At 46.2% G+C, this 144179-nt stretch overlaps 7 protein-coding genes and 2 pseudogenes across 7 annotated transcripts; 4 read left to right on the top strand and 5 right to left on the bottom strand.

Moving 5' to 3' along the window:
* Positions 1-19897: 19897 nt before the first annotated feature.
* LOC147972387 (F-box/FBD/LRR-repeat protein At1g13570-like) lies at positions 19898-20459 on the top strand. Its single transcript, XM_087524315.1, has 2 exons — positions 19898-20102; positions 20134-20459. Exons 1-2 carry the CDS (start codon positions 19898-19900, stop codon positions 20457-20459), a joined length of 531 nt encoding a protein of 176 aa, XP_087380441.1.
* A 293-nt stretch (positions 20460-20752) lies between these two features.
* Positions 20753-21607, top strand: LOC125507233 (putative cyclin-F1-1). Its single transcript, XM_048671882.1, has one exon. It carries the CDS (start codon positions 20753-20755, stop codon positions 21605-21607), a length of 855 nt encoding a protein of 284 aa, XP_048527839.1.
* Positions 21608-29376: 7769 nt separating this feature from the next.
* LOC125510122 (seipin-2) lies at positions 29377-32330 on the bottom strand. The gene is made up of 2 exons (XM_048675213.2): positions 31028-32330; positions 29377-29887 (listed from the first exon to the last, which is right to left on the bottom strand). Exons 1-2 carry the CDS (start codon positions 32225-32227, stop codon positions 29462-29464), a joined length of 1626 nt encoding a protein of 541 aa, XP_048531170.2. The 5' UTR covers positions 32228-32330; the 3' UTR covers positions 29377-29461.
* A 5142-nt stretch (positions 32331-37472) lies between these two features.
* LOC147972388 (uncharacterized) lies at positions 37473-38407 on the bottom strand. Its single transcript, XM_087524316.1, has 3 exons — positions 37740-38407; positions 37583-37663; positions 37473-37486 (listed from the first exon to the last, which is right to left on the bottom strand). The coding sequence occupies exons 1-3, from the start codon at positions 38365-38367 to the stop codon at positions 37473-37475; spliced, it is 723 nt and encodes a 240-aa protein (XP_087380442.1). The 5' UTR covers positions 38368-38407.
* Positions 38408-48946: 10539 nt separating this feature from the next.
* LOC125556449 (uncharacterized) lies at positions 48947-50377 on the top strand. The gene is made up of 2 exons (XM_048719180.2): positions 48947-49298; positions 49410-50377. The coding sequence occupies exons 1-2, from the start codon at positions 49013-49015 to the stop codon at positions 50129-50131; spliced, it is 1008 nt and encodes a 335-aa protein (XP_048575137.2). The 5' UTR covers positions 48947-49012; the 3' UTR covers positions 50132-50377.
* Positions 50378-53611: 3234 nt separating this feature from the next.
* LOC125556450 (peroxidase superfamily protein) lies at positions 53612-55288 on the top strand. The gene is made up of 4 exons (XM_048719181.2): positions 53612-54013; positions 54109-54300; positions 54406-54571; positions 54664-55288. Exons 1-4 carry the CDS (start codon positions 53612-53614, stop codon positions 55068-55070), a joined length of 1167 nt encoding a protein of 388 aa, XP_048575138.2. The 3' UTR covers positions 55071-55288.
* Positions 55289-56333: 1045 nt separating this feature from the next.
* LOC125506341 (putative cyclin-F1-1) lies at positions 56334-57149 on the bottom strand. Its single transcript, XM_048671182.2, has one exon. The coding sequence runs from the start codon at positions 57147-57149 to the stop codon at positions 56334-56336; it is 816 nt and encodes a 271-aa protein (XP_048527139.2).
* Positions 57150-85136: 27987 nt separating this feature from the next.
* LOC147972389 (uncharacterized) lies at positions 85137-86801 on the bottom strand (annotated as a pseudogene).
* A 3393-nt stretch (positions 86802-90194) lies between these two features.
* On the bottom strand, positions 90195-91005 carry LOC125507213 (putative cyclin-F1-1; annotated as a pseudogene).
* Positions 91006-144179: the final 53174 nt, after the last annotated feature.

Consider the following 144179-nt stretch of genomic DNA (forward strand, 5'->3'; position numbering starts at 1 on the left):
GCAATGGCCATGACGGATGGCGCACTACACCACGGTAGAGCTTACGTGACACATTTATGTGGGCAAAGGTCTACTAATCTTCACAAAATAACTGTCACCGCAGCTTTTAAGTTTTGTCTTCGGAACTTGTGTAGGCAAAGGTACATCACTGTAGACACATTATGTGTCGACAACCACTAAATAACTATGTATTTGTCAGTAAGCACTTAATAACGTGTTATGTGTCGACATATGTATGGGTTTTGACAGTTTATCAGTCGGTGTAGGTACGTATTTAGCGATATAAAATGTGTCGGCGTATATAGGGTGTATAGACTTAGATTAAGTGTCGGCGTAGAGGGACACGTGTCAATCGACCGCCTTGGCGCGCAATTTCGGCGTGCGAGCGAAATTTTCGCCTGTTCGTGCAAAGTATCACCGCAAAATACTCCCCCTCCCCCGACAAATACCCCAAATCGACCCCAACCCTAACCCGTGCCTGACGCCGCCGCCGCCCTCGCGTTGGATCCACTCCATCGGCTGCTGCCCTCGTGCTCATCCAGTCCTACCTCTATCGCCGCCGCCCTCGCACTCCACCCCGTCCTCGCGCCCCCTCCTCCCTAGCTCCATCGACGTCCTCGCACCCGTCTCCCCCCGAGCTCTAGCCCTAGATCGACTCGCTGTCGTCGCGCTTCACATCCAACCGCCGCCGCCCCCTCCTCCCTGACATGTAGCCGCCGTCCTCGCCAATCCCCATCCCTGCTACCATCGAGGAACCATCTCCGGGCTCCTTGCTGTCGCCGGGGATCCGGCTCCCTGCTGCCGCCGGGGTTCCATAGCTGGGCTCCTTGCTGCCGTCAGGGTTCCATTGTCGGGCTCCTACCGCCGTTGGAGCTCCATCTCCAGGCTCCTGCTACCGCCAGACCTCTGCACTGCTGCTGCCGGACCTCTGCTCTGCTGCTGCCGGAGCTCCAAATCCGGGCTTGTTGCTGCTGGAGCTCCATCTCCGGGCCTGCTGCTCCCGGACCTCTGCAGTGCTGCTGCCGCATCTCTGATCTGCCGCTATCAGGCTCCATCTCCGACCAAGCTCCATCTCTGCTCCACTCCCGCAGCTCCGTCTCTGTGCCCCGAGTAAGCATCAACTCCTCCCTAGATTACCTTCTCTGTATCTGAATATATGCAGCTGTTCGTGACAGTAGACAACTGGACAAGGATGTCTATTTGTTGCTTGAATGGTTATTGTTTTGTACTGATATTGCTTGAATAATGATTGTCGCTTCACTGATGCAAAGCTAACACTACCGCACTGGCCATATTCAGATACTTGGCAACTTTGATATTAAGGTTGCATCATGGACAAAACCTGGTTGTCTAAGCCTAGGTACATCAAGTTTCCTTTTTGCAAACTCATAAACGGTATAATTTTGTCATGAACTGTTCTGATATCTAAAAATAACAATTACATGTAGGCACACAAATGAGTATCTGCAGGGGTTAGACAAGTTTATAGAGTTTGCTTTTATTAATTCAACAAATGGAAACAAAATCGTATGTCCTTGCAAGATATGTTTGAACTCTAAATGGAGAACAACAACAGAAGCACGTGACCATTTGATATGTGATGGTTTCATGGAGGGGTATCATACATGGTTGTTTCATGGAGAATCTAGCCACGCTAGCCCTAATATTGAGGAGGTAGAAGTAGAGAGTTCACCGGCAGAAAATGAATTAGCTAATTTCTTGCGAGACATAGCTTGTGGATTAGATGATGGGGGGATGTTGGAAGAGAACAATGAGGACAATAACAACCCTAGGACGGATGTTGATGATGATACCAAGGCTTATTTGAAGATGGTTGATGATGACAACAAAGAACTATACCCCGGGTGTAAAAACTTCTCAAAATTGCGTTTTATTGTCAAATTGCTCCACATCAAACTTCTTGGGCGATGGAGTGACAAAAGTTTTGACATGGTGCTTGAGTTACTTAGTGATGCATTCCCCAAAGGTTCAGTACTTCCCAAAAATTTCAATGAAGCTAAGAAAATAGTTAAATCTATTGGGCTTGGGTATGTTAGTATTCATGCTTGTGAAAATGATTGTGTACTGTTCAAAAATGAATTTGATAAGGAGAATCAATGTCCAAAGTGTAAAACTTCAAGGTGGAAATCAGAAAAGAAGAGTCCTGATGGGAAAAGGGTACATAGAGTTCCTAGAAAGGTTCTTCTCTATTTTCCTATTAAAAGAAGGCTTCAAAGGTACTTTATGTCCTCTAAAACTGCAACTGACATGAGGTGGCATGACGAACAACGGACCAAATATGGTTTGATTAGGTGCTCAGCAGATGCTATTTTCTGGAAGGATTTTGATTCCAAACATCCACTAATTGGTAATGATAGTTGGAATTTTAGATTGGCTGCAACAACTGATGGCTTTAATCCATTTAGGTCAACAAGGAGTACCTACAGTATTTGGCCAGTCTTTTTGATTCCATACAACCTTCCTCCTTGGATGTGCATGAAGCGGACTAATTTTATCCTTTCTTTGCTCATCCCTGGCCCTAAGGCACCTGGTGGCGATATGGATGTCTATCTTGAACCTTTGGTAGATGATTTAGTAGATATGTACTATCATGGTGTAAAGACATTTGATGCTTCTAAGTCTGAAATATTTGATCTTCGTGCTGCCATCCTTTGCACCATACATGACTTTCCAGGTTTAGGCTACACTCATGGGTGTGCTACCCAGGGTGAGGTAGCTTGTCCTAAGTGCCATTCATTCACTTGTTCTCTACAATTAAAAAAAGGCAGCAAATATTGCTATATGGGACATCGTAGGTTCTTATCATCCAATCATAAGTTTAGATCAGATGAAAAGTTATTTGATGGCAAGTCAGAGCATAGGACAACACCTATACCTCTTACGGGTGAGGAAATCGATGATTTCACAGCAAATCTCAAAACATCCTTTGGAAAAGATCCAGCTGCCAAGAAGACAAAGAGAAAACGCAAAGAAGGTGAATCCCCTCCCTTGTATAAAAGAAGATCTGTGTGGTTTAAGTTGCCCTATTGGAAAGATCTGATGTTGCGTCATAATTTTGATGTTATGCATATAGAAAAAAATGTATGTGATAACATAGTTAACACACTTCTGGGCCTTGAGGGAAAATCAAAGGATAAGCAAATTCTCGCTTAGACATCCAAGCTTTGGATATTATGGGGGACCTGCATCCTGTTGAAGTAGAAGAGGGTAAATTGTATATACCTCCAGCACAATATACTTTGACACCCGATCAGATGAAACATTTTCTCCAAGTCTTGATGGGAGTCAAGTTTCCACAAGGCTTTGCAACTGATATACGATGTTATATCCATGTTGGCGAGAAGAAGATTTTTGGACTGAAGAGCCATGATAATCACATTCTGCTGCAGCACCTTCTTCCGCTTGCGATTTGAAAAATATTGCCAACAAGAGTATGTGCTGCATTGACTCGTGTTAGTAACTTCTTCAATAAGATTTGCTGACCTGTTATCCGCGTTAGTGATACGCAAATTCTAGAGGTTGAAATAGCTGAGACCTTAAGCATACTTGAAACTATATTCCTGCCAAGTTTTTTTGATGTCATGGTCCACTTGATGGTTCATTTGCCTGCCCAAGTTAGAATTGGTGGCCCAGTACACTTCCGGAGCATGTGGTCAGTAGAAAGGTGATCTTCTAAACAAAGTCTTATAGCAACCTATTTTTTTGCAAATGAATTTTGCAAATAGGCTTACAATCTGTAGTATGTAGGTATTTGGGGCACTGTAAAGGACATGTTCGCACTAGAAGCCATCCGGAAGGATCAATCGCTGAGGGTTATTTGTTTGATGAGGGCCTTACATTATGTTCTCGCTATCTCAAAGGGTGTGAGACTAGGTTCACTCGACAAGATAATAATGTTGAGGTGCTGAATAATGAAACGTCCAACACCAGTCCATACTTGTGCCACAAGGGGCAAGGATTGGGTAGCATTGTATCATTATCAAATAATTCTTGGATCCAAGCACATAGATATGTCTTGTTCAACCACAATGAAATAGAACCTTATGTGAAGTAAGCTGCACACACTATAGTAATATTATCTCTTTCTTATCTTTCTTATAATATTTAATTTGATACGCAATTATAGGAAGCACCGCGAGCACCTATCCTCAATTGGTCTTCCCAATGAAAAAGCAATCAACACTATGCAACATGAGAAGTTTCATGAGTGGTTTCGAGAGCATGTAAGTAGGACATCACTTGACCTATTGTGCTCCACATTAATCATATTAACCTGTTGTAACTAACAACAATTCTATACTCAGGTGTTGTCATTAGTTGAAAGAGGTGTAGAAGTATCAGAAGAAATGCAAATTTTAGCCCAAGAGCCTTTCATGATTGCTAGAAAACTTAACAGCTATACTACTAATGGGTTCGATTTCCATACACACTCAAGTGATGATGGTAGACCTATTCTAAACAGTGGAGTAGCTATAGCTGCACAAAATTCAAGAGGAGTAGAGATATATTATGGCATTATTAGGGAGATAGTTGAGCTAAACTACCGCCAAAAAGGATACATGGTGTTATTTCGATGTGATTGGGTTGACAATCGTGAACAAGACAAATGGGTAAAAACCGATCAGTTTGGGGTTACTACTGTTAACTTCAACCATTTATTCGGTAGTGGTGATAAGTTATCAGGTGAACCTTTCATCTTAGCATCACAAGCCGCACAAATTTTCTATGTTCCAGAGGTTGATGGTAAAGGCTGGTGTGCAGTTGTCCAGAACACAAAACCACATGGCACCTACTCTATGGCCGCTGTGGATGATGAAAATGTGGATGATGAAAATGTAGATCTTGAGAATGCTAATAAGGGGTTGTTAATTGATCTACACACAGATGTTGATCCCGACATTGATTATACCAAATTTTCTCATGTAAGGACTGATATAGATGGAATAATTGTTGCTGCACCAAAGAGGAAGTATGTGTGATGATGATTTTCCGCATTTTATTTGGTAGTTGTGTAAAATTTGGTTGTTACTTCAGTTGAAATACTTGCATGTTGTATGGACTGCTAACTCATCTGTAAGCACTTGCAGGAGCAGGAGAAAAAATGTCAGCTGCAGCAAGAAGCGCAGAAAGAACTCCTGAATATGAACTCGAAAGGAACAGCACTGTACTTGATGTACGTAGAAGACAAAATGAGAACATGAAGAGAACTTTGAATCTTAAAGGTCTAGCAGATGCATTTGAGGCGGAAGGCCAACCTGCTCCCCAAAAGAAGAAAAAGGTATTGTTGCTAAATATGATATAACTAAAAGAAAACACATGTCTTCAATTTCTTTGTGTTGGATTATAGCTTTGCATCATATACTACTAAAACTATTACATCATCCACACATACATATGCACTATTTCCAGCACACTATTTGCTATCCCTTTTTGCATAGTTAACACTGATTTATGTGGTTAATTGTATAGACAAAAGCGAAATCATGTTTCACAAACTCAAGCTCCAGACTGGCAATTGCGGTCTTCTTCAAGGTTAAATACTGAAATTTCAACTGAACCTGAGGTTGTATTGAATGAACCTGAAGGTATGCTTCTTTACTTTGATGTGTGTACCTTCAAGATTAGCAATTGAATGATAATGCATTCGTAGTACTAAACCTATTTTCTGCATTTATTGGATATCAGTCCACGAAAGGGAGGTTAGGAAAGTTACTGCTATGAAAAGCATATGGGGAAGGCAAAACAACCTAAACTCAAGTTGGAAATCAATGAGTATGGCCAGCCTTGTGGTAAATCTGCTACACGGTTCGCCAACTTTGTTGGAACACAAATAAGAACAAGGGTTTTTGGTTGAATTTGATGATTGGAGGAAGGCTGATCTATCTAAAAAACTTGCTTTATGGACCGAGGCAAAGGTAATACTTGGTTGCTGCTGCTATATAGTTATTGGTTGCTGCTATGTTGCTATATTTTTATTGGTTAGTGAGTTCCTGGATGATATCTTAGTGTTCATGTTTAGGAGTGACTAATGAGTTAGTTTATGTTGTATTGTTCTCCAATGCTTATTTCCAAATGCCAATTTTTCAGTTGTTTTGGGAATTAGACGAACGAGTTTTCCAATGGTATATGAAAACAGCACAAATTAAATGGAAAGACTTCAAATCAGACCTAAAGAAGGATTATTATGATGAATCATATGAATATGATGAACTTATAGCATCATGTGATGCTAGAGTTCATCCTGACCAATGGAAGTTGCTTGTTGCATTTTGGTTGACTCCAAAAGCTAAGGTATGCTCTTTGTTAGGTTAGTATTGACATTTGATTCTACTTGTGTGACATGATTGCTTGTGTGACATGATCTTTATCAAACCATTTGGTAGGCTCGCTCAATAAGAGGTAAAAATAATCGAGCACATCACACGCAAAATCACACATCTGGAAGTAAGATTTTTGCTTGGGTTGACACTGAAATGGTATGCAACCATGCTATTCTTGTTCTAAACTTTGATGTTTGTACATTTTGCTCATTGTTTTAATCTTTCTTATCACTTGACATAGACCGAGGAGCTCAAGCGCCACCCACATAGACATTAATTGTTTATTGAAACACATATACATCGAATTAGTGGACTTCCTCAAAAAGGGTCTACAGTAAGAATTTTAAGTTCAGATGCACTCTAATTTCTCGATTCCTTTCATATTTTTGTTTATGTAGTAAGTACTAGGAACTCATAACAATTCCTGAAATCTACAGAAAGAACTTCAAGATGAAGCATTAAAGCACCCAGAAGTGTTGGAGAATGGTATTAAGGATGGTGATTTGTTTGCGTTTGTTTGTGGAAAAGAAAAAATGGATATGTTTGTGCTGTTGGTTTGGGGCCAACTCCATCTGACCTAGAGTTGCCAGGAATCCAACAGTATAAATCTACAAAGCTTCAAATAGCAATGGAAAAGTGTCGTGTATCTAACCAAAAAGTGGAACATCTGCAAGACCAAATGGATGACATGAAGAAGCAAATGGCTGAGATGAGGCAACTTTTTCTATCTTCACAGGGGCAACAAGATGAAACCAAATACCACACCTGAACATGAACCAAATACTCCACACCAGGTAGCACTAGTTCTATTATATTGTACCTCTGCCATAGCGAAACATGTAATGATGTGTTCTCGTTGTAGTTTATTATATTTAACATCTACAATGCTTGATTTTGATGTAGAACATAAGGACAAGAGAAGCCAATAATATTGAAAAAGGCAATGCTCATCTAGAGGAGGTGGCTGAGTCAAATGCTTCTATGCAGAATGATGACACTCTTACTAGAAGAAAAATTGTTAATGTTGAGAAACATAACAGACAACAAGGGGTAAATCTTTCCTTTCCTTTTGGCCTTTAATTGCCAATATGATGCTATATGAACTTGTTTCTTTACCATGATTATATTCTGAATTGCAAATTTTTCCCATAGGGTGGAAGAGATGTGATACTATATAGCATGACTAGACCTTTAAATGTCGCTATTGCCAAAGGAACAATTCAAACAACTAATCCAAAGGTTGTGGTGGGGGTGAGCCCCTAGGTTCTCAATATGTCGAAATTGTCATCTATTCGGTGTTCAAAAGGGATACTCAGTTGCCTCGTCCGTATGGGAATGTGTTGACCATGGGAGATGCTAAGGGGAAATCGATTGCATGGCCATCTGCTATGGTAATAATCTAGAGCACTTGGTTTCTTTTCTTTTGTGCAAATCGGTCATCTATTAAGTAGTGATTGTTGTTGCAGATCAAAGATCCCAAGAAGACATCTAATGTGCCAGGAGGTGCAGGTACTATGATATACATCAAATTTACATGCCAATTAACATTAATGTGCCTTAGTTTCTTTCTGCCCACTTATCTGTCCTATAAGACCATTGATGTATTGAATAGTTGTCAATCTCCATATTTGTGTGCACCTTTTATCTCCAGCCCTTGGCACTTCTCCTACCTTGGAGAAATTTAACAAGTAAAAATCTGCAGCTATTTGTCAATCTCCATATTTATGTGCACCTATTTCTGTTTATAGCTCCATATTTATCCATACAAAAAGTAGATACAACTAGCGTGTTTCGAGCATCCTGGTCAAACTAAGTTTTTATGTAATAACTATGTAATCTGACAAGTAAGTACATAGTATTTGTGGAAACTGATTGACACCTAAAAGCATGTTTAAACTCTTGGGCAAATAAGTATTTAGTAATCTGGAAACTAAGCATATTAAATATGGCAACTAAATACTACTAGTAAATGGCACGTGCCATGCACGTGTAGATTTTATGATTGTTGTGAAATATTGTATGTTGAAATGTTGTAAATATTTTTTCTACCGCGGTACAAACACAAATACTCATATAGACGCAATAGTATGTACGCACACAGACACCCTACGTAGGAAGTGAACCCTGTTGGTCTACCACAAGGAACCTGGAAAAATATATGCTGGAAGAATTGGTGGCAATCTAGCATATAATTCGATTGCCGATATTTACTACTTTCATTTTTAAACAAATTCCATACACTTGCCGTCTAATAGATTAGAGTTGTACACATATAAATTACTGGCAGAAACAAAGAAAAATCCAGATTGTAATATTTTTGAAATAAAGGATTTATAAATGAAATTAATGTCTATTTTTAATTTTTATTTTGCAAAAGGAGTCTTGTTACAACACATATATTAGACTGTTCAATGTACTTGTTTTTATCTACTCTTGTAAATTGTGCATTTGTCCTTACATGGCTGAATTGGTGCATCCATTCTCTCTCATCTCCGTTTCTATTCTTTTATACTAAAGTAGCTATCTTACCGTAGGGCTGTGGGCTACTAATTGCTTGGTCGATTCTACTCTATAGTGCAACTGTAGGCTGCATGTACTACAGTACTCATGTCACATGAGCATGCTAGAATTTTCTAGTCAGGGAGAGAACCACCGCCTGCTGTCTTCACGAGGTGGCAGGGGAGTGATGCGCCCGCACCGCGAATCCCAGCCGCGTGGGCCGTTAGATTGTCCTATCCAATGGTGCATATTCGGCCACGTAGTCCTCTAGTTAAACCTATTGAATGTGATATCACTGTTCAGGAGCTTTGAACAACTTTTCAGCTGATTACACTTTCTTGACAATTCTTGACAAATTCGTATGCAACATTTCAGGTACTTAGCCACCTGGCATTGGATGTGAGGAGGACTTGGAGTATCATGGAACATACATGGTTGTGCGCAGTATTTTGGAAGCCAACTTCAAACATGTCACGAATCTGATGTGTGTTTCGGACCATTTGGTGCTTGAAGTGTTTTGGAGTAGAAACTTTGTGCTCATGGATGTGATTTGTGTGCTCTGGATTAGTGTTTGAATTATTTCATTGAACAAATAGTGGTCCTTTTATGTGACTTGTGTGTTCTGGATGGTTAAACTATACTTCTGGTTGTGCTTGTGAACCTATGTTGATATATATATGTCTATTTGTGAACCTATTGTTGGGGAACGTTGCAGAAAACAAAAAAATTTCCTACTCGTTTCACCAAGATCCATCTAGGAGTTCATCTAGCAACGAGTGATTAGATGCATCTACGTACCTTGTAGATCGCGAGCGGAAGCGTTCAAAGAACGGGGATGATGTAGTCGAACACGACGTGATTCAAATCACCGATGATCAAGCACCGAACGGACGGTGCCTCCGCGTTCAACACACGTACAGAACGGATGACGTCTCCTCCTTTCTTGATCCAGCAAGGGGGGAAGAGAGGTTGATGAAGATCCAGCAACACGACGGCGTGGTGGTGGATGCAGGGCGTCACAGTAGCAGGGCTTCGCCTATACTACGAGAGAGAGACGTAACGGGGAGAGAGGAAGCACCAAAGGCTGAGGTCTGAAATCCCTCCTCTCCCCCACTATATATAGGAGGGCCAAGGGGGGGTGGTGCGCAGCCTAGGAGATCCAATCTCCTAGGTGCGGCGGCCAGGGGAGGTTTCCCTCCCCCCCAAGGCACCTCGGGGTGCCTTCCACCACTTGGACTCCTCCGTGGTGGAAACCCTAGGCGCATGGGCCTAGTAGGGCTGGTGCCCTTGGCCCATGAAGGCCAAGGCGCACCCCCTACAGCCCATGTGGCCCCCCGGGACAGGTGGCCCCACCCGGTGGGCCCCCGGGACCCCTCCGGTGGTCCCGGTACAATACCGATAACCCCGAAACTTGTCCCGATGGCCGAAACAGCACTTCCTATATATAATTCTTTACCTCCGGACCATTCCGGAACTCCTCGTGACGTCCGGGATCTCATCCGGGACTCCGAACAACATTCGGATTACTGCATATACATATCTTCATAACCCTAGCGTCACCGAACCTTAAGTGTGTAGACCCTACGGGTTCGGGAGACAAGCAGACATGACCGAGACGACTCTCCGGTCAATAACCAACAGCGGGGTCTGGATACCCATGATGGCTCCCACATGCTCCACGATGATCTCATCGGATGAACCACGATGTCGAGGATTAATCAACCCCGTATACAATTCCCTTTGTCAATCGGTATGTTACTTGCCCGAGACTCGATCGTCGGTATCCCAATACCTTGTTCAATCTCGTTACCGGCAAGTCACTTTACTCGTACCGTAATGCATGATCCCGTGATCAACCACTTGGTCACCTTGAGCTCATAATGATGATGCATTACTGAGTGGGCCCAGTGATACCTCTCCGTTATATGGAGTGACAAATCCCAGTCTCGATCCGTGTCAACCCAACAGACACTTTCGGAGATACCTGTAATGCACCTTTATAGTCACCCAGTTACGTTGTGACGTTTGATACACCCAAAGCACTCCTACGGTATCCGGGAGTTACACGATCTCATGGTCAAAGGAAAAGATACTTGACATTGGAAAAGCTCTAGCAAACGAACTACACGATCTTTGTGCTATGCTTAGGATTGGGTCTTGTCCATCACATCATTCTCCTAATGATGTGATCCCGTTATCAATGACATCCAATGTCCATAGCCAGGAAACCATGACTATCTGTTGATCAACGAGCTAGTCAACTAGAGGCTTACCAGGGACATATTATGGTCTATGTATTCACACGTGTATTACGATTTCCGGATAATACAGTTATAGCATGAATAAAGACAATTATCATGAACAAAGAAATATAATAATAATGCTTTTATTATTGCCTCTAGGGCATATTTCCAACAGTCTCCCACTTGCACTAGAGTCAATAATCTAGTTACATTGTGATGAATCGAACACCCATGGAATTCTGGTGTTGATCATGTTTTGCCCTAGGGAGAGGTTTAGTCAACGGATCTGCTACATTCAGGTCCGTATGTACTTTACAAATCTCTATGTCTCCATTTTGAACATTTTCACGAATGGAGTTGAAGCGATGCTTGATGTGCCTTGTCTTCTTGTGAAACCTGGGCTCCTTGGCAAGTGCAATAGCTCCAGTGTTGTCACAAAAGAGTTTGATTGGCCCCGACGCATTGGGTATGACTCCTAGGTCGGTGATGAACTCCTTCACCCATATAGCTTCATGTGCTGCCTCCGAGGCTGCCATGTACTCCGCTTCACATGTAGATCCAGCCACGACGCTCTGTTTGCAGCTGCACCAGCTCACTGCTCCACCATTCAACATATACACGTATCCGGTTTGTGACTTAGAGTCATCCAGATCTGTGTCGAAGCTAGCATCGACGTAACCCTCCATAAACGAGAAACATTTCCTTAGTCCTTTTCAGGTACTTCAGGATATTCTTGACCGCTGTCCAGTGTTCCTTGCCGGGATTACTTTGGTACCTTCCTACCAAACTTACGGCAAGGTTTACATCAGGTCTGGTACACAGCATGGCATACATAATAGAACCTATGGCTGAGGCATAGGGGATGATACTCACCTCTTCTATCTCTTCTGCCGTGGTCGGGCATTGAGCTGTGCTCAATTTCATACCTTGCAAAACAGGCAAGAACCCTTTCTTGGACTGATCCATTTTGAACTTCTTCAAAATCTTATCAAGGTATGTGCTTTGTGAAAGACCTATGAGGCGTCTTGATCTATCTCTGTAGATCTTGATGCCTAATATATAAGCAGCTTCTCCAAGGTCCTTCATTGAAAAACTCTTATTCAAGTAGGCCTTGATGCTGTCCAAGAGTTCTATATCATTTCCCATCAAAAGTATGTCATCTACATATAGTATGAGAAATGCTACAGAGCTCCCACTCACTTTCTTGTAAATGCAGGCTTCTCCATAAGTCTGTGTAAACCCAAACGCTTTAATCATCTCATCAAAGCGAATGTTCCAACTCCGAGATGCTTGCACCAGCCCATAAATCGAGCGTTGGAGCTTGCACACCTTGTTAGCATTCTTAGGATCGACAAAACCTTCCGGCTGCATCATATACAATTCTTCCTTAAGGAAACCATTAAGGAATGCCGTTTTGACGTCCATTTGCCATATTTCATAATCATAAAATGCGGCAATCGCTAACATGATTCGGACGGACTTCAGCTTCGCTACCGGTGAGAAAGTATCATCGTAATCAACCCCTTGAACTTGTCGATAACCCTTAGCGACAAGCTTAGCTTTATAGATGGTCACATTACCATCCGCGTCTGTCTTCTTCTTAAAGATCCATTTATTTTCTATGGCTCGCCGTTCAACGGGCAAGTCAGTCAAAGTCCATACTTAATTTTCATACATGGATCCTATCTCGGATTTCATGGCTTCTAGCCATTTGTCGGAATCCGGGCCCGCCATCGCTTCTTCATAGTTCGAAGGTTCACTGTTGTCTAACAACATGATTTCCAAGATAGGGTTGCCGTACCACTCTGGTGCGGAACGTGTCCTTGTGGACCTTCGAATTTCAGTAGGAGCTTGATCAGAAGTATCTTTATCATCATCATTAACTTCCTCTCTAGTCAGTGCAGGCACCTCAGGAACATTTTCTTGAGTTGCGCCATTTACCGGTTCAAGAGGTAATACTTCATCAAGCTCTACTTTCCTCCCACTTACTTCTTTCGAGAGAAACTCTTTCTCTAGAAAGAATCCATTCCTGGCAACAAAGATCTTGCCTTCGGATCTGAGGTAGAAGGTATACCCATAAGTTTCTTTAGGGTATCCTATGAAGACGCATTTTTCCGACTTGGGTTCGAGCTTTTCAGGTTGAAGTTTCTTGACATAAGCATCGCATCCCCAAACTTTTAGAAACGACAGCTTAGGTTTCTTCCCAAACCATAATTCATACGGTGTCGTCTCAACGGATTTCGACGGAGCCCCATTTAAAGTGAATGCGGCAGTCTCTAAAGCATAGCCCCAAAAAGATAGCGTAAATCGGTAAGAGACATCATAGACCGCACCATATCTAATAAAGTGCGATTACGACGTTCGGACACACCATTACGCTGAGGTGTTCCAGGCGGTGTGAGTTGTGAAACTATTCCACATTTTCTTAAGTGTGTGCCAAATTCGTGACTCAAGTATTCTCCTCCACGATCTGATCGTAGAAACTTGATTTTCCTGTCACGTTGATTCTCAACTTCACTCTGAAATTCCTTGAACTTTTCAAAGGTTTCCGACTTGTGTTTCATTAAGTAGACATATCCATATCTACTCAAGTCATCAGTGAGGGTGAGAACATAACGATAGCCACCGCGAGCCTCAACACTCATTGGACCGCACACATCAGTATGTATGATTTCCAATAAGTTGGTTGCTCGCTCCATTGTTCCTGAGAACGGAGTCTTGGTCATTTTTCCCATGAGGCATGGTTCGCACGTGTCAAATGATTCATAATCAAGAGACTCTAAAAGTCCATCTGCATGGAGCTTCTTCATGCGTTTGACACCTATGTGACCAAGGCGGCAGTGCCACAAGTATGTGGGACTATCATTATCAACCTTACATCTTTTGGTACTCACACTATGAACATGTGTAGTAATACGCTCGAGATTCATTAAGAATAAACCATTGACTATCGGAGCATGACCATAAAACATATCTCTCATATAAATAGAACAACCATTATTCTCGGATTTAAATGAGTAGCCATCTCGTATTAAACGAGATCCTGATACAATGTTCATGCTCAATATAGGCACTAAATAACAATTATTGAGGTTTATCACTAATCCCGTAGGTAAATGTAGAGGTAGCGTGTCGACGGCGATCACATCAACCTTGGAACCATTCCCGACGCGCATCGTCACCTCGTCCTTTTCCAGTTTTCCTTTATTCCGCAGCTCCTGCGGTGAGTTACAAATATGAGCAACGGCACCGGTATCAAATACCCAGGAGTTACTACGAGTACTAGTAAGGTACACATCAATCACATGTATATCAAATATACCTTTGGTGTTGCCGGCCTTCTTATCCGCTAAGTATTTGGGGCAGTTCCGCTTCCAGTGACCCTTCCCTTTGCAATAAAAGCACTCTGTCTCAGGCTTGGGTCCATTCTTTGACTTCTTCCCGACAGCTTGCTTGCCGGGCGCAGCAACTTCCTTGCCGTCCTTCTTGAAGTTCTTTTTACCCTTGCCCTTTTTGAACTTAGTGGTTTTATTCATCATCAACACTTGATGTTCCTTCTTGACTTCCACCTCTGCTGATTTCAGCATTGCAAATACTTCAGGAATGGTCTTTACCATCCCCTGCATATTGAAGTTCATCACAAAGCTCTTGTAGCTTGGTGGAAGCGACTAGAGGATTCTGTCAATGACCGCGTCATCCGGGAGATTAACTCCCAGCTGAGTCAAGCGGTTATGCAACCCAGACATAGTGAGTATGTGCTCACTGACAGAACTATTTTCCTCCATCTTACAGCTAAAGAACTTATCGAAGACTTCATATCTCTCGATCCGGGCATGAGCTTGAAAAACCATTTTTAGCTCTTCGAACATCTCATATGCTCCATGTCTCTCAAAACGCTTTTGGAGCCCCGGTTCTAAGCTGTAAAGCATGCCGCACTGAACGAGGGAGTAGTCATCAGTACGTGTCTGCCAAGCGTTCATAGCGTCTTGGTTCTGTGGGACGGGTGGATCACCTAGCGGTGCTTGTAGGACATAATCTTTCTTGGCAGCTATGAGGATGATCCTCAGGTTCCAGACCCAGTCCGTATAGTTGCTACCATCGTCTTTCAGCTTGGTTTTCTCTAGGAACGCGTTGAAATTGAATACAACGTTGGCCATTTGATCTACAGGACATATTGTAAAGATTTTAGACTAAGTTCATGATAATTAAGTTCATCTAATCAAATTATTAATGAACTCCCACTCAGATTAGACATCCCTCTAGTCATCTAAGTGTTACACGATCCGAGTCAACTAAGCCGTGTCCGATTAACACGTGAGACGGACTAGTCATCGTCGGTGAACATCTCCATGTTGATCGTATCTTCCATACGATTCGTGTTCGACCTTTCGGTCTCTGTGTTCCGAGGCCATGTCTTCACATGCTTAGGCTCGTCAAGTTAACCCTAAGTGTTTTTTGCATGTGTAAAACTTCTTACACCCGTTGTATGTGAACGAAAGGATCTATCACACCCGATTAACACGTGGTGCTTCGAAGCGACGAACTGTAGCAACGGTGCACAGTTAGGGGAGAACACTTCTTGAAATTGTTGTAAGGGATCATCTTATTTACTACCGTCGTTTTAAGTAAACAAGATGCAAAACATGATAAACATCACATGTAATCAAATAATAATAGTGACATGATATGGCCAATATCACATAGCTCCTTTGATCTCCATCTTGGGGCTCCATGATCATCCTTGTAGATCGTCATACTCATCGACATGTAAGTCGTGATTCCTTGTACAAGAACATGATCAATCTCATACATCACATATATCATTCATCACATCCTTTTGGCCATATCACATCACATAGCATACCCTGCAAAAACAAGTTAGACGTCCTCTAATTGTTGTTTGCATGTTTTACGTGGCTGCTATGGGTTTCTAGCAAGAACGTTTCTTACCTACGCAATGACCACAACGTGATATGCCAATTGCTATTTACCCTTCATAAGGACCCTTTTCATCGAATCCGATCCGACTAAAGTAGGAGAGACAGACACCCGCTAGCCACCTTATGCAACTAGTGCATGTCAGTCGGTGGAACCTGTCTCACGTAAGAGTACGTGTAAGGTCGGTCCGGGCCGCTTCATCCCACGATGCCGCCGAATCAAGATAAGACTAGTAACGGCAAGCATATTGAACAAAATCAACGCCCACAACTACTTTTTGTTCTACTCGTGCAAGAGAACTACGCATAGACCTAGCTCATGATGCCACTGTTGGGGAACGTTGCAGAAAACAAAAAAATTTCCTACTCGTTTCACCAAGATCCATCTAGGAGTTCATCTAGCAACGAGTGATTAGATGCATCTACGTACCTTGTAGATCGCGAGCGGAAGCGTTCAAAGAACGGGGATGATGTAGTCGAACACGACGTGATTCAAATCACCGATGATCAAGCACCGAACGGACGGTGCCTCCGCGTTCAACACACGTACAGAACGGATGACGTCTCCTCCTTTCTTGATCCAGCAAGGGGGGAAGAGAGGTTGATGAAGATCCAGCAACACGACGGCGTGGTGGTGGATGCAGGGCGTCACAGTAGCAGGGCTTCGCCTATACTACGAGAGAGAGACGTAACAGGGAGAGAGGAAGCACCAAAGGCTGAGGTCTGAAATCCCTCCTCTCCCCCACTATATATAGGAGGGCCAAGGGGGGGTGGTGCGCAGCCTAGGAGATCCAATCTCCTAGGTGCGGCGGCCAGGGGAGGTTTCCCTCCCCCCCAAGGCACCTCGGGGTGCCTTCCACCACTTGGACTCCTCCGTGGTGGAAACCCTAGGCGCATGGGCCTAGTAGGGCTGGTGCCCTTGGCCCATGAAGGCCAAGGCGCACCCCCTACAGCCCATGTGGCCCCCCGGGACAGGTGGCCCCACCCGGTGGGCCCCCGGGACCCCTCCGGTGGTCCCGGTACAATACCGATAACCCCGAAACTTGTCCCGATGGCCGAAACAGCACTTCCTATATATAATTCTTTACCTCCGGACCATTCCGGAACTCCTCGTGACGTCCGGGATCTCATCCGGGACTCCGAACAACATTCGGATTACTGCATATACATATCTTCATAACCCTAGCGTCACCGAACCTTAAGTGTGTAGACCCTACGGGTTCGGGAGACAAGCAGACATGACCGAGACGACTCTCCGGTCAATAACCAACAGCGGGGTCTGGATACCCATGATGGCTCCCACATGCTCCACGATGATCTCATCGGATGAACCACGATGTCGAGGATTAATCAACCCCGTATACAATTCCCTTTGTCAATCGGTATGTTACTTGCCCGAGACTCGATCGTCGGTATCCCAATACCTTGTTCAATCTCGTTACCGGCAAGTCACTTTACTCGTACCGTAATGCATGATCCCGTGATCAACCACTTGGTCACCTTGAGCTCATAATGATGATGCATTACTGAGTGGGCCCAGTGATACCTCTCCGTTATATGGAGTGACAAATCCCAGTCTCGATCCGTGTCAACCCAACAGACACTTTCGGAGATACCTGTAATGCACCTTTATAGTCACCCAGTTACGTTGTGACGTTTGATACACCCAAAGCACTCCTACGGTATCCGGGAGTTACACGATCTCATGGTCAAAGGAAAAGATACTTGACATTGGAAAAGCTCTAGCAAACGAACTACAAGATCTTTGTGCTATGCTTAGGATTGGGTCTTGTCCATCACATCATTCTCCTAATGATGTGATCCCGTTATCAATGACATCCAATGTCCATAGCCAGGAAACCATGACTATCTGTTGATCAACGAGCTAGTCAACTAGAGGCTTACCAGGGACATATTATGGTCTATGTATTCACACGTGTATTACGATTTCCGGATAATACAGTTATAGCATGAATAAAGACAATTATCATAAACAAAGAAATATAATAATAATGCTTTTATTATTGCCTCTAGGGCATATTTCCAACACCTATGTCAGTATATGTCAGTTTGTGAACCTATGTCAGTATGTGTCTGTTTCTGAACCTATAATCATTGTTGTCCAATGTGTCCATGTTGATGTTGTTTATCGATTGCATTTCAGTATATATGTGAAATTATTGGTTTGGTTGTGCTTCACTTACCAACAAGTTATCTGTTGGTAAACAAATTCTTGCAGAGCAACTGTCGGCCATGGCTACTAGCTAGCTAGGCATGAAAAGTGTCAGCAAACATACATACCTAGACGTACAGACTATGTGTTGGCCAAAATATATACTTATATAGACAGCATAAGTGTCGGCAAAGGTTCAAATATATCCAAACAGAATATGTGTCGGGATAGAGACATACCTAGAAGAACAGCATATGTGTCGACAAAAGTAGGGTGTAAGTGCACACCTGAACTGTCGGCGTACCTAGGATGTATGCCCACAAACCATCTGTCGGGGTACATAGGGTGTATGTCCACAAGCGAACTGTCGGCGTAGGTAGGGTGTATACTGTCTGAAAAAGTGTCGGCAAGTGAACTTCTGTCGGCGATGCCTTTCCCCACAGCAAGTCCTCCGACTGTTTTCTCTTTTATCAGCATATGTGTTAGCGACAAGCTATGTGTCGGCAAAGGTACCCTATGCCAACAGATTGATGTGTCGCCGAACCTTGACCGTGGTGTAGTGGCGGTTCTCGGCCACGGCGAAATACCTAACGAGAGCAAACGAGAGGGGAAACATGGGAAAGGCAAGAGGACATCACGGCGGTGTCAATGGCACCCTAGGGGAAGACAGGGGAGCTCGGGGCGGCGCAGATCGAACGGCAATGTTACGGTGGCCGAAGGTTGAGGAAGACGGCAGCGACGTCGATGCGGGGGTGCTGGACTTGATCTCGTTGGCGCAGACGAAGTAGCGGAGGAGTTCGGAGCTCCTCGACAAGCTCCTAGCCTGCAGGGAGAGCAGTGGCTGTGTGGACGGGGTCGGTCATGGTGGTCGTGGCGTCTGACTTCGTCCAGATCGACGGGATCGAGCGAGCGAGGAGGAGAAGTAGATCTGGGAGGGGGCGTCGAGGAGTGAGGCCATGGGGGGCAGGGGAGGCAGGGCGTCACCCTTATCCATTCCCCTTCGATGCCGGCGAGGTGGTCGGGCGGGAGCTCGGCTCTGTAGCGACGCGGCTCGGGGAAATATAAGTTGTGGTGGCGAATATAATACACATAATCCATATTGTTATGCACTAGCGCGTGCGCGTGAAATAGATGGATTATGATTCCGTACCCAATAAGATGAATATGTGTGTGTTAGAGAGAGAGGAAAGGGGGGAGAGAGTGAGGAAGAGGAAGGAAGAGAGAGTGTGTGTGAGAATTTGATGATAAAAAATGTCGTCAATGTCACTTAATATGTGTGAGAATATTAAATGTAATATTAACATAACTAATATTGAACTCTTAAAGTTAATGTGACCCTGTTGCAACGCACGGACGTTTTTCTAGTTAGACTATAGAGTGTGTGTTCGGAGTTGAAATATGCACTTCTTTCCATTTTTACACGATTCAACATTGTTTGGTCGATCCAGATTCAACATTGTTCGAGGAAAGCGAATGAAATGGCGCAGAAGTTAGCTGGAGGTTCTTGTGTTTCAAATTTGTCAGTTTTGGGGGCTGTGATCCACCTGCTTTTATTTTGCAAAAATATATTCAACGACGCCAAGAGGCTTTTCCCGTCAAATTTCTTTTATTCACTCGCAATTATTACGCATGCCGCGCTGACCCCGCCGCCCCCCAACCTCCCGCTCGCCCAGCTCTCCCACGGCACTGTGGGTCGCCGGAGAGATGCCTCCGCGGCGCCGCTCTTACAGGCCCCGTAGGGTGGTTGATGCCGCCGTGGTGGAGGCGGACGCCCTGATCTCCCTGCCAACGGACGTCCTCGCCGACATCCTCAACCGCGTCGGGCCCCGCGACGCCGTCCGCACGTCGGCGCTCTCCCGCGCCTGGAGACGCCGATGGGAGGCCCTTCCATGGCTCGACCTTGATTTCGGTGCTCATCACAATCTTGGGGCCGTCGACAGCTAGCATCCTCCTCCGCTGCCCCGGCCGCATCCGGCGCTTCCGCGCCTACATTGAGGAGCCCTACAAAGGCCGCATCCACGACTGGCTCCTCGTCCTCTCCCGCGGAGGTGTTGGCATCCTCGACATCTCCGGCTTCCTGACCATCCCCTCCTCCGTCTTCACCTGCAGCCGGCTCACCTCCCTCCTTTTCTTCTTCTGCACCATCCCGCTGCTACCCCCGGGCTTTGAAGGTTTGCCAGAGCTGAGGGAACTTACTCTCAACACCGTCGACTTACAAGAAAACAGCCAGTACCAACTGGAGGAGATCATTGCGACCTCAAATTAAGAACAAAAAACTTGAAATAGTGCAGCAGCGACCCCCCCCCCCCCCCCCCCCCCCGGGTGATTTTTCAAAAAAAAAATTGAAATAGTGCAGGTCCGAGTCGGTACCTTAATTCCGAAACTAAATGGGTGTCAAACCCGGTCAGAGCACCCGTATCCCATCTATATATACCTGGCGCAATGCGATCGCCAAAGCCCCGCTTCTCTTTCGTCGGCTGCTGACAGACAACTCTCCTTCCACGTATCGACTGCCATCTCCCCGGTCGCCGGCAGCCCAGCCCTCGCTGCGTGTGGCCAATGCTGCTCCAGCCGATGAACAACCTGCGACAAGCCGACGTCCCGGCCGTTCATCCTGTCTCTTGGGTCATGGGCGCCCGGCGAGAAAACCCGGGGCTCAAGTGCGCGGATCCCTACGAGCCCGACGTCGACGCGGACCTCCGGGCCAAGGAGAGGGAGCCCAGGGAGCACCCTGACGCCGACTACATGTCCAAGATGCAGCAGGGCCACCTGAGCCCGTCCATGCGCGCCGAGCTCGTGCTCTGGATGGACGCCTTCGCCCGCCACCTCGGCGGCCTCCCGGAGGGCACGCTCTGCCGCGCCGTCGCCTACCTCGACCGCTTCCTGTCCGTGCGCCCCGTTCCGGCCCACGACGAGGCGCTCCAACTCGTGGCCGCCGCTGCCGTCTCCCTAGCCGCCAAGCACGAGCAGTTCGCCAGCGGTCGGAGGCTCGACGCCGAAGTCGTCGAGGCGTTCCTCGGGACCACCGTGCACGTGGTGGAGGAGATGGAGTGGGAGCTCTTCATGGATCTCGGCTGCGCCATGGACGGCCCGACCGCGTACACCTTCGTCGAGCACTTCACGAGGTTCTTCCAGCGGGAAGACGAGCTCTTGGTGAGGTCCCTCGCGCTTCGGTTGGTCAACCTGACGTTGGGGTTTTTCGGGTTCGTTGGACGGATCCTGCCGTCCGCCATGGCTGCATCGGCGCTGTTCCTCGCCACGCAGATGCTCGGCGTGCCGTTGAGCCAGAATCTGCTGGAGGAGGTGACGGGGTACAAGGCGGTGGATTTGATGGGTTGCATATGCGCCTTAGAGAAGCTGCTTCTAAGCAAAATCTCTAATCTGCAAATGACGTGCTACAAGGCCATGGAGTAGATGGACTGTGTATGTGATGCGCCTTTGCATATGTCGTTATTTTGCAAACCCTAATCCAGAGAATGTAATTCGATGCGATTGATGTATGTATCATGGATGAACAAAAACTGTATTCTTTATGGGGATGTTTATAGGAATTTAATTAGTTACACGATGGAACTCAAAATTAAGTCCGACCTCCGTTGTCATTCATTCTACTGCCTGTGTGATATGGGTCCCAAATTTTAATAAGTATAAGGGTGTGCTTGGTTTTTGTCACCGGATGAAACATAATGGGCCGGACCCATCCCCACGGACGCGCTTGGTTCGTCGCAGAATAGGAACCCACCGGTTCCAGGAACGGCATATTCACCCATATTCTTCCCTGAAAATGAGTGGACCACGCGGAACGGCTTCGAAGCAGAAAATTGAGTGGTTCCGGCACCTAGCGGCAGATCGCTAGCCGCTCTTCCCGTCTAAAGATTAGTGCAGCACTATGCAAAATAAAAAGCTAGTCATTTTGCTTTGTGAATACACAGATATCAAATATGTTAATACGGTACGCGAGGTCCCACCAGAGCCACCTTTTAGCCCAATGGTTCAGGGTTTGCTTGCATGTGCTGCCATTCTCTCTCTTCTCTCTTTCAAACTAACTAGTAAGCATGCACGTGCAACGCACGGATCATCATGTGAAAACAATCAGCATTCATCTTAGAAAAAAATAGATCAGTAAAATAAACAAAATATAATGGTGCACCAACAAAATATAATGATGATCAGCATAATGAAAATAAAGCTAGGGATATTCAGAAATGTAAAGTATTGTTCATGGACAGGGATGCTCTCTGAACCTACACATTACACTTGCATCCTTTATAGTAGTAAGATCAAAAAATAGCTAGGCATTGGTGATCATGAATTTACCTTCTAACCAAGTTATTTGCTTCATTATCTGGATTCTCTTTTTAGCGAGAAAACATCCGATCTATTCATCTTCAATCATGACAGTACAACAAACATCAGAAATAATAAAATTTACATCCACCTAGCGACAACTACAAGCACTGAAGCGAGCGGAAGGCACGCCGCCGTCATCGCCCCTCCCTAACCGGAGCTGGGCAAAACTTGTTGTAGTAGACAGTCGAGTAGTCGTCGTGCTAAGCCCCCATAGGACCATCGCAGCAGAACAGCAACCACCGCCGATAAAGAGTTACGTAGATCAGAAGGATCCAACCTGAAGACACGAACGTAGACGAACGACAAACAGATCCAAGGAAATCCACCACAAGCAGATCCGCCGGAGACACACCTCCACACGCCCACCGACGGTGCTAGGTGCACCACCGGGACGGGGGCTAGGCGGGGAGAACCTTATTCCATATTCAGGGAGCCGCCGCCGTCTCGCCTTCCTAAACAAGACATAAACCCTAACAAAACTCGAAAACACATCTAAAAACGGAGCCCCCCACAGGCAAGGGTCGGGATCCACTGCACCACTGACCACGCCCCCATGGCCCTATTCTCCTGACTTCACTCCTAAAAATTCCACGTGCCTAAATGACTATTAAGCCATGAGACACTCCTTCAATCATGAATTTAATGCCTATAAGTTCAACAATCCAAGGATACATTTTAAGGGCGAATGAATGAGAAATGCTAAATGATAAACTTGTTGTGTAAAAGCAAATAAAACTGTGGTAAAATTCTTGGTGCTTAATTCTGTTTGGTTGTTTTTCTTTTTGTATCCTCCTCAGCTAGAACTACCATCTGCTTGGTGCAGAGTGAGCCTATGTTGGCGGTTTACAAAAAAATGGATGGAAGACACAACCAACTAATCTAGCTATCTACTGTATGTTCACTGATAATACTCCCCAACACTTGTCACCTTGCTAATCTTAAGATTATTTTCCCTCAAATACCCTATTAACTCTACTCCATGTTAGAATTCACAGTCGTGCTTACGATATTGGTCAAGCATTTTATGGTTTAACTTTACCAAATCAGTATAAGATCTGCACTTCACGCTTTTGTAGGCGTAGTAGATGAACAGTACATCACTACAATAGCCGATAGTAGTATCTGATTCATGGAGCACGGCCGCAATGCTCAGAAAAGACAATTTAATGGGCAGGGCAACATCAGTAGAAGGAAGAATACGTATGCCCATGAGTAGTGGATGATACACCTCTATTCTGAAAAGTGAAGTTACCAATGTGCAGAAAAGTAATAAAGCTTCATTAACTTTCAAGTAGTAGGTCACTTCTACAACCATTTGCAAGTGTGAGCCTGAAGCGTGTGACCCTGAATTGTGTTTTTTGTCAAACCTGCTCTCTTTTAGTTCATAGTAGACTTGATATATTCATCTGTAAACTTGTATACTACAATCCTAACTGTTGCAGACAGATTTCAATTTAATTTCCCGGGTTTCATACTGGATGTACTTTTTCCAGTAAAATAACTTTCTTGCTCTGAATTACTCAGCAGACTGTCCGTATATGGCAAGGTAATGCCGATGGGCGCTACGGTTGCAGGCACACAGTAAAAGATCATGGCAAAGTAATAAAGCCAGAACACATGTTTTTTTAAATTAATTTTCAAACATAACAGCTTGCTACTTCAAGGCTACTCGTGGCTTGGCTGTTCGGCGTACCTCAGGTGGAGCACAGGCAGTCGGCGCTCCGGCAAAGTTAGTAGATCGTTTTTCCGGCGAAATTGGTAGAACGGCGAGACTGGATGCTTCCTTAGAGGGGCTTGAGGCCGTCTTTTATGTATCAGACCATCTCACAATAGTATCCTGGACAGAGAGGAATAAGCATTTACTTTTTAGTTTGTGGGCTACAGTCTTGGAGGTAAATAAGAATATTTAGAGTATAAATTGTATGAAAGACAACAGTGCTACTGATTGCATCACTTATCCGAACAAAACAAACCATAGATATTTGGCGTGAAAACATTTACCTTTTAGAATAAGATGTTTCCAATACAACCACAGCCGCAGAGAAATTTTGTGGCAGGAATGTAAATTGACCGTTTGAAGCAAGTTTATACTTCAGATGATAATGAAACTTAAACATACATGAATGCCTACGAAACAGTTCATCACTCCTCTTCTCACCCATTCAAACAAGCTGTAATAAATCATACTGTATTATAGCAACAACGACAATGGAGAACATGAAATCGTCCATATCCAAGGGCTAATCTAGATGGCAGAGAGAAGCAAGAGGAAGGGAGGGAAAGGAAGAGATGAGGAATAAGGCGAGTTACCTAGCCCGTCGGTTGCACGCAAGGAGTCAGCAGGGTGACGCAGAGGGGCTAGTCCGTAGCAGGCAGAGAAAGGGCGGCGGCACCACCTGAAACTTAAATAGAAGTTGATGTTCTTCTCATAGACCCAAGAGTATTTTACTTGTTCAAAATACAAAGGAAAATGAGAGAAACAAGTAACCAATTAAGCATCAGAGGGAATTTGTACATAGTTCTTTCATTTTGTAAAGCATCGACACTGGGACCCTGTATAAAAGATGTATATTGCAAAGATCAAAAGATTAATCTCGTACTTCCTTCTCTCAAACCATTGCATATATGAAAGAAATGACTTGACAAAACTCAACCTTAATGCTGTCAGAAATAGGTGAAGGAATCATTAATTGGACACATAAGCCCGTCGTGCCCCGCCGTCGCATACTCCTAAGACATCATGGCTGGACGGCACTGAAGCGCATGGAGACCAGCAAGTCACGGCGGACGCCATTGAGGGCGCCGACATTGTAGATGGCTGATGGCCTAAGTACCATGGGCAACAAAAATCAGAAAAAATTAGGAAACGACGAACCATTTTTTGCACGGACAGTTTGTTGCCCAGTAATGCTTACCCTGTAGTATTGCGCCATCCAATCCAATCCCCAACGATCAACAACTCGCAACCAAACCCAGACAACGACGCAATCCGCGGCTATTGGAATCGAACGCTGAATCCATACAATGGTCCTGGTACATAGAAGCGAGAGGGGCGCACGGGCGAACTCACGAACCTGGTACATGGACTTGGGAAGTTGTAGATGGTGTCGTTGTTGCCGCGGATGACGCTGACGGCCGGAGATTCGGTCACCCAGTGGGCCGGCACCACCATGATGGCGCACGGCGCCTCTGTGCCGGCGATGGCCGCTGGCTGCCACAACCTGAAGAAGCGCCGCGCCGGTATCGTCTCGTCCGCGGCGAACACCGTGGAGGGCGCCGACGTTACTGTAGTGTCGCAGGATGCGTCCTTCTCGATCTGGGCTAGAGAAAAAAGGGTGGGCGGAATCGATCCACGAATCACGGTTTTGCAGGTGGGGCCGCGTGGATCCTGGGGAGGCGGAGCACTTGGACGATTGGCAGACCACGGGCGGCGGCAGAACATTTGATCTGACGCGTTCATCTAAATGGCAGACCATAGACCTAATATTGACGGTAGAATGTGTTTAAGTTAAGTTAATCGAAAGGTTGTGGTTATCCCGTGTACAGTTTGTTGTGTGACTTTGACAGAATTTAAGTTTGCTCTTTTAATAGTAGTTTAGCTTCATTCATTTATTTCACCTTTAGTAACTTAAATCATCCATATCTCGTAACCAAAATTTTGATTCCAAAAATTTATATATATTTCAACTCATGTCGCAAAGACCTTTAAAACAAGACCGATTTTGGATACATTTTAAATAGGTTTAAAATTCATGAAACATATGTCACATAAATCATATCTATTTCAATATCACATTTTTGGGAAAAAATTCACTCTTATGAAATAAATAGTTGGACATTTAAAAAATAATCAGTTTCGTAAGTTGACATTACGGTTTCATATTGTTTTCATTTTCAGAACCCACATTTCACTTTTCATAAGCTTGTTTCTTAAAAATGATATCTATTTCAATTCCACATTTTTGGAATAAAATATTTCTCTCTTTTGAAATAAACTATTACACATTTTTAAATAATCACTTTCATAAGTTAACATTTCAGTTACATATTATTTTCATTTTCAGAACCCACTTTTCACTGGCTTGTTTCATAAAAATCACATCTATTTTAATTTCATATTTTTAAATAACATGTTTCACTCATTTGAAATAAATAGTTACACATTTCCAACTAATCAGTTTCACAAGTTGATTTTCAGTTTAATATCATTGTCATTTTCGAAAGCCGCATTTTAAATAGTTACACATTTGGATTTTACAAAGTGTTGTCTAAATTTAAGAAGTATCCATTTTGATTAACAGTGTTGACGATGCTAAGTATTAGTTTATTCTTTGATATATTTGCCTTTCGTTCTTGATAGCAATCAACATGACACTATTTGATTTACTATTTTAACAAATGCAACTTTGCATAAGAAATCTTACATGAAACATGCCACGAACATCATTATGTAACATCACAAAATAATAGAATATATGGGAGGGCAAAGAGGGTAAATATGCTTGAATGAGCAATTTTGCAGTTTATTGATAGAACAACTGTGGTCAATTCTAAACTAAATGCATATCATATTGATGCCTCTTTTATTTGTTCAAAATCATTGTTGGATACACTGCTTCTAAGCACCCATAGGTCGCATGAAACAATTTGTAAAGGTTCTCTATCATTTTATCGCATGTGCCAATTCCGCGGGAGGGTTCACAAGAAGGATATAAGCTATAAATAGATGTAATGTGTCCAGCGTTGCTTGAAAATTTTGCCAATGTGTAATTTCCATCTTGCAAGATGTAGCACTCATGCTGATAATAAATATATCGTTTCCAAATTGTTCATGTGCATGTCTTGCTTTTTTGTGACTCCAAACATATGCTCATAAAAGACTTATGTTTCATCACAAGAAATAAAAATAACATATACATATATACATATACACATGACGTATCGACAGGGCGCGGCGTGCCGCCGCGCGGGCATTGCTAGTATCCTCTAAGACCTATGCAATTTACTGGACTACTATTGTGCAATTTTCTTTTAGAATGAATACCAAGGAGTAAATTTTTGGCTCCGTCGCTGGTGGTGCCCCTTGTTTCAAAGAGAGGGGGCGGGTTATTCACATTTAATTTGATGGCCAGAAGCAAATTGAAAGCTAATCAGTGGTAATTAAGACCCCTAGGGGTATGTAAATTCACTTTTATCTCAGTGCCCTAGTTTTTCTGTATAAGTTAGATGGACAAGGGAGAAAATGGCCTGGCAGCCAACAATTCTATGGTTTGCCATGTACTCCGTATGTGCAACCAACAATTCACTTTTATCTCCGTATGGTGGAGAGGCAAGATGGCGTTGAGAAATAGATTGCTTTTTTTAGCAAATACTATGAAACAAATTACTTGTTTTGAGGCAAGTGAAATAGATTACTTGGTTGACAGACAAACATACTGTAGTGGTAGCGGTAGGGGGGCTTGGGCCAAATCTCCAGCCCAACTCCTATTTGACGCCCTAAACGTCTGTTAGAGTGTCTTTTGCAACTTGGCACACCCTCTAACCCGGCGCGCAATCCTGGGCTGGCCCATTCATTTTTATATTCTTTCTAACCTTCAAAAGATATAGGACTGTGTTGTGGGAGATTCGAACTCCAGCCCTCCATGTTCAGTGCCGACGCCCGACGGCGCTAAACACTGTGAGCATATTTTGTTGTGCAATCTTACTTCTTTTTCTCTTGTTTGTGACAAATGTAAGGTTAAAAAAGGTGTTATGTTTCCTGTATGGTTTTTCTTTTCTTGGTTTTTTTGTTCTATATATGGCCGTTTTTTCTATTATTTTTTCTTTCTTTTTTGTTTTCTTTTTTTATTTCATCAACTTTCTTCAAATTTGTGAAATAAATCCTGAAACATGCGAGCATCAGGAATTGAACCCTAGTGGGTCGAGAATACCACTGTCCTCCTAACCATCCAGCCACAGGTTGCTTTGCACTTCTTACCAAAATCTAAAGAAATAAGGCTGGCTTAGGAGTTAGGAGTGGTTCAACCGGTAATCCATAGCTGATACGAGCACATATTGCTTCTGGGTGAACAGTAAAAGCAAAAAAAAAAAGTAAACAAAATACACATCAAAGATGAAAAAGTTTTCTAATGGCGTGCAAATTTCTTGGCGATTTGACATCGGGGGAGCTCGGGACAGAAAAATGAAAATCGTTGCTCCAAAATCAAGAATTTTTAACCTTTCTCAAATCACCGATTGTTCCTTTTGTCCAGAGCTCCTCCAATGCCCAACCGCCGCGAATTTTGCACTCCTTTAGAAAACTTGTTCATCTTTGATGCAAAGAAAAGAAAAAACAGATTTTTTTTTTATGTCCACTGTTCATCCTGGGGAGCTAGCACCGAAACAAGGTCATAATGGTTCAATCTGTTACCAAAAATTTACCATTGACAAAACCAGAACAAAAATATCACAGCTTTTCTGAAAGAAGAAGCTCAAAGCAGCTTATCTGAAAACCACGACTATGCATTGTGCACAGCAGCGCCCGATGACAAAAATTCCAGCACTTTGGTGATGTTGACGGTGAAGAAAACAAGGGGCATAACTTGGCCTGGAAGGATCTTCATGCTACCAACCACAGAAGGTATTTGGCTTCTGGCATCATTGCATCATATTACATCTGTTAGTACTATGCAGTAACATAAGTAGCTCATCCTTACGGATATAGCAGCAACCACAGAAACAAAATGAGAAGAGCAAGATTTAACTTGCCTACTCAGAGAATGGCAAGCTCCACGACAGAGATGGCGAAAGAGGGCATATGTAGCATCATCAGCATGGTTAGTAAGCAGTCAGTCTATCATGACACAGTGGCACCCCCTTGTACATTTATTTTCAAGTGTACATTACATGAGTTACCCTCAGGAGCTACACCGCATTTCCTCAACTTCTGGGAAATATACAGGGTCTACAACAAACGACGGCGAGCAACAGTTCGAAAACAAAGACCGCCATGCTGCTCCACACAAACATGGTCCATCTCCAGTGCCAGAGTACTCTCTTGAGCAGAGGGAGCTCGGCCTCCAGCTTTATCGACGCGTCATAGATCTCTGGGATGCCTGCACCAGTTGCAAACTCGGCTCGTTGCTCGAGCACTATCCTTACTCCTGTTATTGGCTTGAAAGCCTCCTTAATGCCCGTCATTTTTAGTTTGATAACCTGAGATTCAGATGAATAGCCGGACAAAAGAGAAACACTTTGGAAAAAGGTTTCTATGAAATGCATGTGGACGCTCTTGAACTTTAGCATGCATGGTTGACTCGAAGCCGTGACCACTTTCCCATCTGCAGATAGAAGCTCTGCCCTCACCTGAACTCAGAGGAAGAAGGCAAAATCAGATGGAGAGGATATTAGTGCTAACTAGTACTGAGTGTAACAAATGTTGTGCATATAATTTTGGACAGATACAGTTATACACTGATAGCTCTGTGACAGGAACGATCTATATTGCGTATGCATACATACTATGAATTCTAAACTCATAAGTTTGAAGAAAACATGAATTGGGTATATAATGCTTTCACATCCTTCAAAAGTATGGCACATTCAGTTGGAAAGAAGGACATTTCATCATGAAAATGAACCGTGGAGCAAGAAACAGCAAGTTGACTTAACTCTCTTATTGATATGCATATGGCTGTATCTGGTTGAAAGCCATATGCACAGGCATACTCAGTTGTAGCATGTTTTGTTAGATCTTTGAGAAAATGTAATGACTTCATAGCTTAGTCGAACAAATAACATAGGCTGCCTGACACCGCATGCACTGCATCTATCCCACCAAACATGTTTTAGATTCACTAATTGACCTATCCGGCCTGGTTTTGCATGTCAACAATCTACTTTCTAGTCTCATATCCATTTGACGTTGTCATGGATTATATATCTCATTCCGTTGAGCCGCTTATAAATATTTGGATGTTTGGCTAGCTGTTCTTTTCATAATCAAGTTACATACAGATGCATTATTGTGTTCCTGAACATATGATGTGAAATGTGAGAGCAAAACAATTGGATAACAGAACTTATCTAGCTTTGTTCAACTTTACAAAACAATGTTGGCCCAACCTCCTTATCACACAGCTTTACAAGTAAGCACAGTAAAGAACAGCAACTACAAACTAATTCTCGGACCATCAATTTATATCACATATACAATAAATTTCTTCAAATTCAGAACTATGCCTTCTAAGCTTGGTAGCCTTTCCTAATCAAAATTATTGCTGACATCTCAATGCACAACAGAGTTGCAGTTAATAACTTCTTATTTATCATGTATTGTCCAAAGTTACATGATGAAAGACATAAATGGGCAGGAATCTAATTTGTAACCATCAGTTCATTTAGCCACACTTCAATGCGGTATACTCTGTTCCCTTGATAGCTAAGGCATTTTTCAAGGAAATTATCATGTCAAACTACTTTGACAAGGACCAGCAAGAAAGGTACCTGGAAAACCCCAAGCCTCCTGTTGTAATCCGACTCAGGCAGCGTCAGCAACACCTCGAGCTGCATCCGCTGTTGCGGCGGCACCAACCGCCCCACCGGCACAAATGCCACAGGGCTCGGCTTGGTGTAATCGAAATTCAGGTTCTCTGTCACCTGAACGGGCTCCTCCACCACTTTCCCCACCAAGACCCCCCCTGCCGTGAACGCCATAGCGAGCATCATGCACAGAAGCACGCAGACGTACATGGCCCAGAGCGCCCCCCAGAGCAGCCTCGCCACCACGCGCGGAACCCCGTCCCCCGCTCCGAGCCACGCGCCCACGGCGCCGGTGGCCTGCCCCGCCACCCCGAGAGCCCAATCCCTCGCCCGCTGCGCCGAGCCGAGCGGGTCGGTCACGAAGAGGAACCACCATTGCAGCAGCCGGAAGGGGAACGTGAGGCAGGCGACGAGCGCGCTGACCTGGAACACCACGGCTTTGATGACGAACACGGCGAAGGACTCGAGGAAGGCCGGCGGCGCCGTCGCCATCGGCCTGTAATCCGGCGCCGCGGCCTCTGACTCCGCATCCTTCTCGTCCACTTCCTCCTCGGGGACCGCCGACTCCGCATCCTTCTCGTCCACCTCCGCCTCGGGGGCCGCCGACTCCGCACCCTTCTCGTCCACCTCCGCCTCGGGGGCCGGCGGCTCCGAATCCTTCTCGTCCACATTCGCCTCGGGGGCTGCCGGCTCCGAATCCTTCTCGTCCACATTCGCCTCGGGGGCCGCCGGCTCCGCGTCCTTCTGGTCCACCTCCTCCTCGAGGGGAGGGGGAGAACGGGGCGCGCTGGTGGCCTCGGAGGAATCGGAATCGGAACCGGAATCGGGCTTGGCCTTGCCCGTGTCCTTGCCCTTGTCGGGCTCATCGGCCGCGGTGACGGAGACGGAGACGGTGACGTTGGAATCGGAATCGGGCATGGCCTTGTCCTTGTCGGGCTCATCGACCGCGGTGACGGTGGACGCGGCGGAGGCCGAGGGGGAGACGGGGTCGTCGGGCTGCGTCAGGATTTTGGCGCGGCGCGGGCGGCGGCGGAGGGTGGAGGAGGACGGGGTGTGGGGTGAGGGAGGGGGAGGGGGAGTGGGGAGGGCATCGGAGACGTCGAAGAAGTCGGATTCGGAGGTGGGCGGTGCGGAGGGCGTGGCGGCGGGGTCGTCGGCGTCCATCGGAGGGGAACCGGATGCGTGGCCGGGGAAGGGGGCGAGGAGGCGCTCGGCGGTGCGGGGGCATGGACAGGTGGAGGATTTCCTTGGAAGGAATCGTGGGCGGTGAACGGTGGGGGAAGGCGGGCGGGCATTTTGCAGTTACGCCCTTGTAGATTGCACTTTTCTCCCTCGTAATATCTGTGTTTTTCGGATGGCTTTACTCCCTTTGCCCTAACCATTTTCTTTACTGCACACTCTCTCCGTAAAGAAATATAAGAGCGTTTACGCATCCGGTTCCTTCCAAGTAATAATTATGTTTTTCATGTTGTTAAATTTACGCACTTACCACTTTTGTTAGAAAAATTATACTTACCGCTTTGTTTTAACTAGCCCTGACAAAGTGTTGCGAGGATCGAATGCCACATTGATCGAGGCATCGAGGACATTGCCCAGGTAGGACACCATTAACCATGGTTGAACCAAAAACTTTGAAAAGCATGACCTACTGGTGCGGGGACACATATATTGGTGCGGCAGAAAAAGAGGGAAATTCACCAAGATGTCTTCGAGGGCGGTTGACTCGAAATTGCATCAACGTTCGAGAGTTGTGAAAACATTTGACTTTGTGGACCATGCGTCGGAGCTTAAAGTCATGAAATAAGTTGGCATAATATTAATCTATAAGAAAGACCTCACATGTGACATATGAGAGTAGTAATATAAACTTGTACATTGATGCAGCATGACAGATTATAGGTACAAAAAACTAAATATGCAAACGAATTACTCCCTTTGTAAAAAAAACATAAAAGCATTTAGATCACTAGCTTCTATTTGTTTACGGAGGGAGTACCATGCAAAATCTGAGACCATGGTATGCAATCGGAACTACTCCACGCACGACTGCACGACCTTTGCACGACGGATGAATCCAGTGGCCGATGCCTTTTTCATTCATATGCATGTGCGGCTAGATTTCAGCATCGTGCGTGGATCGTGCGATTTCTGTCGTGTGCATAGCAGGACTCGTATGCAATTAAACAATCACATTTACTACCAACTTCGGCCACCTACCAATGCAACATAGATTAACCATAATTGCACAAATACAATATTGCAATGCATGTAATAAAATAATATCAATTTAGGATACATGTACAACAAGTACCAACTTAAAAGAATTCAACATTAATGATAACTAGCGAAATGTCTGTGTTACCATAGAATAATAATAAAAACTGCACATAAACACTGATTTGGGAGGCGAGTGATGACATGAATGCATGAGGGTCAAAGACGGGCAACAAATCGGATGTCAACCTAGGTATCCATGGGCTCCACCTCTAGCCCACACATAATTCATCGTCGGAGCGACTACTTTGCATTTAAGAATGATTTGAACTGAATGAATCCATAAAAATTTAAGAGGAAGTATCTTGGAAGCTTTAATCAAAAGAGTGCCACGACCAAGATTCATATGAGATGCATTTTTACAACAAATTTCCATGGGATTTTTCACACCCACTATAAATTATTTCTTACACTCATTTTGAATCAATTTATCGAAGTACATGATATTTCTTGGATAAAAGTACATGCACCAGATGAGCTTGATTCTTTATTGTGGAAAATAATTTGGAAGGGTCGGAGAAACAACACCATATAAATTTACATGACATTCTTATACAAAGCATTGTAAACATTGAATCAAGTCAACCAAGACATTCAAATTTATTTTGATAACACATATAGTCTTTTGTTTCTCTGAATCATCAGGTGTATGAGGCACTTGCTCGATTTTGGCAGATGGGCGCCCTTACGTTTTACAAGGTTTTCTAGACCACATGCATCTACGAAAAACAATTAAGTTAGGTCAATTTCCCGGGCCTTTAGATCTATTTAGGTCAATGTTCCTATCCTTTGAGTTTGCTTTGAGATGCGTGTTTGATTGCCACGTGGTGAGCGTGTTGAAAATATGCCCTGGAAAAATAGTAAAGTATTATTTATTTCCTTTTTAATTATTGTTGTATTTCTATGATATAATTGCAATGATTCTTGAATGAGAGAGCTAGCCGTAAACTCTGTTGCATATGTGAAAACATACACCAGATAGATCCCTAGTATTGGCTCCAAGACTAGCTCATGTATTGCATACTATCTTGTTTTACTGATCATGGGCATTGTTAAAGTAACAAGGATGCCAACAGTAGTGAAAACACGTTGTTGGTTGAACAATGGTGTTGGACAAACCGAATACTTGTGTTATACTACGAGGAATCGTCACTTAGTTGTCGATATTATCATATTATGTGTTAACATTACTTACGTCCTTAGACCATGAGAATATCGTAAGCCTTCATACTGATTAGTTACTTTGAGGCTAGCAAACAGCTTACGGGCAAACCCAAAAAGCATGTCAAGATTCTTGATGATTCAAGACTGAGATTTGCTCCTCTGACGATGGAGGTACTCGCTAGGCACACTCGGTAGTACAGTATGCATCATCGTCCGACCAGACACAAGCATGATAATGAGCATGTGGATACTAAATATGGAAACAAGAAAACGAAACCAAACGAGGAGCGAGGATAACTTGGTGTTGTATCGATAAAAGTCTCGCCTCGGGTTTTGTAAATATATCACAAAGCAAAGGGAAGTATATGCGGAAACAAAATGTTCACTCGATAAAAATCTTCGTATAGGTGCGCAAATTAACATGGGTGTCCAGATCTTGCTTTTAGTTATTAACTCGAAGGTGTACCGGGTCATGTCCGCGTATAAACGAACCTGTAGGACCACACACTTAACTACTAATTCTCTTGGCGATCTCTTGTCCAGAATGACAAAGTGTTTCCTGGCAACTACTTCACTATGTGTGGATACCGTAGAGTGGTCGTCTATTTCGACTCTAGATGTTTGAGAAATTCTCGCGGCTGGCAGGTTTAACCTAGCTGCAGCAATCGATGAATTGATCACTTGCAGTGCAACAAAGATTATCAAATATTCCCGTAAGAATGTACAGTGATAGATCGCCATAACTTATCTGGTAGTTCACCCGAACCAATAAAAACAGTGTAAACATAAATTCTGGCGTGTAGAACGATAACTCCAAGGTGATGCTAGGCGTCTAGCGTCGCCTGACGATAAAACCCATGATTGCCCCCCTTTCGAGCCGTGTGAAGGCTGAAGGATTCACCCCCAACTGTTAACGTCACTCCTCCCACCCAGGGAACATGCATTAGTTGCCAAAAAGAACGTAAACACATACTCTTCTGAACTTCCTATCGTTATGCCTACGCCGTTCTTGTCTAAATGACCACTGGCGAGGAAGGAGATGAGATCCCCTGCGGTACATAGATTCGCGAGATCTTTGCAGCAGCGCACCCACATCAACGCCTTGGGCGCTTGCAACAACTGTGTGGGTCATCGACTACTGGCTACTGATACACGTCATGATCTGGAGGCATGAGAAGGAGACGGGAGGGGGAGGCGAGAGAGGGCGTGCTTGCAGCATGATGGTGCAACATGGCGAGTTCTGACTGCTAAAGTGTCGTGATTTGGATCGGGGAAGGAAGGGAGACAAGAGATGTGAGAAGCGCCACTATGGATAATGGAAGAAAAGAAAGGAGACGGAGATATTTCTAGAGAAATGAAGATGTGATAAAGTCACATGTGGCCCCACGGGCTACGTGTCGAGCAGACGATCATCACACCGATTCAAATCATTTTTCGTAGCTTTATCCTAATTAATGTGATTTTCCTACTGTTTTATTCATTGTGACGATGCTACAAAAAATTAGTCAAAATTCTTGACTCGAAAACAAAGAATTTGGCATGCGGACCAAAAGGTTTACCGTAATAATATTGGCGGACATTCACACCAGAAGTTCAATCCTAACAAACGTCCTCACAATAGACCTATCCAGATCTGACGGCTGCATTTTATTTGCCAAAGCCTCCTCACAAAATGAAACAACTGCCATGGCAGTTTAAAATACCAATCTTGCCTCACCCAATACATATAAAATTCCATTCAGGGGGTCGCAAATGTCATCCTAGCTAACAAACCGTCGCCAGCTATTGGGGTCCTAGATTTAGGATCCTAATAAGTGCCACACGTTGACATGAACATATGACAAGTTCGAACGTTTTTTATGGCAATTTTAGTGACGCGAAGATGATAACTTTAGTTGTCAAGTATGACAACTTCCTTTTTGGATGGAAAGTTTTAATTTTTTTTGTTCTTTCTTTTTTAATGACAATTTTAGTTGCAAAAAATATCATGACCGAAGTGCTTCATGCCACACGTGTGGCACTTATCATTTGCGTAGATTTATCCCAAGTAGTGTTAATTTCTAACTGTCTTTTTATACAGTGTTGGGATATTTTCATGTGGTGAAAACATTTTTCCAACTCGACACAACTAGGAGGCAGTTCTCCAGGGTGCAACCGGCGCATCCGGAAGAAGGCAGGGTCGTTCCTGCAATTCGGCCCGGGAATCCTCCCACGTGTCGGCCACGCCAGCGCGCTCTCGGCCGCGTGTCGTGTCATCGCGTCGACGTGGAAAAAGCAAACAGACAGTTGTTTTTTGAGGCAAAGCAAACAGACAGCTCCAGGCGGCCGTGGGCGACATCCGGAGTGGACCTGCAGCATTTCGTTCGTGGGCTAGGAAAACATACGCCCATTTTTTAACTGGAAAACAGAGGCCCGTTATTCTGTCTCACCCTGGACATGGTGCCTACATGGACATGCATTTGCCTAAAAAAACAACCTGGACATGCATGCTATCACCAACAAAAAACTTGGACATGCATGCATGCTCAGCTGTGGTTAGCTAGGTTGCAGCCAAGGTCTCTGACGATGTGAATGTTGTTCAACCGCTGCCGAACAGAAACAACACAGATGTATATATACACAACAAAAAGCATTCTCGGCCATCACACAAACGGACATGTGGACCAGCCACCTGTTGGGTCCACATGTCATAAACACAAAGGCAGATGCCTTAAGGCACTGAAGCAGTGTCTCACGTAAATCAAAGAATTCAAATAACGAATGTATATTCATCTAGTGTATTATTCATTGACGACCTTTACACATGACTATACTCTCCGTGGCTATTTAAACTCTGAAACGATGAGATCTTATCCCTTGTAACATGTCTTGGTAAAACTAAAGCGGCCATGTAACTAAACATTAAGAGTAAATACTCTTCACGAAACCATTCTCCTACCCATTCATCATCTTCTTTCTTTTTCCCTTTTTTTTATGGTGAAGCCTCTGAAAGACAAAATCAGAAGGGAATAATATAAATAGATTAGAGGGACACGCATATATCACAGAATTCAGATTGTCGTGGTTAGAAATTAATATTACCTGTAGGTGCTGACACGGGAGAACCAGCAGGCGCCGGAGACACGGGAGAAGTAGGGGGCGCCAGCGGCGGCAGGGGTTGAGCTGTCGAACATCATCATGAATTCATTAACGATCCACACGGAACGAGAGAACAAAACACGTAAAAGCTGCAACTTACCGGAGCACGTGAGAAGCGTCCCTAGTGGCAGCATGGCGCCGCACCCGAGCGGCAGGATGAGCATCCGGATCGGATCGATGGGCCTCGGGAAGAGCTTGCTCATGCCGCCGTTCATGCCGTGACAGAGGCAGATGGGCGCGCCGCTGATGACCGACTTGAGGCCGTCGCAGCACGTGGCCGGGAGCGTGACGACGGTGATGTTGGTGAGGTAGTCCACGCATGGCGCCATCTGCATCAATGGCGTCAGGCACTCCGCGGGCGGTGGCGGCGATGGGGCGGCAGCAGAGCCAGCGCTGCGCGGGAAGTGTGGGAGGCCGGGCAGGCCTTGAGCTGGTGGAGCGCCTGGCGCGCCGGGGAGCGGCCCGAACAACGGTGGGAGCCCGGGGATCTGTGGCAATGGCGGGAAGGGAAAGCCGCCGAACAACGGCGGAAGGCCGGGGATCTGAGGCAGCGGGAGGGAGAAGCCGGGGGTGCCTCCGGCCTGGGCGGCGGCCTTGGACGAAGGATCTGCTTCTTCTTGGTTCGCGGTTGTGGTGGTGAACCCCTGCACCCTCGCTTCGGACGGCGGCAGCGTCGCTGCCACAGCCGTGAAAGCGAAGAGCGATGCCATGAGCTTGGAGATCGCCATTGGCTGCGTGGGGTAAGGAGCGGCTGGAGGTTAAGGTCGATGTGGACTGGCCGACTGGGACGTACGAGGTTCTCCTCATGCTTCATTTATAGTGCTCGGTACAGATTGAAAACACTTGAAAATACATGCAATACTTTGAACCGTTTTCCTTCTAGCATCTCCAACGCCTAAAATCGCCGTCTGGAGGTGAGCCGGCGCAAAAAAACGCTCTAGAACGAATTGGTTCTCAGCCATCGCCCCAGGGCCGTCCTCAGACGCGTCTAGATTTTTTCAAAAAAGAAAGCGTTCAGCGAAGTTCGGCTGAACACGTCTAAATTTCAACAAACTTTGACATATATTGGACATGTTCGCGGCTTTTTACATAGCAAATATATTTAAAAAAGGAACTGGCTGAACGCGGAGTAGTCGCCGTCGTCGCCGCCATCCTCACCGCTGTCATCATCGTCGGCCTTCTCCTCCTTGACGCGGCCGTCCCTGGTGGACCCCTGACCGGCATCGCCATGGCGGACTGGTGGTGGCGGCGCGTCGTCCTCGTCGCTGTCTTCGATGACGACGACGACTCCTTCGTCGCGGCCCCGGCGGCGCTTCTCGAACCGCCGCAGGGCGGCGCACTGACGCTCCCTCGCCATCTTCAGGGAGTCCTTATGCGCCCATCCCAGGGCCGTGTCGTCGTCGAGCTCCACGTCGCCGTGCTCCGTCTTCACGGCGGGGAGACCCGGCTCCGTTTTCACCGGCACGAGCCCCGGCTCCGTCTTTGGCTTGACGAAGCGCGGAGGAGCTGACGAGGAAGCGCGCCGGCCGCCCTCGTTGATGACGATGCCGGCGCTGCGAGTGCGCCGGCCGAGCGGCGTCTCCGCCGCGGGCTCGGTCTTGACGTCGAGCAGCGCTGGAGAGCTGGAGGAGTGGGAAGAAGAGTGCGAGGAGGAAGACGAGGAGGAGCCGAACCTCCTGGGCATCCATTGCCCGGCGCGTCAGGTTGGGCCGGGGCGGCCGCCCTCGCCGGGGAGGGTATGCCAGCGGCGGGTTGTTGCCGCCATCAAGGTGCGTCAGCACGCCCTCAAGCGTGCGGCCGAGGACGCCCCACCACAGGTGGCGCCCCTCGCTGTTCTTCGTGCCGCCCACCACCGGCGCCCTGTTGGTGGACGCCAGCCTCTGCTGCTGACGGTGCTCGAAGTATGCCGTCCACGCCGCGTGGTTGTCGGCGGCGTACTAGAGCAGGGCGAGCTGCTCGTCGGTGAGGGAGGAGCGCAGGATCTCTATCTTGGCGGCGAAGTAGGGTGCGCGCGCCACGGCGTCGGGCAACGGGGGAATGGGCACTCCCCCGTTGTTGATCCTCCACCCCGTCGGCCCGGCGCGCATGTCCCGCGGTGCCGGGATGCTGGCCTTGAACAGGAGCCATGACTCCTGTTCGCGGAAAGCGGCGGCCGAAGTCGTTGGCCGCCGCCTTGTCGCCGGGGAAACGTTCGGCCATCGGGAGAGGGAGAGGGAGGGTTTGGGGTGGCGCACGGGAGAGGGAGAGGGAGGGCTCGACGGCGGCGCACGGGAGAGGTAGAGCTCGACGGCTAGGGCTGGTGTGGCCAGAGGCGAGGAAGGCCACCGGTTTATATAGTCGCGCTCGTGTGTACGCGTGCGCGGGAGGGGAGGCGTTGGCGCGCCGCCCCGTGACGCGCCGCCCGTGAGGAATCAACGGCAAGGCTAACCGGCGACGGCAGCGCGGCAGCCGTGGCATTGATTCTCGCGGGAATCGAGGCGATGAGGGCGACGAAGCACCCGTCTCGCTGACTCGACGGGTCCGCGGCTGTTTCGCGCCAAAACAACTCGCCCCGGTGCCCCTGGGCGCCCTCCAACCCGTCGGGTTCGGTCTGGATCCACCGACACTGATTTCGGCCTAGGCCGGCGAAAATCAGACTCTTAAAGACACAACTGGACCGTTTTTGTAACGCCGGCATGAAAAAATCGTCTGAAAAGGCCTTTCTAAAGACACGGCTAAAGATGCTCTTAGGAGTCAAAGGTGCTATGCCGCTAGCTTTTGCTTCTAGACTTACAATATTTCTCGTCTCTACTATAGAGATAGCACGAAACATTTTGTTTAAGAAACAAATGTGTCAAAATATGATATATAGTTCAGCCGGGGAAAAAAGATACTGTACTTTGTAACTAAAAAACGTATACTTTTTTTTGAGCATCAGTACAAACACAAGCGCTCATATACACGCGCATATCATATCCCTATGAGCACCTCCAGAAATAATGCAAGCACCAAAATTTGAACCCTGATGGGTTGGAGATATCACTGTTCACCTAACCAACTCAACCACAGGTTGATTCGCACGTATACTTTTCTTTGAAGCAACTAAAAAATGTACAAAAGGCCATGGAATGAGAGACCCGGTACAGGAGCCGTTGTGTGCGAGTCCTTAGCTTCTCTCGCCTGAAGGACTTTTTCCATTCAATAGCAGAGGATCGGATGTTGATCCGTTGGCTGGGCAGCTGAGGTTGCTGTTAGTGCATTCGAATTTAAGTCCCGGCTCGAATGTGTGATACTTGTGGAGTTTCTTTTATATAAAAAAAATGCCAATGAAGGTTAGCTTCTGAGTTGGTCTAATTTTTTCCCTTTAGAATAGCAACTAGGCCGGCTTGTTTATCTGATTTTTTTGCTCACTCGTACGCAATCACTTCCTGGTTTAACTGTTTTTTTTTCTTTCCAAGTGTTTATTTTTTTTTGTTTTCACCAGGTATTTCACTTCTTTATCTGTTTTTATATTTTATTGTTTTCTTTTATTTGTCTTGGTTTTTGCTGGCCTTTTCTTTTCTTCTTCATTTTTTTGGTTCTCTTTTTATCTTTCATATTTTCCATCGGTATTCTTCGTTTTCTTCCTTGGTTTTCACTGTTTTTCATTCTTTTTGTAGTTTTCCCTTTGGATTTTTTCTTTTCCTTTCTTTTGATTTCCATTGTTTTTTTCTTCAGTTTTTGTTGCTTTTCTTAGTTTTGCTTTAGTTTATATATATATATATAATATTAATAATGTGTTTTTAAAATGGTAAACATGTATATAAAAATGTTGATCATGTGTATAAAAAATGTAGAACGTATATTAAGCAAAAGTAGACATAAAACATATATTTTTAAAATCAGTTATTTATTTAAAAAAAGTCAAATATGTATTTAAAATCTTCCTGGTTCATTCAAAAATGTACATTGTGTGTGAAAAAACATTTTATTGCTATTTAGAACATACTCAACACATGAACAACATTGTTTTATACACTTGAACAATTTTTAATACACATTTAACATGTTAAGTACAAGTTCGACATTCTTTCCATACACATTGTATATATTTTGTATACATTTAACATTTTTCAATGCTTGATTAAGAATGTTTAAATAAATGATCAACTTTTGTCATACACATAGTACATTTTTTGTATACATGAGAAACATTTTTTATACACGTTTAACATATTTTCAAATGATTGATTAAGATTTTTCAAATGTTTTATGAAACTTTTTTCATTCTGGTAAAAAAAAGAAGGAAAACTAAGCCATTAAGTCAACTGTGCCAAGAGCAGCTAAAACATGACTCCAACTACGAAAAACCTAATACCAGCTTTTCTTACTTTGTTTGAAGTCATTTTCTTTTCGTTCGAACAGTCTCCAGAGCCAGAGCCCCAATCTTTGCCCCTGCTCGCGCATTCCCTTTATTCGAAACCAATCCGGAATCGAATTGCATTATGTACAATAAAAATAGACTAGCTCTTACACTTGGATCTTGTTTTGCTTGCTGGAAGAGAGGAAGCTCCCGGACCACCTTTTCAAGCCGGATTTAGAGAAAAGGTGTCGGCCGAGCCCGAGAAAAGGCTCGAACCTAACCCAGTTTTGAATTAACAAAGCCATCAACCGGCCAGGATTACAAGTAAGCGTACAACAAGTAAAGAAACAAGAAACGGCAAAGATACAGAGAGCTATAGCAGCTTACGACCTATTTGTGATACAGGCAAACAAGAGATAGTAATAGGAGCCTAGCCAAGATCACCAAGGTCAGACACCCTGAGCAGTAGCCACACCAGCAGCAGGGTGAGGGCAGCAAGAAACCAGCATCGACAACCAACATCTCCTCGCCTACTCCCGCAGAACATGCCAAGGACAACAAGCCACTCGCTTCTACCTCCAAAGAAGACCACTATCCTCTCGCCCTGGCTCGAAGGGCGCCGAACCGTCGGAAGGTAGAGTGCTCACCATAGAGCCGATTGGACAATGCCGCCTGGCAGCCCGGGCATGAGGGAGTAGAGCACCACCTCCGCTGGGATCCCACGACCTCACCACCACCTGGGCAGCCACCCAACCAGACGCAAGCTAAAGAGCGCCTACAAAAGATGAAGACCGCGCGGAGAAGACGAAGAACATCGAACAGCTCGCCGCCACATTGCCCTCACCAAGCAGAAAAGCACCATCCACACCTCCACGAACCCCAGACGACGCCTCCAGGAAGGGAACGACGTCGACACGTCGCCGCCGCCCACAAGGGGAACTAGGGCTTTCGCCCCATGCGGAGCGAGGAAGAAGGAAGCAGAAGTGGATCTCAACGAGGCCTCCAAGAAGGGGACCGACTCCAAGAAAATGGAGACGGCCTCGCCATGGCCACCAAAGGCCAAGGGTTTCCCCCGGTCCCACACTCCACTCCCAACCACCCGAACCCGAGAGCACGGGCCGAGTCGACAAAGCCGCCATGGCCGGATCAGGCCGGTGGGTGCATCCACGAGCGGAGGGCATTGATCTTCACCAGACAGAGCACGCCCGCCACAACCTTGTCGCCCGCACGACCGAGGTTGCGGTACAGCCCTCGCGGCCGCCGCTCGCCGTAGAGCCGGCGCCGCCCGCACAACCAGGGGCCGCCGCCCCGGCATCCACCCACCACGAGCATCTCCACCAACACAGGGAGCAGCCCCAACACCACGCCAGAACGACGAACCAGACCACCATGACATCCACCGGGGAAGGGGGCCTGCGGCGCTCAAACACCTCCGATCCAGCCGGGGGGCAACCCCAAGAACCGGAGCAGGGGCAGCACGCCCAGGCCGGGCAGAGGGGCCACATCCCCTACACGTCCTCCCGCCGGTCAAGAGGAGGACCACAGGCTGCCACCAGCGCAGATCTGGAAGGGAGGCCACCATGGCAGCCAGACGGGCAGCTGGACCTCAAGCCACCCCGAAGCACGGCCGGGACGGCGGCCGCCATGGCCGACGCCGCAGAGGCCAGATCCGGGGCCGAGCACCGCGCCAAGAGAGGATGCCTGAGAGGAGGGGTCGCCGTCGGGAGGAGAGATGGGGGCAGATCCGGGCAAGGGAGCACGCAGGGACGCCCCGCCGCCGCCAACAACCGCACGGGCGGAGCCCGGGACGGCCGCCGACGACGGCGGAGGGAGGAGTAGGCGGGCGGGGGTGGCCTGGCGCCGGATCTAGGGGTTCGCCCCCGTGTCGCCCAGGAGCGGACGACGCAGGGGGGGGGGAGGGGGGGCTTTTCAAGCCAGATAGGTAGCGATCACTCTACAATGATACCAGCGGATGAAGTACCTATCCCTTATCATATTTCAGTGGATCGGGTAGTTCCGGTTGCAGTCCCAGGGCTTTCAATTACTACTACTTATGATGTATTTCATTCTATTGAAATCCTGCATAGAGCCACTGTTTCATTGATTGATACCGGTCACATCCATCACATAAACTTCAACTTTCATACGTATTTATGGACGGATCGGTAAACTAGACCCGAAAAGCTCTGATTTTTTAAAACGAAAGACCCATCATAAAATTATGGCACAACGATATGACGAGCGTTGTTTTAATGAATGTGATTTTTGTAATATATTTAAAATATTTGGAAGTATAAAAAAATTGAAAACATAAAAGTGTGAGAACCCCGAGAAAAATGAGGTTGTGGCTTGCCTCTCGTGCGCTGGGCCGGTCCAGTACAACACTCGCTTCAGGCGAGTCTTCCCGGGAGCTCCTGTTCGGCGCTGTAGGCGGTAGGCGCTGGCTAGCGATAGCGGCGGTCGCATGCCTCGCGTCGTGGGCCGGCCCAAGAAACGGAGGGAAGAGCGCGGATAGCAAAAAAATGTTATGGACCCAGGATTCGAACTCGCACCTCCTGCAACCAAATCTTCAAACACAACCTAGCCGTACTTCCTTAGTTGTTCATTTTGAGGACAAATAATCCTTATTATTTATCCAGCCTATTATGCGTATTATTTTATGATTAAATAAAAAACGAATGCACCATATAAAAACGTGAATTTTGAGAAAGTTCATAAAATTGAAAAAGGTGCGTACAAAATGAACTAAATCATGAATTTGAGAAAAATATCACGAATTTGAAAAAAGTTCACAAAATTTAGGATTAAAGTACATGAAATTTTGAAAAAAGGTTCATAAGTTTGGAAATAGTTCACCGATTTTGAACAAAAGGTTCATTGATTTTGAAAAAAGTTCGTCGATTTTGAAAAAAGTTCACCGATTTTGAACAAAAAGTTCATCGATTTTTAAAAAAGTTCATCCAATTTGAAAAATAGTTCACTGATTTTGAAAAAAGTTCGTCAATTTTGAAGAAAGTTCATAGATTTAGAAAAAAGTTCATCAAAAATGAAAAAAAAAATTCCGATTTGGAAATAGTTAATCGAAATTGAAAAAAAAATCACCAATTTTATAAAAAAAATTCATCGAAATTTAATAATTATTTCATCAAATTTGGAAATAAGTTCTCAAATTTTAAGAAAGCTCGTCCATTTTAACAAAAAAGTATGCGAACCAGGAAGAATAAAAAGGAAGAAAAAGAAGAAGGAGAAGAAAAGAGGAACGATGAAAAGGGTAGAAAGATGAATTTTTTCAGCTGAGGTCTGCTAGGGCGGTGGTTGGTTCATCCCAGCTAGTAGGAGGAGGTCGCCGGTTCGTCTTTTTCGTTTTGAAAAAAAGAAAATATTAGATGGGCCGGCCCAGCTCCCAGCGCTGCAGGCGCCAGTTTGCAAAATGAGCTATAACTGGCGCCTGCAGCGCCAAATAGGAAACGCCAGTCTGCCCTACATCTCACTATATGCTATAAGCGACACATATGCGCGCCCAAGATCCACCAACATGGCGAACAGGCCAATATGCGAACGGGCCTGAATAGTGGGAAACAGAGGCCCGTTGTTTTTATGAGAAGAGAAATAAGGGGCCATGCTTCTGTTCTCTCTCGCCTAGGTGGTCATCGCTACATGCTCTAGTCGGCAACTGGTAGTCACCGACGCGCGGAAGCACCAACATGATGTCGGCTTCTTTACAGTTGGCTATCTTCTTGATAGTATTCCTTCCGTTTTAAATTACTCGTTGCAGAAATGAATATATTTAGAACTAAAATACATTTAGATACATCCATATCTATGATAAATAATTCGGAACGAAGAAAGTACATGGTTAGTGAGAAATGCCCTTTGGTTCCTGGGTGTATATGCACCCTATATGGGAAAGAACAATTCAACAAAGTTTAAATGTCTGTTTGGGATAAACCTGACTTTCTTTTGCACTAGTATATAAATTCTCGCAAATAAAAAACCGCTGTTGACTTCAGTTCCAATATTTTTATTATTCTATAGAAGTCACTATTGACACTTTTTTGGCCTAATTTTTTTTCTTTCTGAAGTCAACGTTTTTTTTCCTTTTTGGATTTTTAAAAAGTACAATAAAAGGTCAAGTTTATTTTAAAATATTTTAATTTTCATTTAATTACTTTTTTTCCTCATATAGGGTTTATATACACCCATAAAGCAGACATCCTCGTCTAGGGCTAATTACATACTGTAGGACTGTGTCAACTGGACGACCCTCGCCGAAAATGCTAAATGGTGGCCAAGCTTCATGGAGGCGAATTTTATAAAAACTCAAAATTTATACTTCCATGACAAATACACATATACCGACACACCATAATGTACCTGTGTGCAAATTTGCATCACAAAATGCATTGAAATGGGAGCTACATAAAAAAAACATGTGACTTTTCAGCACATGCATTGTTCATTCTGAAAGTCCATGATATTTTCCAGCTTGCAATTCAAGGTATTTCATCGTGAAATTTTACGCATATATACATTACATCTTTGTACATATGTATATTGTTTTTCAGATCTTTTTTAAACTGAAAAGTTCATTTAAAAAAATGGCCTCCATGGCGCTCGACCTCCAAAACGCCCTACTTTGCGAAACTAATATGTATAATAGCCAAAAAAATGCAGAGTGCGGCATTGTAGAGGCCGGGCTCCATGGAGCCCGTTTAAAAAACCAAAATATATTTAAAAATTCAAAAAATGTCTTTTTTTAATACAAATACATATGCATGTTCTTCAGGTATGTACAAAGTTTCATCAAGTAATTTGATTATTTGCATGCTACACAAAAATATCTGGCCCAAAAACAACAAAGAAAAAACCATTTTAATCTATGTATCTATCTTTTTGTGTATGTTACATATGAACATATATGTTCATGAGAATTTATACTTGTATACTACAAATATACATCTATGTATATACTTTCTTTTCAGATTTTTTCAATGTATGAAAATAGTATTTTCGCTGAAAAATAAACAAAGAGCTCTATGGAGCTCAGCCTTTGTATGCACTTCTTGTTTTTCTTGCAAGCATATAGTTGTAACAGTAATGATTTCATCACATTTTCCAAAATCTTGGAAGGGAATTAAACCCCATATCTTTTCGGAAATACTAACGCCCACACGTGTGGGTGTTTGCATCTCGTCCACACGCATGAATCCACGTCTGTTTGTGGTTGCACGAATCTTGGCATGTTTGTGGTGTCACGTAGGACTGGGCTGGTGTGTGGGCATTCATCCGGTTGCTCACACGTTCATTTTCACCACACGGAGGGACCGTGTGTGAGCGTTTACAAGTTCGCCCACACGTCAGTTTTCACTCACGCACAGGGGCTGGTGTGTGGGCATTTGTCAGTTCGCCCACACGCCCGTCTCCTCTCCCACACCCAAAGCTGCCAGTTGCCATGTGTTTTGCAGGGTACATAACAACTGACCTAGTGTGCTTGTAAGCAGATGTCAACTCTCTCTTTTACCCGAACATGTCAGTTGCCATGTGTTTTGCAGGGTACATAGCAACTGCCCTAGTGTGCTTGTAAGCAGATAGCAATTCTCTCTTTACCCGAACATATTATTTTGCCATGTATTTTTGTAGCGCTACACGGCAACTGCCTAGCGTTAGTAGGTGGCAACTCCTAAAGTTTTCAAATCATGACAACTGTAGTAAACCAGACCATACATGGCAACTGTCTAGTGTTAGTAGGTGGCAACCCCTAAAATTTTCAAATCATGGAAACTATAGTAAACCAAACCATACATGGCAACAGTTGCGGTTGTACAAAAAAAGCATCTAGCACTTGACCTGTGATGGCAACTGCAGTTGAGCAACCATGACAACTATAGTTGTCCGACATGACAACTGTAGTTCAGCGACATGGCTGCAGTTAAACGAACATGAAAGAGGGTCCGGACCATGACAACTGCGAAGGGCGTGGTGACTGTCACGCGGAGTGTGTGGGACCATGATGTAGGAGGCCTGATGTACGGGCGTGTGGGCGTTATCTATTTTGCCCACACGTAGGCATGTGAGAGGGACTGCGAAAAAAAAAACGCGTGGACATTACTTGTTTCGCCTACACGTATGCGTGTGGGCTGATACTCTTAAACACCACATAAAATATGTGGGCAGACCCGTTAACACCCACAAGTGTGGGCGTTATCGGCGTCCTATCTTTTGTTGCAGGGAAGTAAACCCCATATCTGGTTGCTCAATCGAGTTTGCTTTCCTAGAATCGGCGTTGAACGTGGGTCGCCAACCATGAGTAAAGGTGGCAACAAGGTTGGGCGGCAAGAGGCCACCGTAGGTTTGTTTTTTCTCTTTACAATTGCTTGAAATTTATTCACACGTGTTTATTTAGAAAATGAATATCGTTCCAAGATTCGTTCACCTCTCTTATCTCTCTCTATCTTTCTTGAGCGGCTTCATTATATCCTGATTTCTCTCCTTCTACTTGACGACATGTCATCTATATATATATACACCTGAGAATCCATGAGAATGGCGATATATAATGGAATGGTTTCAGTCCTCCAGCATGAACCAACATTTTGACCTCTTGAACAAATCAACCCTTCCCTCGGAAACTACAAACAGATGCTGATCCGGTGGATCAAGTGAGTGTGCCACAAATAATTTGCCTTGATCATGTGAAGGAGCAGCAAAAGTACCTGTCGGCAGCTATTTTTACATTATAAACTGCACGTGCATGCAAATATCACGGGTATGCATACATCTAGCTGGCCATATATATATGTATGTCAACTAGATGGTAGACCCTGACTTAGTCAATTCCATCCAGCAAGTTGCTAGTACTTTTTCCTGCCCTACGGCACTTCCCAAACAAGTCACTTGCCCTCCAAATAACCTTTCCGTTAAAGTCACAGCCATCCATCTCCTATAAGATATCCCTCGCTAACACTATAGCTGCCACACAACAACAACACACACATACACTGATACACACACTGCAATATTCATCTAGATCGACCACCCTCGTCGTGGCAACAATGGCTCGGGCACTGGTAGGCTGGTGCTTCTTTCTGGTGGCGGCATTTGCGGTAGGCGTCGTGGGCCAGCATCCTCCCTACACCCCTCCTCCTTCCCACCACACCCCGCCTCCCCAGTCCCAGGTCCCCTCCTACGCCAACGGCCAACCCTACCGTGTCAACTACAACAAACCCAACCGCATCTTCACCTGCGAAGACGACTGGGGCGATACATGCATCGCGCAGTGCCCGGACCTCTGCCCCAAGTCCTGCTCCATGTCATGCAGCTACTGCGAGACCACATGCAGTACGTCCAGTATATATTCATATGTCGATCAATATGTTGCATACCAAATTTAAATTTCACTTTTGGATTAGTGTCGATTTATACACCTTTGAGTTTGATCCGTGTATGTAGGGTGCGTGGAGTTTCCAGGCACTTCGTGTGGCGACCCTAGCTTCACCGGTGGCGACGGTGTCACCTACTACTTCCATGGCAGGAAGGATCGGGATTTCTGCATCGTCTCCGACGTCGATCTCCACATCAACGCGCACTTTATCGGCAACCACAACCCCGTCAATGGGAGGAACTTCACATGGATACAGGCCATCGGTGTCACCTTCGGCGACCACCGCCTCTTTGTAGGCGCTCGCAAGGCTGTCGAGTGGGAGGAGGACGAGGACCACATTGAGATAACCTTCAATGGGGAGCCCATCAATATAGACACCGCCAACAATGCCCAGTGGGTGTCCAAGGTCCAATCCGGTCTATCCGTGCAACGCACAGACATTGTCAACTCCATCAAGGTGGATTTCGCCAATGTGTTCAGCATCTCGGCCAACGCCGTGCCGATCACGGACGAGGACTCTAAGATCCACAGCTATGGCAAGACCGCGAAGGACAGTCTCGTGCACCTTGACCTTCGCTTCAAGTTTCATTCCCTCACCGACGTTGTCGATGGCGTGCTCGGCCAAACCTACCGGTCTAACTACGTCAATAAGATGAATGTCACAGCCAAGATGCCCATCATGGGTGGCACGCCAAAGTACTTCTCATCGGGCCTCTTCTCGACGGATTGTGCGGTCTCCAAGTTTCAGCACAATGGTGGCGCAAGCCATGTTCGTGCCATGGCTGCATAAATGAAGCCTCCAAGGAGATACGCAGTCACATACCTACTCTACCATGGAATAAGGCAGTGAGTGATGCAGGCATTTAGTGAGTGTAACGATCTCACGATGATAAATAAGCTCTATGTGGCTATCATTGTAAAATGAATGTGCACCGTTAATTCGGCCGTGGATCTTGATAACATCCATTTTAAGAAAAAAATGGAGTGCATTAACCAGTATAGATGCAAATACAACAGTTTGAAGAACTTGGTTGAACGTAGGTCCCTAACTGCTAATTATGGCAACACATCAAGCTTAATTGGGATAGACTGTGTGCATCACTTGGTGTAGAGGCTTATTGCCTTCCCTATTTTCGTAGAAGAAAAAAACAAAGGTTAATCGGTAATTGAGAAGCCACCGTAGAGGTATTATTTCTTTGCAATTGATAGAAATTTGTTGGCATATTTTATGCGGGTACATAAATACTTCAATTTGTTCCAATATCTGAAGATTCAGCTATAGATAAAAACGTTGGTTGACTTTGATATAAAGTGTTGAATCTGTTTTCTATTCACACAAAATACAATATTACTTCTCGTTGTGACTGAAGAAAGACATTTTGTTCAAGATATATGGTAGCTTACAAAGCATGAGACCTTTCGACCTGCCTTATCTTACTCCATCTTTCTGGAGGGGTGTCATTCTCTATCTTGATCTCTTGTCTTCTACGTCATCTCCAGTAATGAGCATACCCACTCAACCAAGTCATTGCTGTTTTTATCTGGAATTTTGAATGATAGCATAACTGTAATATGTCAACCGCGTGGGCAACTTGGTTCAGGTTTTCTCTAGGGTGTCTATGCGACTAGATTGTGGCGGCGAGGTGGCTTCATTGTCCTAGTGTAAGGATAATGTCCTCCCCGCCCTATCCTCATTTTGTTGGTGTGCTTATCGCCGGCAGAGTGCATGTGGATGTGTGTCTTCGATAGGTCTTCTAGGATCCAGTCTGAATTGATTCCGGTGGATCTGTTTGGATTCGACCGGGAGTCGTGGTCTCCGGGGTTTTTACAAGCTCTTTTTAGTTTTTTTTCTTTAGTTGGCGACTTGCTTGACCGATTGCATTCACCAGCGACTTTTGGTCTACAACGACGACTTTTCTGGCCACTGCTTTTGCATGCTTTTGGATTTACATAAATTTTCTCCGCCAAGACGGAGGACCAGAGGCGACAAAGAGTCATGCTCACGGCGAGGCACCGGTGGATACAACAAGATGAAGACTTCGGTACCCCAATGGTTTAAATGTAATCAGGAACTCGAAGACAAGAATGTTTGGCTCCTGGGTGTATATACACCCTATATGAAAATTAGTAATTAAATAAGAAGTAAAATAAATTCTAAATATAATTTTCGAAATAAACTTGACCTTTTATCGTACTCGTAAAAAAATCACAAAAGAAAAACCCAATTGACTTCAGGGCAAAAAAATAAAAAATTAAAGGACAAATAGGTGTGAACAATAACTTGTACTATATAGCAATAGGTTCTGTTTTTCTTTGCCCAGAAGTGAACACAGAATTTCCTTCCTGAAAATTTATATACTAGTGCAAAAGAAAGCCAAGTTACTCGAAAAAAGTTGTGAAATTTTATGAGGTTTTACGAAATTATTAAAAAATAAATCCATATCGAGTGTGTATACCCGGGAACCAACGTCATTTCCCATAGAGCTATAGCATATATACGTGCCCGCTGGACGGTTCACCGACTACGCGCGCTCGTACGTGCATGCGCACTGGTTTAGTTGGCCCGGCCCCTCACTCAACAAACGCAAACGCAGAGGAACCTTTCTAGGATCGGTCAGCCTGCACATGCATGCCCAACGGCGTGAGCAAGACCCGGTCGCCGCGAGTGAAATCTCTCTAGCGCGCGCGAGTAATTCCAAGTCCAACACGTACGTACGTACCCTGCGACCAATGATGAGCTTCCGCCGATCCAACAGTGCGCGTCCCTATCGATCCACATCCACCTCGAGGTAAATTTGACCGCTTCATGCACACACCAGCCCAGACCGTGCATGCAGCTCTCATTGCTCCTGCTGCCAACCCCATCCGGTGAATCATTGTGCATGCATGCACCCAACTACCGTGCATTCGCAGGATGCAAACATCATCGTGGATCCGTGGTACGCATGATCGGTACGATTTCGTGTGAGACCGATGACATGCATGACCAGGTCGCGCGCGATTAGCTGCTATTCTACGTACTATGCTTACTGCTACGTACAATACCATATGAACTGCAAAAAAACGTCTTATAGTTTGGGACGGAGCTAGTTGCATCTTACGATCGGTTTTAACCGAGCTCGACTTTGCCCCCTTTTTTTTTCTCTTTAGTGGAAAATGCAAGCATAGTGTATCTTCTGTGCATGCGGTGCAAGACTCATAATTATTCTTATTATCTCGGGGATGACTTACAATTTATGGGAAATGATATGCTTCAGCCAGCGAATAGCGCACGGTGCGTCGACCGCCTCCCCTTCACGCCACGCCGCTCACATGATGCCCAACACAGTTTTGCAACAAGGGTTGCAATGATGATGGATCACTGGCGAAGATGTTTTTTGCAACAAGGATTAAGTTGCAAACAAAATTTTGCAACAACATCCCGCTTGTTGCAAAGGACTTTAAGAGTTATTCGTAGGCTTCGCAATAATGTTCATGTTGCGAAGGAGCCTTTTGCAACAATGTCTTTGTTGCAAAGAATTGCAACAAAGGTTGTGTTGCAAAGGGACTTGCTCAACATGCTTGTTGTTACAAAATAATATGGCAACAAGAGGAGATCAGATGGCTGTGAAACTCTCCATCTAACGGCTAGAGGCGGTGGATCTTTCTAAAAAGCCACCGGTCAACGTGTAGCAGCCTCCTAAAATTATTCATTTGCCTATCATTTTTTATTTTATTTTTTGCTTCCACACCTTCTTCACCATCTCCATTACCATCATCTTTTAACCATGGAAGCACAAGGAAGAACTCCATCACGCGTGGAAAAGCTCTACTTTTTTCCAGTGAACTGGACAATGTAATTACCCTTTTTTTTCTTTGCAAAAGGAACAATGTAATTACCCTTTTTTTTCTTTGCGAAAGGAACAATGTAATTATCTACCACGCATTATTTTCAAGTTTGTGATTTATTTGAACATGATGGGCAAGTATGTCTACCTCTGGTACTCTCCACGTACAGTATGCACTTTGGGCAGCCAGAACTTACCATGCATGCATGTATCCCAAATGATTTGGAATTGGTCGCACCCACTAGGCCACTAGTCCTCGACGTCTGCTCCGAAACCAAAATATGCACCATGATTCTCTTGTACAGCACATTCCAATGAGTAGCACTGTACGTACACAAGGTCAGAACTTAGGACCAAGGATTCCACTGTCACGCAAAAGGCATGACCAGCGGCCACTTCACCTGCTCTCCCTCTCTTTCCTATATAAACGTGACCGAGACCACATGAATCTCCATCCTCATCACCATCACCACAAGGTATACTGGCCAGCGACTGGCGCACAGACTGATCGACCGCGTCACTCGAAGACCACCCCAGCTGCAGCAGCCTCTCCTGACACTGCCATGGAGCGCGCCACCATGGCCCTGGCCTTCCTGCTCGCTGCACTGGCCGCTTCCGCGGGGGCCAGCCCGGTCAACAAGTCCTGCGTCACCGGCAGCGCCGGCGCCTCTGTGAGCATCGGGTATGGCGGAGCCGGCGCCAGTGCCGGCGCCGGCGTGTCCCTCGGCGCCGACTGCCCCCGTGCGGAGGAGATCGTCCGCGCGGCCGTCGAGCAGGCCGTGGCCGCCGACCCCCGCATGGCCGCCTCCCTCCTCCGCCTCCACTTCCACGACTGCTTCGTCAATGTACGTACTCCAAGAGCTGCTAACAGAGCTTCCGGCGCACGCTCTCTAGTCTCGCCATTGTGAGTGTGTTGCCCTCTTGTTGCTTTGCTTCTCAGGGTTGCGACGGCTCTGTGCTCCTGGACGACAAGCCGTTCTTCGTCGGCGAGAAGACGGCGGGGCCGAACATCAACTCGCTGAGGGGGTTCGAGGTCATCGACGCCATCAAGGCCGAGCTCGAGCAGGAGTGCCCCGAGACGGTCTCCTGCGCCGACGTCCTCGCCATCGCCGCCCGTGACTCCGTTGTCGCCGTATGTTATACTTCGGCTTGCTTATGATACACTGGTCACGGCGGGCGTACACACTCACGTTAACCATCACTAATGGATTGGATGGCCGCCGGCCGGTGCATGCAGTCTGGTGGACCCAGCTGGGAGGTGGAGACCGGCCGCAAGGACAGCCGCACGGCGAGCCTGCAGGCCGCCAACAGCAACCTCCCCGCGCCCACCTCCGGCGTCGCCACGCTCGTGCAGAAGTTCACCAACGTCGGCCTCATCGCAAAAGACATGGTCGCCCTCTCCGGTAATGTCCCGTCGTTGAATCATCGCACATACTTCTGCAGAGAAAGAAATTACAATTGTATATTCTTGTAATGTGCACGACGACGATCACAGGCGCGCACACCATCGGCAAGGCCCGGTGCACGACGTTCAGCGCGCGGCTCGCCAGCGTGGGCGAGTCGGCCAAGGACACGGGGTTCCTGCAGTCGCTGCAGCAGCTGTGCGCGGGCTCGGCGGGGTCGGCGCTGGCGCACCTGGACCTGGCCACGCCGGCCACCTTCGACAACCAGTACTACATCAACCTGCTCTCCGGCGACGGCCTGCTGCCGTCCGACCAGGCGCTGGCCGCGCCCGCCGGCTCCGGGGCGGAGGACGTCGCGGCGCTCGTGGCCGACTACGCCTTCGACGCGGCGCTCTTCTTCGACGACTTCGCGGCCTCCATGCTGCGGATGGGGAGGCTCGCGCCGGCCGGCGGCCGTGACGCCGGCGAGGTCCGCCGTAACTGCCGTGTGGTGAACTAGCTACGGTCAGGTCGATTAATAAGCACAGAAGCTTAACGTGCTAGCATTGGACTTGGGTAGTGTGTAGTGGCTTTCAGTTAGTTTGATGTTTTCCATCGCGTTGTGAAATAAGCTGCTAGATTCTAACTAGTACTATGATGTATGATGATGTATGGCGTATCTGGTGATGTGCGGCGTTCTTGGCTTGTCAAAATAATTAATTTCACGTGTTGGAGGTGTTCGGTTGAGTTTTATTGTGCTTTTCTCCGTGTATTCATGTTGGTGAGTGTCATGATGTTTTCCAGAAAACAAAACAAAAAAGGGAGGGAAGGAACCTTCTATTCGACAGGCGCCTGAAAAAAACAATTCTCGTGTCAGTCACTGTAGACCATCGGATCAATATCCACAAGCCCCGGAGCTCGGTGATGTGCTCCTCTGTGACCGTCGAGCACTTCCACAAGCCCTTCGTTTTGGGGGGGCAGCCTTGCCCTCCTTCCCCGTCTTCTTGCCCTTTGGGGGCCTCATCTATAAGAAGCACTACCGGCCTGTCCTTAGCATACATAAAAAATGGGCCACTTTCTGTATTCTATTATTTTTGTTGCTATTTATCATATGTAAATTATCCTGCTATCAAACTCATTCCTTGGGAGTGAAAACTCTTGATCTGCTTTTATTGGATATATGCGACGGTGGTGGCATATGTGTGTTGTTCCTTTTCTGGAGGCCTCGTTTTTGGAGAACTTTTAATCATAGTCTATGCGTTGTCAAGGGTAGTGTTAGGTGTTGTCGCTCATTTTTGTGTGTCGTTGATTAGGCTCGACATGACTTTTTATGGTCATGCGCTTTGTTTTTTCTTATCTTTGTCATTATTATTTGTGGTTGTGTGCATACTCGATGGCTAGACTTGTTCTCAACATTGTGTTGTTGCAGAGGGCGGTGTAATTGATATCCGCTTGATACTAATATATCACCCTTTATAAAAAAAATGTATGCAGTCGAGATGTTAGATTATCAAACTGGTGTCCAAAACTATTTCATATACACAAAAAAGATTCAGAAATTCACCCATACCATATTAGATCAGTTTGTAATTGTATACAAAATATCACAATACAATATGCGCATTAATATGCAACTCATGAACAACCTCTCTCAAAGACAAAAGAACTGAAGAACAGTCCATGCCATCAATTTGGAATAGGGTTTTTGTTCATGATACATGGATCGATCCCATCGAATTACATTGTTCATGATACATACACAGTCCAGCTACAGATTTACAGATTAGAGTTTTTTCATAGGAAGCAGCTCCACCAAGGAGCATATGCAACCCATCAAGTCCACTGCCTTGTACCCCGTCACCTCCTCCAGATCGTTGCTCAACTGCACGCCGAGGATCTGCCTGGCGAGGAACAGCGCCGATGCAGCCACGGCGGACGGCAGGATCCGCCCAACGAACCCGAAAAACGCCAACGTCAGGTTGACCAACCGAAGCGCCAGGGACCTCACCAAGAACTCGTCTTCTCGCTCGAAGAACCTCGTGAAGTGCTCGACGAACGTGTACGCGGTCGGGCCGTCCATGACGCAGCTGAGATCCATGACGAGCTCCCCCTCCATCTCCTCCACCGCGTGCACGGTGGTCCCGAGGAACGCCTCGACGACTTGGGCGTCGAGCCTCCGACCGCTGGCGGACTGCTCGTACTTGGCCCCGAGGGAGACGGCGGCGGCGGCAACGAGTTGGAGCGCCTCGTCGTGGGCCGGCACAGGGCGCACGGATAGGACGCGGTCGAGGTAGACGACGGCGCGGCAGAGCGTGCCCTCCGGGAGACCGCCGAGGTGGCGGGCGAAGGCGTCCATCCAGAGCACGAGCTCGGCGCGCATGGACGTGCTCAGGTGGCCCTGCTGCATCTTGGACATGTAGTCGGCGTCAGGGTGCTCCCTGGTGTCCCTTTCCTTGGCCCGGAGGTCCGCGTCGACGTCGGGCTCGTAGGGATCCGCGCACTTGAGCCCTAGGTTTCTCTTGGCGCCGACTGCGGGAGAGAAGGGATGAACGGCCGGGACGTCGGCTTGCAGCGGGTCGTACGTCGGCTGGAGCAGCATTGGCCACGCAGCGAGTGCTGGGTCACCGGCGATTCGGGAGATGGCAGTCGAGTAATCGCTGATCGGAACGTGCAGGGAGAGCACCGTACGTGGCAGGAGCAGTGTCTGTCCGGAGCCGACGAAAGGAAAGCCGGCTTTGGCGATCGCGTATGGCGCCAGGTATTTATCGATGGGAGGCGAGTGTTCTGACCAGGTTTGACACCCATTACGTTTCGGTTTCGGAATTATCGTACCGAGTCGGACTTGCATTATTTTTCTTTTCTTAATTTGCATGTTGTTACGTGGCGTCAGGTACATCAGTATAGCGGATGTACATTGTCACATGAAATTAAATAATTAAATCCGAGATCAAGTCATTCAGCAGCTTATGCGACCCTACAAGTTTCACTTTAGTTCTCCCGACTCCTGTGCGTACATGTAAATCAGCTAGAGCAAAACCAAGTCTGCAAAGTTTTCATTTCTTTGAAAGACCAATCCTGGAAGTTCAAGCATTCTCTGCAACAGCAAAAGTACCAACAGGGACAGGCAGTTAAGTAATGAAGCAAAAGACCACACTTGTATTCCATCCCTCGAGGGGGAAATACCCAATGGTTCCTGGGTACATATGTACTCTATATGGGGATTTATTTTTAATAGTTAAAAAAAAGTCAAAATAGTTAAGAAACTATTTTTAGAATAAAGTTGACTTACTTGCGCACTAGTATACACATTTTCACAAAAAAGAAAACTATGTTGACTTCACAGCGAAAAAGACAATTTATTTGCTACTATAGGTCACTATTCACGCTATTTTGACCGGAAATTTGTCTTTTTTGAAAAGAAGTCAAAGAGGAATTTTATGTTTTTGTCACTTTTCTCACTAGTACAATGGAAGGTCAAGTTTTTATCAAAAATATTTTTAGAAAATTTTGACTTTTTGTTGAATTACTAATCTATTTTTTTGCATATAGGGTACATATGTATCCAGGAACCAAAAGTTCCCCTCCTCCCTCGAGGGGTATATATATGCAGTTTACACGAGAGAGAGAGAGAGAGAGAGAGAGAGATACATGGGGAGGTGATCGGTAGCTACAATGGCTCGCATGCCGAGCATGCCGTGCATGCGATCGTGGGCGTGCGCATGAAGTGCACGCTCTGGTGATCCACCGGAGGACGCGGTCTAGCAGTTAGCCACGCCGAGGTGGACCTGATGACGTGTTCCAACCCCCCTCCCCCGCAGCCAAAACGTGAGGTTCTCGATTGTTGAGGCTGGAGCGTAACTCATCGAAGACTGATGTCGGGAGCCCCTTGGTGAATATGTCCGCGAACTGAGAGCTCGTGGGAACTGAGAGCTCACGGACGAAGTGTAGGTCGATCTCCACGTGCTTCGTCCGCTGATGCTGCATCGGATTGCGAGACATGTACATGGCGCTGACGTTGTCGCAGTAGACGACCGTGGCACGGGCAGGAGGCTGGTGGAGCTCGCCGAGGAGCTGGCGGAGCCAGGCGGACTCAGCGACGGCATTGGCCACGGCCCGATACTCGGCCTCGGCGCTGGAGCGGGACACCGTGTTCTGCCGCTTCGAGGACCAAGTGAGCAGGTTGGGGCCGAGGAAAACGCAATGACCAGACATGGACTTGCGTGTATCAGGGAAGCCCGCCCAGTCGGCGTCGAAGTAAGCAACGAGCTCTGACGCGGCGGAGCGGTGATTCTGTAGGCCGAGATGCGTGGTGCCACGAAGGTAGCGCAGAATGCGCTTGACGAGCTGGAAGTGCGCATCACGGGGCACGTGCATGAACAGGCAGCACTACTGCACGGCGTAGGACAAGTCCGGGCGCGTGAGAGTGATGTACTGGAGAGCACCTGCCAGGCTACGGTAGAGCGTCGGGTCGTGGAAGAGCGGGCCGGAGTCGATGGAGAGCTTGGCGAGCGTGTCGACCGGCGTGGAGATCGGCTTGCAGTTGAGCATGCCCGCGCGATCAAGTATCTCAAGAGCGTATTGCTCCTGAGAGAGGAACAACCCGGCTGGCATGGACGTGACGTTGATGCCGAGGAAGTGGTGGAGGGCACCAAGATCCGTCATGGAGAACTCAATATGGAGCGAGGCAATGATGCGCTGGAGAAGAGCGTCGGAGCTTGCGGTGAGGATGATGTCGTCCACGTACAACAACAGGTAGGCGAGGTGGTGACCGCGATGTAGGATGAACAGCGAGGAGTCCGAGCGTGACGCCTTGAAGCCGAGGGAGCGCAGGTAGTTGGTGAAGCGTGAGAACCAGGCCCGCGGGGCCTGCTTGAGGCCGTACAGCGAGCGGTTGAGGCGGCAGACATGCGAGGGGTGGACGGAGTCGACGAAGCCGGAGGGCTGCTGACCTTAGACAGTCTCCGCCAGGTGGCCGTGAAGAAAGGCGTTCTTCATGTCCAACTGGTGAATTGGCCACGACTGGCCAGCCGCGACGCTCAAGACGGTCCGAACTGTAGCCGGCTTGACAACGGGGCTGAAGGTCTCCCCTTAGTCGACGCCGGCCTGTTGGGTGAAGCCGCGAAGAACCCACCACGCTTTGTAGCGAGCGAGCGTGCCATCGGTGTTGAACTTGTGCCGGAAGATCCATTTTCCTGTAACCATATTAGCACCTGCAGGGCGAGACACCAAACACCACGTATCATTCCGCATTAGTGCATCATATTCCTCGGGCTGGGTGTTGTACCAGTTGGGGTCTTTTAAGGCAACGCGATAGGAGGGGGGAATGGGACTGATGTGGGATGTGGTGGCGTGGAGGGAGACGTGCTGTTTGGGTTGAGAGAAGCTAGACTTGGCTCTAGTACGCAGGCGTGAGAGTTGGAGGGAGGCCCAACAGGAACTGCGCGCGGTGGAAGGGGGGTGGGGGAGGCGGCCCGGGTGCGTCATGGGTGGGGCGCTGCATGGCGCTGCATGGGGGTGTGGCAGCCAGGGGGGACATGGAGGGTGGTGGATGGCTGCATAGGGGTGTAGGGGACGGTGGGATGGGCCGACTGGTGGGTGGTGGGGTGGGGGACTGGGGTGACGCGGGCGGCGTGCAGGTACGGGACGGCGTGCGCGCGCTGGTTGGTGGAGGTGGGGGAGGGGCGTGTCGCTCCCCCGCAATGATTGCGGGATCGGCTGGCGACCCAGAGCGCACGGATCCCGGAGAGGATATGGGAGGGGACCGGTACGAGGTGGGGATGTCGTGCGGATCAGGAGGGAGGCGGCGCGGATTTTCTGCGGCTGGATGGGTACGTGCAGGGGGAGAATAAGGAACTGATTTTCATCAAACGTAACATGCATGGAGATTATGACACATCGCGAGTCGAGATCAAGGCATCGATATCCTTTGTGTTCGAGGGCGTAGCCTAGGAAAACGCCGGGAATAGAGCGCAGGGCGAGCTTGTGCGGGCTGGTGGTGTATGTGTTAGAGAAACAGAGACAGCCAAATACCCGCAAATGATCGTACGTGGGGTAGCGGCCGAACAGGCGAAGGTGGGTAGTTTCGTTGTGGATGGCAGAGGAGGGACGACGGTTGAGGACGTGAGTGGCTGTGTGAAGGGCCTCGACCCAGAATTGTGGAGGAAGATGGGCATGGATGAGCATGACACGGAGGATATCGTTGGTCGTGCAAATAAGCCGCTCAACCTTGCCATTTTGTGGCGACGTGTGGGGGCAAGAGAGTCGGAAGGATGCGCCATGGGTGGAAAAGAGCGTGTGTAGAGAGGAGGTGAGGAATTCACCTCCGTTATCGCATTGCATGCATTGGATGGCAACGTGGAACTGGGTTTGGACGTAGGTGAAGAAGCGAGAGATGATGGCAGCAGTGTCGGATTTGTGGCGTAGGGGAAACGTCCAGGAGTAGTGAGAGTAGTCGTCGAGCACCATGAGGTAATACTGAAAACCAGAAAAACTACACACGGGAGAGGTCCATAAATCGCAATGTAATAATTGAAAAGGTGCTGATGTTACAGATGTAGATGAAGAAAATGGCAGTCAAGGCTGCTTGCCTAATTGGCATGTCGTACAAACACTAGTTTTGGGCATGCGTTTATTACAAGATAGAAGGAAATCTTTAGCTAAAATGGAAATGGAGTTATTGTTGGGGTGGCCTGATAACCCACAAGTATAAGGGATCGCAACAGTTTTCGATAAGTAAGAGTATCGAACCCAACGAGGAGCTAAAGGTAGAATAAATATTCCCTCAAGTTCTATCGACCACCGATACAACTCTACGTACGCTTGACGTTCGCTTTACCTAGAACAAGTATGAAACTAGAAGTACTTTGTAGGTGTTGTTGGATAGGTTTGCAAAGAGTACATAAATAAAAAGTAGGAGCTGTTTAGATAAAGAAACAATAAAGTAAATATAGCGAGTGTGGAAAAGTGGTGGTAGGAGTTGCGAAATTGCCCCTAAGCAATTGACTACTTTACTAGACCGATAGCAAGTATTATGTGGGAGAGGCCACTGCTAGCATGTCATCCCTGATTTGGAATTCTATGCACTTATGATTGGAACTATTAGCAAGCATCCACAACTACTAATGTTCATTAAGGTAAAACCCAACCATAGCATTAAGATATATTGGTCCCCCTTTGATCCCGTATGCATCAATTTCTATGCTAGGTTGAAGCTTCTGTCACTTTTGCCCTCCAATACATAGTCCTATCAACATACAACTAACCCTAGGGTGTGATCCACGCGCGCAATCATATGATGGGCACCAAAGGACAGCTACATAACCACAAGCAAATTAAATCAATCATAGCAATTCATCAACCACCGATAGGACAACAAAAATCTACTCAGACATCATAGGATGGCAACACATCATTGGATAATAATATAAAGCATAAAGCACCATGTTCAAGTAGAGGGTACAGCGGGTTGTGGGAGAGTGGATCGCTATAGATAGAGGGGGAAAGGTGATGGAGATGTTGGTGAAGATGGCGGAGGTGTTGGTGTAGATCGCGGTGATGATGATGGCCTCCGGCGGCGTTCCGGCGCCACCGGAAGCGAGGGGGAGAGAGCCCCCCTCCTCCTTCTTCATCTTCCTTGACCTTCTCCCTAGATGGGAGAAGGGTCCTCCGAGATTGGATCTGTCTCTTTGTCTCTCTCTGTTTCTGCGTTATCAGATTCTTCCCTTTCACCATTTCTTATATTCCCGGAGATCCATAACTCCGATTGGGCTGAAATTTTGACACGATCTCTATCTGGAAATTAGCTTTGTTGCTGCGAAAGAAGGGCATCAACCGCCTTACGGGGTGGCCACGAGGGTCAGGGGCGCGCCTGCCTCCCCAGGGCGCGCCCCCTACCTCGTGGGCCCCTCGAGCATTGTCTCGCATGGATTCCAAAAAAAATCTCCGTCAGTTTTTATTCCGTTTGGACTCCGTTTGATATGAATATTCTGCGAAACAAAAAACATGCAACAAACAGGAACTAGCACTGGACACTGGATCAATATGTTAGTCCCAAAACTAGTATAAAAAATTGCCAAAAGTATATGAAAGTTGAATAATATTGGCATGGAACAATAAAAAATTATAGATACGACGGTGACGTATCAGCATCCCCAAGCTTAATTCCTGCTCGTCCTCGAGTAGGTAAATGATAAAAAAGATAATTTTTGATGTGGAATGCTACCTAGCATAATCTTGATCACATATCTAATCATGGCATGAATATTAAGATACGAGTGATTCAAAGCAATAGTCTATCATTTGACATAAAAACAATAATACTTCAAGCCCACTAATAAAGCAATCATGTCTTTTCAAAATAACAAGGCCAAAGAAAGTTATCCCTACAAAATCATATAGTCTGGCTATGCTCGATCTTCACCACACAAAATACTCACGTCATGCACAACCCCGATGACAAGCCAAGCAATTGTTTCATACTTTTGACGTTCTCAAACCTTTTCAACTTTCACGCAATACATGAGCGTGAGTCATGGACATAGCACTATAGGTGGAATAGAATGGCGGTTGTGGAGAAGACAAAAAGGAGAAGATAGTCTCACATCAACTAGGCATATCAACGGGCTATGGAGATTCCCATCAATAGATATCAATGTGAGTGAGTAGGGATTGCCATGCAACGGATGCACTAGAGCTATAAGTATATGAAAGCTCTAACTGAAACTAAGTGGGTGTGCATCCAACTTGCTTGCTCATGAAGACCTAGGGCATTTGAGGAAGCCCATCGTTGGAATATACAAGCCAAGTTCTATAATGAAAATTCCCACTAGTATATGAAAGTGATAACTCAAGAGACTCTCTATATGAAGAACATGGTGCTACTCTGAAGCACAAGTGTGGTAAAAGGATAGTAACATTGCCCCTTCTCTCTTTTTCTCTCATTTTTTTTCTTCTTTTTCTTTTTTTGTAGGCTTCTTTGGCCTCTCTCTTTTTTTGGAGAGGGGCTTCTTTGGCCACTTTTATTTTGATAACCTCACACGGGACAATGTTCTAATAATGATGATCATCACACTTTTATTTACTTACAACTCAATATTACACCTCGATATCTAGAATAAGGATATGACTCTATATGAATGCCTCCGGCGGTGTACCGGGATGTGCAATGATCTAGCGTAGCAATGACATCAAAAAACGGGCAAGCCATGAAAACATCATGCTAGCTATCTTACGATCATGCAAAGCAATATGACAATGAATGCTCAAGTCATGTATATGATGATGATGAAAGTTGCATGACAATATATCTCAGAATGGCTATGGAAATGCCATGATAGGTAGGTATGGTGGCTGTTTTGAGGAAGGTATATGGTGGGTTTATGGTACTGGCGAAAGTTGCGCGGTACTAGAGAGGCTAGCAATGATGGAAGGGTGAGAGTGCGTATAATCCATGGACTCAACATTAGTCATAAAGAACTCACATACTTATTGCAAAAATCTATTAGTCATCGAAACAAAGTACTACGCGAATGCTCCTAGGGGGATAGATTGGTAGGAAAAGACCATCGCTCGTCCCCGACCGCCACTCATGAGGAAGATAATCAATAAATACCTCATGCTCCAACTTCGTTACATAACGGTTCACCATACGTGCATGCTACGGGAATCACAAACCTCAACACAAGTATTTCTACAATCCACAACTACCCACTAGCATGACTCTAATATCAGCATCTTTATATCGCAAAACTATTGCAAGGAATCAAACATATCATATTCAGTGATCTACAAGTTTTATGTAGGATTTTATGACTAACCATGTGAATGACCAATTCCTGCCATCTCTCTAAATAGATATAAGTGAAGCAAGAGAGTTTAGTTCTTTCTATAAAAGATATGCCCATGCTCTAACAAATATAAGTGAAGAAAAAGAGCATTCTACAAATGGCGGTTGTCTATGTAAAGAGAAACAGGCAATCCAAACTTCGAATGATATAAGTGAAGCACATGAAGCATTCTATAAAGCCATACTCAAAAGATATAAGTGAAGTGCATAGAGCATTCTATAAATCAACCAAGGACTATCTCATACCAGCATGGTGCATAAAAGAAAAATGAAAACTAAATGCAAAAGACGCTCCAAGATTGCACATATCGCATGAACGAAACGAATCCGGAAACACACCGATACTGGTTGAAGAAAGAGGGGATGCCTTCCGGGGCATCCCCAAGCTTAGACGCTTGAGTCTCCTTGAATATTTACTTGGGGTGCCTCGGGCATCCCCAAGCTTGAGCTCTTGCCTCTCTTCCTTCTTCTCACATCGAGACCTTCTCGATCATCGAACACTTCATCCACACAAAACTTTAACAGAAAACTCGGTAAGATCCGTTAGTATAATAAAGCAAATCACTACTCTAAGTACTGTTGCAAACCAATTCATATTTTGCTTTTGCATTGTGTCTACTTTAATATAACTTTTTCATGGCTTAATCCACTGATATAAATTGACAGTTTCATCAAAACAAGCAAACTATGCATCAAAAACAGAATCTGTCTAAAACAGAACAGTCTGTAATAATCTGAACATTCACCGTACTTCTGATACTTGAAAAATTCTACCAAAATTAGGAAAAATAAAAAAATTTGTATAGGAAGACAGTGCAAAAAGAATCAGAACCATTTTATGTTCCAGCTAAAAATGTAAAATCACGCACTACAGCCAAAGTTTCTGTCCTGCACCGTACAAACCATCAAGCAAATGTAAACATCCTAAAGACAAACCTTGGCACATTATTTTTATAATACAATGGAATTGTACAAGGGGATAATTATTTTTATTGAAAAGTTTCTGTAATCAAGATTCACAAAGTTTCCGTGAGCATGAACAAAGTTCAAGGCTAGCTCCCACTTCAACAATGCTTGTCTTTCTCACTTTCGCTTTCCTTTTTGAAAAAGTTTTGGGTTCCCCTCTTTATTTTTGTTGTTTTTAAACTATATAAAAACACTCAACAGAAATAAATAACTCTCTAAAACTTCCGGGTTGTCTCCCTGGCAGCGCTTTCTTTAAAGCCATTAAGCTAGGCATATAGTGCTCAAGTAATGGATCCACCTGGATCCCAAGGTATATCAAAGCCAATTTTAATTAACAATGATTTGTAAATTAGTGGTGAGCACAAGGTAACATATATCATGTAATGACGAAGTCTAACTCTCTTCCTATGCATCGGCATGTCATAAAAGAACAATTCATGCACACAAAGTAAAGGCCAATGCATAGTATAAACAGTTTCTTGCAATTTTATCATATTGAAAACATAGAGAGGTGGAGATATAGTTCCTCTCTCATAATAATTGCAAGTATGAGCAGCAAGCACATGCATATTATATTCATCAAAATCATCATGTGCAACGGTAAAAGGCAACCCATCAATATATTCCTTAATAAGAGCAAACTTCTCCGATATAGTGTAGTTTGGAGAATTCAAAAAGATAATAGGACTATCATGTGTGGGTGCAATAGAAAAAATTTCATGTTTAACATAAGGAACTATAGAAATTTCATCTCCATAAGCATAATTCATATTGGCATCTTGGCCACAAGCATAGGAAGCATCATCAAAAAGGGATATTTCAAAAGAATCAACGGGATCATAACAATCATCATAGCAATCATCCTCCGGTAAGCACGAAGGAAAATTAAACAATGTATGAGTTGAAGAGTTACTCTCATTAGAAGGTGGGCACGGGTAGCTAATCTGCTCTTCCTCCTTTTGTTCTTCGCTCTCCTCCTCATCTTTTTCATCCAATGAGCTCACAGTTTCATCAATTTCTTCTTCCATAGACTCCTGCAAAATATTAGTCTCTTCTTGGACAGCGGAGACTTTCTTAATAAGTGCATTAATATCGTAATTGTATTCATAATTCTCATGGCAATATTTAAGGATAGCTAAATTTTCAGGTCTATAATAAACCGAATTATCAAAATCTTCAAACTCTTTAAACATAGATTCAATTTCATAAGCACCCATAAAAGCAACAAATTCTTCTATTAGTAATCATATATACCTCTAGCATAAGAAGCTAAGGTTTTATTATCATTAAATTCGCATAAAAAGGGAAGGTGTGGAGCCTTCATCTTAGAGCAACAAGTATAATCATATCTCAAGCATGGTTGCCTAGCATACCAATTCAATATATTAATTTGATCCCATAATAGTTTTCCTTTTTGTGTCAAGCGGTAATCCCTAAAGTATTCACATTGATCCAACGTTACTCACATTACATAATTGAATGGGGTTTTCTCAGGATTATTAAAGTAGTACATAATATTTTTCACATAACCAGCATCGTGGGTTTTAGGAGGTTCCCCATCTCCATGAGTAGCAAGTACACCTAATTTTTTTGGTATTTCGTGTTCCATATCCATAACTAAAGATAGAGAACAACTAAGAACAACAAATAAAAATTACTTAGTGATAAAGTAAACAAGCACACACGAGAATATTCACCCCACGCTATTGCTCCCCGGCAACGGCGCCAGAAAAAGGTCTTGATAACCCACAAGTATAGGGGATCGCAACAGTTTTCGATAAGTAAGAGTGTCGAACCCAACGAGGAGCTAAAGGTAGAACAAATATTCCGTCAAGTTCTATCGACCACCGATACAACTCTACGCATGCTTGACGTTCGCTTTACCTAGAACAAGTATGAAACTAGAAGTACTTTGTAGGTGTTGTTGGATAGGTTTGCAAGATAATAAAGAGTACGTAAATAAAAAGTAGGGGCTGTTTAGATAAAGAAACAATAAAGTAAATATAGCGAGTGTGGAAAAGTGGTGGTAGGAGTTGTGAAATTGCCCCTAAGCAATTGACTAGTTTACTAGACCGATAACAAGTATTATGTGGGAGAGGCCACTACTAGCATGTCATCCCTGATGTAACACCCCGGATGTAATTTACCTTATTTGTACTCCAACTCTTGCTGTTTCCGGCACTAAGTTATTCTATTTCCTCGTTGTCGGTTTTTTTGTCTCCGTGTGTTTTGTCCTTGTCATGCATCTCATATCATGTCATCATGTGCATTGCATTTGCATACGTGTTCGTCTCATGCATCCGAGCATTTTCCCCGTTGTCCGTTTTGCATTCCGGCGCTCCTATGTCCTCCGGTGGTCCTTTCTACTTCTTTTCGTGTGTGGGGGTTAAATTTTTTTCAGATTGGACCGAGACTTGCCATGTGGCCTTGGTTTACTACCGGTAGACCGCCTGTCAAGTTTCGTGCCATTTGGACTTCGTTTGATACTCCAACGGTTAACCGAGGGACCGAAAAGGCATCATGTGTGTTGCAGCCCAACACCCTTCCAAAGTGGCCCAAAACCCACCTAAACCTCTTCTATCATCTAGAGCGTTCGATCACGATCGCGTGACCGCAAACCGCACCTCATTTGGAGCTTCCTAGCTCCCTCTACCTCTATAAATATGCCTCCCCCGAAAATTTTCGGGTCTCCTCCACCCCTAACCTAGCTCCCAGCTCCTCTACGAGGCCGGACACGTCCGATCCGGCCGGACGCACCGCCGCCACCCACTCGCGAGCCGCCACGTGTCCCGGACGGGTACCACATCGCCGCCCCATCCCCGCCGGCCCGCGAGGCCCAGGCCAGGCACTCCCGCGCCGCCTCCCTGGGCCGAGTCGCCCCGCGCGCCACCGCGCCTCTCTCCTCCGCCCGAGGCCGCGCCTCTCTTCCCGCGCTGGCGACGAACCTCACCGGACCAGCACCGCCGCCGGCGAGCTCGCCTGCCACCCGGCCTCGCACAGCCCGACGCCGGCCATCGCGCCACCGCCCACGCCGTCCTCTCCGGCGAGCCCCCCCCCCCAAGACCGGCAAGTCCCGCTCCGGCAAGCTACAGGAACTCCAGCGAACAGTTGAACGGCGGCGAACCTCATAATCCGCGCCAGATTCGGATCTGGATCATCTTGGGGTTGACTTTTTCATCCCTAACCCTAGATTTTTCGCATACTTTGACATGCTATAACTTCCTCATCGTAGCCCCGATTCGTGCATGTAGCATATCAAAATGTTCGCCTCGACAAGTACATCATTCCATCTCATTGCATCATTTTCATTTGAGCTCATCTTCATGCCCGAAATGCTGTTGGAAGAGGGCTATGTGATGATTATTTCAGATCTGTTTCAGCAAATGGCCTTTTGTCATTTTTGCCATGATTAATGTGTGCATGCTATGATCCTGAGCTCTACATGTGTTTTGTAGAATGTCATGCCATCTTTATAGAGTTGTATGCCATGTATTTTTGTGATCTATGTGAAGGAAATATGCCCTAGAGGCAATAATAAAGTTATTATTTATTTCCTTATTTCATGATAAATGTTTATAATTCATGCTAGAATTGTATTAACCGAAAACATAATACATGTGTGAATACATAGACAAACAGAGTGTCACTAGTATGCCTCTACTTGACTAGCTCGTTAATCAAAGATGGTTATGTTTCCTAACCATAGACAAAGAGTTGTTATTTGATTAACGGGATCACATCATTAGGAGAATGATGTGATTGACTTGACCCATTCCGTTAGCTTAGCACTCGATCGTTTAGTATGTTGCTATTGCTTTCTTCATGACTTATACATGTTCCTATGACTATGAGATTATGCAACTCCGGTTTACCGGAGGAACACTTTGTGTGCTACCAAACGTCACAACGTAACTGGGTGATTATAAAGGAGCTCTACAGGTGTCTCCAAAGGTACATGTTGGGTTGGCGTATTTCGAGATTAGGATTTGTCACTCCGATTGTCGGAGATGTATCTCTGGGCCCTCTCGGTAATGCACATCACATAAGCCTTTCAAGCATTGCAACTAATGACTTAGTTGCAAGATGATGTATTACGAAACGAGTAAAGAGACTTGCCGGTAACGAGATTGAACTAGGTATTGAGATACCGACGATCGAATCTCGGGCAAGTAACATACCGATGACAAAGGGAACAACGTATGCTGTTATGCGGTCTGACCGATAAAGATCTTCGTAGAATATGTGGGAGCCAATATGAGCATCCAGGTTCCGCTATTGGTTATTGACCGGAGACGTGTCTCGGTCATGTCTACATTGTTCTCGAACCCGTAGGGTCCGCACGCTTAAGGTTTCGATGACAATTATATTATGAGTTTATGAGTTTTGATGTACCGAAGGAGTTCGGAGTCCCGGATGAGATCGGGGACATGACAAGGAGTCTCGAAATGGCCGAGACGTAAAGATCGATATATTGGACGACTATATTCGGACATCGGAAAGGTTCCGAGTGGTTCGGGTATTTTTCAAAGTACCGGGGAGTTACGGGAATACGGGAGAAGAAGTATATGGGCCTTACTGGGCTTTAGGGGAGAGGGAGAGGCAGGCCGCGCCCCCCCAAGGCCTAGTCCGAATTGGACTAGGGGGAGGGGCTGCGCCCCCTCCTTCCTTCTCTTCCCTCTTCCCCTTTCTTGTCTCCTACTCCTACTACATGGAAGGACTCCTAGTTGGACTAGGAAAGGGGAAATCCTACTCCCGGTGGGAGTAGGACTCCCCTAGGGCGCGCCATAGAGAGGGCCGGACCCCCCTCCTCCACTCCTTTATATACGGGGGCAGGGGGCACCCCATAGACACACAAGTTGATCCACGTGATCGTTTTCTTAGCCGTGTGCGGTGCCCCCTTCCACCATAATCCTCGATAATATTGTAGCGGTGCTTAGGCGAAGCCCTGCGACGGTAGAACATCAAGATCGTCACCACGCCGTCGTGCTGACGGAACTCTTCCCTGACACTTTGCTAGATCGGAGTCCGGGGATCGTCATCGAGCTGAATGTGTGCTAAAACTCGGAGGTGCCGTAGTTTCGGTGCTTGATCGGTCGGGCCGTGAAGACGTACGACTACATCAACCGCGTTGTGCTAACGCTTCCGCTGTCGGTCTACGAGGGTACGTAGATAACACTCTCCCCTCTCGTTGCTATGCATCACCATGATCTTGCGTGTGCGTAGGAAATTTTTGAAATTACTACGTTCCCCAACACTATGTGGTGACTAGCACAAGCATGCAAAGTAGCTTACTCAACGATGCTGATTTCAGGGACTTAGGATTATTCTAAGTCCCTGCCCTGTCTTTATTTTTATGCGATATGTTCATGTGGTTTCCTAGTGATCCGTGCCTCTTTTGAGCATGATCAGTAAGGATGTTTTATAGATATTGTGGTGCTCTATCCATCCATGTATTTGTTTGCATTTATGGATCACCCTAGCTTGAGTCAATCGAGCTCTACTTTTGCTATAAAATGTTCCTGGTAGATTGTTAACAGGTTTAGCAATTTTGCCGAGACTGTTGCTATTGATCCGTGCATGCTATGTTGTTGTTCTTGCCATGTCTAGCTTCTATGCCATGTCTTCTTGATGGAGGTATGCTTAGTTTGTCATGCAATGCTTTGTAGTGAGTGCATCGAGCTCGTAAACATGCCTACTCGTTAACTGTTTTGCATGCTCCAGTTTTTCACTAAGTCTAAATCTGTTTATGTTTTTGCTATGTTCACATGGTTGCAATTGTATTTTCTGATCCCTTTTGGCTCATGGTCACTAAGGGACTTTTGTTATATGCTTATAGTAGCTTCATTCCATGTCTTGATTTGCCATCATATGTTCCTGTAGCATGTAGTTATCATGCTCTAAACTTTGCTTCCTGATGATAAATTCCTGATATGCTGATAATTTCACTAAGTCTGAAATCTGTTATCTTTTGCACTTTTGCCATGCTTGTTTGAACCGGTTAATGAGTGAATTAGCCGTAGCTCAGTGTTCATCTTTTGTCAAGCATCATGAGTGGATCCCTGCCATGTATTTTGTTGCTATGTTTTAGTGCTGTAGCATATTTATATTGATGCATTTAGATGGCTTCTTGCTGTTTATCGCAGACCGGTGCCATATTTGTTTTGCTTGCCATTTCCAAACCGTGCATCCGATTCCGGTGATCTTTATATCGATTTCAACCGAAATAAACTCCTATTTCCATTGGTACTCTTGGATTTCCAAGTTGAGGCCAGGTTCATTCATTCCTTTCCAAATCATGCCTATGCATCACATATCGCATCCCGCATATCATACCATGTTTGCATCATCTTATTTGAGCATTACACGTGGTTGATTGTGTTCCTTTTGCTTGTTGTTCTTGTTTGGGTAGAGTTGGGAGACGAGTACGTGAATGAGGAGCCCGTTGAGTACGCTTACGAGGATCAAGGCAACTCTGAGAACTTTGCAGGCAAGATGACCATACCCTCGAAATCACTTCTATCTTTGCCATCTAGATGCTCGCTCTTTTGCTATGCCTATGCTACGATACCTACCACTTTCTTATCATGCCTCCGAATTGCCTTGTCAAACCTCTAACCCACCTTGTCCTAGCAAACCGTTGTTTGGCTATGTTACCACTTTGCTCAGCCCCTCTTATAGCGTTGCTAGTTGCAGGTGAAGATTGGAGATCGTTCTTTGTTGGAACATGTTTATTGCTGGGATATCACCATATTATCTTGTTTATCTTAATGCACCTATATACTTGGTAAAGGGTGGAAGGCTCGGCCTTATGCCTGGTGTTTTTTTCCACTCTTGCCGCCCTAGTTTCCGTCATATCGGTGTTATGTTCCCGGATTTTGCGTTCCTTACACGGTTGGGTTATAATGGAACCCCTTGACAGTTCGCCTTGAATAAAACTCCTCCAGCAAGGCCCAACCTTGGTTTTACCATTTCCCACCTAGCCTCTTTTTCCCTTGGGTTTCGCGGACTCAAGGGTCATCTTTATTTTAACCCCCCCGGGGCCAGTGCTTCTCTAAGTGTTGGTCCAACCCAGAGCACCGTGTGGGGCCGTCCCATGGCAACTTGGGTTATGTTGCCTCCCGTACGCTTAGCTTATCCGGTGTGCCCTGAGAACGAGATATGTGCAGCTCCTATCGGGATTTGTCGGCACAGCGGGTGGTCTTGCTGGACTTGTTTTACCATTGTCGAGGATGTCTTGTAACCGGGATGCCGAGTCTGATCGGATTGTCTTGGGAGACTTCGTTGACCGTGAGAGCTTGTGATGGGCTTGTTGGGGAACGTAGCAGAAATTCAAAATTTTCCAACGTGTCACCAAGATCTATCTATGGAGAAACCAACAACGAGGGGAAGGAGAGTGCATCTACATACCCTTGTAGATCACTATGCGGAAGCGTTCAAGAGAACGGGGTTGAAGGAGTCGTACTCGTCGTGATCCAAATCACCGGAGATCCTAGTGCCGAATGGACGGCACCTCCGCGTTCAACACACGTACAGCCCGACGACGTCTCCCATGCCTTGATCCAGCAAGGGGAGAGGGAGAGGTTGAGGAAGACTCCATCCAGCAGCAGCACAACGACGTGGTGGTGGTGGAGGAGCGTGGTACTCCAGCAGGGCTTCGCCAAGCACCGCAAGAGACGAGGAGGGAGAGGGGTAGGGCTGCGCCAAGAAGGAGAGGAACTCGTGTGTCTTGCAGCCCCCAATACCTCAAGTATATATAGGGGAAGGGGGGGGGGGCTGCGCCCCCATCTAGGGTTGCCTCCCTAGGGGTGGCGGCTGCCCCCAAACCCATCTAGGGTTGCGGCCAAGGGGGAGAGAGGGGGGGCACACCTAGGGTGGGCCTTAAGGCCCATCTGCCCTAGGGTTTGCCCCCTCCCCTCTAGGAGGCGCCTTGGGCCTTGGTGGGAGGCGCCCCAGCCCACCTAGGGGCTGGTCCCTTCCCACTATTGGCCCATGTATGCCTCTGGGGCCCGTGGCCCCTCCCGGTGGACCCCCGGACCCCTCTGGTGGTCCCGGTACACTACCGGTGATGCCCGGAACACTTCCGGTGGCCAAAACCATACTTCCTATATATCAATCTTTACCTCCGGACCATTCCGGAACTCCTCGTGACGTCCGGGATCTCATCCGGGACTACGAACAACATTCGGTAACCACATACAAACTTCCTTTATAACCCTAGCGTCATCGAACCTTAAGTGTGTAGACCCTACGGGTTCGGGAACCATGCAGACATGACCGAGACGTTCTCCGGTCAATAACCAACAGCGGGATCTGGATACCCATGTTGGTTCCCACATGTTCCACGATGATCTCATCGGATGAACCACGATGTCGAGGATTCGATCAATCCCGTACACAATTCCCTTTGTCTAGCGGTATTGTACTTGCCCGAGATTTGATCGTCGGTATCCCGATACCTTGTTCAATCTCGTTACCGGCAAGTCTCTTTACTCGTTTCGTAACACATCATCCCGTGATCAACTCCTTGATCACATCGTGCACATTATGATGATGTCCTACCGAGTGGGCCCAGAGATACCTCTCCGTTTACACGGAGTGACAAATCCTAGTCTCGATTCGTGCCAACCCAACAGACACTTTCGGAGATACCTGTAGTGTACCTTTATAGCCACCCAGTTACGTTGTGACGTTTGGCACACCCAAAGTATTCCTACGGTATCCGGGAGTTGCACAATCTCATGGTCTAAGGAAATGATACTTGACATTAGAAAAGCTTTAGCATACGAACTACATGATCTTTGTGCTAGGCTTAGGATTGGGTCTTGTCCATCACATCATTCTCCTAATGATGTGATCCCGTTATCAACGACATCCAATGTCCATGGTCAGGAAACCGTAACCATCTATTGATCAACGAGCTAGTCAACTAGAGGCTTACTAGGGACATGGTGTTGTCTATGTATCCACACATGTATCTGAGTTTCCTATCAATACAATTCTAGCATGGATAATAAATGATCATCATGGACAAGGAAATATAATAATAACTAATTTATTATTGCCTCTAGGGCATATTTCCAACAGTCTCCCACCTGCACTAGAGTCAATAATCTAGTTCACATCGTCATGTGATTAACACTCACAGGTCACATCGCCATGTGACCAACATCCAAAGAGTTTACTAGTGTCACTAAACTAGTTCACATCATCATGTGATTAAGACTCAATGAGTTCTGGGTTTGATCATGTTTTGCTTGTCAGAGAGGTTTTAGTCAACGGGTCTGCAACATTCAGATCCGTATGTACTTCGCAAATCTCTAGGTCATATTATAAATGCTGCTTCCATGCTCCACTTGGAGCTATTCCAAATGGTTGCTCCACTATACGTATCCGGTTTGCTACTCAGAGTCATTCGGATAGGTGTTAAAGCTTGCATCGATGTAACCCTTTACGCCGAACTCTTTATCACCTCCATAATCGAGAAACATGTCCTTATTACTCCAAGGACAATTTTTGACTGCTATCTAGTGATCCACTCCTGGATCACCTTTGTACCCTCTTGCCAGACATGTGGCAAGGCACACATCAGGTGCGGTACTCAGCATGGCATACCGTATAGATCCTATGACAAAAGCATAGGGGACGACCTTCGTCCTTCCTCTTTCTTCTGCCGTGGTCAAGCTTTAAGTCTTAACTTCATACCTTACAACTCAGGCAAGAACTCCTTCTTTAACTGATCCATCTTGAACACCTTCAAGATCATGTCAAGGTATGTGCTCATTTGAAAGTACCATTTAGCATTTTTGATCTATCCTCATAGATCTTGATGCTCAATGTTCAAGTAGCCTAATCCAGGTTTTCTATTGAAAAACACTTTTCAAATAACCCTATATGCTTTCCAGAAATTCTACATCATTTCTGATCCACAATATGTCAACAACATATACTCATCAGAAATTCTATAGTGCTCCCACTCACTTCTTTGGAAATACAAGTTTCTCATAAACTTTGTATACACCCAAAATCTTTGATCATCTCATCAAAGCATACATTCCAACTCCAAGATGCTTACTCTAGTCCTTAGAAGGATTGCTGGAGCTTTGCATACTTATTAGCATCTTTCAGGATTGACAAAACCTTCCGGTTGTATCACATACAACCTTTCCTCAAGAAAATCGTCAAGGAAACAATGTTTTGACATCCTATCTGCAAGATTTCATAAATAATGCAGTAATCGCTAATATAATTCCAACAGACTCTTAGCATCGCTACGAGTGAGAAAGTCTCATCATAGTCAACTCCTTGAACTTGTCAGAAAAAAAATCTTAACGACAAGTCGAGCTTTCTTAATGGTTATACTTACCATCATTGTCCGTCTTCCTTTTAAAATCCATCTATACTCAATAGCCTTACGTCCATCGAGCCGTTCTGCCAAAGTCTACACTTTGTTTTCATACATGGATCCTCTCTCGGATTTTATGGCCTCGAGCCATTTATCAGAATCCGGGCCCACCATCGCTTCTCCATAGCTCGTAGGTTCATTGTTGCCCAGCAACATGACTTCCAAGACAGGATTACGTACCACTCTGAAGTAGTACGCATCCTTGTCATCCTACGAGGTTTGGGAGTGACTTGATCCGAAGTCTCATGATCAATATCATAAGTTTCCACTTCAATTGGTGTAGGTGCCACAGGAACAACTCTTTGTGCCCTGCTATACACTAGTTGAAGTGACGGTTCAATAACCTCATCAAGTCTCCACCATCCTCCCACTCAATTCCTTCGAGAGAAACTTTTCCTCGAGAAAGGACCCGATTCTAGAAACAATCCCTTATTGCTTTCGGATCTGAGACAGGAGGTATACCCAACTGTTTTGGGTGTCCTATGAAGATGCATTTATCCGCTTTGGGTTCGAGCTTATCAGCCTGAAACTTTTCACATAAGCGTCGCAGCCCCAAACTTTTAAGAAATGACAGCTTAGGTTTCTCTAAACCATAGTTCATACGGTGTCATCTCATCGGAATTACGTGGTGCCCTATTTAAAGTAAATGTGGTTGTTGTTGGGGAACGTAGCATAAATTCAAAATTTTCCTACGTGTCACCAAGATCTATCTATGGAGTCATCTAGCAACGAGGGAGGATTGGATCTACATACCCTTGTAGATCGCACGCGGAAGCGTTCAAGAGAACGGGGTTGATGGAGTCGTACTCGTCGTGATCCAAATCACCGATGATCCTAGCGCCGAACGGACGGCACCTCCGCGTTCAACACACGTACGGAGCAGCAACGTCTCCTCCTTCTTGATCCAGCAAGGGGAAAGGAGAGGTTGATGGAGATCCAGCAGCACGACGGCGTGGTGGTGGAAGCAGCGGGATTCCAACACGGCTTTGCCAAGCGCTGCGGGAGGAGGGAGATGTGTCATGGGAGGGAGAGGGAGGCGCCAGGGCTCAGGGTTTTGTTGCCCTCCCTTTCCTCCCACTATATATAGGGCCAAGGGAGAGGGGGGGGGTGCAGCCTTGGCCCTTCATCCAAGGAAGGGTGCGGCCAGGGAGGAGTCCCTCCTCCCCAAGGCACCTCGGAGGTGCCTTCCCCCTTTAGGACTCTTCCTTTTCCTCTTCTCTTGGCGCATGGGCCTCTTGGGGCTGGTGCCCTTGGCCCATATAGGCCAAGGCGCACCCCCTACAGCCCATGTGGCCTCCCGGGGCAGGTGGCCCCACCCGGTGGACCCCCGGGACCCTTCCGGTGGTCCCGGTACAATACCGGTGACCCCGAAACTTGTCCCGATGGCCGAAATAGCACTTCCTATATATAATTCTTTACCTCCAGACCATTCCAGAACTCCTCGTGACGTCCGGGATCTCATCCGGGACTCCGAACAACTTTCGGGTTACCGCATACTAATATCTCTATAACCCTAGCGTCACCGAACCTTAAGTGTGTAGACCCTACGGGTTCGGGAGACATGCAGACATGACCGAGATGACTCTCCGGTCAATAACCAACAGCGGGATCTGGATACCCATGTTGGCTCCCACATGTTCCATGATGATCTCATCGGATGAACCACGATGTCAAGGACTTAATCAATCCCGTATACAATTCCCTTTGTCTAGCGGTACGATACTTACCCGAGATTCGATCGTTGGTATCCCGATACCTTGTTCAATCTCGTTACTGGCAAGTCTCTTTACTCGTTCCGTAACACATCATCCCGTGATAAACTCCTTGATCACATTGTGCACATTATGATGATGTCCTACCGAGTGGGCCCAGAGATACCTCTCCGTTTACACGGAGTGACAAATCCCAGTCTCGATTCGTGCCAACCCAACAGACACTTTCGGAGATACCTGTAGTGTACCTTTATAGCCACCCAGTTACGTTGTGACGTTTGGCACACCCAAAGCACTCCTACGGTATCCGGGAGTTGCACAATCTCATGGTCTAAGGAAATGATACTTGACATTAGAAATGCTTTAGCATACGAACTACATGATCTTGTGCTAGGCTTAGGATTGGGTCTTTGTCCATCACATCATTCTCCTAATGATGTGATCCCATTATCAATGACATCCAATGTCCATGGTCAGGAAACCGTAACCATCTATTGATCAATGAGCTAGTCAACTAGAGGCTTACTAGGGACATGGTGTTGTCTATGTATCCACACATGTATTTGAGTTTCCTATCAATACAATTCTAGCATGGATAATAAACGATTATCATGAACAAGGAAATATAATAATAATCAATTTATTATTGCCTCTAGGGCATATTTCCAACAGTTGTCTCTAATGCCTAATCCATAAACTATCGTGGTAATTCGATAAGAGACATCATGGTATGCATCATATCCAATAGGGTGCAGTTTATGATGTTCGGACACACCATCACACTATGGTGTTCCAGGCTGTATTAGTTGTGAAACAATTTCCACAATGTCTTAATTCTGTGCCAAACTCGTAATTCAGATATTCATCTCTATGATCATATCATAGATCTTTTATCCTCTTGTCACGATGATCTTTCAACTTCACCCTGAAATTACTTGAACCTTTCAATAATTCAGACTCGTGATTCATCAATTAAATATACTCAACATCTACTCAAATCATCTGTGAAGTAAGAACATAACGATATCCACTACACGCCTCAACACTCATTGGACTGCACACATCAAAATGTATTACTTCCAACAAGTTGCTTTCTAGTTCCATTTTACTGAAAACGAGGCTTTCAGTCATCTTGCCCATGTGGTATGATTTGCATGTCTCAAGTGATTCAAAATCAAGTGAGTCCAAACGGTCCATTTGCATGGAGTTTCTTCATGCATATACACCAATAGACATGGTACGCATGTCTCAAACTTTTCAAAACGAGTGAGCCCAAAGATCCATCAACATGGAGCTTCTTCATGCGTTTTATACCGATATGACTTACGTGGCAGTGCCACAAGTAGGTGGTACTATCATTACTATCTTTTGGCATGAACATGTGTATTACTACGATCGAGATTCAATAAACCATTCATTTTAGGTGCAAGACCATTGAAGGTATTATTCAAATAAACAGAGTAACCATTATTCTCCTTAAATGAATAACCGTATTGCGATAGACATAATCCAATCATGTCTATGCTCAACACAAACACCAATCTTGATGGTAGAGGGAGCGTACGATATTTGATCAACCTTGGAAATACTTCCAACACATATCGTCATCTCACCTTTAGCTAGTCTCCGTTTATTCCATAGCTTTTATTTCAAGTTACTAACACTTAGCAACCGAACCGGTATCTAATACCCTGGTGCTACTAGGAGTACTAGTAAAGTACACATTAACACAATGTATATCCAATATACTTCTATCGACCTTGCCAGCCTTCTCATCTACCAAGTATCTAGGGTAATTTTGCTCCAGTGGCTGTGAAGCACTTAGTCTCGGGTTTGGGTTCAACCTTGGGTTTCTTCACTAGAGCAGCAGCTGATTTGCCGTTTCATGAAGTATCCCTTCTTACCCTTGCCCTTCTTGAAACTAGTGGTTTCACCAACCATCAACAATTGATGCTCCTTCTTGATTTCTACTTTTGTGGTGTCAAACATCGCAAATATCTCAAGGATCATCATATATGTCCCTGATATGTTATATTTTATCACGAAGCTCTAGCAGCTTGGTGGTAATGAGAGAAACATCACTATCTCATCTGGAAGATCAACTCCCACTCGATTCAAATGATTGTTGTACTCAGACAATCTGAGCACAAGCTTAACAATTGAGCTTTTCTCCCTTAGTTTGCAGGCTAAGAAAATCGTCGGAGGTCTTATACCTCTTGATGTGGGCACGAGCCTGAAATTCCAATTTTAGCCCTCGAAACATCTCATATGTTTCGCGACGTTTCAAAACGTCTTCGGTGCCTCAACTCTAAACCGTTTAACTGAACTATCATGTAGTTATCAAAATGTGTATGTCAGATGTTCGCAACATCCACAGACGACGTTCGAGGTTCAGCACACTGAGCGGTGCATTAAGGACATAAGCCTTCTATGAAGCAATGAGGACAATCCTCAGTTTACGGACCTAGTCCGCATAATTGCTACTATCAACTTTCAACTAAATTTTCTCTAGGAACATATCTAAACAGTAGAACTGAAGCGCGAGCTACGACATAATTTGCGAAGACCTTTTGACTATGTTCAGGATAATTAAGTTCATCTTATGAACTCCCACTCAGATAGACATCCCTCTAGTCATCTAAGTGATTACATGATCCGAGTCAACTAGGCCGTGTCCGATCATCACGTGAGACGGACTAGTCAACATCGGTGAACATCTTCATGTTGATCGTATCTACCATACGACTCATGCTCGACCTTTCGGTCTCTTGTGTTCCGAGGCCATGTCTATACATGCTAGGCTCGTCAAGTCAACCTAAGTATTTCGCGTGTGTAAATCTGTCTTACACCCGTTGTATTTGAACGTAAGAATCTATCACACCCGATCATCACGTGGTGCTTCGAAACGACGAACTTTCGCAACGGTGCACAGTTAGGGGGAACACTTTCTTGAAATTTTAATGAGGGATCATCTTATTTACTACCGTCCTTCTAAGAAAATAAGATGTATAAACATGATAAACATCACATGCAATCAAATAATAGTGACATGATATGGCCAATATCATATAGCTCCTTTGATCTCCATCTTGGGGCTCCATGATCATCTTGTCACCGGCATGACACCATGATCTCCATCATCATGATCTCCATCATCGTGTCTCCATGAAGTTGCTCGCCAACTATTACTTCTACTACTATGGCTACCGGTTAGCAATAAAGTAAAGTAATTACATGGCGTTGTTCAATGACACGCAGGTCATACAATAAATAAAGACAACTCCTATGGCTCCTGCCGGTTGTCATACTCATCGACATGCAAGTCGTGATTCCTATTACAAGAACATGATCAATCTCATACATCACATATCATTCATCACATTCTTCTTGGCCATATCACATCACATAGCATACCCTGCAAAAACAAGTTAGACGTCCTCTAATTGTTTGCTTGTTTTACGTGGCTGCTATGGGTTTCTAGCAAGAACATTTCTTACCTACGCAAAACCACAACGTGATATGCCAATTGCTATTTACCCTTCATAAGGACCCTTTTCATCGAATCCGTTCCGACTAAAGTGGGAGAGACAGACACCCGCCAGCCACCTTATGCAACTAGTGCATGTCAGTCGGTGGAACCGGTCTCACGTAAGCGTACGTGTAAGGTTAGTCCGGGCCGCTTGATCCCACGATGCTGTCGAAACAAGATTGGACTAGTAACGGTAAGCATATTGAACAAAATCAACGCCCACAACTAATTTGTGTTCTACTCGTGCATAGAATCTACGCAATAGACCTAGCTCATGATGCCACTGTTGGGGAACGTAGCAGAAATTCAAAATTTTCCTACGTGTCACCAAGATCTATCTATGGAGAAACCAGCAACGAGGGGAAGGAGAGTGCATCTACATACCCTTGTAGATCGCTATGCGGAAGCATTCAAGAGAACGGGGTTGAAGGAGTCGTACTCGTCGTGATCCAAATCACCGGAGATCCTAGTGCCGAACGGACGGCACCTCCGCGTTCAACACACGTACAGCCCGACGACGTCTCCCATGCCTTGATCCAGCAAGGAGAGAGGGAGAGGTTGAGGAAGACTCCATCCAGCAGCAGCACAACGGCGTGGTGGTGGTGGAGGAGCGTGGTACTCCAGCAGGGCTTTGCCAAGCACCGCAAGAGACGAGGAGGGAGAGGGGTAGGGCTGCGCCAAGAAGGAGAGGAACTCGTGTGTCTTGCAGCCCCCAATACCTCAAGTATATATAGGGGGAGGGGAGGGGCTGTGCCCCCATCTAGGGTTGCCTCCCTAGGGGTGGCGGCTGCCCCCGAACCCATCTAGGGTTGCGGCCAAGGGGGAGAGAGGGGGGGCGCACCTAGGGTGGGCCTTAAGGCCCATCTGCCCTAGGGTTTGCCCCCCTCCCCTCTAGGAGGCGCCTTGGGCCTTGGTGGGAGGCGCCCCAGCCCACCTAGGGGCTGGTCCCTTCCCACTATTGGCCCATGTATGCCTCCGGGGCCCGTGGCCCCTCCCGGTGGACCCCCGGACCCCTCCGGTGGTCCCGGCACACTACCGGTGATGCCTGGAACACTTCCGGTGGCCAAAACCATACTTCCTATATATCAATCTTTACCTCCGGACCATTCCGGAACTCCTCGTGACGTCCGGGATCTCATCCAGGACTCCGAACAACATTCAGTAACCACATACAAACTTCCTTTATAACCCTAGCGTCATCGAACCTTAAGTGTGTAGACCCTACGGGTTCGGGAACCATGCAGACATGACCGAGACGTTCTCCGGTCAATAACCAACAGCGGGATCTGGATACCCATGTTGGTTCCCACATGTTCCACGATGATCTCATCGGATGAACCACGATGTCGAGGATTCGATCAATCCCGTATACAATTCCCTTTGTCTAGCGGTATTGTACTTGCCCGAGATTCGATCGTCGGTATCCCGATACCTTGTTCAATCTCATTACCGGAAAGTCTCTTTACTCGTTCCATAACACATCATCCCCTGATCAACTCCTTGATCACATTGTGCACATTATGATGATGTCCTACCGAGTGGGCCCAGAGATACCTCTCCGTTTACACGGAGTGACAAATCCCAGTCTCGATTCGTGCCAACCCAACAGACACTTTCGGAGATACCTGTAGTGTACCTTTATAGCCACCTAGTTACGTTGTGATGTTTGGCACACCCAAAGTATTCCTACGGTATCCGGGAGTTGCACAATCTCATGGTCTAAGGAAATGATACTTGACATTAGAAAAGCTTTATCATACGAACTACACGATCTTTGTGCTAGGCTTAGGATTGGGTCTTGTCCATCACATCATTCTCCTAATGATGTGATCCCGTTATCAACGACATCCAATGTCCATGGTCAGGAAACCGTAACCATCTATTGATCAACGAGCTAGTCAACTAGAGGCTTACTAGGGACATGGGTTGTCTATGTATCCACACATGTATCTGAGTTTCCTATCAATACAATTCTAGCATGGATAATAAACGATTATCATGAACAAGGAAATATAATAATAACTAATTTATTATTGCCTCTAGGGCATATTTCCAACAGGGCTAAGTTGGGACTCCCCTGCAGGGATTTGAACTTTCGAAAGCCGTGCCCACGGTTATGGGCAGATGGGAATTTGTTAATGTCCGGTTGTAGATAACCTGAAACTTAACTTAATTAAATGCACCAACCGCGTGTGTAACCGTGATGGTCTCTTCTCGGCGGAGTCCGGGAAGTGAACACGGTGTTGGAGTAATGCTTGACGTAGGTTGTTCTAGGATCACTTCTTGATCATAATTGTTTGACCGTGCTTTTGCCTCCTCTTCTCGCTCTCTTTTGCGAATATGCTAGCCACCATATATGCTAGTCGCTTGCTGTAGCTCCATATCATACCTTTACCTTACCTATAAGCTTAAATAGTCTTGATCGCGAGGGTGCGAGATTGCTGAGTCCCCGTGACTCACCGTTTACTTCCAAAACCAGATGCAGGGACCGATGATACCGTTCCAGATGATATGACCGAGCTCAATTGGGAGTTCGATGAAGACTCTCGTCGTTACTATGTGTCTTTCCCAGATGATCGGTAGTGGTGCCCAGTTGGGGCGATCGTGACTTTGTCGCATTTGGGGGTTGATCTTTATTTTGGTTCCGTAGTTGGACCCTGAGTGTATTGGATGAATGTAATGTCTTATTTATGTATTTGTGTGACGTGGCGAGTGTAAGCCAACTATGTTACTTTTATTCCCTTATTGTATTACATGGGTTGTTGTGAAGATTACCTCACTTGCGACATTGCTTTCAATGCGGTTATGCCTCTAAGTCATGCTTCGACACGTGGGGGATATAGCCGCATCGAGGGCGTTATACCTGACTTGGAATTCTATGCACTTATGATTGGAACTATTAGCAAGCATCCGCAACTACTAATGTTCATTAAGGTAAAACCCAACCATAGCATTAAGATATATTGGCCCCCCTTCAATCCCGTATGCATCAATTTTTATGCTAGGTTGAAGCTTCTGTCACTCTTGCCCTCCAATACATAGTACTATCAACATACAACTAACCCTAGGGTGTGATCCATGCGCGCAATCATATGATGGGCACCAAAGGACATCAACATAACCACAAGAAAATTAAATCAATCATAGCAATTCATCAACCACCAATAGGACAACGAAAATCTACCCAGACATCATAGGATGGCAACACATCATTGGATAATAATATGAAGATAAAGCACCATGTTCAAGTAGAGGGTACAGCGGGTTGCGGGAGAGTGGACCGCTGTAGATAGAGGGGGGAAGGTGATGGAGAAGTTGGTGAAGATGGCGGAGGTGTTGGTGTAGATCGTGGTGATGATGATGGCCTCCGGCGGCGTTCCGGCGCCACCGGAAGCGAGGGGGAGAGAGCCCCCCTCATTCTTATTCTTCCTTGACCTTCTCCCTAGATGGGAGAAGGGTTTCCCCTCTGGTCCATGGCCTCCATGGCACGGGAGTGGCGAGAGCCCCTCCGAGATTGGATCTGTCTCTCTCTGTTTCTGCGTTCTCAGATTCTTCCCTTTCACCGTTTCTTATATTCCCGGAGATCCGTAACTCCGATTGGGCTGAAATTTTGACACGATCTCTATTCGGAAATTAGCTTTCTTGTGGCGAAAGAAGGCATCAACTGCCTTACGGGGTGGCCACGAGGGTCAGGGGAGCGCCTGCCTCCCCAGGGCATGCCCCCCTACCTCGTGGGCCCCTCGAGCATCGTCTCGCGTGGATTTTTCTTCCCAAAAATCATATATATTCCAAAAAAATCTCCGTCAGTTTTTATTCCGTTTGGACTCCGTTTGATATGGATATTCTGCGAAACAGAAAACATGCAACAAACAAGAATTGGCACTGGGCACTGGATCAATATGTTAGTCCCAAAAATAGTATAAAAAATTGCCAAAAATATATGAAAGTTGAATAATATTGGCATGGAACAATCAAAAATTATAGATACGACGGAGACGTATCATGGCCTAGGCGGAGGTGCCACAAGGTGTCGGCGATGGAGAGAGCATGCTGGACGCCGGAGTTGCCGAAGAACGGGTACAAGTCGCCATGGCTATTGGACCTCATCATGACGCGCCCCATTGCTAGGTCCTTCATAGGAAACCATGGGGGTCAAACTCAATAGAACAAAAGTTGTCAATGGTAAAACGACGAATAGAGATGAGATTGCGAATGATAGAGGGCGTGATGAGGACGTCGTTGAGAGTGAAAGAGGAGAGTTGGGCACGGCCGACGGCGGTGATAGGGAGGCGAGATCCATCCCCAACGGTGATGCCTTGAGAATGATGCAGTAATAGGGAAGAACAAGAGGTGAGGGTGGACGCCTTACCAGCTACGTTGGAGGAAGCCCCAGTGTCGAGGATCCAGTCCGGGGCGGCGTCAGCGTGCTGCTGCTGCTGGAGGGACAGGTTGTGGAGCGTCGCGTTGAGCTGGTGGTACTGCTCCCAGGAGGGGCTGCCCGCGGGTGAGGGCGCCGCGACGGGGTACGCTTGGTGCGGCGGAGGTGGATGGGACCCGAGGACGCCGACGGCGTTGGGCGCGGACCACGGCGCACGAAGCTGCGGCGGCTGGGGAGGGAAGGGCGTGTCCCAGGGCGCGAAGTAGCCCAGCCATGGATGCACACTCGCGGAAGGAGCAGGAGCACCACGGCCGGCCGCGTTGGAGACGCCTGAAGAAGATGAGCCGGGGGAGCCGCGCCCGCGGCCGCGTCCACGCCCACGCCCGCGCGCCTGCCTGTCACCGGGAGGAGAGGGGGCGGCAGCCTTGCCCTTGTCGTTGGAGGTGGCGCTGGTGCGGTCGCCGCCGGAGTCGGGGCCGCTCCCGATGGTGAGCGCGGTCGGCGCGCCCATGCCCTGCCCGTCCATGCAAGCCCGCTCATTGGAGGAGAGCTCCTCCATGAGGAGCCGGGAGCGGGCCTGGACGAAGGACGGGAAGGGGTCCTGCATCGGAAGGAGAGTCGCCATCACCTGGAAGCGACGGTTGAGTCCGCGAATGAGCTGGAGGGTGAGGGCTTGGTCGAAGACGGGGGCGCCGACCTCGCCGAGCGCGTCGGCGAGAGCCTTGAGTCGCCTACTGTATTCGGCGACGGAGAGGTCGCCCTGCACCGTGTTGCGGAATTCCGCCTCGAGGATGATGGCACAGCCCGGCTGATTGTCGCGGAACAGTAGGTGGAGCTGGACCCAGACGTTGCGCGTGGTGCTCTCCGGGGACATCACCACGTCCTGGAGATCTTCGGAGATCACCTCGTACATCCAGAGCACGATGGTGATGTCGTCGTTGCGTCACACGGTGCTCTGGTGGAGCGGCGCGGCGACCGCGTCGAGGTGGTGCTGAACGTTGTGGCGACAACAGATGAAGTAGAACAATTGGCGCCACTTAGAGTAGTTACCCGTCTCCAGCTCGAGCTTGCAGTGGAAGTGGTGCGCGATGGAGGCGGGGAGGGCCGCGGTGCTGGTGGAGGGGCCGGCGTCGAGGCGCGAGGTGCCGGGGGCGCCGAGGGTGAGGCGCGAGACCAGCTCACTGCCGGCCGTGCGGAGAGCAGCCGCGGCAGGCGCCGCGGGTGGCGTGGCCTCGGGCACGGACTGTTTGCCGCGGAGGACGTCAGGCGGGAGGCGCGCCACGCGAGGCGCGACCAGCGGAGCAGGGGTCGCCAGGGGCGCAGGCGGAGGAGCTGCGGCCAGAGGGAAGGGGGCGAAGGGGTTGGTCACCGGCGAGTCGAGGTCGCCGCTGGAGCGCGTGCGGCGAAGGAACCAATGCATGGCGGAAGCGAGAGGATAGATTCGGTTACGTCTGATACCAAGTTAAGTAATGAAGTAAAAGACCACACTTGTATTTCATCCCTCGAGGGGTATATATATGCAGTTTACACGAGAGAGAGAGGTACATGAGGAGGTGATCGTTAGCTACAACGGCTCGCAGGCCGAGCATGCCTTGCATGTGATGGTGGGCGTGCGCATGAAGTGCACGCTCTGGTGATCCATCAGAGGACGCGGTCTAGCAGTTAGCCACTCTGAAGTGGACCTGATGACGTGTTCCAACACAGGCTAATGCACTGAATTACATCACAAAATTTTCACTAAAATGCCAATAGTACCAGTGCCAAATTCCTTGCAGAACACATAATTACGACAGTCCCTTGGGACGAAGATTTCACGGATGTGGCGCATCTGATCTTCAAAAGACTAAATTGGTCATCAGGTGTCATTCCAGCGGAACAGCTTCACTCATTTCCAGGCTCTGAGGGTGAAAATAATCCACAGTAATAGTATAACCCGCTAGCACAACAAGAACACCGTTTATGCAGCGCATCCCAACAGGCATAAAGCAGACGGAACAAAATATGCCGTGCATACTGACAACCATATAATATAATGTAACATAAAACTGTTAAGATAAGAAAAGAAAAGATGAAGCGCGAGCATGGAGCAATGGCCAGCGATGGGAGCAGCTCCTTCGTCAAGCGCGGCGGCGCGACGCTGGCAGCATGGCCTCCCCGGCCTCGCCTGCAGCATTTTGCATCTTCCCCTGATGTATCGCGCCGTCGCCGCCACTGCACACCATGGGAGAGTCGAGATGACAGGGATGGGAGGGACAGCCGTGCCGCAGAGACCTTGAGACAACGGGTGCACGAGGGACAGCCGGCACCGGAGAGGTCTTGAGCTGGTTTCGCATGGCGGCGGCTCAGTCGAGAGAGGGAGAGTCGCGAGAGGGTGTTGTGCAAGTCGAGGGAGAGAAGCCGTTCTCGCAAAGTCATTTTGCGCGGTTAGGTCATGTACCAGTAAATCTGAGGCCGTCCACTTTTTCTGAGATTCGTGAGATGGTATGACCCATCTAGATGTATAGCACTAATATATTTTTTGTATTTCTATTTTTAATCAAATCAATGGTAGCATAATGGGCCCCAAAATATACCTTTTGTCAGGGACAATACGCATGCAAGACTCTCCTCCCACTCTACGGAACAAATCCATAGACTTTATTCATCTTAGAAAAATTAAATCAATCATATCTTTTGAACTATAGACTCGTTTTTGGAACTTTTTATATATTTGGACTCCTGGCGTCAAGAACTTTAAAACTAGACCAATTTTGGATATATTTCAAACACATTTAATTTTTGACGATTCACATTTTATACGTGGAATAAACCATTTCACTAGAAAAATCTGAACCTAACCTATTTCACTAGAAATATGTGAATAGCATTTTCACATAAATGTATTAAACCCAAATATGAAACTCAAATGTCAACTTGTGAAATAATCAGTTGGAAGTGTTTAACATTTGTATTTCAAAAGAGTGAAATAAGTTATTTCATAAGTGCAATTGAAATAGATGTGATTTTTATGGAAGAAGCTGGTGAAAAGTAAAATGCACCTACTGAAAGTGAAAAAAAATGTGAAACTAAAATCTCAACTTGTGAAATTGAAAATTATGAAATGTGTAAGGATTTACTTCAAAAGAGCAAAATGTGCTTTTTCAATATTGTGAAATTAAGATAGGTGTAATTTTTGTGAAACAAGCTAGCGCAAAGTCAAATGTAGGTTCCGAAAGTAAGAAAACGTGAAACGGAATGTCAACTTGTGAAATTGAAAATTTTAAAATGTGTAACGGTTTATTTAAAAGAATGGAATGCGATTTTTTAGTAATGTGAAATTGAAATAAATGTGATTTTGGGGAAACAAACCAGTGAAAAGTGAAATGTAGGTTCTGAAAGTAAAAGGCAATATGAAACTGAAATGTCAACTTGTGAAACTTATTATTTTGAAATGTGTAACTTTTTTTAAAGAGTGAAATGCGTTATTTGAAAATTGTGGAACTGAAATATATGTGATTTTTGTGAAATGCGGCTTTTGAAAATGACAATAATATTAAACTGAAATGTCAACTTGTGAAATTGATTAGTTGGAAATGTGTAACTATTTATTTAAAATGAGTGAAACATGTTATTTTAAAAATATGAAATTGAAATAGATGTGATTTTAATGAAACAAGCCAGTGAAAAGTGAAATGTGGGTTCCGAAAATGAAAATAATATGTAACTGAAATGTTAACTTATGAAAATGATTATTTAAAAATGTGTAATAGTTTATTTCAAAAATGTGGAATTGAAATAGATATCATTTTTAAGAAACAAGCTTATGAAAAGTGAAATGTGGGTTATGAAAATGAAAACAATATGAAACCGAAATGACATCTTATGAAACTGATTATTTTTTGAATGTGTAACTATTTATTTCAGAAGAATGAAGTATTTGTTTCCCAAAAATGTGATATTGAAATAGATATGATTTATGTGATATATGTGTCATGAATTTTAAACCTATTTAAAATGTATCCAAAATCGGTCTTGTTTTAAAGGTCTTTGCGACAGGAGTTCAAATATATATAAAGTGTTGGAATCGAAATTTTGGTTTGTGAGATATGGATGATCTAAGTTACTAAAGGTGAAATAAATGGATGAATTAATTTGGAAGAGAGAAGAGGGAGATTGGCAACACATGCATGCAAACCCTGTACCATCGGATTAAAAGCTGGCTCTGGTGGGACCTCGCTTACCGTATTGACATGTTTGATAGCTGTGTATTCTCAAAGCAAAGTGACTAGCTTTTTATATTGCACAGTGCTGCACTAATCTTTAGACAGGACGAGCGGCTAGCGATCTGCCGCTAGGTGCCAGAACTGCTCAATTTTCCGTTTCAAAGCCGTTCCGCGTGATCCGCTCATTTTCAAGGAACTGCTCGGTTCGGAAATATGGAAGAATATGCCGTTCCCGGAACCGGTGGGTTCTTGTTCCTGAGACGAACCAAATGCGAGAATGGTCTGTGGGATGGGTCCGGCCCATTACGGTTTCATCCCGTGACAAAAACTAAACACACCCTTACACTTATCAAAATTTGAGACTCATATCACACAGACAGTATAATGAATGACAACGGAGAGGTCGGACTTAATTTTGAATTCCATCATGTAACTAATTAAATTCCTATAAACATCCCCATAAAGAATACGATTTTTGTTCATCCATGATACATGCAGTAATCGCATCTACTTACATTGTCTGGATTAGGGTTAAAAAATAACGACATATGCAAAGGCGCATCGATCGCACGCACAGTTCATCCATGGCCTTGTAGCACGTCATTTACAGATTAGGAAAATTTCCTAGGAAGCAGCTTCTCTAAGGCACATATGCAACCCCACCGCCTTGTACCCCGTCACCTCCTCTAGATCGTCGCTCAACGGCACGCCGAGGATCTGCCTGGCGAGGAACAGCGCCGATGCAGCCACGGCGGACGGCAGGATCCGTCCAACGAACCCGAAAAACGGCAACGTCAGGTTGACCAGCCGAAGCGCCAGGGACCTCACCAGGAGCTCGTCTTCCCGCTGGAAGAACCTCGTGAAGTGCTCGACGAAGGTGTACGCGGTCGGGCCGTCCATGGCGCAGCCGAGATCCATGAAGAGCTCCCACTCCATCTCCTCCACCACGTGCACAGTGGTCCCGAGGAACGCCTCGACAACTTGGGCGTCGAGCCTCCGCCCGCCGGAGGACCGCTCGTGCTTGGCGCCGAGGGAGACGGCGGCGGCGGCCACGAGCTGGAGCGCCTCGTCGTGGGCCGGCACGGGGCGCACGGACAGGACGCGGTCGAGGTAGGCGACGGCGCGGCAGAGCGTGCCCTCCGGGAGGCCGCCGAGTTGGCGGGCGAAGGCGTCCATCCAGAGCACGAGCTCGGCGCGCATGGACGGGCTCAGGTGGCCCTGCTGCATCTTGGACATGTAGTCGGCGTCAGGGTGCTCCCTGGGCTCCCTCTCCTTGGCCCGGAGGTCGGCGTCGACGTCGGGCTGGTAGGGATCCGCGCACTTGAGCCCCAGGTTTTCTCGTCGGGCGCCCATGACCCAAGAGACGGGATGAACGGCCGGGACGGCGGCTTGCCGCGGGTCGTTCATCGGCTGGAGCAGCATTGGCCACGCAGCGACTTGGGAGATGGCAGTCGAGTCGTCGCCGATCGTGGAAGGAAAGTTGTCTCTCCACAGCCGACGAAGGAAAGCGGGCTTTGGCTATCGCATTGCGCCATCTATTTATCGATGGGAAGCAAGTATTCTGACCGGGTTTGAGATCCACGACGTTTCGGTTTCGGAATTCTCGTACCGACTCGGACTTGCATTATTTCTTGATTTTTTTGTTCTTATTCTGAGCTGCATGTTATTGCGTGGCGTCAATACAAGGGTGTGTGTGCAGCCATTTTGGCATCTATAGTCGACGTAATGCACCAGGTCCACATGTCACGCAATTCAGGATATATGAGCTTGTTGGACACTCGTGTTTCTACCGTGCACGGCTGCCGTCGACCATTGCGCCGCTATACGTGTGTCAGAAATGAGCTCAAAACGATAGTACGTACGGAGTACCATCCAATAGTGTTTTTGTCAATACCATCTAGTGTAGTGCAATAGTTCTTGAGAAAACGAAAGTGATGTTCTAATCCCGAGCTCACATGAGCTCGGGTGAACAGTAAAATAAAAATAATTAAATTTTTTATGTGAAACTTTGACAAATGCTTTCATAGCTTGATAATTTTCATAATTAGATGGCATTCGTGTAAAATGTGGCAGAAAAAATCGATGCTCCAAAATGCATTTGAAAATAACATTTTGGAGCATCGATTTTGTTTTTTTCGCCACATTTTTCACGAATGTCATATGGTGATGAATTTTTGCAAGATGAAAATATTTCCCAAAGTTTCACACAGAAAAACAGGACTATTTGAATTATTTTTCAAAAAAAAAATATTGTTCACTCGAGCTCATGTGAGCTCAGGATCAGAACAGCTACATCCTTGAGAAAAGCAATTCTCCCAGTCCATTATGTGTGGAGTTTTCCATGCATGGATTGTATGCATGGCTTAGCCCTTAATAAAATTTGAGGGGTCCCCGCTTGCATGCTATTGGCAGAGATTCCACCCACCCCACCTCCTATGCTTTTTCATTTCACTTACAAAGTTTGATCTATTAAATCTTTTGAACCAAAAATTCAATTTACATTTCGTTTGCACATTCATGTTCCTTACGACAACGGCTTTGAAACAAGACCACTCTTGCATAACAAGTTTTAATTTTGTAAAATTTCACAAATTGAAACTTGATAATCCTAATATTAAGGTTTTGACATGTTTTATCATGTTTGATATAAATCAGTGATAACCCACAAATATAGGGGATCAATTATAGCCTCTTTCGATAAGTAAGAGTGTCGAACCCAATAAGAAGCTAAAGGTAGAACAAATATTTCCTCAAGTTTTATCGACCATCGATACAACTGTACGCACGCTTAACATTCGCTTTACCTAGAATAAGTATAAAACTAGAAGTACTTTGTAGGTGTAACGGGATAGGTTTGCAAGAATATAAAGAGCACGTAAATAAAAACTAGGGGTTGTTTTAGGTAAAGAAGCAATAAAGTTAGTATAGTGAGTGTGAAAACGTGGTGGTAGGAGTTGCGAAATTGTCCCTAAGCAATTGACTACTTTACTAGACTGATAGCAAGTTTTATGTGGGAGAGGCCCCTGCTAGCATGTCATCCCTGACTTGGAATTCTATGCACTTATGATTGGAACTATTAGCAAGCATCCGCAACTACTAACGTTCATTAAGGTAAAACCCAACCATAGCATTAAGATATATTGGTCCCTCTTCAATCCCATACGCATCAATTTCTATGCTAGGTTGAAGCTTCTATCACTCTTGCCCTCCAATACATAGTCCTATCAACATACAACTAACCCTATGTTGTGATCCACATGCTTGCTCATATGATGGGCACCAAAGGACAGCAACATAACCACAAGCAAATTAAACCAATCATAGCAATTCACCAATTACCGATAGGACAACGAAAATCTACTCAGACATCATTGGATGGCAACACATCATTGGATAACAATATGAAGCATAAAGCACCATGTTCAAGTAGAGGGTACAACGGGTTGTGGGAGAGTGGACCGCTGTAGATAGATGGGGGAAGGTGATGAAGATGTTGGTGAAGATGACAGAGGTGTTGGTGTAGACTGCGGTGACGATGATGGCCCCGGCGGCGTTCCGGCGCCACCGGAAAAGAGGGGGGGAGATCCCCCCTTCTTCTTCCTTGACCTTCTCCCTAGATGGGAGAAGGGTTTCCCCTCTGGTCCATGGCCTCCATGGCGGCGGAGGGGCGAGAGCCCCTCCGAGATTGGATCTGTCTCTCTGTCTCTCTCTGTTTCTGCGTTCCCCGATTCTGCCCTTTCACCGTTTCTTAAATTCCCGGAGATCTATAACTCCGATTGGGCTGAAATTTTAACACGACTTGTATCCGGATATTGGCTTTCTTGCGGCGAAAGAAGGGCACCAACCGCCTTATGGAGTGGCCACGAGGGCAAGGGGCGCGCCCACCCCCGGGGCACGCCCCTGCTGTCGTGGATCTAAGACTGGCAGTAGAATGGGGGGTAGGTATGTAGAGGCAAGATCCTAGCTATGGAGAAGTTGTACACACAAGTTTTACGAGTTCAGGCCCTTCACGGAGGAAGTAATAGCCCTACGTCTCGGTGCCCGGAGGCGGTCGACTGGATTATGCGCGTGTGTGTGTTACAGGGGGTGCGAACCCTTGTCCCTGAGGAGGGGGTGGCTTATATAGAGTTTGCTAGACCCCTCCTACCCTCAGTTACACAGGGTTTAAGGTACATAAAGGTGGGGCATTTCTGGTAACGCCAGCAATAAAGTGACTTAATGACCATTAAGTCTACAGAGTAAACGTTTGACCGTTGCTATACAGAGTGGCTTTAGGTCTTCTGATCGTCGAGTGACCATCGTCATGTTCGAGTGACACTGAGTCTTCCGAGCGGAACGTTGATGGTCGAGTGGACGAAGGTGTCCCTTGAATACTTTTGGACTTAGGGTGATGTCCTAGTGGAGGGTGTCTAGGTCAGGCCTTTGACCCTACCCTAGGTACATAGCTTCATCATTAGCCCCCGAATGGTTCAGGGTCCGAGTGGAGAAGGAGTTGAAAATATCACCGACTCAATTCTTGTGCTTTGGAAGCGTCCTACTGAGATCAAATGACCAATCACGATGACTTCAACTTCTTTGTCAGTCGCCTTGATCCATTCTTAGTTTGTCGAGTGAACTTTTATTGAAAAGCTTCGAATGTTGATACGGAGAAAATCTTCCGTCTGACAGGCTGATACGTCTCCAACGTATCTATAATTTTTGATTGCTCCATGCTATATTATCTACTGTTTTGGATGTTTAAGGGCTTTATTATACACTTTTATATCATTTTTGGGACTAACCTATTAACCCAGAGCCCAGTGCCAGTTTCTGTTTTTACCTTGTTTCAGAATATCGCGGAAAAAGAAAACCAAACGGAGTCCAATTGACCTGAAACTTCACGGAACTTACTTTTGGATCAGAAGAAGCCCAGAAGACTTGGAGTGCACTTCGAGGGATCTACGAGGAGGCCACGAGGCAGGGGGCGCGCCATCCACCCTCGTGGCCCCCCTGACGTACTTCTTCCGCCTATATATCGCCATATACCCTAAAAACATCCGAGAGCACAATAGATCGGGAGTTCCGCCGCCAGAAGCCTCCGTTGCCACCGAAAGCCAATCTAGACCCGTTCCGGCACCCTGCCGGAGGGGGAATCCCTCTCCGGTGGCCATCTTCATCATCCCGGTGCTCTCCATGACGGGGAGGGAGTAGTTCTCCCTCGGGGCTGAGGGTATGTACCAGTAGCTATGTGTTTGATATCTCTCTCTCTCTCTCTCTCGTGTTCTTGAGGTGATACGATCTTGATGTATCGCGAGCTTTGCTATTATAGTTGGATCTTATGATGTTTTCTCCCCCCTCTACTCTCTTGTAATGGATTGAGTTTCCCCTTTGAAGTTATCTTATCGGATTGAGTCTTTAAAGATTTGAGAACGCTTGATGTATGTCTTGCCGTGCGTATCTGTGGTGACAATGGGATATCACGTGATTCACTTGATGTATGTTTTGGTGATCAACTTGCGGGTGGGTTGGCACACGTTTTTGTCGTGATTCTCCGGTAGAAACTTTGGGGCACTCTTTGAGGTTCTATGTGTTGGTTGAATAGATGAATATGAGATTGTGTGATGCATATCGTATAATCATACCCACGGATACTTGAGGTGACATTGGAGTATCTAGGTGACATTAGGGTTTTGGTTGATTTGTGTCTTAAGGTGTTATTCTAGTACGAACTTTAGGGCTGTTTGTGACACTTATAGGAATAGCCCAACGGATTGATTGGAAAGAATAACTTTGAGGTGGTTTCGTACCCTACCATAATCTCTTCGTTTGTTCTCCGCTATTAGTGACTTTGGTGTGACTCTTTGTTGCATGTTGAGGGATAGTTATGTGATCCAATTATGTTATCATTGTTGAGAGGACTTGCACTAGTGAAAGTATGAACCCTAGGCCTTGTTTTCTAGCATTGCAATACCGTTTACGCTCACTTTTATCATTAGTTACCTTGCTGTTTTTATATTTTCAGATTACAAAAACCTATATCTACTATCCATATACCACTTGTATCACCATCTCTTCACCGAATTAGTGCACCTATACAATTTACCATTGTATTGGGTGTGTTGGGGACACAAGAGACTCTTTGTTAGTTGGTTGCAGGGTTGCTTGAGAGAGACCATCTTCATCCTACGCCTGCTACAGATTGATAAACCTTAGGTCATCCACTTGAGGGAAATTTGCTACTGTCCTACAAACCTCTGCACATGGAGGCCCAACAACGTCTACAAGAAGAAGGTTGTGTAGTAGACATCAAGCTCTTTTCTGGCGCCGTTGCCGGGGAGGTGAGTGCTTGAAGGTATATCTTTAGATCTTGCAACCGAGTCTTTTTAGTTTCTTGTTTTATCACTAGTTTAATTTATAAAATAAACTATAAAAAATGGAATTGAGTTTACCTGATACGCTTCATCTTTTTAATATCTTTCGTGAGTATGATGGAAAGGAAAATCGTGGCAAAGTGTTAGAAGAAGAATGCATTAAAATGTTTGGCACTAAATATTTGAATGATGAGCATGATTGCAATGTTGTTAGTATGAATTCCTTGAATATCTATGATGCTAATGATATGCAAAGCCACAAGCTTGGGGAAGCTATGTTTGATGAAGATGATATTTTTTGTCCCCCAAGTTTCGATGAGCAAATTTATTATGATGAAAGCATGCCTCCTATCTATGATAATTATTGTGATGACACGTATGCTTTAAAGAACAATGGTAACCATGAAACTTGTCATCTTGATCTTAATTTTCAATCACATGATAGTTATTTTGTTGAGTTTGCTCCCACTATTATTCATGAGAAGAAATCTGCTTATGTGGAGAGTAGTAAATTTTCTATGCTTGTAGATCATGAAAAGAATGCTTTAGATGCTGGTTATATTGTTGAATTCATTCATGATGCTACTGAAAATTATTATGAGGAAGGAATATATGCTTGTAGGAATGGCAATAATATCAAGTTTCCTCTCTATGTGCTTAAAGTTTTGAAGCTATGCTTGTTTTGCCTTCCTATGCTAGTTGATCATTGTTCCCATAAGTTGTTTGCTCACAAAATCCCTCTGCATAGGAAGTGGGTTAGGCTTAAATGTGCTAGTCATATTCTTCATGATGATCTCTTTATGTTTCGACTCTTATCCTTTATGTGAGCATCATTGAAATCATCATGCCTAGCTAGGGGCGTTAAACGTTAGCGCTTGTTGGGAGGCAACCCAATTTTATTTTTGTTCCTTACTTTTTGCTCCTGTTTAGTAATAAATAATTTATCTAGCGTCTGTTATAATTGAGTTTTTATGTTTTAATTAGTGTTTGTGCCAAGTAGAACCGTTGGGAAGACTTGGGGAAAGTCTTGTTAATCTTGCTGTAAAAAACAGAAACTTTAGCGCTCACGAGAACTGCTACCATTTTTATTTGGAGAGTGTTATTTAGTTAATTCTTTTTGAAGATGATTAATAGATAAATTCCTCATGTCCAGAAATTTATTTTAGAATTTTTGGGGTTCCAGAAGTTTGCGTTAGTTACATATTACTACAGACTGTTCTGTTTTTGACAGATTCTGTTTTTCGTGTGTTGTTTGTTTATTTTAATGAATCTATGGCTAGTAAAAGAGTTTATAAACCATAGAGAAGTTGGAATATAGTAGGTTTAACATCAATATAAATAAATAATGAGTTCATTACAGTACTTTGAAGTGATTTTTTGTTTTCTTTCGCTAACGGAGCTCACGAGTTTTCTGTTAAGTTTTGTGTTGTGAAGTTTTCAAGTTTTGGGTAAAGATTCGATGGACTATGGAATAAGGAGTGGAAAGAGACTAAGATTGGGGATGCCCAAGGCACCCCAAGGTAATATTCAAGGACAACCAAAAGCCTAAGCTTGGGGATGCCCCGGAAGGCATCCCCTCTTTCGTCTTCATTCATCGGTAACTTTATTTGGAGCTATATTTTTATTTGCCACATGATATGTGTTTTGCTTGGAGCGTCATTTTATTTTATTTTGTTTTACTTGTTGTTTAAATAAAGTATCAAGGTCTGAAATTATTAAATGGGAGAGTCTTCACATAGTTGCATAATTATTCGACTACTCATTGATCTTCACTTATATCTTTCGGAGTAGTTTGTCATTTGCTCTAGTGCTTCACTTATATCCTTTTAGAGCACGGTGGTGGTTTTATTATATAGAAATAGATGAACTCTCATGCCTCACTTAGATTATTTTGAGAGTCTTAAATAGCATGGTAATTTTCTTAAATAATCCTAATATGCTAGGCATCCAAGAATAGTAAAAACGTTCTTATGAGTGTGTTGAATACTAAGAGAAGTTTGATGCTTGATGATTGTTTTGAGATATGGAGGTAATAATATCAAAGTCATGCTAGTTGAGTAGTTGTGAATTTGAGGAATACTTGTGTTGAAGTTTGCAAGTATTGTAGCATGCACGTATGGTAAATGTTGTGTAACAAATTTGAAACATGAGGTGTTACTTGATTGTCTTCCTTATGAGTGGCGGTCGGGGACGAGCGATGGTCTTTTCCTTCCAATCTATCCCTCTAGGAGCATGCATGTAGTGCTTGGTTTTTGATGACTTGTATATTTTTGCAATAAGTATGTGAGTTCTTTATGACTAATGTTGAGTCCATGGATTATACGCACTCTCACCCTTCCATCATTGCTAGCCTCTTCGATACCGTGCATTGCCCTTTCTCACATTGAGAGTTGGTGCAAACTTCACCGGTGCATCCAAACCCCGTGATATGATACACTCTTTTACACATAAACCTCCTTATATCTTCCTCAAAACAGCCACCATACCTACCTATTATGGCATTTCCATAGCCATTCCGAGATATATTGCCATGCAACTTTCCACCATTCCGTTTATCATGACACATTCATCATTGTCATATTGCTTTGCATGATCATGTAGTTGACATCGTATTTGTGGCAAAGCCACCGTTCATAATTCTTTCATACATGTCACTCATGAGTCATTGCACATCCCAGTACACCGCCGGAGGCCTTCATATAGAGTCATACTTTGTTCTAGTATCAAGTTGTAATTATTGAGTTGTAAATAAATAAAAGTGTGATGATCATCATTTTCTAGAGAATTGTCCCAAGTGAGGAATAAAAAAAGGAAGAGAAAGGCCATAAAAAGAGAAGGCCCCCAAAAAAGAGAAAGGCCATAAAAAGAGAAGGCCCAAAAAATGAGAGAAAAAGAGAGAAGGGACAATGCTACTATCCTTTGCCACACTTGTGCTTCAAAGTAGCACCATAATCTTCATGATAGAGAGTCTTTTGTTTTGTCACTTTCATATACTAGTGGGGATTTTCATTATAGAACTTGGTTTGTATATTCCAACAATGGGCCTCCTGAAGTACCCTAGGTCTTCGTGAGCAAGCAAGTTGGATGCACACCCACTTAGTTTCTTTTGTTGAGCTTTCATACATTTATAGCTCTAGTGCATCCGTTGCATGGCGATCCCTACTCCTTGCATTAACATCAATCGGTGGGCATCTCCATAGCCCATTGATTAGCCTCGTTGATGTGAGACTTTCTCCTTTTTTGTCTTCTCCACATAACCCCCCTCATTATATTCTATTCCACCCATAATGCTATGTCCATGGCTCGCGCTCATATATTGTGTGAAAGTTTATAGGCTTGAGATTACTAAAGTATGAAATAATTGCTTGGCTTGTCATTGGGGTTGTGCATGATGAGAGCATTCTTGTGTGACAAAAATAGAGCATGACTAAACTATATGATTTTGTAGGGATGAACTTTCTTTGGCCATGTTATTTTGAGAGGACATAATTGCTTAGTTAGTATGCTTGCAGTATTATTATTTTTATGTCAATATGAACTTTTATCTTGAATCTTTTGGATCTGAATATTCATGCCACAATTAAGAAGAATTACATTGAAATTATGCCAAGTAGCACTCCGCATCAAAAATTCTGTTTTTATCATTTACCTACTCGAGGACGAACAGGAATTAAGCTTGGGGATGCTGATACGTCTCCAACGTATCTATAATTTTTGATTGCTCCATGCTATATTATCTACTGTTTTGGATGTTTAAGGGCTTTATTATACACTTTTATATCATTTTGGGATTAACCTATTAACCCAGAGCCTAGTGCCAGTTTCTGTTTTTACCTTGTTTTAGAATATCGCAGAAAAGGAAACCCAAACGGAGTCCAATTGACCTGAAACTTCACGGAACTTATTTTTGGATCAGAAGAAGCACAGAAGACTTGGAGTGGACGTCAGGGGATCTACAAGGAGGCCATGAGGCAGGGGGCGTGCCCACCCCCTGGGCGCGCCCTCCACCCTCGTGGCCCCCTCGTGGCCCCCCTAACGTACTTCTTCCGCCTATATATCTCCATATACCCTAAAAACACCTGGGAGCACAATAGATCGGGAGTTCCGCCGCCAGAAGCCTCCGTAGCCACCGAAAGCCAATCTAGACCCGTTCCGGCACCCTGCCGGAGGGGGAATCCCTCTCCGGTGGCCATCTTCATCATCCCGGTGCTCTCCATGACGAGGAGGGAGTAGTTCTCCCTCGGGGCTGAGGGTATGTACCAGTAGCTATGTGTTTGATATCTCTCTCTCTCTCTCGTGTTCTTGAGGTGATACGATCTTGATGTATCGCGAGCTTTGCTATTGTAGTTGGATCTTATGATGTCTTCTCCCCCCTACTCTCTTGTAATGTATTTAGTTTCCCCTTTGAAGTTATCTTATCGGATTGAGTCTTTAAATATTTGAGAACACTTGATGTATGTCTTGCCGTGCGTATCTGTGGTGACAATGGGATATCACGTGATTCACTTGATGTATGTTTTGGTGATCAACTTGTGGGTTCCGCCCATGAACCTATGCATAGAGGTTGGCACACGTTTTCGTCGTGATTCTCCGGTAGAAACTTTGGGGCACTCTTTCAGGTTCTATGTGTTGGTTGAATAGATGAATATGAGATTGTGTGATGCATATCGTATAATCATACCCACAGATACTTGAGGTGACATTGGAGTATCTAGGTGACATTAGGGTTTTGGTTGATTTGTGTCTTAAGGTGTTATTCCAGTACGAACTCTAGGGTTGTTTGTGACACTTATAGGAATAGCCCAACGGATTGATTGGAAAGAATAACTTTGAGGTGGTTTCGTACCCTACCATAATCTCTTCATTTGTTCTCCGCTATTAGTGACTTTGGTGTGACTCTTTGTTGCATGTTGAGGGATAGTTATGTGATCCAATTATGTTATCATTGTTGAGAGGACTTGCACTAGTGAAAGTATGAACTCTAGGCCTTGTTTCCTAGCATTGCAATACCGTTTACGCTCACTTTTATCATTAATTACCTTGCTGTTTTTATATTTTCAGATTACAAAAACCTTTATCTACTATCCATATACCACCTGTATCACCATCTCTTCGCCGAACTAGTGCACCTATACAATTTACCATTGTATTGGGTGTGTTGGGGACACAAGAGACTCTTTGTTATTTGGTTGCAGGGTTGCTTGAGAGAGACCATCTTCATCCTACGCCTCCTACGGATTGATAAACCATAGGTCATCCACTTGAGGGAAATTTGCTACTGTCCTACAAACCTCTGCACTTGGAGGCCCAACAACGTCTACAAGAAGAAGGTTGTGTAGTAGACATCACAGGCTGCTCTGCTGCTTGCGGATCTTGCGGGATTTGAATTTTGGGAAGCGCGCGGGGTGGAGGAGGCGGCAGTAATCGGAGAAGATTAGGCAGGGGTGCCTTGATTCCCGTGCCACCTTTTTCGCCATGTACTACGCGCGCGACTGTTGCGGGATTTGATGGGATTGCTTGGACCCACAAGTCAGCCACTCGGGAGAAGACCTCATATAAGGCGACGTGGCTGGGGATTTCTGCACAGTGCGCCCCATTCTCTCTCTCTCTCTCTCTCTCTCTCTCTCTCTCTCTCTCTTTCTTCTCTGTTTCTGCACCGCATCCACCTCTGCTCTCGGCGCTGCCGGCCCGCTCGAGCTCCATTCACTGCAATGGGGAAGGAGAAGACGTCGGCCTTGGAGCGTGTGAAGAAGGCGACGACGAAGGCGAAGGGGAAGAAGACCAGCCGGGGCGGATCTTCGTCGAGATCCGGCCTGCCGCGTGGCTGGATCCAGGAAGATTGGATTCGGTCGACAATCCGGCAAGATGACATCGACGATCTGGTCGAGGGAGGACTGATTCCCCACAAGTCAGCGCGGCTCCCGGAGGGCGAGACCGAGCCGTGGCTGCGGGAGGGTGAGTGCGTGCTCCTCGCCACCCATGTCGACCGTGGTTTTTCTTTGCCTCCCCACCCTTTCTTCCAAGGTTTCTTGAACTTATTTGGGGCACAACTTCATCACTTTTCCCCCAATACTATCGTGTACCTCGCTGCATTCGTATCCATGTGTGAGAATTTCCTGGGTTGTCGACCACACTGGGACCTCTTCAAACACATTTTCACCTGTCGATCTCAGTCGGTCAAAAAGGCCAATCCGAGTGATGAGAGGACACACGTGATCCAGATGTGCGGGGGTCTTGGGATCCAGATGAGAGGAAAAAGTACTTTCCCAGCCATGATTCTTCCCGAGTCAGTCAGAGGTTGGCAGTCGACCTGGTTCTACTACAAAGACCAGCCGACTCCAGGCCAGTCGACTAGACTTTCCCCCTTTTCCATGGCTCGAGTCGAGAAGCCCTCTGCCTTGAAAGTGACTCTGGAGGAGAAAGAGGAGGTGACAGTGCTGGTCGAGCGAGTGGTCCAGCTCGTTCGTGATGGTGTGACTGGCATGGATCTGCTGAAGGTCTTCCTCAGACGACACATTCAACAACTTCAAGCTCGCGACCATCCGATGTGGATGTATTCGGGCCTCGAAGATACCACTCGGATCCACCCAGAAGAAGTCGACGAGGATACGGTGGAGCAGTGGTTGAGGGGCATCACTGGCAACAAAGATAACCCCAGGGGGTCCAGGAGAATCCCTCCACTCGACAACTCATATGAACCAGACAAGGTCCAATTCTATATTCCGAGTGTTTTTTGATCTATCATGTAATTGCTTTTTGCCAATCGACTGACATTTGTTCCACTTGTTGTCTTTCAGGCTCTCATTGAGATGTACACGATGCCCAACGAAGAATAGGAGCAGGACCCGGAAGGGATGGCGAGTGGAGGTGAAAGCATGGATTGGCAATCTGGCGGAGGGGAAGAGGAGGAGGAAAGCGAGGACTCGAGCAGCGGTGAGGAAGTCGAGTCACCGCCTCGCACTGAAAAGTGTTCCAAACATAAGCACGACCCGGCGAGTGTCCGTGGAGAAGTAGCTAGGTCGACCAGGCAAACTTCCAAGCGCACTCGGACCTCTTCCCCTGTGCTGACTGAGAAGGCCCCGAAGCAGCAAAAGATTACATAACCAAAGCCTTGGAAGGCCCTGCCCAAGATCAAGATTGACGTCCTCGTCGCTTCTGCGTAAGTGTCTTGTCTCCACTTTTCTTTCGAGGATTTATGTTGTCGACTCTCTTTCTCATATGTCCGATTGAATCTTGAAACTTGCAGAGCTGTCACTTCTAGGACTTCTGCCTACAGGGATGATGACGAAGGCGTAGAAGACACGGTCACTTCTAACTCGGGTATGATTTTTGCAAACTTGCCTTTGCTTTCTCAGCCATTTTAATGACCGACTGAGTTCCAACAACTAACTCTTCTTTGCAGCTCCTCCTCATGTCATTGATCTTCCGGATGACGACGAGGACGTGCTGTTGAGGCCTAGGAGGAGTAAGAAGGCATCAACTGGGAAGACGTCCCAATCGGTGCTGGTGGCAGATCTAGTGACCCAACAGCCTGAAGATGTGACTCGGGCTTCTGTTACTTTCGCTGCTCCAGTATCAAGTGAACACCCCACATCGTCGACTGCACCAGTGTTTGCTTCAACTATCCAGCCTCATGTCTCGGAACTTCAAGCTGCTGCGACCGCACCGTCAACCCCATTCTTTACCACTCATCACGTTCCAGAAAGCCAAGCCGATGCCGCCGCAGAAGCCATTCACCAAGCTGTCATAATGATGGAGCGAGTGAAGGTGGTGCACGAAAATAGTCAGGCTGCTTATGACGCCAGTGCGGCCCTTCGAGCCAATGTCCAGGTAAGTTGGCTTCCGACTGAACTCTTATCTTGTTGCTTGTTCTGTTAGGATATGCTACCTGAAAACTTTTCTCCGTGCAACTTCATGTTATTCTGCACTTTGCATCTGCACACCCACTGGGTGTTTGAATTTATGACGAGTAACTTTCCCAGTTGTGTCGGTTATAGTTCTGGTTTAGTGGGGGCACGCATAGTGCACCCACTAGGTGTAGTCCCCGAGATCACCATCGAATGTGTGATTCAGCGGAGGTCTTGATAAAAAATGCCTTTATTGTTTCACTCTTCCACTCGGTCTGGGCGGACCATGTCGAGTGGAATCCAAACTAGTGGGGGAACACTAAGTGCACCCACTGGATGTAGTCCCCGAGAGCACAGTCGACTGCTGGTAGTCGGTTGGGGTCTGAGTATGTCTTTTTTTACTCAGTCTGGGTAGGCCATGTCGAGTAGAAACCAGTGGGGGCACGATAAGTGCACCCACTGGGTGTAGTCCCCGAGACTACTGTAGAATGTTTGATTCTGCAGTAGTCTTAGAGTTCTATTCACTTGGAAGTGAATGATCTTTGATCTTGTCCATTGATGTATCTTTTGCCGACTGTAGAAATCCTGTGAGCTTATCTCCAAGTTCGCCGAATTCGAGGAAAATCAGAGGCAACTCATCCTTGATTTGGAACTAGCCAATCAGAACTTGAAAAAGGCTCGAGACGAAGTAGCTGGTACGGAAGGTAACGACCTGTCGACTGTTTATCTTGACCATCTCTCGAATTATCTCTTCATTCCTTTCCTTGACCCGAGTGCACATTCTTCAGAGAAAATGAAGCAAGCCTTGGCACAAAAGGATCTTTACCTTGCAGCTGCGCAGAAGGAGGCTAAGGAAAAGACCGCACTTGCTGACAAGTCTGGCTTCAGTCGGAGCACTGGAGGAAGACAACGCCAAGCTAAAGGCATCTCTCACCGAGGCCAACAAAGAAGCGACCCGCCTGAAGAAGGACAAAGTTGCTCTGAATGAGAAGATTGAAGGTATTTCTCGTAAGAGAAATGACCTAGAGGCTTATCTGGGGGCACTCGCCAAAAAGTTGTTCCTTATGCTTGAAGGTATTTCCCTTTGTTCGACTGTTTAACTGTCGTCGATTCATCAAGCATCCGTTGACTCATTATTTCTTTGGGTTTGTAGAATTCTGTCAAAACTTTGAAGAAGAGACTGGGCGGGTCGAGACAGGTCTGGACCCTGTCCTTTCTCCCGTCGGTGATGCTACTGCTATGAATGTGCTTCGACTGGAATCCCGTGTTGCCAGTGTTACAAGCTACCTTGCTCGCCTGAAGGTGGCTGTGTCGCACATCGATACAGCACTCTGGCCAAGGGCGATGCTTCAAAATGATTTCGAGTCTCTAATGAATCGACTCAATGAGGTCCCTGGCCGAGTGCAAGAATGGAAGAAGTCTTTTGCTCGATGTGGTGCTGACGTGGCTCGGTCACTGGTTCGTGTCCACTGCAAGGAAGCCCGAGAAGAGAAGCTGGCAGTGATCAAGGTTGCCAATACCAAGAGGCATGACTTCCGATCATTCATGGAAACCTTTATTACTGCTACCACTTGGATTGCTGATGGGATTGATCTGGACGAGTTCGTCGAGCCTGCAAGCCCTCCTCCTGCGGAGTGAACAAACTTTATGCCTCGCCTTAAATTTGCCTCGGAATGGCGAGTGATTTTGTATCCGTTAAACTCCTTCAGGCCTGATGCCCGAGTACTTTAATTAGTGCTCTGGAACCTTAGGATTTTATCTGAACTTTGGTTGCTTTTGAATCTTTTGACTCTTTGCGCAGGACTTGTTTCTTGCAGTTTGAGTTGCTATTGACTTTGTGGCGCAGCTCAGTCGAGTGAATCATGAGCAGGTTGTGGTCGACCTGCATCTCGCCATCCTTACGGATAAGGATGGAGCGGACGTTGTATTTGTGGCGAAGCTCCGAGGGCAGACCATGGTTGACCTGCACCTTGCCGTCCTTACGGGTAAGGATGGAGCGGACGTTAAGACTTAGGCGAGTACTGGACTGCAGCTAAGTCCCCGAGTGGGAGGGTTGCTCACCACTCGGTAGGATGTTTTGAACTTAGGCGAGTATTGAACTGCAGCTAAGACCCCGAGTAGGAGGGTTGCTCACCACTCGGTAGGATTTTTTTAAACTTAGGCGAGTACTGGACTGCAGCTAAGCCTCCGAGTGGGAGGGTTGCTCACCACTCGGTAGGATTTTTTAAACTTAGGTGAGTATTGAATTGCAGCTAAGCCCCTGAGTGGGCCGGTTGCTCACCACTCGGTAGGATTTTTTAAACTTAGGCGAGTATTGAACTGCAGCTAAGCCCCCAAGTGGGAGGGTTGCTCACTACTCGGTAGGATTTTTTAAACTTAGGCGAGTATTGAACTGCAGCTAAGCCCCCGAGTGGGAGGGTTGCTCACCACTTGGTAGGATTTTTTAAACTTAGGCGAGTACTGGACTGCAGCTAAGCCCCCGAGTGAGAGGGTTGCTCACCACCCGGTAGGATTTTCTTTAAACTTAGGCGAGCACTGGACTGTAGCTAAGCCTCCGAGTGAGAGGGTTGCTCACCACTCGGTAGGATTTCTTTAAACTTAGGAAAGTACTGGACTGCAGGTAAGCCTCCGAGTGTGAGGGTTGCTCACCACCCGGTAGGATTTTCTTTAAACTTAGGCGAGTACTGGACTGCAGCTAAGCCTCCGAGTGGGAGGGTTGCTCACCACTCGGTAGGATTTTTTAAACTTAGGCGAGTATTGAACTGCAGCTAAGCCCCCGAGTTTGGGGGCACGTAGGTATATATAGGAGGAAGAAGTATATCGGTGGAGCAACATGGGCCCCACGAGGGTGGAGGGCGCCCCTGGGGGGTAGGCGCGCCCCCTACCTCGTGCCTTCCTAGTTGATGTCTTGACGTAGGGTCCAAGTCCTCTGGATCACGTTTGTTCCAAAAATCATGTTTTCGAAGGTTTCATTCCGTTTGGACTCCGTTTGATATTCTTTTTTCTGTGAAACTCTGAAATAGGCAAAAAATAGCAATTCTGGGCTGGGCCTTCGGTTAATAGGTTAGTCCCAAAAATAATATAAAAGTGTATAATAAAGCTCAATAATGTCCAAAACAGGATATAATATAGCATGGAACAATCAAAAATTATAGATACGTTGGAGACGTGTCAAGCATCCCCAAGCTTAATTCCTGTCGTCCTCGAGTAGGTAAATGATAAAAACAGAATTTTTGATGTGGAATGCTACTTGGCATAATTTCAATGTAATTCTTCTTAATTGTGGTATGAATATTCAGATCCGAAAGATTCAAGACAAAAGTTCAATATTGACATAGAAATAGTAATACTTCAAGCATACTAACTTAAGCAATTATTTCTCTTCAAAATAACATGGCCAAAGAAAGTTATCCCTACAAAATCATATAGTCTGGCTATGGTCCATATTCACCACACAAAGTATTTAAATCATGCACAACCCCGATGACAAGCCAAGCAATTCTTTCATACTTTTGGTGTTCTCAAACTTTTTCAATCTTCACGCAATACATGAGCGTGAGCCATGGACATAGCACTATAGGTGGAATAGAATGGTGGTTGTGGACAAGACAAAAAAGGGGAAGATAGTCTCACATCAACTAGGCGTATCAACGGGCTATGGAGATGCCCATTAATAGATATCAATGTGAGTGAGTAGGGATTGCCATGCAACGGATGCACTAGAGCTATAAGTATATGAAAGCTCAACAAAAAGAATTACGTGGGTGTGCATCCAACTTGCTTGCTCATGAAGACCTAGGGCAATTTGAGGAAGCCCATCATTGGAATATACAAGCCAAGTTCTATAATGTAAAATTCCCACTAGTATATGAAAGTGATAACATGAGAGACTCTCTATTATGAAAATCATGGTGCTACTTCGAAGCACAAGTGTGGTAAAAGGATAGTAGCATTGCCCCCTTTTATTTATTTTCTCTCTTTTTTGGGGCCTTCTTTTTTTCTTTGGCCTTTCTATTTTTTGGGGACAATGCTCTATTAAATGATGATCATCACACTTTTATTTATTTACAACTCAATGATTACAACTTGATTCTAAAACAAAGTATTACTCTATATGGATGCCTCCGGCGGTGTACCGGGATATGCAATGAATCAAGAGTGACAAGTATGAAGAAATTATGAACGGTGGCTTTGCGACAAATACTATGTCAACTACATGATCATGCTAAGCAATATGACAATGATGAATGTGTCATGATGAACTAGATGGTGGAAAGTTGCATGGAAATATATCTCGGAATGGCTATGGAAATGCCATAATAGGTAGGTATGGTGGCTGTTTTGAGGAAGGTATATGGTAGGTGTATGATACCGGCGAAAAGTGCGCGGTATTAGAGAGGCTAGCAAAGGTGGAAGGGTGAGAGTGTGTATGATCCATGGACTCAACATTAGTCATAAAGAACTCATATACTTGTTGCAAAAATCTACAAGTTACCAAATAAAATTATTATGTGCATGCTCCTAGGGGGATAGATTGGTAGGAAAAGACCATCGCTCGTCCCCGACCGCCACTCATAAGGAAGACAATCAATAAATAAATCATGCTCCGACTTCATCACATAACGGTTCACCATACGTGCATGCTACGGGAATCATAAACTTTAACACAAGTATTTCTCAAATTCACAACTACTCAACTAGCATGACTCTAATATCACCATCTTCATATCTCAAAACAATCATCAAGTATCAAACTTCTCATAGTATTCAACACACTCATAAGAAAATGTTATTATTAATCTTGAATGCCTAACATAATTAAAGCAATTTACCATGCTGTTTTGTAGGACTCTCAAAATAATCTAATTGAAGCATGAGAGAACAATGGTTTCTATAAAACAAATCCACCAACGTGCTCTAAAAGATATAAGTGAAGCACTAGAGCAAAAACTATATAACTCAAAAGATATAAGTGAAGCACATAGAGTATTCTAAAAATTTCCGAATCATGTGTGTCTCTATCAAAAGGTGTGTACAGCAAGGATGATTGTGGAAAACTAACAAATAAAGACTCAAATAATACAAGACGCTCCAAGCAAAACACATATCATGTGGTAAATAAAAATATAGCTCCAAGTAAAGTTACCGATGGAAGTAGACCAAAGAGGGGATGCCTTCTGGGGCATCCCCAAGCTTTGGCTTTTAGGTGTCCTTAGATTATCTTGGGGGTGCCATGGGAATCCCCAAGCTTAGGCTCTTACCACTCCTTGTTCCATAATCCATCAAATCTTTACCCAAAACGTGAAAACTTCACAACACAAAACTTAAAGTAGAAAATCTCATGAGCTCCGTTAGCGAAAGAAAACAAAACACCACTTCAAGGTACTGTAATGAACTCATTATTTATTTATATTGGTGTTAAAACTACTGTATTCCAACTTCTCCATGGTTTATAAACTATTTTACTAGCCATAGATTCATTAAAATAAGCAAACAACACACGAAAAACAGAATGTGTCAAAACAGAATAGTCTGTAGTAATCTGTAGCTAACGCAAGATATGGAACCCCAAAAATTCTAAAATAAATTTCTGGACATGAGGAATTTATCTAATAATCATCTTCAAAAATAATTAACTAAATAGCACTTTCTAAATAAAAATGACAGAAATTCTCGTGAGCGCTAAAGTTTTTGTTGTTTACAGCAAGATTAAAAAGACTTTCCCCAAGTCTTTCCAACGGTTCTACTTGGCACAAACACTAATTAAACACAAAAAACACAACCAAAACAGAGGCTAGATAAATTATTTATTATTAAACAGGAGCAAAAATCAAGGAATAAAAATAAAATTGGGTTGCCTCCCAACAAGCGCTATCGTTTAACGCCCCTAGCTAGGCATAAAAGCGAAGATAGATCTAGGTATCTTTAGTTGGTAATTCTTTAATGAGACATCTATCACCTTTAGGAGTTTATTTCCTTTTATCAATAATCAAACTTCTAGGCACAAAATCGAAAAAATCATTAGTAGCAAATGGTTCCTTAATGATAGCAAAAAGATTAGGATGAATACTTATAGATTTGAGGTCCGCAGTTTCTTTGCTAGAGGATTCACCCTTATTTTTAGGAACATACATAAGCTTGGCAATTTTAGTTAGAGGACTTGGAGTATTATTTAAGGAAGAAAAAGTGGTTCCCAAGTTGGTAATGATACCCTCAAGTTTATCGATTCTAGTGGAATCATGATTTATTCTTTAGCTATGGGTTCCCTCTCCTTAATATTTTTCAAAGTGACTCCTACTTTAGATCCATATTGAGTAATTTGGTTGTGCATCTTTTTATTGAAATTTTCAATTAACTCTACGGTAGCAACTTTATTTTCAATAATTTCAAGTTTTTGCATTACATGCTCCAAAGTTAACATAGTTCCATTAACCAAAAGAGGGGGTGAGCCAAACAAATCTATCATAGCATTATAGGAATCAAAAGTGTGGCTACCCAAGAAATTCCCTCCGGTAATGGTATCAAGGACATATCTGTGCCAAGGAATAGCACCTACATAAAAATTGCGGAGAAGAATAGAAGTAGATTGCTTCTTGGTAGATCTATTTTGAGCATTGCAAATTCTATACCAAGCGTCTTTTAGGTTTTCTCCTTCCCTTTGCTTAAAATTAAGAACTTCATTTTTGGGAGACAACGGAGAAGATAGGGGACTAGCCATAACGACAAGCAAGCAAACCAACACACAAGCAGACAAGAGACGGGCAAAAAAGAGGCAAATAGAGAAAGAGGAGGAGGAGGGAGAGAGAGAGGGTGAATAAAATGGCAAGGGTGAAGTGGGGGGAGAGGAAAACGAGAAGCAAATGGCAAATAATGTAATGCGGGAGATAAGGGTTTGTGATGGGTACTTGGTATGTTGACTTTTGCGTAGACTCCCCGGCAACGGCGCCAGAAATCCTTCTTGCTACCTCTTGAGCATTGCGTTGGTTTTCCCTTGAAGAGGAAAGAGTGATGCAGCAGAGCAGCGTAAGTATTTCCCTCAGTTTTTGAGAACCAAGGTATCAATCCAGTAGGAGGCCACGCATGAGTCCCTCGCACCTACACAAACAAATAAACTCCTTGCAACCAAAGCGATAAAGGGGTTGTTAATCCCTTCACGGTCACTGACGAAAGTGAGATCTGATAGATATGATAAGATAATATTTTTGGTATTTTTATGATAAAGAGAAACAAAGATGCAAGTAAAATAAATGGCAAAGGAAATAACTAAGTATTGGAAGATTAATATGATGGAAAATAGACCCGGGGGCCATAGGTTTCACTAGTGGCTTCTCTCGAGAGCATAAGTATTATGGTGGGTGAACAAATTATTGTTGAGCAATTGACATAATTGAGCATAGTTATGAGAATATCTAGGTATGATCATGTATATATGCATCACATCCAAGACAAGTAGACCGACTCCTGCCTGCATCTACTACTATTACTCCACACATCGACCGGTATCCAGCATGCATCTAGAGTATTAAGTTCAAGAGAACAGAGTAACGCTTTAAGCAAGATGACATGATGTAGAGGGATAAACTCATGCAATATGATATAAACCCCATCTTGTTATCCTCGATGGCAATAATACAATATGTGCCTTGCTGCCCCTACTGTCACTGGGAAAGGACACTGCAAGATTGAACCCAAAGCTAAGCACTTATCCCATTGCAAGAAAGATCAATCTAGTAGGCCAAACCAAACTGATAATTCGAAGAGACTTGCAAAGATAACCAATCATACATGAAAGAATTCAGAGAAGATTCAAATATTGTTCATAGATAAACTTGATCATAAACCCACAATACCTCGGTCTCAACAAACACACCGCAAAAGAAGATTACATCGAATAGATCTCCACAAGAGAGGGGGAGAACTTTGTATTGAGATCCAAAAAGAGAGAAGAAGCCATCTAGCTAATAACTATGGACCCGAAGGTCTGAAGTAAACTACTCACACTTCATCGGAGAGGCTATGGTGTTGATGTAGAAGCCCTCCGTGATCGATACCCCCTCCGGCGGAGCTCCGGAAAAGGCCCCAAGATGGGATCTCGTGGATACAGAAAGTTGCGGCGGTGGAATTAGGGTTTTGGCTCCGTATCTGGTAGTTTGGGGCATGTAGGTATATATAGGAGGAAGAAGTACGTCGGTGGAGCAACATGGGCCCCACGAGGGTGGAGGGCGCGCCTGGGGGGTATGCGCGCCCCCCTACCTCGTGCCTTCCTGGTTGATGTCTTGACGTAGCGTCCAAGTCCTCTGGATCATGTTTGTTCCGAAAATCACGTTCCCGAAGGTTTCATTCCGTTTGGACTCTGTTTGATATTCTTTTTGTGCGAGACTCTAAAATAGGCAAAAAAACAGCAATTCTGGGTTGGGCCTCCAGTTAATAGGTTAGTCCCAAAAATAATATAAAAGTGTATAATAAAGCCCAATAATGTCCAAAACAGGATATAATATAGCATGGAACAATAAAAAATTATAGATACGTTGGAGACGTATCAGGGTTGCTCACCACTCGGTAGGATTTTCTTTAAACTTAGGCGAGTACTGGACTATAGCTAAGCCTCCGAGTGGGAGGGTTGCTCACCACTCGGTAGGATTTGTCAAACTTAGGCGAGACGGATTCGCATCTAAGCCACCCACTGGGGGATTTAGAGCATATAAAAAGGAACAACAATCATTTATGAGACTGTAAAAACTGTGTCTTTGATAGTCAAACTAGAAGGTATTTCTTATTACATCTCAACAGTCTGAATGCTTAAGTGTAAAAGGGATGGAGCAGCTCCGCATTCCAAGTGCGTGGCTCGTCTTTCTTGTGCTCGACATTATATAAGTGGTTTGCTCCGTTGTGGAGCACTCTGGTGACAATGAAGGGGCCTTCCCAAGCAGGAGCGAGCTTGTGTGGTTTCTACTAATCCACTCGAAGAACCAAGTCTCCCTCTTGAAATGCCCGACCCCTCACGTTTTTGGCATGGAATCGACGCAGGTCTTGCTGGTAAATGGTCGACCGGATCAGGGCCATCTCTCTTTCCTCTTCTAGGAGATCAACTGCGTCTTGCCGAGCCTGTTCTGCTTCATCTTCTGAGAAAAGCTCGACTCGGGGTGCATTGTGAAGCAAATCACTCGGAAGTACAGCTTCAGCCCCATAGACCAAGAAGAATGGAGTTCGACCAGTCAAGCGATTAGGAGTTGTCCTCAATCCCTAAAGTACTGATGGAAGTTCATCGACCCAAGCGCCTGCTGCATGCTTGAGATCACGCATCAACCGGGCTTTTAGTCCTTTGAGAATCAATCCGTTTGCTCTTTCAGCTTGTCCATTCGACTGGGGATGGGAAACTGAAGCATAGTCGACTCGAGTGCCTTGGGAAGCGCAGAAGGCTCTGAACTCATCAGAATCGAAGTTCGACCCATTTATTAGTGATGATGTTGTGCGGAACACCATATATGAATGTTAACTCTCTGATGAAGCTGACCGCAGTATTGGCTTCAATGCTTTTGATAGGCTTGGCTTCAATCCATTTAGTGAACTTGTCGACTGCCACGAGTACATGAGTGAAGCCACTCCTACCAGTCCTCAGAGGTCCAACCATATCTAACCCCCAGACAGCAAAGGGCCAGACGAGCGGAATGGTCTTCAGGGCTCATGCAGGCTTGTGAGACATGTTGGAGTAAAACTGGCAACCTTCACATTTGTCGACTATTTCCTTCACCATTTCATTTGCTCATGGCCAATAAAATCCCACTCGGTATGCTTTGGCCACAATGGTCCGAGAGGACGCATGGTGACCACAGGTACCCGAGTGGATGTCATTGAGGATCACTCGACCTTCTTCTGGTGTTATGCATTTCTGGCTGCCTCCAGCTACATTTTCTTTGAACAACTGTCCTCTTATCACAGTAAAGGCTTTGGATCGACGGACGATCTGTCGAGCCTCTTCTTCATCCTCTGGGAGTTCCTTCCTAAGAATGTATGCAATGTACGGCACTTTCCAGTCGGGAGTGATGACCAAAACCTCCATGATCAAGTCGACCACGGCTGGGACTTTGACTTCAGTCGGATCAGTGGAACTCTTAGGTTGTGGGGGATCTTCCGTGAAAGGATCTTCCTGAACTAAAGGTGTATGGATATGTTCCAAAAACACATTGCTGGGAATGGTCTCTCTCTTGGAACCTATCTTTGCCAAATCATCAGATGCTTGATTTTTTTAGTCGGGGTATATGATGGAGCTCTAACCCCTCAAACTTCTTCTCTAACTTTCTCACCGCATTGCAATAGTCAGTCATAGCTGGGCTCCTGACATCCCATTCCTTCATTACTTGATTAACCACCAAATCTGAGTCGCCATAGACCATTAGGCGGCGGACGCCAAGTGAAATGGCCATACGCAACACATGCAGAAGTGCTTCGTATTCAGCCTCATTGTTGGAGGAATCAAAATGAATCTGAAGAATGTAACTGAGTTTGTCTCCTCGGGGGTATACCAATACCACCCCAGCACCCGAACCATTCAGCATCTTGGATCCATCAAAGAACATGGTACAATGCTCTGAGTGAATCTGAGTCGGTAGTTGCTGCTCAACCCACTCGGCGAGGAAATCTGCTATTTCTTGGGACTTGATAGCTTTCTTTGCCTCAAACTTGATATCTAAGGGAAGGAGTTCAATCGCCCATTTTGCCACTCGACCAGTTGCATCTCTGTTGTTCAGAATTTTTGACAATGGTGTGTCGCTGGCGACTGTAATGGAGTGATCAAAGAAATAATGTGCAACCTTCTTCGTGGTCATATAAATTCCATAGACAAGCTTCTGATAATGTGATATCTTTGCTTGGATGGAGTCAAAACTTCGGAAATATAATATACTGGGCGTTGAACTTTATAGGCTTTTCCTTCTTCCCGCTCGACCGTGAGTACTGTACTGACAACTTGTCCAGTGGCTGCAATATAAAGCAGTAAAGGCTCTTTGCTGATTGGGGTAGCGAGAACCGGCTGGGTGGAAAGCAGGGCTTTGAGCTCTGCAAACGCTGCGTCAGCTTCAGGAGTCCACTCAAACTTGTCAGATTTCTTCATCAGTCGGTAAAGAGGCAATGCCTTTTCACCAAGGCGAGAGATGAATCGACTCATGGCGGCCAAACAACCAGTAAGCTTCTGAACATCATGCACACACACATGGCGCTTCATCCGAAGTATGGCACCAACTTTCTCTGGGTTCGCAAAAATCCCTCGTTCGGAAGCGAGGAAACCGAGTAACTTTCCACCAGGAACTCCGAATGTGCACTTTGATGGATTAAGCTTGATATCATACCTTCTCAGGTTGGCAAAGGTTTCAGCAAGGTCAGCCAGCAGGTCGGAACCTTTACGCGACTTGACCACAATGTCATCCATGTATGCTTCCACATTCCAACTGATTTGAGTGAGCAGACACTTCTGAATCGTCCCCATAAATGTGGCACCAGCATTCTTGAGACCGAATGGCATGGTGACATAACAAAAGCATCCGAATGGAGTGATGAAAGCTATTTTATCTCATCGGGTCCATACAGTCGGATCTGATGATACCCGGAGTAGGCGTCCAGAAAAGACAAACGCTCACACCCCGCTGTCGAGTCGATAATTTGGTCAATACAGGGGAGAGGAAAATGATCTTTCGGGCAGGCCCGATTGATATGCTTGAAGTCAATGCACATACGAAGTGAGTCGTCCTTTTTGGGGACCATGACAACATTGGCGAGCCACTCGGAGTGGTAAATTTATCGGATAAACTCAGCTGCCAGGAGCCGAGCCACTTCCTCGCCAATTGCTTTTCTCTTCTATACGGCGGACCGTCGAAGATGTTCCTTGACTGGTTTCACTTTCGGGTCGACTCGCAAACGGTGCTCAGCCAGTCCCCTGGGTACACCCGGCATGTCAGAAGGTTTCCATGCAAAGATGTCCCAGTTCTCACGGAGGAACTGGATGAGCGCTTCTTCCAATTTGTTGTCGACTGATGTTGAGATATGAGTAGGAGCAGCATTAGGATTGGTCGGGTGAATATGAATCAGCTTCGTTTCACCGGCCGACTGAAATGCAGAATCTTTGGCAGGCTTCTTAGCTTGCAACAAATCACTCGGGTCCGCATTCTTCCGGTATTCTTGCATTTCGACTGCTGCCATTTGTGCATCGGCGATTTTCGAGCCCTTCTGGAAGCACTCTTCTGCTTTCTGCCGATTGCCAGTGATTGTGATCACTCCTCTAGGACCAGGCATCTTTAGTTTGAGGTACACGTAACATGGTCGAGCCATAAAACGTGCATAAGCAGGCCTACCCAGAATAGCATGATAAGCACTCTGAAAATCCACTACTTCAAATGTCAACTTTTCCTTGCGGTAATTCTTGGAATCACCGAAAACCACGTCAAGGGCGATTTGACCAAGTGATTTGGCTTTCTTTCCAGGGATAACGCCATGGAAACTCATATTGCTTTCACTAAGTTTGGACATCGGAATGCCCATTCCCTTCAAGGTTTCAGCATAAAGGATATTCAAGCCGCTACCACCATCCATCAGCACTTTGGTCAGTCAAGTGCCTTCCACAACTGGGTCGACCACCAATGCTTGCCTCCCAGGGGTGGCTATACGCGCTGGGTGATCAGACTGGTCGAACGTGATGGCAGTCTGAGACCACTTCAAATAACTGGGTGTTGCCAGAGCAACCATGTTCACTTCTCTGTTAATCACTTTCAGTCAACTTTTGCTCTCAACAGCAACAAAAATCATCAGAGTGGAATTGACGTTGGGGAAACCATCATCTTCTTCTTCCTTATCCCCATCCTTGTCCAACTCCTTTTCCTTCTCACTGGGTTGCTTTTCTCAGAACTGCTGGATCAAAACTCGACACTGTCGAGTGGTATGTTTAGGAGAAATCAGATTACCCTCTTCATCCTTCTTGGTGTGAATGTGGCATGGTAAATCCAACACATCATTTCTGGCTTGATCTTTCACTTTCTTGGGGGTCCAGGGTCCTTCGGGCTTACCCTTGAACTTTCCTTGAGCCACGACTAAAGCTTCACCAGGAGCAGCTGGCTCGGCCTTGCGCTTCTGTTTCCGATTGGAAGTGCCCCCGCCGGTGTCCTGACCGAATGGTTTGCTCTTACCACCGCGGAGTCAATCCTCTTCTTCTCCGTTAGCATACCGGGTGGCTATTTCCATCATCCGAGTCAGAGACATATCTCCTGTCCGACCGAATTTCAGGACCATTGATACGTCTCCAACGTATCTATAATTTTTGATTGTTCCATGCTATTATATTATGTGTTTTGGATGTTTATGGGCTTTATTATCCACTTTTATATTATTTTTGGGACTAACCTATTAACCCAGAGCCCAGTTCCAGTTTCTGTTTTTCCTTGTTTTAGAATATCGCAGAAAAGGAAAATCAAACGGAGTCCAATTGACCTGAAACTTCACGGAACTTATTTTTGGACCAGAAGCAACCCGGGAGACTTGGAGTCCACGTAAGAGAAGCAATGAGGAAGCCACGAGGCAGGGGGCGCGCCCTCCACCCTCGTGGGCCCCTTGTGCCCCCCTGACGTACTTCCTCCGCCTATATATCTCCATATACCCCAAAACGATCGGGGGGCACAATAGATCGGGGGTTCCGCCGCCAGAAGCCTCCGTAGCCACCAAAAGCCAATGTAGACCCGTTCCGGCACCCTGCCGGAGGGGGAATCCTTCTCCGGTGGCCATCTTCATCATCCCGGTGCTCTCCATGACGAGGAGGGAGTAGTTCTCCCTCGAGGCTGAGGGTATGTACCAGTAGCTATGTGTTTGATCTCTCTCTCTCTCTCGTGTTCTTGAGGTGATACGATCTTGATGTATCGCGAGCTTTGCTATTATATTTGGATCCTATGATGTTTTTCTCCCCTCTCTACTCTCTTGTAATGGATTGAGTTTCCCCTTTGAAGTTATCTTATCGGATTGAGTCTTTAAAGATTTGAGAACACTTGATGTATGTCTTGCCGTGCGTATCTGTGGTGACAATGGGATATCACTTGATTCACTTGATGTATGTTTTGGTGATCAACTATCGGGTTCCGCCCATGAACCTATGCATAGGGGTTGGCACACATTTTCGTCGTGATTCTCCGGTAGAAACTTTGGGGCACTCTTTGAGGTTCTATGTGTTGGTTGAATAGATGAATCTGAGATTGTGTGATGCATATCGTATAATCATACCCACGGATACTTGAGGTGACATTGGAGTATCTAGGTGACATTAGGGTTTTGGTTGATTTGTGTCTTAAGGTGTTATTCTAGTACGAACTCTAGGGCTGTTTGTGACACTTATAGGAATAGCCCAACGGATTGATTGGAAAGAATAACTTTGAGGTGGTTTCGTACCCTACCATAATCTCTTGTTTGTTCTCCGCTATTAGTGACTTTGGAGTGACTCTTTGTTGCATGTTGAGGGATAGTTATGTGATCAAGTTATGTTATTATTGTTGAGAGGAGTTGCACTAGTGAAAGTATGAACCCTAGGCCTTGTTTCCTAGCATTACAATACCGTTTACGCTCACTTTTATCATTAGTTACCTTGTTGTTTTTATAATTTCAGATTACAAAAACTATTATCTACTATCCATATTGCACTTGTATCACCATCTCTTCGCTGAACTAGTGCACCTATACAATTTACCATTGTATTGGGTGTGTTGGGGACACAAGAGACTCTTTGTTATTTGGTTGCAGGGTTGCTTGAGAGAGACCATCTTCATCCTACGCCTCCTACGGATTGATAAACCTTAGGCCATCCACTTGAGGGAAATTTGCTATTGTCCTACAAACCTCTGCACTTGGAGGCCCAACAACGTCTACAAGAAGAAGGTCGTGTAGTAGACATCAACCAGCTCTCGATTTTTGACGCCTTCCTTGAAAGCGCAGACTACTTTATGGTGGGACACATTTTCCACTGTGTGGTGCAGAGTGGTCCACCTCTGAATGTAATCTCTCAGAGTCTCACTCGGTTTTTGCACATAATGCTGCAATTCCGTTAATCCCGCCGGCCGCTTGCAAGTACCCTCAGAAGTTTTGACAAACACTCGGGCAAGTTCTTCCGAGTTGAATATATTGCCTGGTGCTAACTGAGTCAACCACGCTCTGGCTAATCCTTCCAACATTAGAGGAAGATATTTCATGGCCACTTCATCATTGCCACCAACGATCTGTACAGCCACTCGGTAGTTCTCAAGCCAAGTATCAGGCTTAGACTCACCAGTGAACTTGCTGACTCCAGTCGCCAACCTAAAGTTGGGAGGAATCACTGCAGCCCTGATGGCTCTGCTGAAACACTCTGGACCTGAAACATGCACCCTGCTGCCAGTCGGGTGATCTCCGTCAAGACCCTCTTTGTGTGCTCTATTCCTGTCGACTAGACCTTGTACGAGAATAGATCTCGCATCAATGCCCGGCTCCCTTGGGTCGACTGGTACTCTTCGCTCGCCGTTGTGAGGGCGTCTGTCATCATACTGTCGAGGTACATATGATCCACTCCTCGGAGGAGGCATGGGTACTTGAGGACGGTCATCACGACCGAGTCAGTGATCATACTGCTCGCGGTTTCTGTGCTGGTCCTGCCGATGTCCATGTCCCTCACGCCGTGGGGGCGATCTTGGGCTGTGGGCCGGCTGAACTGTATCTGCCATCACAGATCTGCTATGAATCCTATTCCGCGACTGAGATACTGTTGTGTTCTGCTCCCCTGTTGCCCGGAGCAAGGCCCAGATCTGCATCAAACCTCTGCTAGCCTCCGACTGGGAAGGCTGAATTGACTCTGCTATGTGGGCTGTAGCTGTGAGATTTTGAATCGGAGTGCGGTATACCTGAGATTGAGGCGGAAAAAGCTGTCGTCGACTGGACTCGGGGATCCGTTGCCGTGCACGCTCGTCGAGTGCACGCTGAAGGTTCTCTAGTCGAGTGCGCTCAGCCAAATTGGCTAGGAGCGCCTCCTCCAAGGCCCGAGCCTCGGAGGCTTATCCAACGATGGGCGTGTGAAGTGCATCCATATTGTGGCGTTGAAGCTCTTCCCTCTGCTGCGAAGAAAGGGGCTCGGGGCAGTACTCCTCGTGAACGCGTGACAGATCGCCGCCACCATTGCCGCCATCATCGCGGGGGAAACCAGGAGGACTACGTGGTCCGTTGATCATCAAGACTTCAGCCGCGGGATCGCTGCTATCGCACTCAGATGCGGTCTCGACGGAGCCAGTTGATAGGTCGAACAGGCCATAGAGAGTTTCGTCGGGCTCGATTGCCGCGACTTGTGGGATGGCCGACTGACGGACCACCGCGTGTCTCACCCACCGCTGAAGTCGCGACCGACCGGATCGCTTGCGTCGGCGAACAGCGGGGAGCGAGGACACCACAGGAGTCGACCGATACTGGGTCGACAGCTGACGGAGAAGGACGCCGTGGACGCACGCGCGAAAGTGTGTCGCCCCGCGGACGGGGAGCGCGTAGACGTCGAGGGGAGCTTCCTGAAGCCAGGCGGAGTCATCAGCCACGAAGACGAGCGCGCCGAGATGGATCTCACGGCCCTCAGCCAATCCACCGCCGGAAACCATGACGATGGGAGTCGGAAAAATCGCAACTTCGCCAAAAAGTCGCTAAGACACCTACCACATGGTGGGCGCCAACTGTCGTGGATCTAAGACTGACAGTAGAATGGGGGGTAGGTATGTAGAGGCAAGATCCTAGCTATGGAGAAGTTGTACACACAAGTTTTACGAGTTCAGGCCCTTCGCGGAGGAAGTAATAGCCCTACATCTCGGTGCCCGGAGGCGGTCGACTGGATTATGCGTGTGTGTGTGTGTGTGTGTTACAGGGGGTGCGAACCCTTGTCCCTGAGGAGTGGGTGGCTTATATAGAGTTCGCCAGACCCCTCCTGCCCTCAGTTACACAGGGTTTAAGGTACATAAAGGTGGGGCGTTTTTGGTAACGCCAGCAATAAAGTGACTTAATGACCATTAAGTCTACAGAGTAAACGTTTGACCGTTGCTATACAGAGTGGATTTAGGTCTTCTGATCATCGAGTGACCATCATCATGGTCGAGTGACACTGAGTCTTCCGAGTGGAACGTTGATGGTCGAGTGGACGAAGGTGTCCCTTGAATACTTCTGGACTTAGGGTGATGTCCTAGTGGAGGGTGTCTAGGTCAGGACTTTGACCCTACCCTAGGTACATAGTTTCATCACCTGCCTCGTGGCCCCCTCGGGCATCGTCTCGCATTGATTCTTCTTCCCAAAAAAATCTTCATAAGTTTTTATCCTGTTTGGACTCTGTTTGATATGGATTTTCTGCGAAACAAAAAATATGCAACAAACAGGAACTAGCACCGGGCACTGGATCAATATGTTAGTCCCAAAAATAGTATAAAAAAGTTGCCAAAAGGATATGAAAGTTGTATAATATTGGCATGGAACATATCAGCATCCCCAAGCTTAATTCCTGCTCGTCCTCGAGTAGGTAAATGATAAAAAAGATAATTTTTGATGTGGAATGCTACCTAGCATAATCTTGATCATGTAATCTAATCATGGCATGAATATTAAGATACGAGTCTTTCAAAGCAATAGTCTATCATTTGACATTAAGACAATAATATTTCAAGCATACTAATAAAGCAACCATGTCTTTTCAAAATAGCATGGCCAAAGAAAGTTATCCCTACAAAATCATATGGTCTGGCTATGCTCCATCTTCACCACACAAAATATCCAAATCATGCACAACCCCGATGACAAGCCAAGCAATTGTTTCATACTTTTGATGTTCTCAAACCTTTTCAACTTTCACGCAATACATGAGCGCGAGCCATGGATATAACACTATAGGTGGAATAGAATATGATGATGGAGGTTGTGTGAGAAGACAAAAAGGAGAAAGTCTCACATCGACGCGGCTAATCAACGGGCTATGGTGATGCCTATCAATTGATGTCAATGCGAGGAGTAGGGATTGCCATGCAACGGATGCACTAGAGCTATAAGTGTATGAAAGCTCAAACTGAAACTAAGTGGGTGTGCATCCAACTTGCTTGCTCATGAAGACCTAGGGCATTTGAGGAAGCCCATTGTTGGAATATACAAGCCAACTTCTATAATGAAAATTCCCACTAGTATATGAAAGTGATAACTCAAGAGACTCTCTATATGAAGAACATGGTGCTACTCTGAAGCACAAGTGTGGTAAAAGGATAGTAATATTGTCACTTCTCTCTTTTCTCTCATTTTTTATATATTTTATATTTTTTTCTTTTTTGTTGTAGGCTTCTTTGGCCTCTCTTTTTTAGGGGGCTTTTTTGGCCACTTTTATTTTGATAACCTCACATTGGACAATGTTCTAATAATGATGATCATCACACTTTTATTTACTTACAACTCAATATTGCAACTCGATACTAGAACAAAGATATGACTATATGAATGCCTCCGGCGGTGTATCAGGATGTGCAATGATCTAGCGTAGCAATGACATCAAAAAACAGACAAGCCATGAAAACATCATGCTAGCTATCTTAAGATCATGCAAAGCAATATGACAATGAATGCTCAAGTCATGTATATGATGATGATGGAAGTTGCATGGCACTATATCTCGGAATGGCTATGCCGCTATGGAAATGCCATGATAGGTAGGTATGGTGGCTGTTTTGAGGAAGATATAAGGAGGCTTATGTGTGATAGAGCATATCGTATCACGGGGTTTGGATGCACCGATGAAGTTTGCACCAACTCTCGAGGTGAGAAAGGGCAATGCACGGTACCGAAGAGGCTATCAATGATGGAAGGATGAGAGTGCGTAAAATCCATGGACTCAACATTAGTCATAAAGAACTCACATACTTATTGCAAAAATCTATTAGTCATCGAAAAAAAGTACTACGCACATGCTCCTAGGGGGATATATTGGTAGGAAAAGACCATCGCTTGTCCCTGACTGTTGGGGAACGTTGCAGAAAACAAAAATTTTCCTACGATTTCACCAAGATCCATCTATGAGTTCATATAGCAACGAGTGATCGGATGCATCTACATACCTTTGTAGATCGCGAGCGGAAGCGATCAAAGAACGGGGATGAGGTAGTCGAACACGACGTGATCCAAATCACCGGAGATCCTAGCACCGAACGGACGGCACCTCCGTGTTCAACACACGTACGGTCAGCGTAACGTCTCCTTCTTCTTGATCCAGCAAGAGGGAAGGAGAGGTTGAGGAAGATGGCTCCAGCAGCAGCACGACGGCATGGTGGTGATGGAGCTACAGTACTCCGTCAGGGCTTCGCCAAGCGCTATGGAGGAGGAGGAGGAGGTGTTGGAGAGGGAGAAGGAGGCAACCAAAGGCATGGGTGAAAAAGCCCTCCTTCCCCCACTATATATAGGAGGGCCTAGGGGGGGCGCCGGCCCTAGGAGATCCAATCTCCTAGGGGGGCGGCGGCCAAGGGAGGTTTCCCTCCCCCCCAAGGCACCTAGGGGTGCCTTCCACTTGTGGGACTCTTCCCCTTTGGAAACCCTAGGCGCATGGGCCCCTTGGGGCTGGTGCCCTTGGCCCATGTAGGCCAAGGCGCACCCCCTTACAGCCCATGTGGCCCCCGGGGCAGGTGGACCCACCCGGTAGACCCCCGGGACCCTTCCGGTGGTCCCAGTACAATACCGGTGACCCCAAAACTTGTCCCGATGGCCGAAACAGCACTTCCTATATATAATTCTTTACCTCCGGACCATTCTGGAACTCCTCGTGACGTCCGGGATCTCATCCGGGACTCCGAACAACATTCGGGTTACTGCATATACATATCCCTACAACCCTAGCGTCACCGAACCTTAAGTGTGTAGGCCCTACGGGTTCGGGAGATATGTAGACATGACCGAGACGACTCTCCGGTCAATAACCAACAGCGGGATCTGGATACCCATGTTGGCTCCCACATACTCCACGATGATCTCATCGGATGAACCACGATGTCGAGGATTCAAGCAACCCTGTATACAATTCCCTTTGTCAATCGATATGTTACTTGCCCGAGATTCGATCGTCGGTATCCCAATACCTCGTTCAATCTCGTTACCGGCAAGTCACTTTACTCGTACCATAATGCATGATCCCATGACCAGACACTTGGTCACTTTGAGCTCATTATGATGATGCATTACCGAGTGGGCCCAGTGATACCTCTCCGTCATACGGAGTGACAAATCCCAGTCTTGATCCGTGTCAACCCAACAGACACTTTCGGAGATACCCGTAGTCTACCTTTATAGTCACCCAGTTACGTTGTGACGTTTGGTATACCCAAAGCACTCCTACGGTATCCGGGAGTTACACGATCTCATGGTCTAAGGAAAAGATACTTTGACATTGGAAAAACTCTAGCAAACGAACTATACGATCTTTAAGCTATGTTTAGGATTGGGTCTCGTCCATCACATCATTCTCCTAATGATGTGATCTCGTTATCAATGACATCCAATGTCCATAGTCAGGAAACCATGACTATCTGTTGATCAACGAGTAGTCAACTAGAGGCTTACTAGGGACATGTTGGTGTCTGTTATTCACACATGTATTACGATTTCCGGATAACACAATTATAGCATGAATAAAGACAATTATCATGAACAAGGAAATATAATAAAATGCTTTTATTATTGCCTCTAGGGCATATTTCCAACAGTCTCCCACTTGCACTAGAGTCAATAATCTAGTTACATTGTTATGAACCGAACACCCATGGAATTCTGGTGTTGATCATGTTTTGCTCTAGGGAGAGGTTTAGTCAACGGATCTGCTACATTCGGGTCCGTATGTACTTTACAAATATCTATGTCTCCATCTTGAATATTTTCACGAATGGAGTTGAAGCGACGCTTGATGTGCCTTGTCTTCTTGTGAAACCTGGGCTCCTTGGCAAGTGCAATAGCTCCAATGTTGTCACAGAAGAGTTTGATTGGCCCCGACGCATTGGGTATGACTCCTAGGTCGGTGATGAACTCCTTCACCGATATTGCTTCATGTGCTGCCTCCGAGGCTACCATGTACTCCGCTTCACATGTAGATCCCACCACGACGCTCTGCTTGCAACTGCACCAGCTTACTGCCCCACCATTCAAAATATACACGTATCCGGTCTGTGACTTAGAGTCATCCAGATCTGTGTCGAAGCTAGCTTCGACGTAACCCTTTACGATGAGCTCTTCGTCACGTCCATAAACGAGAAACATTTCCTTAGTCCTTTTCAGGTACTTCAGGATATTCTTGACCGCTGTCCAGTGTTCCTTGCCGGGATTACTTTGGTACCTTCCTACCAAACTTACGGCAAGGTTTACATCAGGTCTGGTACACAGCATGGCATACATAGTAGAACCTATGGCTGAGGCATAGGGGATGACACTCATCTCTTCTATATCTTCTGCCGTGGTCGGACATTGAGTTGAGCTCAATTTCATACCTTGTAACACAGGTAAGAACCCCTTCTTAGATTAATCCATATTGAACTTCTTCAATATCTTATCAAGGTATGTGCTTTGTGAAAGACCTATGAGGCGTCTTGATCTATCTCTATAGATCTTGATGCCTAATATATAAGCAGCTTCACCAAGGTCCTTCATTGAAAAACTCTTATTCAAGTAGGCCTTGATGCTGTCCAAGAGTTCTATATCATTTCCCATCAAAAGTATGTCATCTACATATAATATGAGAAATGCTACAGAGCTCCCACTCACTTTCTTGTAAACGCAGGCTTCTCCATAAGTCTGCGTAAACCCAAACGCTTTGATCATCTCATCAAAGCGAATGTTCCAACTCTGAGATGCTTGCACCAGCCCATAAATCGAGCGTTGGAGCTTGCACACCTTGTCTGCATTCTTAGGATCGACAAAACCTTCCGGCTGCATCATATACAATTCTTCCTTAAGGAAACCATTAAGGAATGCCGTTTTGACGTCCATTTGCCATATCTCATAATCGTAGAATGCGGCAATTGCTAACATGATTCGGACGGACTTTAGCTTCGCTACCGTTGAGAAAGTCTCATCGTAGTCAACCCCTTGAACTTGTCGATAACCCTTAGCGACAAGCCGAGCTTTATAGATGGTCACATTACCATCCGCGTCTGTCTTCTTCTTAAAGATCCATTTATTTTCTATGGCTCGCCGTTCAACGGGCAAGTCAGTCAAAGTCCATACTTCGTTTTCATACATGGATCCTATCTCGGATTTCATGGCTTCTAGCCATTTGTCAGAATCCGGGCCCGCCATCGCTTCCTCATAGTTCGAAGGTTCACCGTTGTCTAACAACATGATTTCCAAGACAGGGTTGCCGTACCACTCTGGTGCGGAACGTGTCCTTGTGGACCTTCGAATTTCAGTAGCAACTTGATCTGAAGTTTCATGATCATCATCATTAACTTCCTCTCCAGTCGGTACAGGCACCTCAGGAACATTTTCTTGAGTTGCGCCATTTTCCGGTTCAAGAGGTAATACTTCATCAAGTTCTACTTTCCTCCCCTTTACTTCTTTCGAGAGAAACTCCTTCTCTAGAAAGGATCCATTCTTGGCAACAAAGACCTTGCCTTCGGATCTGAGGTAGAAGGTATACCCAATAGTTTCTTTAGGGTATCCTATGAAGACGCATTTTTCCGACTTGGGTTCGAGCTTTTCAGGTTGAAGTTTCTTGACATAAGCATCGCATCCCCAAACTTTTAGAAACGACAGCTTAGGTTTCTTCCCAAACCATAATTCATACGGTGTCATCTCAACGGATTTCGACGGAGCCCTATTTAAAGTGAATGCGGCAGTATCTAAAGCATAGCCCCAAAAAGATAGCGGTAAATCAGTAAGAGACATCATAGATCGCACCATATCTAATAGAGTGCGATTACGACGTTCGGACACACCATTACGCTGAGGTGTTCCAGGCGGCGTGAGTTGTGAAACTATTCCACATTTCCTTAAGTGTGTGCCAAATTCGTGACTCAAGTATTCTCCTCCACGATCTGATCGCAAAAACTTGATTTTCCTGTCACGTTGATTCTCAACCTCACTCTGAAATTCTTTGAACTTTTCAAAGGTTTCAGACTTGTGTTTCATTAAGTAGACATACCCATATCTACTCAAATCATCAGTGAGGGTGAGAACATAACGATAGCCACCGCGAGCCTCAACACTCATTGGACCGCACACATCAGTATGTATGATTTCCAATAAGTTGGTTGCTCGCTCCATTGTTCCTGAGAGCGGAGTCTTGGTCATTTTACCCATGAGGCATGGTTCGCATGTGTCAAATGATTCATAATCAAGAGACTCTAAAAGTCCATCTGCATGGAGCTTCTTCATGCGTTTGACACCTATGTGACCAAGGCGGCAGTGCCACAAGTATGTGGGACTATCATTATCAACCTTACATCTTTTGGCACTCACACTATGAACATGTGTAGCATTACGCTCGAGATTCATTAAGAATAAACCATTCACCATCGGAGCATGACCATAAAACATATCTCTCATATAAATAGAACAACCATTATTCTCAGATTTAAATGAGTAGCCATCTCGAATTAAACGAGATCCCGATACAATATTCATGCTCAAAGCTGGCACTAAATAACAATTATTAAGGTTTAAAACTAATCCCGAAGGTAAATGTAGAGGTAGCGTGCCGACGGCGATCACATTGACCTTGGAACCATTCCCGACGCGCAACGTCACCTCGTCCTTTGCCAATCTCCGCTTATTCCACAGCCCCTGCTTTGAGTTACAAATGTGAGCAACTGCACCGGTATCAAATACCCAGGAGCTATTACGGATACTGGTAAGGTACACATCAATTACATGTATATCACATATACCTTTTGTTTTGCCGGCCTTCTTGTCCGCTAAGTATTTGGGGCAGTTCCGCTTCCAGTGACCACTTCCCTTGCAATAAAAGCACTCAGTCTCGGGCTTGGGTCCATTCTTTGGCTTCCTCCCGGCAGCTTGCTTGCCGGGCTCGGCAACTCCCTTGCCGTCCTTCTTGAAGTTCTTTTTACCCTTGCCCTTCTTGAACTTAGTGGTTTTATTGACCATCAACACTTGATGTTCCTTCTTGACTTCTACCTCTGCTGATTTCAGCATTGCAAATACCTCAGGAATGGTCTTTTGCATCCCCTGCATATTGAAGTTCATCACAAAGCTCTTGTAGCTTGGTGGAAGCGACTGGAGGATTCTGTCAATGACCGCGTCATCTGGGAGATTAACTCCCAGCTGAGTCAAGCGGTTATGTAACCCAGACATAGTGAGTATGTGCTCGCTGACAGAACTATTTTCCTCCATCTTACAGCTGAAGAATTTGTCGGAGACCTCATATCTCTCGATCCGGGCATGAGCTTGAAAAACCATTTTCAGCTCTTCGAACATCTCATATGCTCCATGTCTCTCAAAACGCTTTTGGAGCCCCGGCTCTAAGCTGTAAAGCATGCCGCACTGAACGAGGGAGTAGTCATCAACACGTGTCTGCCAAGCGTTCATAACGTCTTGGTTCTGTGGGACGGGAGCTTCACCTAGCGGTGCTTGTAGGACATAATCTTTCTTGGCAGCTATGAGGATGATCCTCAGGTTCCGGACCCAGTCCGTGTAGTTGCTGCCATCGTCTTTCAGCTTGGTTTTCTCTAGGAACGCATTGAAGTTGAGGACTACGTTGGCCATTTGATCTACAAGACATATTGTAAATATTTTAGACTAAGTTCATGATAATTAAGTTCATCTAATCAAATTATTCAATGAACTCCCACTTAGATAGACATCCCTCCAGTCATCTAAGTATAACATGATCCGAGTTGACTAGGCCGTGTCCGATCATCACGTGAGACGGTTTAGTCAACATCGGTGACCATCTTCATGTTGATCGTATCTTCTATACGACTCATGCTTGACCTTTCGGTCTTCTGTGTTCCGAGGCCATGTCTGTACATGCTAGGCTCGTCAAGTCAACCTAAGTGTTTGCATGTGTAAATCTGTCTTACACCCGTTGTATGTGAACGTCTGAATCAAACACCCGATCATCACGTGGTGTTTTGAAACAACGAACTGTCGCAACGGTGCTTAGTTAGGGAAACACTTTCTTGAAATTATTATGAGGGATCATCTTATTTACTACCGTCGTTCTAAGTAAACAAGATGCAAAACATGATAAACATCACATGCAATCAAATAATAATAGTGACATGATATGGCCAATATCACATAGCTCCTTTGATCTCCATCTTGGGGCTCCATGATCATCTTGTCACCGGCTTGACACCATGATCTCCATCATCATGATCTCCATCATCGTGTCTCCATGAAGTTGCTCTCCAACTATTACTTCTACTACTATGGCTAACGCGTTTAGCAATAAAGTAAAGTAATTTACATGGCGTTTCTCAATGACACGCGGGTCATATAAAAAATAAAGACAACTCCTATGGCTCCTGCCGGTTGTCATACTCATCGACATGCAAGTCGTGATTCCTATTACAATAGCATGAACATCTCATACATCACATATAGATCATTCATCATTCATCACAACTTTGGCCATATCATATCACAAAGCACTTGCTGCAAAAACAAGTTAGACGTCCTCTAATTGTTGTTGCAAGTTTTACGTGGCTTAAATAGGGTTCTAGCAAGAACGTTTTCTTACCTATGTGAAAGCCACAACGTGATTTGTCAACTTCTATTTACCCTTCATAAGGACCCTTTTCATCGAATCCGCTCCAACTAAAGTGGGAGAGACAGACACCCGCCAGCCACCTTATGCAACTTGTGCATGTTAGTCGGTGGAACCGGTCTCACGTAAGCGTACGTGTAAGGTTGGTCCGGGCCACTTCATCACACAATACCGTTGAAGCAAGATAAGACTAGTAGCGGCAAGAAAATTGACAACATCTACGCCCACAACAAATTGTGTTCTACTCGCGCAAGAAGAACTACGCATAGACCTAGCTCATGATACCACTGTTGGGGAACGTTGCAGAAAACAAAAATTTTCCTACGGTTTCACCAAGATCCATCTATGAGTTCATCTAGCAACGAGTGATCGGATGCATCTACATACCTTTGTAGATCGCGAGCGGAAGCGTTCAAAGAACGGGGATGAGGTAGTCGAACACGACGTGATCCAAATCACCGGAGATCCTAGCACCGAATGGACGGCACCTCCGCGTTCAACACACGTATGGTCAGCGTAACGTCTCCTTCTTCTTGATCCAGCAAGAGGGAAGGAGAGGTTGAGGAAGATGGCTCCAGCAGCAGCACAACGGTGTGGTGGTGATAGAGTTGCAGTACTCCGTCAGGGCTTCGCCAAGCGCTATGGAGGAGGAGGAGGTGTTGGAGAGGGAGAAGGAGGCAACCAAAGGCATGGGTGAAAAATCCCTCCTTCCCCCACTATATATAGGAGGGCCTAGGGGGGGGCGCCGGCCCTAGGAGATCCAATCTCCTAGGGGAGCGGCGGCCAAGGGAGGTTTCCCTCCCCCCCCCCCCAAGGCACCTAGGGGTGCCTTCCACTTGTGGGACTCTTCCCCTTTGGAAACCCTAGGCGCATGGGCCCCTTGGGGCTGGTGCCCTTGGCCCATGTAGGCCAAGGCACAACCCCTTACAGCCCATGTGGCCCCCGGGGCAGGTGGACCCACCCGGTGTCCCCCGGGACCCTTCCGGTGGTCCCGGTACAATACCGGTGACCCCGAAACTTGTCCCGATGGCCGAAACAGGACTTCCTATATATAATTCTTTACCTGCGGACCATTCCGGAACTCCTCGTGACGTCCAGGATCTCATCCGGGACTCCGAACAACATTTGGGTTACTGCATATACATATCCCTACAACCCTAGCGTCACCGAACCTTAAGTGTGTGGACCCTACGGGTTTGGGAGATATGTAGACATGACCGAGACGACTCTCCAGTCAATAACCAACAGCGGGATCTGGATACCCATGTTGGCTCCCACATACTCCACGATGATCTCATCGGATGAACCACGATGTCGAGGATTCAAGCAACCCTGTATACAATTCCCTTTGTCAATCGATATGTTACTTGCCCGAGATTCGATCGTTGGTATCCCAATACCTCGTTCAATCTCGTTACCGGCAAGTCACTTTACTCGTACCATAATGCATGATCCCATGACCAGACACTTGGTCACTTTGAGCTCATTATGATGATGCATTACCGAGTGGGCCCAGTGATACCTCTCCGTCATACGGAGTGACAAATCCCAGTCTTGATCCGTGTCAACCCAACAGACACTTTCGGAGATACCCGTAGTCTACCTTTATAGTCACCCAGTTACGTTGTGACGTTTGGTATACCCAAAGCACTCCTACGGTATCCGGGAGTTACACGATCTCATGGTCTAAGGAAAAGATACTTTGACATTGGAAAAACTCTAGCAAACGAACTATACGATCTTTAAGCTATGTTTAGGATTGGGTCTCGTCCATCACATCATTCTCCTAATGATGTGATCTCGTTATCAATGACATCCAATGTCCATAGTCAGGAAACCATGACTATCTGTTGATCAACGAGCTAGTCAACTAGAGGCTTACTAGGGACATGTTGGTGTCTGTTATTCACACATGTATTACGATTTCCGGATAACACAATTATAGCATGAATAAAGACAATTATCATGAACAAGGAAATATAATAATAATGCTTTTATTATTGCCTCTAGGGCATATTTCCAACACTGACCACCACTCATAAGGAAGACAATCAATAAATACGTCATGCTCCAACTTCATTACATAACGGTTCACCATACGTGCATGCTACGGGAATCACAAACTTCAACAAACGTATTTCTACAATCCACAACTATCCACTAGCATGACTCTAATATCACCATCTTTATATCGCAAAACTATTGCAAGGAATCAACACATATCATATTCAGTGATCTACAAGTTTTATGTAGAGTTTTATGACTAACCATGTGAATGACCAATTCCCGTCAACTCTCTAAATAGATATAAGTGAAGCAAGAGAGTTTAATTCTTTCTACAAAAGATATGCCCATGCTCTAACAAATATAAGTGAAGCAAAAGAGCATTCTGCAAATGGCGGTTTTCTATGTGTAGGGAAACAGGTAATCCAAACTTCAAATGATATAAGTGAAGCACATGAAGCATTCTATAAAGCCATACTCAAAAGATACAAGTGAAGTGCAATGAGCATTCTATAACTCAACCATGGACTATCTCATACCAGCATGGTGCATCAAATAAAAGTGAAAACTAAATGCAAAAGACGCTCCAAGATTTGCACATATCACATGAACGAAACGAATCCGAAAACATACCGATACTTGTTGAAGAAAGATGGGATGCCTTCCGGGGCATCCCCAAGCTTAGACACTTGAGTCTCCTTGAATATTTACTTGAGGTGCCTTGGGCATCCCCAAGCATGAGCTCTTGTCTCTCCTCCTTCTCCTCACATCGAGACATCCTCGATCTTCGAACACTTCATCCACACAAAACTCAACAGAAAGCTCGGTAAGATCCGTTAGTATAATAAAGCAAATCACTACTCTAAGTACTGTTGCAAACCAATTCATATTTTGTTTTGCATTGTAGCTACTGTAATATAACTTTTACATGGCTTAATCCACTGATAGAAATTGATAGTTTCATCAAAACAAGCAAACTATGCATCAAAAACAGAATCTGTCTTAAACAGGACAGTCTGTAGTAATCTAAACATTCACCATACTTCTGGTAGTCCAAAAATTCTGAAAAAATTAGGAAAAATAAAAAAATTGTATAGAAAGACAGTGCAAAAAGTTTCAGACCATTTGACATTCCAGTAAAAAAAATGTAAAATCACGCACTACAGACAAAGTTTCTGTTTTGCACCGCACGAACCAACAAGCAATGTAAACATCCTAAAGGCAAATCTTGGCACATTATTTTTATAATACAATGGATTTGTACTTTATAAAAGCACACAACAGAAATAAATGACTCTCTAAAACTTCCGGGTTATCTCCCTAGCAGCGCTTTCTTTAAAGCCATTAAGCTAGGCATATAGTGTTCAAGTAATGGATCCACCCGGATCCCAAGGTATATCAAAGCCAATTTTAATTAACAATGATTTGTGATTTAGTAGTGAGCACAAAGTAACATATATCATGCAACAATGGAATCTAACTCTCTTTCTATGCATCGGCATGTCATAAAAGAACAATTTATGCACACATAGTAAAGGCCAATGCATAGTATAAACAGTTTCTTGCAATTTTATCATATTTGAAACATGGAGAGGCGGAGATGTAGTTCCTCTCTCATAATAATTGCAAGTAGGAGCAGCAAGCACATGCATATTATATCTATCAAAATCATCATCTGTAGTAGTAAAACGCAACCCATCAATATAATCCTTAGTAATGGCAAACTTCTCCGATATAGTGTAGTCGGGAGAATTCAAAAAGATAATAGGACTATCATGCGTGGGTGCAATAGCAACAATTTCATGTTTAATATAAGGAACTATAGCAAGATCATCTCCATAAGCATAATTCATATTGGCATCTTGGCCACAAGCATAGCAAGCATCATCAAAAAGGGATATTTCAAAAGAATCAACGGGATCATAACAATCATCATAGCATTCATCCTTCGGTGAACACGAATGGAAATTAAACAATGTATGAGTTGAAGAGTTACTCTCATTAGAAGGTGGGCACGGGTAGCTAATCCTCCCTTCCTCCTTTTGTTTTTCGCTCTCCTCATCATCTTTTTCATCCAATGAGCCCACAGTTTCATCAATTCCTTCTTCCATAGACTCCTGCAAAATATTAGTCTCTTCTCGGACAGCGGATAATTTCTCAATATATGGTTTAATATAAGGATTAAATGCATAATTATCACAACAATATTTAAGTATGGCTAAATTTTCAGATTTGTAGAGAGTAGTATCACATTCTTCAATAAAAGAAGCAATTTCACAAGTACCCCTAAAAGCAACAAATTCTACAATTTGTTGAACATCACAGTAATTATAAACACCCTTAGTATACGAAGATACGATTCCATTATCACTAAACCCACATTTGTAAGGAAGGTGTTTCTTCGGGTATTTAGAACAACAAGTACAATCATATATTTCACATAAATTCCAAGCATAGCACTGCAAACGATGAATTTGATCCAGTAAAAGTTTCCCTTTTCAGATATGTGGTGTCGCATATAACAAGCATGCTCATCTAAAGATTTGCCCTCAACTAAGCTAGTTGGGGTTTCAGCACGAGCACATAGGGATCGAAGATGATCCAAGTAAAAAGCTTCAGGAGTGTGATAGATTTTGAGTGGTTCTTCAACCATTGGTGTAGTAGGTACAACTAATTTTTTTGGTATTTTGTGTTTCCTACCCATAACTAAAGATAGAAAACAAGAGCACAAAATAAAAACTACTTAGTGATAAAGCAAACAAGCACACATGAGAATATTCACCCCACGCTATAACTCCCTGGCAACGGCACAAGAAAAAGGTCTTGATAACCCACAGGTATAGGGGATCAATTGTAGCCTCTTTCGATAAGTAAGAGTGTCGAACCCAACGAGGAGCTAAAGGTAGAACAAATATTCCCTCATGTTTTATCGACCACCGATACAACTCTACGCACGCTTAACGTTCGCTTTACCTAGAATAAGTATAAAACTAGAAGTACTTTGTAGGTGTAACGGGATAGGTTTGCAAGAATATAAAGAGCACATAAATTAAAACTAGGGGCTGTTTTAGGTAAAGAAGCAATAAAGTTATGTCGGGGGACTAATCCACGAGCACCCATGGGACCGGCGGAGCGAGTCCCTTTCGGTTCGGCGGGGGCGAGGGTCGCACGAAGAGCGGATCGAGGCGAAGCACACGAGCAGTTTACCCAGGTTCGGGCCGCACGGATGCGTAAAACCCTACTCCTGCTTTGTGGTTTGTATTGAGTTCTTGCTCGGGAGCGCGGAGTGCTACAGTACACCCCAGCAGCTAACGAGACCAAGCGTGAGTGTTCTCTTCCTCCCCCCCTCCTCTACGTTGCGCATGGGCCTCCTTTTATATGCTCAAGGGGTCACCGACAGGTGGCAACGTAGACAAGGGTAAAAATGGAAAGGTGTTGCGGTTGGTACAGCTACCTGCTACAGTGTATCATACCTAACCCTGACGGCAGGGGACCAGGGCATTAAATGCCCGTCTGCGTCGCCTAAATAGTGCAAAAGGGACCGTCAGGGACGCCACCGCTCGCCACGATGGCAATCTTGTCAGCGCCGCTTGCCACCGCGCACCGCTGGCTGCACAGCCTCCCGCCACGTACGCCTGGAAGGGTCCCAGAGCGACACGTTGGTGGATGTGCTGGAGCGCGGACACAGAGTGGAGGCTTGCCGCGGCAAGAGCCTTGCCGCGGTCATTGTCGTGTCGCGTCCGGGAGCTTGACGCTCACCGGGCCTTGCCGGGACGCGTGGCACGTCGCGGCAAGTTCCTTGAGATGCCTTGGTTGGCCTTCCCGGCAAGCTCCTCTTGCCGGGGTCTTGTTTCCTTGGCTTGGATACTTTGTCCTTGAATGGCTCCAAAGGAACCACGGAGGACCTTGGCGGTCACCCGGCAAGCCTTGCCGCGGGATGCTGCGACTGCCCGTGCACAAGTTCGGGATACTAGGGTACCCCTACTCTAGTACACCGACAGGAGCCCTCGGGCCTGGGCCATACATGGTGCCGAGCGCTGTTGGGCCAGGCCCAAAACAGGGCACGGGCACGCGCGGCCTGGGTTACGCCGTATCTCTCCCCGTATCCACCGCGCCCTCCCCGAACGGCACGCGTTGAATGCGGCATCGTGGGATAGATCATGGGTGGTTTCTTTATTCGGAAAGGCGGAACGTCCGCCCCCTCCCTGTTTATAAGCATGGGAAACAGGGGTAGTTCGCCCATTCGCCGGTTGCTACTCCAATCTCGGAAACCTCCGCCGCTCCCTCGTCTTCCCAAAGCTGAAAGAGAGCAGCGCCCCGCCCCCCATCACCACCAGCACCACCAACGCCGTCGACCTCCTCCACCACTTCCGCCATGGCTCCGAGAGCCGACAAAGGGAAGGTTGTGAAGTCGACCGAGGCGCAGCGGCTTGCGGCGCTGCGAAAGGAGCGGGCAATCTTCCCCCCCAAGCTCACCGTGAGGGAGCTGAGGGAGAATTACTACCTCTTCTGGTCGACGGAGACGCGAGCGCATCCGTGCACGAAGGTACTTCTAGCCGCCGCTTGGAAAATGGCTCCAAACGGATATCCTTTCTTTGCCTTGTTCTTCTACTGCGGGCTCTGCCCACCCTTCTCTGAGTTTTTCTGCGATATTATGAACACCTGCGGGTTCCGCCTCCTTGACTTCACCCCCAATGCTGTTCTGACCATGGCAATTTTCGCACATCTCTGCGAAAACTTTGTCGGAGTCTATCCCAATGTAGCCCTTTTTCGCCACTTCTTTATGCCCCGAGTAGAGAGAGGAGAGCCTTTATCCGGCGGAATCGCCTGGATCTCGAGGGCCGGCAAGAAGGACACTTATCTGGAGGCATCATTGCACGGATGCGGTCGAGCGCGGAGTTGTTGCACAGCGGAACGACACCCTTCGGCAACCTGAACACTTCGGGATGTTGAGGGTCATACTTGAACAGCTCCTGGAGCATCGCGTTAAGCTCCAGAACAGTGAAGTTGAAGTTGAGGCCCGGACGCAGCCTCATGATATCCGCCGCATTCTTGAATTCCCAGGCGGGTCTCCTCCGTTCCTGCAGGGGGGCGATGCGGCGGCGAAGAAAATCTGCGCCAACAGCGCCTATAGTGAGCCCGGCAAGCCTGAGGCGTTGGATCCGGGTGACGGCAATCTTAAGCCTATCGTCTTCCGGGGCCACGTCACTCCAATCACTGCCGCGTGCTACTGGGGCTTGGCGCCGGGCGGTAAATGGCTGCGGGTTCTCCTCGACAATCCAGCACCAGTCTGCTCTCCATTCCTCCCACTTGCCGCGGAACTCTCCTCCAACCCAGCGCCAAGCTCACCTTGTTCTTCAAAGGCGTGGCGACGGCCCTCCAGCGGCTCCGGGAGAAGATCCCAAAGCAGCTGGCCGACGAGTCGCGCAAGATCTGCGTGGGAGCTCTTCAAAAGGTGTTGGTGAAGGTGGCCTTCCGCAACCCGGGCCTCAACCTCACCAACGTCCTCAAGACCCTGCCGCCGGATGCTGATCTGGAGGCGCTCAAGACCCTTGTCGCACCCATTGTGGATAAGGTGAGCGGGATCAAGAGGATTGAGGGCGATCGTGTAGACTAGGCCGCCCATTTTCTTCTTTTCTTGTCGCTACTGGTCATGTTATGAGAACAATCTGTTAGAGCCGCGACAAGCTACCTTGTAATATAACTCTATTCCGGGTAATTATTGCAATGTTATTCCCTTACTTGATTCCTCCCTTTGTATGTTTTTGCCCCACGCTTTTAGGGAACTTGCCGGTGCAGGCACCTTAGCCGCAAGCGCTAAGTGCGGGACGTCAGCAGCCTGCTGGCTATGCCGCTACCGACAAGAAACCTTGTCGCAACTAGTCGCAGCTCACTTAAGTTGTTGAGCGGACTCGAAACAAAGTAAGGGCGCAACTAGCTACGAGTTGGTTCCTCCGCGCACAGGTTTTCCATACAAAGTGCGGTCGTTCAAGGGAGATAACTTAAAATTTTAAAAAATCTGATTGCTCAAACTTTGGCAACTTAGCTTTTCTGTTGTTTGCTTCCCGGTAAGGCGAAACTTTCTTGAACGACGCCTGGTCCATACCATTATCTTCTCCTTTCCCCCCCGGCAAACTTGTGGGCGAGGGAACCTTCCTTTCCTTGAGAAAAAACAAAGAGGAGAAAATAAAGATATGGAGCCTTACGGCTCGTTATTGCTTACCGGGGAGTAGGTGCTGCACAAAGTGTCAGATCACATATGCAAAAAATAGAAAGCATGAAATTGACAAGATGTGCGGAGCATATGAGCTTTACTTATGCACGGGGTCTGCGCCCGGCTTTGTACAAAGGATCACATGCAACAGCGGCAAGACTTGTACAAAAGGTGGTTGCCGGAACAGGTTCCGGCAACCGCGCCTTACGGGTAAAACTTACGAAGATGCTCAATGTTCCAGGAATTGCTCACCGGAATGCTATCTTCGGTCTCAAGGCGGACAGCGCCAGGCCTAGTGACTCGTTTCACCCGGTAAGGGCCTTCCCACTTCGGCGTCAACTTGTTGGAATTCTTGGCGGACTGAACACGCCGAAGAACAAGGTCGCCTTCCTCGAGACTTCTGGCGTTAACTTTGCGGCTATGGTAGCGGCGCAAAGCTTGCTGGTAGCGAGCAGCTCGTACAGCAGCCTGAAGACGGTCTTCCTCAAGGAGTAGCGCATCATCTTGTCGCAGCTGCTCTTTCTCAAGCTCATCATAAGCGAGCACTCGAGGGGACCCGTATACGAGTTCCGTGGGGAGAACTGCCTCTGCTCCATAGACTAGAGCGAAAGGTGTCTGGCCAGTGGCTCGATTTGGCATCGTCCTGATCGACCAAAGAACCACCGGCAGCTCCTCGATCCAGTTTCTTCCGCACTTGTGCAGCCTGTCGAAAGTCCTGGGCTTGACCCCACGCAGCACTTCAGCATTTGCCCTCTCTGCTTGACCGTTGCTTCTCGGGTGAGCAACAGAAGCGAAGCAGACCTTGGTGCCAAGATCTTGGACGTACTGCATGAAGGTGCGGCTCGTGAATTGCGTACCGTTGTCGGTGATTATCCTGTTAGGTATCCCGAAGCGGCAAACAATCGACCTGAAGAACTTGACTGCTGACTGTGCTGTCACCTTCCTCACTGCTTCCACTTCCGGCCACTTTGTGAACTTGTCGATTGCAACGTACAAGTACTCAAAGCCCCCGACTGCTCGGGGAAAGGGGCCGAGGATGTCGAGCCCCCAGACCGAAAATGGCCAGGATAAAGGGATCGTCTGGAGAGCTTGAGCTGGTTGGTGTATCTTCTTGGAATGGAACTGGCACGCTTCACACTTGGTTACTTGTGCAGTTGCATCCTGGAGGGCTGTCGGCCAAAAGAAACCTTGCCGGAATGCTTTGCCGGCAAGTGCTCTTGCGCCAATGTGGTGACCACATATGCCTCCATGTATCTCTGCCAACAGCTTTTGTCCGTCTTCCCGGTGAATACACTTCAATTTCACACCGTTGAGTCTTCTTCTGTACAGTGTGTTGTCGACAAACTGGTACATACTTGACTGCCGGGCTACTCTTTCCGCTTCTTCTTGCTCTTCGGGAAGTTCTCCTGCCTGAAGGAAACGGACAATCTGCTGTGTCCATGCTGGAGCTTGTGGCTCGACAACAAGGACTAAAGGCAAATCTGCTGCTGCGGGAACATCCGCTTCTACGGCGAGAACCTGCGGCTCTGCCGGAGCTTGACGTTCCCCGGCAAGCTTGCTGGAGCAAAACTTGTCGGGAGTTTGTGCTTCAACGGAACAAACCCTAGGGCTTGCCGAAGCAGACTGCTCCTCAGCGCTCTCGGCGTTGATCTTGGGGACCTTCTTGCCGGCGGCTTCAGGAAGCTCTGCCGGAAAATAGTCACCAGAAATCAACTTCCTCTTCTTGCTCTGTCCAGTTGATGGCGTTACAGACGGTTGAGTCAGCTTGAGCACAAAGATCCCTGGTTCCACAGGTAACTTAAGTGCGGCGCACTTTGATAGGCCATCGGCAATGGCGTTCTGAGCTCTTGGAACATGCTCCATCTGTAGGCCATCAAAGTGCTCTTCTAGCTTTCTCACTTCGTCGACGTAGGCTTCCATCAACGTACTCTGATAGCTCTTGTTCACTTGGCGGACGACAAGCTGCGAGTCACCCCTGACAATGAGCTTCTTGATCCCAAGGTCTGCCGTGATCCTGAGACCGGCAAGCAAGCCTTCATACTCTGCAGTATTGTTTGTTGCTTGCTCCTTGGGAAAGTGCATCTGGACTACGTACTTGAGGTGCTCTCCGGTGGGTGCGACAAGCAGCACGCCAGCGCCGGCGCCTTGCAGCGAAAAGGCACCATCAAAGTACATCAGCCACTCTTTGCTTGCTTCCTCGACGGGGATGCTCGTTTCTGGAATTTCTTCATCTGGTGTTCGCGTCCATTCTGCTATGAATTCTGCCAATGCTTTGCTTTGGATAGTTGAAGTACTCTCAAACTTGAGGCCAAAGCTTGACAGTTCCAGTGCCCACTCAACAATCCTGCATGTCGCTTCTGGATTCTGTAGTATCCTCTTCAGCGGAAAACGAGTGACAACTGTGATCTCATGTGCTTGGAAGTAATGGCGCAGCTTTCTCGAGGCCATGAGAAGGCCGAAAAGCAATTTCTGCACGCCAGAGTACCTTAACCTAGCCCCCTGCAGAAGGGAACTGACAAAGTAAACTGGGCGCTGTACCATTCTCTTCTGTATCTCCTCGCGTGTCTGCGCAGATCCATCCTTGTCGGGACCAGAGCTTGTCGGGGAAGCCCCCTGCTTGTCGCTGGATGTGCCTGCCGTGGTTGCTGGCTCGTCATCTGCCTCCCTCTCTGCTACTAACGCAGCACTAACCACTTGATTGGTTGCCGCTATATACAGCAGCAACTTCTCTTGTGGCTTAGGTGCGACAAGTGTTGGAGTGGAGGACAGGTATCTCTTCAAGTCTTGCAGCGCAGCCTCCGCTTCCGGAGTCCATTTCATTGGACCTGCCTTTTTCAATATTTTGAAAAACGGCAGGGCGCGCTCAGCAGACCTAGAGATAAACCTGCCGAGAGCAGCCATGCAACCGGCAAGTCTTTGTACATCCTTGACGCGCTTTGGTGCTTCAATCTGCTCAATGGCCTTGATCTTGTCGGGATTGGCTTCGATTCCCGCTGAGACACGAAGAACCCGAGAAGCTTGCCGGAGGGGACTCCAAACACACACTTCTCGGGGTTGAGCTTGAGGCTGATCTTGCGCAGATTTGCAAAGGTCTCGTCTAAATCTTGAATCAGAGTTGCCTTGTCCTTGCTCTTGACCACTATGTCATCCATGTAGGCTTCCACATTTCTGTGTATTTGTGGCTCAAGAGCGACATGGACTACCCTTGCAAATGTTGAACCAGCATTTTTTAAACCGAAAGGAATCCGTATGAAACAGTACGTGCCACATGGAGTGATGAATGCGGTCTTCTCCTCATCCTCTTCTGCCATGAAGATCTGATCGTATCCTGAGTATGCGTCAAGAAATGAAAGCAAGTCACATCCGGCCGTGGAGTCAACAATCTGGTCAATGCGCAGCAAAGGAAATGGGTCTTTGGGACAAGCTTTGTTAACATCGGTAAAGTCGATACAAAGTCTCCATTTCCCGTTCGCCTTGCGCACGACTACAGGATTGGCCAACCACGTAGGATGGAGCACTCCTCTGACAAGGCCTGCTGCTTCCAACTTCTTGATCTCTTCTGCGATGAATTCTTGGCGCTCCACTGCTTGCTTCCTGACCTTCTGCTTGACGGGCCGCGCATGAGGACAAACGGCAAGATGGTGCTCAATTACTTTCCTGGGTACACCGGGGATGTCAGACGGTTACCACGCAAACACGTCGACGTTCGCCCGCAGGAAAGCAATGAGCGCGCTTTCCTATTTAGGGTCGAGAGTGGCACTGATGGTGAAGGTACCACCAGTGCCGTCCTCCTTGGCGGACACCTTCTTGGTCTCTGGCGGAGCTGCCATTGTCTTCTTACACTTGCCGGTGGAGCTCGATGGTGCGTCCTCGACGGCAGCGCAGCACTCCGAAGAGGTGCGCTTGCCGGAGTGGGCATCAGAACTCTTGCCGGACTTGGTCTTCTTCTTTCCCCCGGGAGCTTCAACGGCAGGTGACTTGCGATCTGTTGTGGCTGCCGCTTCCCGGTAGATCTTGTCGGGGAAGATAAGAGCATCCTTCTTGTCGCCAGGGACAGAGATGACGCTTATCGGGCCTGGCATCTTCAGCATATTGTATGCGTAGTGAGAGGCTGCCATGAACTTGGCGAGTGCTGGACGGCCGAGTATCCCATTGTAAGGCAATGGAAAATCGGCAACGTCAAAAGTGACCCTCTCAGTCCTGAAGTTCACCTCGTTGCCAAATGTTACTGGCAACGTGACCTTCCCCTTCGGCTTGCTCCTTCCCGGGTTGATTCCTTGGAATGTGCCGGTCTCTTCAAGCTCGCTGTCAGGGATCTGGAGTTTTTGGAGTACAGCGGAGGAGATCAGGTTCAAGCCGGCCCCGCCGTCAACTAGCATCTTAGTGACCTTGAGGTTGCGGATAGTTGGTGAAACCAACATCTGCAAGCACCCGACCGCAGTTGTGCGATCAGGGTGGTCCTCAATATCAAAGATGATAGGCGTGCTGGACCATTTCAGAAGCTTGCGTGACTCGACAGGTGGTTCCGCCGCATTGACTTCCCGCACCCACTGCTTGAGTTGGCGGTGTGAAGTATGCAGAGAAGCACTGCCGTCAACGCACAAGACCTCTGTGGCTTTCTGGAACTCCTGCTCACTGGTCTCGACAGCATCCATGTCTTCGTCGTCGTCGTCATCCTCATCCTTGTCGCGGCCGCGGGGAGGTCTGTCTCCTTGCCGCTGCTTGGCCTTGCCGCGGCGTCCTCCCCGGCTGGCGCGCTTCTTGCCCGATTCTCCAGCGCCTCCTTGGGCCCTCTCCTTGTCGCATTGCTCGTATTCAGCCTTTTGCTGCTGGACAAGCTGCTCGACCTTCTTGCAGCTCTGGAGGTCATGGCCCTTGGTGCGGTGGATCTTGCAGTACTGCTTGTCGGTGCCGTCCTGCTTGTCAGCGACCGCCACAGTCTGGCAGCTGGTGCATGCGGAAATCTCCTTGCCGGAGCTACCGGCTTTGGCTATCTTGGCGCCACCTCCATTGCCGGACTGCTCAATGACTAGCACATCTTTGCCTTTCTACTTCCTGTTGTTCCGCCGCCGGTTTTTCTTTGCCGGGGCAGCATCCTCGCTGTCAGATCCTCCTGCTCCTGTATTCTCTCCGCGGAGTTTCCTCCCTTCCTCAGCACGTGCACACTTGTCGGCCAGGGCATACAGCTCACTGACGTCTCTGATCTTGCACATCGCCATCTCCTCCCGCATCCTGTGGTTACGCACGTTCTGATGGAACGCGCTGATGACCGCGGCAGGGTGGATATCTGGGATGTTGTGTTGTACACGGCTGAATCTCTAAATGTACTTGCGCAGGGGCTCTCCTTCCTTCTGGGCGAGCAGATGAAGGTCACTCTCTTGGCCATGAGGTTTGTGGCCGCCTGTAAAGGCGCCGACAAACTGATGGCATAGGTCTGCCCAGGAGGATATGGAGTTGTCCGGCAAGTGCATGAGCCAGGACCTGACGTTGGGCTTGAGCACCAGCGGGAAGTAGTTGGCAAGGATCTTGTCGTCCCGCCCCCGGCAGCCTGCACCGCGATGGTGTAGATGCTGAGGAACTCCGACGGATGCGACTTGCCGTCCTACTTCTCTGGTACGTCTGGCTTGAAATTCTTCGTGCTGGGCCACTGGACTTGCCGCAGCTCACGAGTAAACGTAGGGCAACCTACCGCGTACGGCAAGTCGCCTGGTTCCCCTGGCGCATGCATGTCAACAGAGGGCCCAGCGCGCTGGTCCAATTGACGTCGCGCTTCTCTTCGGCGCTCGATGCGAGTACAAGCGTCTTCTTGCTGTCGTTCGTGAAGAACTTAGCGCTGGTCGCGACGAGCTCGTGGATCTGATGACGCGGGGGAGTCGCTGTCGAGGTGGATCCGGCGAGTCGGCGATCTTGGCCTTCGGGGCGGAGAGTGCACAGTGGTTGCACCCCCACCGGTCTTGTCGCCACCGGCTCGTGCCTGGCTGACTTGCCGCGGCTGCGACGTGCTTGGCTGCCGTTGAGTGTCGCCGTTGGCGAAGCCAATGAGACTCTGAATGGTGGCCCTCCAGTCGTCGATCTTGTCTGCCGTTGGAGGGTAGTCCAGGAGCAGTTGAGCTCGCGCCAAAGCTTCTGCTGTAGTGGCGGGTGGCGGTGGCGAACGGTGCGAGGAGCGGGATATGCTCGGACTTCTAACTATGTTAGAAGGAGCAGTATCCCGTCCAGGCGACCGTGCCTCGCTCGTGCCAGCATGTTGGCGTGCATGCTGGTCTTGAGCACTCCGAGATCCACCAGCTCGATCTTGGTCCAGCAAACGCATGGTACCGTGAGTACCATGATGCTGCCGGTCCCGCGCCTCCTAAGATGGGCGCAGTGCATTTACGGACGCCGAGGTCTTGGAGTGCGCCCGGTCGTTGTGGGAGCCGGCTACG

Source organism: Triticum urartu, chromosome 5A (genome assembly GCF_056163025.1).
Source record: "Triticum urartu cultivar PI428250 chromosome 5A, HENAU_Tu73, whole genome shotgun sequence".
Classification (NCBI taxonomy): domain Eukaryota; kingdom Viridiplantae; phylum Streptophyta; class Magnoliopsida; order Poales; family Poaceae; genus Triticum; species Triticum urartu.

Bases quoted from the DNA above. Each gene is read 5' to 3' on its own strand.
- LOC147972387 (XM_087524315.1), top strand. From the start codon at position 19,898: ATGCCTCCGCGGCGCCGCTCTTACAGGCCCCGTAGGGTGGTTGATGCC. The intron at 20,103-20,133 runs GTGCTCATCACA...GGCCGTCGACAG, and splicing joins ATGGCTCGACCTTGATTTCG to CTAGCATCCTCCTCCGCTGC.
- LOC125507233 (XM_048671882.1), top strand. From the start codon at position 20,753: ATGCTGCTCCAGCCGATGAACAACCTGCGACAAGCCGACGTCCCGGCC.
- LOC125510122 (XM_048675213.2), bottom strand. From the start codon at position 32,227: ATGGACGCCGACGACCCCGCCGCCACGCCCTCCGCACCGCCCACCTCC. The intron at 29,888-31,027 runs GTACCTTTCTTG...CTCTGAGTTCAG, and splicing joins GGAGGCTTGGGGTTTTCCAG to GTGAGGGCAGAGCTTCTATC.
- LOC147972388 (XM_087524316.1), bottom strand. From the start codon at position 38,367: ATGGCGATCTCCAAGCTCATGGCATCGCTCTTCGCTTTCACGGCTGTG. The intron at 37,664-37,739 runs GTAAGTTGCAGC...GATGTTCGACAG, and splicing joins GACGCTTCTCACGTGCTCCG to CTCAACCCCTGCCGCCGCTG.
- LOC125556449 (XM_048719180.2), top strand. From the start codon at position 49,013: ATGGCTCGGGCACTGGTAGGCTGGTGCTTCTTTCTGGTGGCGGCATTT. The intron at 49,299-49,409 runs GTACGTCCAGTA...CCGTGTATGTAG, and splicing joins CTACTGCGAGACCACATGCA to GGTGCGTGGAGTTTCCAGGC.
- LOC125556450 (XM_048719181.2), top strand. From the start codon at position 53,612: ATGAATCTCCATCCTCATCACCATCACCACAAGGTATACTGGCCAGCG. The intron at 54,301-54,405 runs GTATGTTATACT...CGGTGCATGCAG, and splicing joins CCCGTGACTCCGTTGTCGCC to TCTGGTGGACCCAGCTGGGA. The intron at 54,572-54,663 runs GTAATGTCCCGT...CGACGATCACAG, and splicing joins AGACATGGTCGCCCTCTCCG to GCGCGCACACCATCGGCAAG.
- LOC125506341 (XM_048671182.2), bottom strand. From the start codon at position 57,149: ATGCTGCTCCAGCCGACGTACGACCCGCTGCAAGCCGACGTCCCGGCC.